The following is a 144,179-nucleotide window of genomic DNA, read 5'->3' on the forward strand; positions in this document are numbered from 1 at the left end:
CAGAGATTCCACCCTTCAGAGGGGGCAGCCTAATATGGCATTGGGGAGCCACGAGAGACGACTTAGGTATGCCTGGACTTCCAGACTGGAGCCACGACTCTGGCCAGGACCCAGCCGTACCCCTCCAGCCCCACCTACCCTCACATACACATGGAGCAGAGCCTTGGGTGGCGAACCAAAGCTGGGAGCCCAGATCAACTTGGGAGGAGCCAGCCAAGAGACCAGGACCTTGACCCCAGAAAGGATGGCACCCACCTTTCTCCCAGCACGCCCTGGGGCTTGGGCCAAAGGTGGACCTGTCTCTTCAGGCAGGACGTGGTCCTCGCTGACTCCAAGGTCTCCTGAGGGCAGCCGACATTGATCAAGTCTGTGATAGGGCACATAAACACGTAATAGTGAGTAATAGTGAGGCTTCACTCCACATAACCTCAGAGCAAGTGAAATTTATCTTCATCCCTGGAGAAAAAGACCGGGTAGGGGAGGACCTTCAAAGGCGAGAAGTGATTTCTGATGGTTTTACAGTTTAACGAAAACACAGAGATGCCTCTTCTTTTTTTCTTTAAGAATAGATACCTGTTCATGTATAACTGAATCACTTTGCTGTATACCTGAAACTAACACAACATTGCTAATCAACTATACTCCAGTATAAAATAAAAAGTTTTAAAAAAAACAAAAACAAATAGACAAACAAAAAGAGATGCCTTTAAATGGCGTGGGTGGAAGCACAGCTGACTTGTAGACCTGGCTTAGCTCCTCACTAGCTGTGTGACTTTGGGCAAATCGCCTTGCTTTTTTGTGCCTGTATATATATATATATATATATATATATATATGTGTGTGTGTGTGTGTGTGTGTTTAATCATCTATAAATTGAGAGAAGTGCTTCTCAAACTGGAGTGCTCATCAGAATTACCTGGAGGGCTTGTTTCCTGGGCTCGGGCTCAGAGATTCTGACTCAACAGGTCTGGGGTAGGACCTAAGAATTTGCATTTCTAACAAGCCCCCAGGATTACAGAATTGCTCAGGCATATTCATGGGAAAAACAAAGTCTCCTTGCCCTGGATGCCCAGCAAAGGTCCTCTGATTGGACTGGCCTTCTCACGGCTCCATCCCTGGAGCCAGCAGGTGAGTTCATTCCCCCAAACCACTCAGATCAGCAAAACAGAGATTGCCGATAATTGGGAAGGGTCAAAAGAGGGAATGATGCTAGAGAGATAAGCAGCAAACACCTCCCTTGGTGTCAGAGCTGGCACTGGAACCCCGGTGAGGCATACTCTTCAGCCTCTGTTCCTTCCAGCCCACCTGCCTCCAAAGTGGACTAGATCTGGGAGGAGTCCTAGTTCAGGACCCCACCTCCAGGGAAGACTGTACCTAAACATACCAGACAGATGAACCCATCCACATCCTTCCAGGAAGGAGGTAATTACCTTGGCTCTCCTGACAGGTGTCCCCCGGGGAGACTTCAGCCACACGCAGGAGTCACGCTGGGTCATTCGTGTATAAACCTGCGTCCTGGACAAACAGACAGAAAACCCTCAATCACACTTGGGCTTGCAGACTTGCACAGTGTCTATTTGCTGACCTCAGAGACACTCCCAAAGGACGAGGGTGATGATGAAGGTGATAATGAAGGGACCAGTGTGTCTCTGCCTTTGTCCCTGAGGTTTGATACTCCCTAGGAGGTATCTGTTCAGATCAGGATTTCAGGTTTTAGATGATCTGTTCCCAAAAGTGAGCCAGCCATTTATCAGCCTTCCTACCCAAGGAATCTGGAATAGTATCTTCAAATAATATCTGGAATAATATCTTCAAAGTATTCATAGTCTAGGGGAAGATAAGACCCAAAGAAAGAGAAACCACAGTTCATGACAGACACCATTGCTGAGCTTTGAATAAAATTCTAACTCCACGTGCAAGAGACCAGGAAAGACTTCCAAGGGCTGTGATGTTTGACCTGGGCCTTAAAACAGTTTGCCAAAGAAAGGCATCTGGGGAAAGCCATTCTAGATATAGAGAACAGAACGTTGATTAGTGGAGAGGTTGTCCATGGAATGATGGGTTCAGAGTGACGGGAACATAAGGTCCCTCAGTGGGGAGTGGTGAATGACAAGCCTGGAAAGTTGGTTAGTACGTCATGCTGCAGAGTTTAGATTTTATCCTGAGACGGCAGGGGCCAACAAAAGTTTTTTTAAGCAAGAGAATGGAATGGGATGAGACATGACATTTTTAGGACTAAACCTGGTAGAGGGTGGAGGGTGGCCTGGCCAGGGAGAGACGGAGACAGCCGGGCTAGTCAGGAGGCAAAGAGATGGGAGGACAGAGGGAAGGCCATGGTCATGGAGATGGGAATGAGAGGGACAGAGCCAGGACAGGACAACGGACAGGAAGTGGTGGCTACTCGACGTGGGAGAGGACAAGAGGGAGGAGTCAAGGCCACATCCAGAGTCTCCGGTCTGGGAGGCTGATGAACGGTCTTGACCAAGTTAGGGAGTGAGGAAGAGGAGAAGACTTGAGTAGCTTGGCATGAATGGAGCAAATGGACACGTATTGGGCCATTTTCTGTAGGCCACCTCTTCATACTTCACATGGCAAGTAACTCTTGAAAAATACAAATGACTAAGTGATACAGAGTAGATTTTCAAAATTTCCCCCCAGAACAGTCATCTCAAGCCTGGAACTCTATCTCCTGATCATTAAAGCCAACAAGATCATCAAAAATACCTTCAAAGGGCAGGCAAGGATCAAAACAAGAATAACAAGCAAAGCAGTACTGGGAAGACAACCTCTTCTTAACTCGTAATTGAATCACGTCCACTGACTCTTGTCGGGTGATATAAATTAACACACTTAAGAGACATCCATGCTAGGGACTCTACCAAGGCCCCATGTCCGTGTGTACCCCAACTGGGAATGATGCACAAAGTCCCCTTTCGTGCAATCCTCTCCCAATAGAAAAAGAAAAAAAAACAGTTTTAACCACGGAAATAAATAGAGAAGATGATGGCTTCAAAATTAAATGTTGGAAAAACGTCATGCAGCAAAATCCCAAACCCCAATCGTGGTTGAGGATGCCGCAAACCACACACATTTGCACTTCAAGAGTGAAAGATGTTTTGAAAGAGTCCTTGAAATAAAGATTCCCAGGTTCCACTGGGGGAGGGCCAATTTCGGTCCAAAACACATCTTTATGGCTGGGTTTTTAAAGCCCAGGAAAGTGTTCCTAATGGAAAGGCTGACCGGCCTGTCCACACACCACACCAGCAAGATCGTGGCTCTTTAAGAAAATGAGATTTTCCTTTGCAACTAGGTCAACGTGGAAAGAAAACAAGAGTTTCTTCTGGAAAGTTCACAGTTTTCAAATGGGACATTAGAAAAATAACTTCCTTATGGAATGGGAAGCCTTATTGCTTTCTCTTTTACCTGAAGCCAGGTTAACTGGTTGAGAAAACAAAGTGGCAGAAAAACAGGAACCACCTGTTGTTCAGAAGTGCCGTCTGACAGGCTGGGAAGACAGACCCTTTCTAAGTAAGCAAGTTGTACTCAGGTGCCACAGGCTCAGGCCCACTGAGCCCAGGCAGGTGCATTGAGAAGTGAGGCTGGCCAGGTAGGGGCTGACAGGTGGAGCTCATGTGCCTGGTCACGAAGGGACAAATGCTAATCTGCTCTGGCCACTGTGGCCATGTGATGCCAGTGTCACCAACATCTGAATTTCCAGGAGGAGCTTGAGAGATGCATGTTTATGTGAAATCTTCTGAATTTTAACACTGAGAACCAAGTCCAAAAAAACTGAAACACAACATGGGCCAAACACAGCCCAGCTTGCTGGCACCATTTGAGATCTCTTCTGTCCCGTGCTAATCAGGATTGAGGCAGAATTTCAACATGTCAAGAGAAGGAAAGAAAAGAGAGGACTCGTTTGTTAGGCACTATCTTGATACTAGAAGCCGGGAGACTTGGGTTCCTGTCCCAGCTCTTTGACTAACTCCTCGGTATGTCGCTGGGCCAGTTGCCAGCTCCCCCCTCTCCGGGCCTGTGAAAGGAGGGGCTAGGATGAGGTGAATTCCAAGCACTTGGCCACCTACAGCCTGGGATGCTATGCCCTCAGCTGATGGAAACCATTCAACGCGTAAGAGGTGTTTTCTGGGAATCAGAGGTGACCCTGAGTTAATGGTTCAGGAATTCAGGTGGGTGCAGTCCTCTGTACTCCCCTCTTGGTTTTCAGGTGATTTCTCATGAGGAATCTCCCTAACCTCCAGAAGGAAAAAGAGCTGATAAACTGAAGTCTCAGTGAGGCTCCTGCGATATGGTGACCTGTTTTCCCACCCCTGTGTGCTCCACAGGGATTTGCTGAGGCATTGAGACTCTAGGCAATCTCATTACGCCTCAGCCTCACAATAAGCCTGGAAGGTAGGTACCCTTGTCCATTTCTTTGCCTGCATTTTGAAGATGAGGCAATGGAGGCTCAGAAGTGTTCATCATCTTACCCAAGGTCACACAGCAAGGAGAAGGCCACGAGAAGGTCACAGTAAACTGAGGGTGGTCTCTATCAGGAAAGGCTGGCCCACCCATTTCTAGGCAATAAAATCCCAAATACTGTAAGAAGAGAGAGTGTCTCAATTAAAAATGGGCCATTTTCAGCATCTTTGCACACTCTGCCCCTCCTACAACTTTCCTGGCCACATAGAGACAGCCGTGGGTAGCTCTGCCTTAGGTGCAACGTAACAACTCCTTCTGGGACCACATTTCTGTGGTTTTGAAAGATCAACCAAGTAGCCCACCCTCTTTCTAGATAACTCAGTTTAAACAAAAACAAAAACAAAAACAAAACACAGATTCGTTACCTGGAAAGAAAATCGCTTTTTCTCCTTTCTCTTTGATGGTATTTTCTTTCAGAACCCCGGATGTGGCAAAGGACAGGATATTTATCTGTGTTTATCTGACAAGTGCAGGGGCCAGGACTGCCGGGCCACCCTCATCCTGGGGGGTATCCTGACATCAGAGGAGACATAGCAATTATGCCTTTTTCTCCAGAGAAATGACGTTCCCCTGTGCCCTGGGAGAACTGGGTCTCTCTTTCTCTGGAACCATGTGCCTCGAGCAGCCAGAAAGAACCAGAGAATCCACACCGCCTTGTCCGCAGCAGAGGGTCACCCCCCACGGGACCCAAGACTCATTCCGTCATGCCTGAAGCTCCCCTGTGAACTTGGGGGTCTGGGCAGAGGTATCTTCTTCGTGACCGAGACCTTAAGGTTTTTTATTTACAATCACGCTCGCAGTCGCCCTTTAGACCTGTTTCTGTTTTGCCTCTTTCCAGGGCTTTTCCCAAAGTTACTTGACAACAGCTGTGTTGGGGAGGTGGGGCCAGAGATGATAACTGCCCCTACATTATAGATGAGAAACCTGAGGCTCAAGGGACTAAGTGGCTTGCCCAGGGCCATCTGGCTGGTGAGGGCTGAGCTGGGTTTCAAGCCTAGCTCCTGAACTCCACTGGGCTGGGCGGCCTGCCTCACTCTGCCCCCCTCTCACCCCCATGTGAAGGCCGAGAGGGCTCCCTGGGGTCCATCCAGTGAGGGCGGGCAGGAGATGCCAGCCCTGGCTTTGAAGCCCATGGCTACTCAGAAGCCACCCCACTGGCTTGGAGAGACAGGTGTCATGTCTACAGCCCCTGGCTGAGGTCTGTGGAGAAATGCAGCCTGTATCCCAGGGGGACAAGGTCTGAGGGCTGGACGTGAGACCAGGAAGGAAAGGAGAGGAGGAAGAGAGGGAAAAGGACAGCTATGGACTGAATTGTGTCCCTCCTCAACTCACGTGGAAGCCTTTGTTCCCTAATGTGACTGCATTTGGAGACAGGGCCTTTAGGGATGTAATTAAAGATGAGTGACGCCATAAGGGTGAGGCCCTAATCCAATAGGATTGGTAGCCTTAAACCAAGAGGAGAAGAGTCCTCTTTCCCTCCCTGTCCTGTCTCTGTCCCCACAGGCGTTGAGGAGAGGCTATGTAAGGACACAGTGGGAAGGTGGCCATCTGCAAGCCAAGGAGAGAGCTCTTCCCCAAACCAAATTGCCTGAAGCCGTGTCCTGGACTTCAAGCCTCCAGAGCTGTGAGAAGTGAATGTCTGTTGTTTAAGCTCCTCAGTCTGTGGTATTTTTTATGGCTGCCCAAGCAGACTAAGACGAGCACAGACTCAAAGAAGAGGGAGAAAGAGCAACCTCGCTGTGGCCAGCCACCACCCAGGGTGCATCACGCCACCCTCACCCCTCAGTTCCCATGCCTGACACCCTCCCCCAGACCTGAATCTCTTCCATCTCCAGGAGGCCTATTCCACAGAGACCTGGGCTGAGATCTACCCCAGTCAGCCCAGGTAACCATTCTTTCCTTAAAAACTCCCCTTCACATGGACAGATTTTCTCACTGTTGACTCCGTTGTCCACCAGAGAATGACCCTCAAGGTTTCCTCTGACCTGGGTCATGTGCATTCCTCCTCAGCCTGTTCTATCCTCCAAGAAGGTCAAGTATGGGTCACCACCTCACCCAAAGCTCATCCATCGGGGAGGGACTAACTGCTGGGCAGCTGCTGGAAGTATGCATATTGAGGAAAATCTCCCAAATCTAGAAACAGGCCAGCTCGGGTTTGGATCCCAGTCTCCCAGTGGCAGCTGTGGAACTGTGACTACACTGCCTCAACTCCCTGCACCTGTCTCGGGAGAGCGGTGCGAACATGAAGGGAGATGCTAGGAAGACCCACCCCCGCTGAGTCCCCTTCTCGCCAGGGTCAGGCAGGGAACGGGTTTACTGCTCTGTCCAGTCAGGACACCAGAAGGTCCTCGGATAAAATGGGAGCCCCCAGATCCACCAACCTGATTGTAAAATTATTTGAGAGGCCACCAAGTCTCAAATATCCCACCCTCCTCCTCTGTAACAGGTTGAATAGTGCCCCCCCAACCCCCAAATATGTCCATGTCCTAACCCCTGGAACCTGTGAATGCGAACTTTTTGGGAAACAAGGTCTTTGCAGATATCATTAAATTAAGACTTTCAAGATGTGATCAACCTGGATCATGAAGGTGGTCCCTAGATCCAGTGACAAGTGTCCTTATCTGAGACGCACAAAGGAGTAGAGATCATAAGGAGAAGAGGAGAAGCCATGCGAAGACAGAGACAGAGATGGCAGTGATGCAGCCACGAGCCAAGGAATGCCTGGAGCTACCAGAAGCTGGAGGAAGCAAAGACACATTCTCCCCTGGAGCCTTTAGAAGGAGTACGTCCCTGTTGATATCTTGATTTGGGTCCCGAATGGTGGCAGAATAAATTCTGCTTGTGTTAAGCCACCAAGTTTGTGGTAATTTCTTACAGCAGCAAGAGGGAACTATAGGACTATTCAACAATGAATAATGGCTAATACACCCTCCATCCCTGGTGCAGTGCTGGGCCCACAGCACATAGTTCGTGACTGGCTGGCTTGGTGGACAGTGCCAGAATGAACATCTACGTCATCTCAGAAGTTGTCCCCTGACAAAGCAACTTCACAAATGTCCTTTGGGAGAGTCTTAAAGGGCCATCTCTGCAGGTACCATCCCCCTTTCTCCTCACCCAATGTCAACTCTACCCAAATAGCCTTTCCTCCCCTGGAAACAGGGTGTGGCCACACATTTCTAGAATGCACCGTGACCCTTGGTTCTGCCTCATGGGAGCTAAGTGAAACACTCCACTGGAGCATCCCTTTGCACAAACTCTGACAGCGTGTCAGCTGTGCAGGACAGGCACTGCCCCACGTTCATCCCGTGGAGCGGGGCCCCGCACCAGCTGGAGTCACGCATGACTTCCTAAGGGGCAAGAAAGGATGCTCTGTGCTCCTCGCTGCCTGCGAGGGCTGAGGAGCAGGGGTGGTCAGGAGTCGTTAGAAACTTGGTCTGGGGGACTTCTGGGGAGAAGGCCTGAGAAATGAAACTGCTCAGGCTAATTAGACCTCTCAGAAGAGGTGGGCAGTGGGGGGAGGAGGGTTAGGGACCTTTCAATGCCCCCTGTCCAATCTCCAAGCCCTGAAATGCAGCAACATCAACAACCAAACCATTTGATTTACATAAAAGCAGAACGCTTGCAATGAAAAAGCAGCTCCAGACCAACTCCCTAAATCCGCAAACCACCTTCCACACCAATTTCAGACCCTCCACCAATTCTGTGAAGAAATTCTGGAACCACCTCTGCCCTCCCACCTCTTTCCTTCCTAATAGCCAGTGTGTTCCTCTGTAGATGTGGAACTGGCCTGAACTCTCCCAAGGTGTGCCTGGGTCCCATGAGATCTTAAATAACCAGGAGGCCCTATGTCGTGGGGCGACCAGAGGAATTCGGAATATTTTTATTTTTCTGAAAAGCTCTAAAAACCTCATCTACAATGGTGCGTGTGCACACACACAGGCAACCACAAATCCCCGCCCGGCCGCTGCCCAGGGGCCCCTTCTCAGGTTCTCTTTGGGTCTACAGGTGCCATGTAAATCAGGTCAGGCCAACAATGTGTACCTTTCAAGGGATAACCACTTACATCCTCACCTTCTCCCTCGCACCCGCCCGGGTCTAGGCTTTCACCCTGGGGAGCTGCCAAAGGCTCAGCTTCCCCAGAGCAGCTACACACGCCCCGGCTTCCTTTCCCAGGGGTCCCCTTCATGTCACATATCCTGTACTTGACTAAACTCACCTGCTTTCAGGTCAGAAAAATAAGGGCTTAGTGCTTGATTTGCTTTAAACCTCATTTAGAAGACAAGGAAAAAGCTGAGACCAGATCCAAGCATTTTTATTACCTGTATACATTTATTGCATATGTAGGTTTGCTTTTTTTTTTTTTTTTTTCTGGATCTGTGTACGTGGGAGAGTCGCTTGTTGATTTATGGGATAAGGGGCTCTGTCATTTCAAGCCTTCAGCAATCTGACCTTTAGAGATAACTTTAACTCCAGCTTTAGGGAAGCAAACAGAAGTCACGCTCAGTGATGGGTCCAGGTGAACTCAGGCAGCACCAACGTGATCTGTCCTCTGATGGCCTTTGTGTTCAGGGAGAAGCTTGGACCAGAATGTGTGCCTACCATCTCATCCATGAAAATCTTAATGCACGCGAGAACACCGGAGTGATGGAAAATAAGGTCCAGCCAACAAGACCGTAAGGAGGGCCACCCTGCCCCCTGACCACAGTGTCCCAGCCCTGCAGAGGAATACAGAGTGTGACGGTCCAAAGGTGCTCTTTCGCTGGGAGAGATCAGATTTACTTCCTGCCAAACAAGCATCATTCAAATCCGAATGTCAACCGCTCTCCTTCCCCGCTTCTGAAAGAACCACGTTATTTATTTAGGCTTTGGTTTGGGGCTCTCTGTGGCAACCTTGTTTGGAAGAGTACCGGGCATGCTGGTACACGGCGCTCCAGGGGAGAAACGGCGCCAGGAAGGCTTGTCTCGACACATCACATTGGCCGCTAACTGTCTCCAAAGGATCTCAAAACATCCCGCTTGGCCAAAGGGTATTTTTCATGACTTTCATCCCCACCTGCCCAGGCCTTTCAAGTGGACCCTGATCCTGAAAGCATCCCCCAATTTCAGAACCTTGTTATTTGCTACTATCCTTGACCACGAGCCACTTGCATGGGCCTGGCATCCACCTGGTACATCATCATCTAAACCAGGGGTCCGTCAACTTTTTTGTAAAGGGTAACAGATAGTAGATATCCTTACTTGTGGGCCATTTGGTCTCTGTTGAAACTACTCAGCTCTCCGATATAATAGGCACTGAAGTGGCCATATACAATAGATAAATGAATAAGCATGGCTGTGTGCCAATAAAACTTTATTTATAGGCACTGAAATTTGAGGGTTATGTAATTTTCACATGTCACAAGATACATCTTTATTATTTTCTTTCAACCATTTAAAAATGGTTAGCTTGCAAGCAGTACAAAACAGCAGGTGGGCTGCCAGATTTGGCCTGTGGGCCATAGTTTGTCCACCCCTGTGCTGCACGAGAGCGAGACAAGCTCCCCCACTAGCCACACCCCTAGCCCCAGTCATTTCACTGCCAGTTTCTGGTTTAACGTTTTGTCTTTGCCTTTTTCATTCCCGGCTCTGGCTACTACGGGGTGATGGCCAAAATGAACCAGGAACTTCTGTATTTTGGTTAAATCTAAATACACTTAGAAGCAACCAAAGGGCTAGCTAGTCTCATGGGGAATAAAGACCAGGCCAGGAAGGAGTCTAGGTTTCTGATTTCCTCTCCTGCTGCGTTAGTATATGCACAGATACAGTTAGCCTTTTTCCAGAAGAGGCAGCAAGTCAACTCACAAAACAATGTGAAAAGGCAGCTCCTATTCTGAATAAAGGCTCTGGCCATCTTCTCCCATTTAAACTTCTACAGTACGATTAGCAGCAATGAGAGATGCCTGTAGTCGGCCAGATTCCCTGATGAACTTCCCCACAGAACGGAGAGAGCTTATTTCAACATTTCCAACCCTGTGTGGGAACTTACGCTAACTTCACAGCTCTCGAAGGTTCGTCGGGACCGCCCCTGAACAATTTACAATCACAATCCTTGGACAGCACTGCTTCAGGCCTCCTCTATTTTTTCCATGTGATATTTCCATTTGTCACGGTACCAGTTTTGATTTGCTTATAACGACGTCACATGCAGAGCCAGAGAGGAGCTTCCCTTGCAAGAAACCCTTCCAAACTTTTACATTTTTGGTCTGGTCTGCTTTTTTTTAAACTGTGGTACTTAAACCCTTCACCAGCTTGGCTGGTACAGTCCTGAAAGCATTGAATCACCCCTTAAAGCTCATCCAGGGCATTGCCTGGCAGTATTTATGAGCAAATGCTTGTTTTAAAAGGGGAATATAATTAACATTGTACATCAACTATTCTTCAATAAAAAAAATAAAAGGGGAACATAACAGGTTCACTGTTGTAAACATAATTTCATGATTTAAAAAAATTTTGATCATTATTTTCACTGACTTTAAACTTATTTTTTTTTGTTTGTTTGTTTACAAAAGTGGGGGAGACATGGTCCTAGTGAAATTCACAATTAACTAGCAATTTCATGAATAAGTTTCTTCGGTAAAAATGACAATTATAAACACATACACGTACATATATTTTTCTTTATATCTGTCTCTACATCTATGTCTGTCTACATCTAGATTGCTTGATCGATAGATAAATAAAAGAACAGCTAATATTTGAGTGCTATGTAGCAGGCACTGTGTTTAGTAAAATCTCACTGAATTCAACTCTCACTTGAGAAAGGGATCATTTGTCACGCCATTTACAGACCAAGAAAACATTTCCTCCTTTATTCTTAATTTATAAATCCATAAATCTGTCCCTTTCCAAGTACATTATGCTGAGGATTTTGACTTGTAAGCGATGCAGGCAAGATTCAGTTAAGTGCCGTCAACTAAAGAATTAGAGGGAAAAAGAGACTCAAGAACACACAACCCAACAGAAGGCAGTATCCTGAGTCACAGGAAGAGAGAGAGATTACTTACCTGCAAATGTATTTTAAGCCTAATTCCGTCACTAAACTACATACCCTAGAATTCAAATTTGCAAATAAAAGAAATCCACTGCCTTTTATTTCAAAGGTCCCGGGAGGATGGCAAGTGCTGCTGGAGTTTCCAGATGATTGGCACTGACTGCCCTCATATCCACTGTCTTCTGTAGCACCTCACGTGACCTGTGAGACAGGCCTTGGAGGCCATTTTGAAGCCCCTGGGACACCGACACAGCGGCCAAGTTTGTTGGTACTGGGGCTGCCACAGTTGGTGTGGCTGCTTCAGTGGCCAACATTGGAACAGTGTTTGGCAGCTTCATCAAAACCCCCGGAAACCCTGAGGAAAAGAGGACACAGAGGGGCCCCATTCCAGAATGTCACTTAAGACGTGGAAGGCTTCTGTAGTCCTTGCCCAGCCAAGTCATTTCAAGGCTTCCAAGGAATGAAACGTGAGAGAAGATAAACTTCGCTTTCATCTTCAAAAACATCAAAAAATAAATAACATCAAAATGCAGGCTGGATAAGGACGACTCCAATGTGCATACATAAGTAATAGTGCATTAATCGGTCCCAGGGGATTGCTCAAGCTCACTAGACTTTATTTGCTATAAAACTGGGGACATGGGGCAGAGAGGCACTCAAGGATTCCAGCCAGAAAGAATCTCTGTCCCTCTGCATCACGTGTTAGTGCTTCCTTCCTTTCTCAGTCAAGAGGAAAGACGTGGAATTGATCAATTTCTCAGGCCCTCTACTCCGTGAAGCTCCACTGAGCCCTCTTAGCTACCTTGGCCAGTTTATAGGTGCCAAAGCCAGCCAATTCACTGAAATATCTTGTTTTAGAAAACCCAGTAGCTATTATGTACCTTGATCCATGATCTAAGTCTTATTTCCTCAGCTATTGAAATCTTAGGAAGACCTTTTACACCCACTAGGATGGCTATAATAAAAAGTATGAACAATAACAAGTATTGGCAAGAATATAGAGAAAATGGAACTCTCATACACTGCTAATGGGAATGTGAAACAGTGCAACCATTTTGGAAAACAGTCTGGCAGTTCCTCAAAGGTTAAACACAGAGTGACCATATGACCCAGCAATTCCACTGCTAGGTATACAACCAAGAAAAACGAAAACATGCGACTACACAAAACTTGTACACAAATGTTAATAGCAGCACTGTTCGTAACAGCCAAAAAGTGGAAACAAGCCAAATATCCATCAACTGACGAATGGATAAGCAAAATGTGTACTTATCCACACAATGGAATATGATTTGCCAATAAAAACGGAATGAAGTACTGATATACGCTACAACATGAACGAACCTTGAAAACATTATGGTAAGTGAAAGAAGCTAGACACAAAAGGCCATATATGATTCCATTTATGTGAAATGGCTAGAACAGGCAAATAGCAGATGGGTGGTAGCCAGGGCTGGGAGAAGCGGGGAGTGGGGAGTGACTGCTAACTGGGACAGGCCTTCTTTTTGGAGTGAGGAAAATGTTCTGGATGGTGGTAATGGTTGCACCATCTTGTGAATATATACTAAAAAATCACAAATATACAAAAACAGGTTCTCAGGAAGAGAAAACTGTTTATTAATAGAGTACCACCTGCCAGAGCTGAGCTAAGCTCCCACGGGCAGCCCTCATGGTAAGACCGTGACACTGGTGATAACCAGTTTTACAGCTGAGGAAACGAAGGTCCAGAAAGAATCCAGGACTTGCCCGACATCACCCAGCTATAAGAAATAAACCAATCCAGTTCCCTCCCAATCCACCATCCATTGTCTTCCTCCTGGACGGCATAAGGCTGCAGCCTTGTTTACTTAGACCATTTCCCAGCCATGTGACCCTTAGGAACCTCAAGCAGACCCTCAAATTCCTGATCTGTAATAGTGGTCTCTGTACCTAGCCCTCCTAGAGCCTCAATTATACAGTACAAGCTAGCAGACCAACATCTTGTTTCCAGAATGGGGCCTGGGTCCTCAATCCTCAGCTGTTCAAGTCTGTCAGATGGTTTACTGTAACTGCACGTTTTAGTTTCCTATGCGTGGCATCAAGGAACTTCCCAAAACATCTGGTGGAGGGGAGCTCCCTGAGGTAACAAGGGATGGAGAAGCTGAGAGGAGAAAAGGGTACCCGGTTCTCAGGGAATCCACCCAATGCCCCTGAAGGCCTGACTTCACCGTGCTTCTCCATCCACGCATCGTTTCCAAGTTCGCCACCAGCTAGACCTTGAGCAGCCTCTCGAATCACCCCGCTTCCGGGCTGGAGACAGCAGCGTCAGGAACCCCTCCTTCCTCACCAAGATGCCTGCGACTTTTGGTTCTTCATGTCTCGATGACAATCACACTGTGTTTCTACTCATTCCCATTGTTTCCTTAAGTCTCAGGGTGGGAGGTGGGCTGAGCTAAGCGGGGCAGGGGGAAGCCTTATGCTCCAGGATTCTTACCAAGCCTTGCCCGTGTCGGTTTATTTGGGGTAGGTATGAAAAAAGAAGTAGCTCCCATCCTTCTCATGGACCACATTACCTTCGTTCCCTTGATGACAAATCTAATTCTAAAACTAAAATGGCCAACAGCTAGGAGTATAATCTACCTTGTCTATTTACAAGATAGCTTACATTGTAAAAAGCCGTAACCTGCTCCTTCAGCCTCAAAAGTATAGAAGATGTACCATGGATTTGCATGGATGTGGAGAACCAGCAAGTCCTTCCCGCAGCCTGGCCAAGGGGAGCCCATTGGTGTAGATGGCCAGAGGGCTGCAGAATAATCTTCCTGAACACATGTGACTAAAGGCTGCTTTCCCTTTTTTGTTTAATTTTAATTTTTTTATTGAAGTATACTTGATTTACGACGTTATCTTTTTTTTTTTTTTTGGCTGTGCCACGCAGCTTGTGGGTTAGTTCCCCGTCCAGGGATCGAACCCGGGTCAAGGCAGCGAAAGCGCCGAGTCCTAAGCACTGGACCACCAGGGAATTCCCGTGTTATCTTATTTTTTAAATCCCATTCTTTTGGGTGGGATTATAACCCTGTCCTGATAATAAATAGCACAGGAGATTGGCAAATGCACAACGAGGGCTGAGGCCACGCTTCAGTTGGCTGGTGAGACCCTCACTCTACCACTAATGGCCTCAAACAGAACAAAGATGCCACCTTCTTTTTTTTTCCCCCCAGGAGAAATATTTATTTATTTATTTATTTTATTTATTTATTTATTTATTTATTTGCGGTATGCTGGCCTCTCACTGTTGTGGCCTCTCCCGTTGCGGAGCAACAGGCTCCGGACGCGCAGGCTCAGCGGCCATGGCTCACGGGCCCAGCCGCTCCGTGGCATGTGGGATCTTCCCGGACCGGGGCACGAACCCGTGTCCCCTGCATCGGCAGGCGGACTCTCAACAACTGTGCCACCAGGGAAGCCCGAGAAATATTTATTTTATTCTGAACTGAAAAGTTGAGTTCTGGCCAAGGACGGCACTTTTTAACCACCAACAGCCCCAGAAGGTTCTGAGAGCGTGGCTGAAGTTCAGAAGCCGGATTGTTTTTGTCTCCTTTTCCTGGTGTTGAGGCTGGCAAGCGAATATAATGAAGCCGTAAGAGTCACAGATTCACATTTGTTAAGAGGCCAAAAAAGCCCTTTCCCTCTTCAGATTCTGGGTGGCATGGAAATAAGTAAAATTATTTTGAAAGTTTGTTCAAGTTGTCTTTTTGAGATTTTGAAGCAAATTCTACATCATGAGGAAGGCAGCCTAAAAGATTTCAAGGTGCCCAGTATCCAGACCTTCTGACTATCTCCCCTCTCAATACCTCCCAGCCTTAGAACAGCTGCCCGTTTGCAGAGCTCCCTCCGATGCCATTCATGTGCTCCTCTGGGAGCGGCTGGGTCCCAGAAAGGAACACGGACTTCCCTGGGGTCCCAGGGAGCAACGGAGCCAGGACTTGAACCAGCCTCTTCTGATTTTCCATTGGACCCACCTGTTGCAGGTACTGCTGGTCGCAGACAACCCCTCTGACAAGCCACCGTTTTTAGCAAAGAACAGACCTCCCCAGCTCTGCCTTCCTTCCGCACAGTCACACCACGAGTCTGCACCTCCGAACACGGGAAACCATTTGGTAAGACACGAGTATTAAAAAAATAAGCTGCGTGACATTTATTTTGTCTTGTTAACATTAATATCTGTAGAAACATTTTTATTGTCAGTATAAAAATTAACAGGCTTTATTAAATACTTTCTCCAATTTCATAGCACGTTAAAAATCAGTGTCATCTCCATTCATGCTGCATGGCTACAGCAGAGTGAGTAGGTGTTTCGAAAGCAAAACACAGCACTTTCATATAGAATGGACAGCGTGGCAGTATTCTGACGTTGGCATTACGTGGGATTCTTTTGGTGAGGTCCTGCTAGGCGGAAGCAATTCCTTAAAAAGGTGGAAGGATCCCCCAATCTATCAGCAGAACAACTCGGTGTTTCCATTTCCTTCGACGGGACATGAAGATTCCGAAAGGCTTCTCTGTCGCCAATGAATCTGGAAGCCATTATGAAGATTCGCCGAAGAACACAGGCTAATCTGATCAACGTGCAACTCAGGGGCAGAAGGCCAGCTGCCGGAGAGCAGAACACTCTGCTAGCATCTCAACGAAGGGCCCTCCTTGAGGAACGGACTAAGGCATCTTTTTAAGAGAACGGTGGTACCATTTGTCTTGGCGAGCCCAGTTAAACGTTTATGGGCCCAATGACAGAGCTGCACCAAAACAAAACGCCTTCTTATTAACGAGTCCTCTTTAACGTGGGCATCTAGGTGGTTTAAGAGCAATCATCTGACAGCAGAGTTGAAACACAAATAAATCAAAACTTCATTTTCCCCAAATCAGTCCTAGTTTGTAAATATTTCTCTTTTCAAAGGACCTGATAACTAGTTAAGTCCAAGCAAAAGGTTAGCTGGTCTGATGAGCTGCCGGCATACAAATGCCACTTAAATTACCAAAAAAAGCCAAAAAGAACAACAAAAAAAACTATAAACAATTGTTTTGTATATTACCAATTCATTAATAAATTAATGTTACACCATTTTCCCTGAAAGCAAAAGTATTTTTCCACCTCTGCTCGGTGAAAATTAAGAAATTCTGTGTAAGAACAGCATTTAGCAAATAGCTATTTAAAAAAAAAAGAGAGAGACAGACCAATTCTCTAGGTGCATTGGGACATCCATTTAAAATCAATACAAAAAATAATTCCTTGTAAATATATAATATATATTTATACATAATTTGAATATATTTACATACATCCAGCACCTATATACTGCAATTGTGCTCTATAAGTATGTGCTGACATATATTTTCTCCATTTATTACAAAATTCACAAGCAATGCAGAATGCATGTTTGCCTTGAGTCTGGCTGGTCCACAGCCAGCACCCACAGTGGGTCATCAGAACGTTATGGCCCATGGCAGTCCATTGCCCCAGAAACATTCTTCTTCTCCTGGTGAAGATTACAAATTCTTTACACGTGTGCGGATTACTTTTCCAATTATTTACTCCTCTGATGCATATACACACACAAGCCAAGACAAAAGGCTCCCAGAGGCAGGGCCTCCCTACTCAGTACAGCTAGGTTCCTGGTGCCGCCCTGTTTGCGGACGGGGGGACAAGCCCATTCATGTTTTAACACTGCCGTTTCTATGTGGATACTGAGGAAGACAGGGTTCGTAAGGCATGGGGTCCGGAGAGAAAACAGAATCATCTCCCGAAGAGCAAGAACTCCTTGTGTCAGGGTAACTAGGTGAATACTGTTCAAGAGGCTGACTGAGGTCCAAGTATTCCTGAAAGAAGGGAAGAGAGACGTTTTATTTCATCTCGGGTCAGGATAACAAGGTGAATACGGTTCGAGAGGCTGACTGAGGTCCAAGTATTCCTGAAAGAAGCGAAGAGAAGACTTTTATTTCAAACGCAGGCTCTTGAGACGTTGGTATGGGAGTTGGGACAACATGGGGGCACCCCCAGCAGGTTGAGACCTGCCCACCCCGGCTTCCACAAAGACCACCTTGAGACCCCAACTTTATCTCCTCTAGGCTGCCCTTCACTTTTCTTCTCAAGCCATCTCAAATGAACTATCGACAAGTAGGGAACGTTAACACCCAGCTGAGCAGTCACCTCGACGGGCGCAGACCCAAAGACCTGCTTGTTAGACCGCACGGTTCAAATCCGCACCCAGCAAAATGGAAAAAACATAAGATGTCGTGGATGCCCGGGACCCCTTTCCATAGCTGAGACCATGAATATTTATTTCACGAATTACATTTTACTACTGTAGCTTCCAGGATAATTTAAGGGGAATATGTCTTCATTCAGCAGGTAATTTCACAGATGCAATTCATTACTCTCAGACGCTCTCTGAGTTGAAAATGTAAACAGGTTCAAAAAAGGCTTGGATATACTCTGTTTGTTACATCCACAATGGACTGTTGGAGAACAGTTTAGGAAAATGCAGGTTGCGTTTTAACGTTTTGAAGGTTTGAAATTCAAAAAGGGCTCTTCTGCTCCCTGAAGTATCCATCGGTGTTGCTGTCAGAAAGCCCACCCGATGGCCCCTAGATAACATTGCTTCCGACTTAAGACAGGGTGAGAGCTTACTGCCTGCTCTTGTGTGGCCCGTGAGCTAAGAACGGTTTTTTAACATTTTGAAATGGTTGGGGAAAAAAATCAAAAGAAGAAAAACATCTCATGGTATTAAAACTATGTAAAATAACTAAATTCACATTAAATTTAAATTTTAGGGTCCATCCAGTTTTATCTAAACACAGACATATTCATTTACACATCGTCCGTGGCTGCTTTCCTGCTACAATGGCAGAGTTGAGCGTTGCTACAGAAACCCACAAAGAGGCCCATAAAGCTGAAAGTTGACTGTCTGGCCCTTGACAGAAAAGGTCTGCAAAGTATGAAAAGATTTCTAAACTGGGGAACTTCTGGGCATCACTGCCTCAACTGGGCTAGCAGGTTGGGGTGCTTCTGCTCACACCCCCAAAAGCCAAGGAGAATACTATGACACATGGTTTTGCTGAAGGGGGGCAAAAAGTGCAGACCACAGCACAACCAGCCTCAGTGTTATCAGAAAAGAGCCCACAGAATGTTGGCGACCATACATTTTAAAAGACAAAAAAACCCAAAAAAACAACAAAACCCAAACCACCCCTGTAATTCATCACCAGGTTTGGCAAGAAAAAGAGTCCCCATCCAAGAATGGGGGATGTGTCGGTTCCAACAACATCAGGAGGAACTGCACAACTGGAAACAAACACGCCCACCACATCAAAAGAGAACTTTTTTGCTTACAATGATAAAAATGAAATTTTGTCCTAAATGGAACCAATTTTCTCCAGCATATGGTAATGATTTTCAGAAGGAAAGAAACTTCGATTTTTATATCCGTTAGACAATATGGCATTCCGCTTTTTAATTTTAGGATGCTAGATGTAAACTTCAGGGTGAAAATGGGCCCACTTTAAATGTAAATATATAAATAAACAGCACAGAGCACGGACACAAGATCATTAAAATGGAACTTTAGTGCTTTCCCAGTTTCTAACTGAAGCCATAAATGTTCAGATCTGATAGGGAAAAAAGAAAAAAAACTAGGGGTATCAGTGGATTCCAAGTCTAGGGTTAAAGGAACTTATACTAGAAACAACAATTTTGGCAGGAGAAGAAAGTTGGTGTTTTTTTTTTTTTTCCCTTGAACTGTTCCTTTCAACTTCTGAAGGTCAGCTGTATTCATTTAAATGCAATCTCTCCCTTTATCAGCTACAGTCAGACACACAGATAATATTGCTGGCTTAAGGCTTCAAATCACAATATTTGATTATTTTTTTAAAAAATCAGTCTGAAACTATTAAATGCATTATTTTAAAATAAAGGTATTCTTTTCCTTCTAAAATATTTAGGCAATTTTAACCTTTTTTTGCTGTTATTAAGACAATTGTAGGGTTTTTCTCCCCCCCCCACCCCCCACTGTTTGGAGGAACACTATTCTACATCCTCATTAAATATCTCTAATTCATTCACTAACAAGTTCTCCCTATTGTGGGGTTTTTCTGGCCTTGATGGGTTTATCATCTTTCCTGCTCAGACAACTTTGTTTCCACAACCAGATATGACTCTCTCCGCATGGTGAAGCAGCCACTGACATGGCCGAGTTTGGACAATGAGTGACAAAAGAGGGTTTCTTTTGTTGATATAGATTATAAATATTTTCTAGAAAATAAATATTTTAACAAAAGGTATGAATTTTCACTTAAAGATCCTGTAAGTCACTCGTTAAAGGAAACTCTGTGTACATTTACGCTGTGACCAGGCAGGGTCACATCATTATATAGAAGCTGGAATGTGTCATACAGAAGCTGTGTCATGTGTTATATAGAAGCTGGAATGGCACAACTTCAATGCATCCCATCAAGCTCATCAGTAACGGACCATCAGCAGCCCTCACAGTAATGACCAGCAGCCCTCACCGTAATGACCAGCAGCCCTCACCCTAATGACCAGGGCAAGGAATCCAACCAGCACAGAAACCCCAGCTCCTTCCCACACAAACCCAAACACTGCAGTCGGGCATTTCTTTCCTCTCCCCATCCCCCTACATATACGCACCCTGGACCCACCACCCACATGCCACAGTGAGGGGCAGCCTCAGGTGGGGTCCTCTGTCTCTGGTTTTGTGAGACAGAACTCTCAAGATGTAGTTCTGAGAAAAGTCAGGATTTGGGAGGAACACACAGGTTCACTCTGTCTGATCCCTGTGGAACAAGGATAAACTATACCCCAGAGTCCAACAGGGGAGGCTACATTTCAAAAACTGTGCTGGTCTCCCAAGCAAGGACCCTGGGCTTCTGGAAGGAGGTTCTTACCTCATTGGTTGTGAGTGTGAGAATTCGATCCAAGTCTTCTACCAACTGCTTGAAGGTGGGTCTCTGTGAGGGCACCGCATGCCAACAGTCTCTCATCATCATATACCTGGAAGAGACGGGTTTCCTTGGTGAATTAAATCCCTAAGTACTAGGGGGCATGGCTATAAGCCAGTCTTAATAGTCAATGTGGAGAGATGTCCTCGATTACGAAAATGTATCAGAACTTCCCTAGCAGCTAAATTAGGGGGTGGGATCCACTTTGCCAAAAGAGGCACTGCTTGATTCCTCTGAAAGGCACTTGGATTTACAGAAACATCACGTTAACCAAAACGTTTTAGGAAGGTATATATGCCATCAAAAGAGACACTCCCATGAGTTTTCACGGCTGACTTCTGGTATCCCTGTGGCAGTGACTTATAATAGGGTATCACATTTCCACGGCACTTTTGCACACTGTGGGAAGAGCCCTAGAGGAGCAGGCGGGAATCCGGTCTTCCCTCCCCACACGCCCCTGCCTGGACCAAAGCTGCTCTACTGTTATCTGCCTGACACTCTGAACAAAGGTTCCTCAGTTTTAAAAAACTGAAGTTTGAAAACTACAACTTTAAGGCAAGGTTCTTATGAATTAATCTGCTGTCACTGGGCTGTACCTTCACTTCCTGATTAACTCTTGGATAGGCCTAGGTTCCCAGGCCTTATCTTGAGGATGGGTTCCGACAGACCCTCTAAGGCAGCAAAAGCACCAGGAGTGACAAGGAACACAATAAAACGCAAGAGGGAGGGGATATGGGGATATATGTTTATGCATAGCTGATTCACTGTTATAAAGCAGAAACTAACACACCATTGTAAAGCAATTATACTCCAATAAAGATGTTAAAATAAATAAATAAATGCCTTTAATATAACATACTATAAAATGTGGCCATTCATCAGATGTCCACTGTACACCGAAAAGCACTCATGGGATTACTGACATAAAATCCCGTGAAATGATACCCAAGAGACCGCAGTCTCTGGGACAATCCCTCTTCTTAGTCAATTCTGAGGGTTGGAAGGAGAGACTCCTTTATAAAGCACTGACGTTACTGCGCAAGACCCATGTCACCAACACAATGTAATTCCACTTAAAGTGCGGGGTAGGTTTTGCTAGAAACCAGCTCATGGTTTTAGAGTCAGATCGGGTACCCCTAAGGATGGCACCTGGACAAGTTTTTAATTCTCTGCACTAAAATATGGGTAAAATATAGGTAACCAGACGCTAGTTCATTCGCCCTGAGGAATGTGGTTGAGGTCCATAGCAATTTTCAATGGTCACAAAGAGGCTGCAGAAGCACCCATTCTCCACTACTCGCTGTGCAGGGGCCAGGCACAACCCACGAGGAAAGGGGGCAGCCCCAGGGCTTTTGAGCTTGTGTATGCGGGAAGCCTGATGCACCTTCCTGTCACTTTGACAACAGCAAGGTACAGTGCAGTGGCCCAGGAAGATCACCGGGCTCGCTGTGTGAAGTCGGGAGCCCTCGGCCGGGCAGCCCGACACCCTCTGTGGTTTAAAGCTCGCTCCATACACCTCAGAAGGATGCTCTTTCTTTTGGACAGTCAGGGCTGTCCATGGAGCTCTCTATCTCAGTTCCAGGACTGGGCCCAGAAAGTTTCAGCAATTCTTCTTCTTAGGACATGTTTAAAAAACCAGGGGCCTTAGAAAACCAAAGTATCCAGGAGAAGCATCACTGGCGGGCAGGGGCTCCTGGGGCATCGGGAGAGACGACGGCCCTTACAGTTCATTGGTGCAGTTTGCCGGCTTATCCATCCTGTGCCCTTCCTTAAGCAGCTTAAAAAGTTCCTCCACGGGAATCCCTGGGTAGGGCGAGCCCCCTAAAGTGAAGATCTCCCACATTAACACCCCGAAGGACCAGCTGCAAAGAAGGGAGAAAGCAGCATTAGTAATCCATCTGAATCACAGAAACCTAATCACGCCCAGTTAAGAAAATAAACGCCCACTTACTTCTTACATTCAAAGACAACTGACCGGGGCCCTCCTACAGTTCATCCAACTTGCCCCTTCCTGCCCCCAAAGAGCATCCCCAGATGACAACGAGAGGCTATTCTGATGGAATTTTCCATCAACAGACAAGTGATAAGTAAACCACCACTCTTTTGGGGGGCAGAAGGGAGGGCGGAGATTGGGTTTTTATTTTCCTCCTTCCATCATTCTCAAATAAAACTCTCTGTCTTAAGGCAAGTGTTATAAACGTGAACTTCGAAACTGCAAAGCCCTTTATGCTCCTGTCCAGCTCTTGCGCCGGCCTATGTGCCTGACCCCAGGGCTGTGACCTACAGTATGAGCAGTTGACAGAATAAGGCCAGCATGCTAATTCTGAGAGGTAACAGCTGCCCAAGGTGGCCAGTGGACCATCTGAGGGCACAGAAGTTTTCCGACTTACTAAGGTCATGAAGGGAGTTAGCGCCAGGCTGGGATTAGGATGGAGGAGCCCTGTGCCCCAGACAAACTTCATACGAAAGAAAGCGAGAACATCTCATGGGGCACAATTTATACCTGACCGTGCAGAGACACATAGTTGGATCCGGAGCCTTGTTCAAGAGACTCACAATTCCTGAGCTGATCAGGCCGAGAATCCTGCACTTGTCTATGTCACTGGAAATACACCCTCACTGATTCTGTTGAGTTTCAGAAATGAAACCGCCTTTGGTTTTGTGCAGAGCGAGAAGAGCAGCACAATCCAGGCAGTATGCTCACTGCAGAACTGGGAATCGTAACACTTTCCTTCTAGGACTGAGGAAGAGGACCAGTGGCTATAGCATGGGATCCATGCCTGCCCCAGAAATCTTCCCACCCACACAAACAAGAATAGCTCAACTGATTTTTTAATTCATAGGAACTTGCAAAAAATAGAACACAGAGAGATCCTCTGTACCTTTCACCCAGTTTCTCACAATGGTAACATCTTTCGACCACATTTCCAAAGCTGGAATTCTAAAATACCAGTTGGAGCCTGGCCCTAATAATAGTTTTAAGTGTATCACAATAGAAATATTGTATACTTTGCACTCTATTTCTGTAACATTATCAAGGATACTACGACAAGATCAGAATTTTTTCAAAGGATAAACAGGGAGCGGGCCCTGTCGAGATCATCCTAGTGGACCGTGTCCCAACCAGCTTTCCCCTATGAGGACAGACCTAGGACGGGGAAAACATGACAAACTCCTCTCAGGTAGGAGAAGTTTAAGGGCGCGAAGAACATGCCAACAGCTTGGCAAATTAGATAGCAGCTTTGTACTTGCACATCCGTGAATTAGTTCAAGGGGGAGAACTTCCGCTCTGGCGGGAGCAGGTTAGCGGTTCCACCTCCTGTGCGCTTTGAAGCCGGGCAGATTAGTAACAGAGCATTGGTTACCAGCCTACCATAAAATCCATCCTTTCTAAGGCCAGCTCCTGCACCTTCTCTGCATGTGTGAAATGCAGCAGGGACCAAAGAATGAAGGAAGGCAAAGAATGTACAAGATTTTTACAGCTCAGCCCGAGGGAAAATGCAGAGACAAGGGAATTGCTTACACATCACTCTGATGGGTGTACACTCTATCGAAAAGGGCTTCGGGAGCCATCCACTTGACTGGAAGTCGGCCCTGCAAGTGCAGAAGAAATGTAAAAACCAATATATTAAAACCGATTCATTTTAGCAGGTTCAACCGGGCTGTGCCCTGTTTATTTTAAGAGCTGACACTCTAATGGTTTTTGCTGGACAGCCATTAGCGCAGAAATAAGCTCCAACTGGGACTACACAGAGCGTGGGAGATGCACAGATTTGGACATGTTAATAAAATGTCGTTTCCTTGGATTCTCATCGTCATCTATCTCCCTAGCAGGCCCTGACCAGCTCCTAGGTGAAAATTAACGCAGAAACTCCCAGGCTCTAACCCTTGCTAGGAAAGTTCTTGACAAGGAGCCTTACGAAGATTCTTGCTGCTCACTACTCTGTATATAAGACTGGTTCACATTTACCAAGAGTATCTTAACTGTAGTCTAAATTTGCTTATTGGGAAGTTTATAAAGAGTAAGGCAAAAGAACAAGAATAAAAAGGCATTGGTCCTTCTAGCTCTGAGCAACATCCTTCACCTGGAACATTCCGTGCCACCTCTCCACCCCTTCCCACTTCATCACTGCCACAACTTACGTTTGTGGTCTTTTTGTAGTAGTCTATATTGTTGATATCTCTGGCCAGTCCAAAGTCAGCTATTTTCATCACATTGTTTTCTGTTACCAAAACATTTCTGGCAGCTAAATCTCGATGAATGCACTGAAACCGACAAGGAACTCATTTCAAAATGCTACAAGAATAAAAAGGTAACATATGCACTTCTTATAATGCAGAGAGAAAATACATCTTACATCAAAAATTGGTATTTCTTTTCTAATTAAAATAAAAGAACAAGGCCCCAACTATTTCAAAGAGCAAAGGTATAGATAAGAAAACACATGCCCTTTTATCTGCAGCTGACTGGTATCCTTCGTATTATGAACAGCTAAATGACCTCTTTTTTTTTTCTTTTTTTTGCGGTACGCGGGCCTCTCACTGTTGTGGCCTCTCCCTGTTGTGGCCTCTCCCGTTGCGGAGCACAGGCTCCGGACGCGCAGGCTCAGCGGCCATGGCTCACGGGCCCAGCCGCTCCGCAGCATGTCGGATCTTCCCGGACCGGGGCACGAACCCGTGTCCCCTGCATCGGCAGGCGGACTCTCAACCACTGCGCCACCAGGGAAGCCCTAAATGACCTCTTTTAATGCCACAATTACTCCCCCTCTGCAGTTCCGGACACTGCTGCTTTCTTGCTCAGTTTTGAAACTGTCCCCCCGCTGAGTTCTAAACCCATCCCTTCTCTTAGCTCACTCTTTCTCTTTCCCCGATCCCTCAGATTCCTTGGCTTTAGCTTCTCTCTCCCTCAAAATAGAGGACCTGTCCCATTACTTTTGTATATTTCCACATATCCACATGGCTTCCGTTCTTAGATACATACAGAAGATCTGCAAATCCCCATCTCTAACCTTACCTCTCTCCTGGGATCCAGATTCTCATTTTCAATAGGACATTTCCACATTGACATCCCTTTGGCACCTTTAAATTCAAGGTCTCTACTCTATTCTCATTTTCTTGGTCTTTTTCGTATACACCTGAGATATATACAGCAGAATTCTTTACACACTCCTCCCAAATTCTTTTGATTTCAACCCCCAAATGCCTCTCCAATTTGTCCACCCGGCTCCGTTCCCACTGCTAAGCCCTTAGTTCAGGGTCTCATCACCCTTCCAACAGGTCTCCGTGTTCAAACTCAGCACTATTGCATCTTCTCTGCTTCCCTCAAATTATGTTTCTGAGGGAGCTGATCACATCTGTTCCAGGCTTATATGAAGGCTAATGCCTGTCTATTCCTATTCTCTGTCCAGTTCTCACCCAACACCTGGTCCCCACACGGGGCCCAACCTGTGTCTGCCACATACACGGGGGCCAGATGCTGAGATGCTCGCTACAGGGCAGCTGATTTATGGTTCCGATACTAACTCTTTGGTCTCAGAAAGCTCTAGTCATTATAACTTCTATGTTCCCTTTCTACAAATGATACGTTTTTGTAAGCTGTTAAAAAGTGTTTTAGCTGTACTTTAATACACCAAGATTGTACCAGGATACATGGTAATTAGGGACCCAAATCATCACCTCCTAGTTTTGGAAATGGTAAGGTATAAAGAAGTGAACAAACATCCCTAACAAACACTTTTACACAGGTTCTAGGCAAAGGCTATTATATGAAGGAGGGAGTCTTATCAATCGATCTGACATGGGTGAAATGGGGCTGATTTGAGATTGATACTCCACAACATGGTCCATTGAAAAAGGAGCAGACCAAACTCTCTCTGAAGAATAAATGCGGGATAATTTTTTTCTGCCCACCCTCCAACTATTCCTTGTTTATAATCTGCTTCTGTGGCCCCCTGGATGGGCCAAGATCATTGAAGGGACGGCAGGAGAGCCCCACAGGCATGCCTGTGCCCGGCCAGAATGGAAGCAGGAAATGTGAGAGCTCCCAGAAGCTGCCCGGGGATCCAGCTGGGGCGGGAGCTGTGTTCCTGGTTTTGGAGGCCTCTTCAAATTGAACTTCCAAGCCCTGGGCCAAACTCTCCCAGTGGTGTGCTCCCTGCCGACACAGCTCTGTGAGTCTGGCAAGCTGTGTGGTCAGAAGAATCTGACTCCCTGTGCGTGGGGCTCTGACCACACATAAGGGCTCAACTCAAGAGTCACTACGACGGCGACCCCCATTTTCTCCAAGAGAGCCAGAACTCAGCACCAACCTCCCGCATCCCGGGGTGCTAGGAAACACCAAAGCCCACCCTCTGGGCTGAACAAGAAGAGACTTGGAACCAATACCAAGAAAAAGAAAATAATCAAAGTCAAGCCAAATTCCCATCATTTGCAGAAATCTGAGTTATTCTCCAGGGCAAAGAGCTGAGCATTTTACATAACCAGGGCTCGCGGACTGTTTGGTGTTCCATTTCTTCAATAAACAAAGGTCGCTAAGGGAGGGAAAACTAACACCTCTATGACCCTGACAGTGTGCTGGGTGCCTCTGCACAGCTGATCACATTAAATTCCCACAGCAACCTATGAGATGGGTATTATTATACCCATTTTACAGATGGGGAAGTTAGAGCTTGCTAAAAAAAGAAAAGCCAAACAAACAAAAACAAAAACAGCTGCTCAAGTTTAACACCTGGGAGGTTTAACTGGCCTTAGGATTTTGTAAAAAAGAAAAATTAGTGTACTTTGCACTGAAAATAGAAAGGCTTCCATAACTGGTAGAAGGCTCAAATCCCACATCACCTAATTGTACTACTGGACACATCATGGAGTTTCTTAACTTGGCCACCCCCAGCGTCCCCAGGTCAAGGGCAGGACTGCAGGTTCATCTCTACATTCCCAGCACAGAACCTGACCCAGTAAACGTCCATTGAGCTGAATTCCTAATTACACTCCATCAGCAATGAACCAGATGTCTCACCCAACAGTTCCTCAGGTGGGTCTCTAACAAACTTATCGCCATCCACGGGGAGGGAATGGGTGTGACGGGGCTGACCCGTCCCCTGCTTCTTCATTTTCCACTGTCAGGAATAAGCCCTCCATTTTTGGAAGCAGGTTCCACTCAGGGGACCATTCTTAAGATCTTGGTCTAGAACCTGCTTCAAACCTGTTCTAGGTCCTTAATTGCCGGTGGCCTTCAGCAAAGAGCTTTGGAAACACAACTACAAAGCCTTAGGAAACAGGACTCTGTCCCCTCTACCCCACCCTGGGTTAGCAAACAAAGCCCCAACACAGGGCATCTCAATGGTCCTCTTCTCGGTCCAGGGAGGCAGGGAATACCTGAGAGCAGGATAGGTGGGTAGAGAACAAAAAGGCCAGGCAGGTCTGGGACCAGCCACTTTACTCTCCAGGCTGACGAGTCCCCAACTCAGAAATTAGGACAGTGACTTCCTCATACCTGGGCTCAAAACTTTCCTGGCACTTCCAAACACTCCCCTGCATCCTTATCCATAAGAGGGGGATTTAAACGCACCTGTTTCTGTGTTGTTCTGGGGTTATGGACGATACTGTATGTAAAATGCTTGCTCCATGCCTGGCAGACATTAAGCTCTCACAAAGTGGTAGTGATTAGTAATAATGATAATTATTATTATTACAATACTATTAATAAGGGCATTTTCAGTTTGTCATTCTAAAATGTATCCTTTTCCCCATTTTGCCAAGTTCACCTGATTCTTAGCTCTCTCTCCACCACACCAAGCAGCTTCAAAGCAGGAAGGATCTCGTCCTCGGCGGTACGGGGGCGACCCACCACTGCTCCACAAGCCAGACTCCACCAGCTCCTTTCTCCTCTTCCACCTTCCTGAGACTCCTCCCGGGGCCTCTGTGAACTACATTCCGGGTTCCCTCCTCCCTCTCTGACCATGTCTCCTCCATCTTTTCCTGTGCTTTCAGCCCATCTCTAGATTTGAGAGTTTTCTCAGGGTTTGACTCCAGGCTTCTGTTCCCCCTCTTCTCTGTCTCTCCCCAACCTCCCCACCCAAGGAGAACCCATCCATTTCCATGGCTTGAAACTACCCTTCCTTCACGGGCTCCGGCGTCTAGCCCAGCCTTCAGAGCTGAGCCTCAGCCCGCAGCTTCCCGGTCGACACCTGCCCTTGAGTGACCCCCAGACATGTTCAAAACGTACCTTGGATTTCCCACCAGAACCTATTCCTGCCACCGCCCCATGCCCCCATCTTCCTCATCCCGATTAAGCTGCACCACCATCCAGTTTCTCAAGCTGGAAATCCAGGAGTCAGCCTTGATCCCTCCTCTTCTCCCTCCTATACCTACTCAATCCCTTAGCTGTCCTGATAGCAAAATATATCCCAAAGCAACCTACTTTCCTCGTGTCTATCGGGGCCAATAAACCTCAGCCCAAACCGTGGTCACAGGAGCCAGCTTTACAGCTCAAACCTGATCAAAATCACTCCCCCTCGGTGGCTTCCCCAGAGCCCAGAGCACAGGGCAGAGTCAGATGCCCTAGAGGCTCCACACAGCCCGTCCCTCTGCGGGAGGGCTCGCCCTTCACCTCCCCCTGCAACCTCCCAAGTCCCCCCTGTTCCTGACCTCACACCGTCGGTTTCCTCCACAGCACGGTTCTCAGCCTTTCACATACTTATTTTATGCCCACATTTATTGTTGATTTCACCTGCTGCCCCCCACAGTTCCTGCTCCAAGAGGCCAAGGACTATGTCCATCCTGGTCACCTGACTCAGGATACCAGGCATCCGAATCAGGAACGCTCAGGAATATTCGTTGAAGGATTAATAAAATGACCAGGCCAGTCTCCCGCCACTTTGGATTAGTAGCAGCACCCTGCTGAGTCCAAAAAATCCTTCCTCCCGCTCCCACATCAGGAGGACAGAGGGCGACCAGGACCAGAGGCTCAGGACAGGCTGCCTCTGCAGGGTTTTATTTAGCAATAATTCCAAGCTACAGAAAAGGCGAAAGAGAACAACAGCTATCCAGGTTTGCCAGATTCACTTGTTATACTTTCTTGCTCTCTCTTTCTCTCTATACCCAGCCTCCCTGTACACACACACACACACACACACACACGTCTTATGGCTGAACCACTTGAAAGTGAGCTGCAGACCTCATTAGCACATACCTCCCACCTTACACAAGACCTCTATCACCACCCCCAAATTTAACAATGAAACAGTCACATTATTTACTATCCTATCAATTTCACATTTCAATTGTTCATAAATGTCCTTTATAAAAGCAGCAGCCCCACCTCCCATCCAGAACACGATCCCTTCCGGGATCACACACGTACATTCAGTTGTCACGTCTCTTAAGCCTCCTTTAATCTGGAACCATCTCCCCAGCATTTTTTGTCTTTTGGGACACTGATATTTTGAAGCAATGTCTTGTCAAATGTCCCACATTCTAGATCTGATTGTTTCTTCCTGCCAAAGACTTGTCAGCTGGCAAAGTCCGCTGTGCACACGCACGTGTACACAATCGCACAAACTGTTTCGGTTTCCTAAAATCTATACTTTGGGACATCTTACAGGAAAAAAAAAGCTCTGAAAAATCTTCAACTCTGGACTCTCTTGAAAATAAAAAAATAGAAAACAGAACATGTGGTGGCTCTGGCCATGTTCCCACATGGCTACAGACAGCAGGGGCTGAGGTGCAGCCACCGGTCCCCAAATCCCTACTCGGTGTGATGCGACAGGGGCTGCCTCGCTCACTCATGTGACTGGCATGGCCAGGACCCAGCCCAGGCCACAAGGGGACAGACGGTCCACGCCCACCAGAGGCTCTTACTTCTTTGGGGACCAGAGGAATCCCTGATGCTGCATTGAGCTTCAGCGCGGTTAGGAACTGACCCACCTCTGCCCCAGAAGGTAGGTCTGTACTTCCCCCCAGGCGTGGGCCAGGGAAGGGTGTCTTGGGCCGTCCAAAATGCCCCAGGGGATATCTGGGCACCTGTCTAACTGCTTTCACAATAACTCAGATGTTTCAAGTCCACTGCGTGTGGCACGATCGGAATACAGGCGATTCACCTCAGGAGACCTGGCCAACTTCTAACCGCAGAGGGTCACCCCGCCAACGAGACAAAATAAATCCAGCGGATACCCAGCACTCGATGTTACCGAAATACCCCTTCATTTGATCTTTGTTCTTAGACTATTTAACGTCATTTCAAACTCAAAACCATGAAGACAACACCCGAAGTCCACGTCCAAAGACTCAATAACCACAAAACAAATAAAGCCCAAAAAACCTCAGAATTAAAGGCAGCGCCCCCCAAACCCAACTGCTGTCCACCTGGAGAGCCGACTCCCCGGCAGACCACAGCCAGCCGTGCCTGCGAAAAGAGACATCTCTTCTGCTCATCTCTGTGGTGTCACTGCTGGTTTATAAGGCTTTGGCTTTTAAAGAGTTCACGAAACCCCAATGTGAATAACGCAAGACATAGTCTCCAGGTCGTACAAGACAGGCAAGGGCTTGATTCAGCAAATGAGCGCGTCCCAATGGTCTGTTTTCTTCAAAGACATTTTTCACTGGAATCCACCCAACCAAGGAGAATGGGAAGGACTCACTTTTTGGGAAGCCAAGTACTCCATGCCCCGGGCCAGCTGGTAGGTGCATGACACCAAGTCCTTGAAGGTCATCTGCTCCTCGGGAACGCGGGTGATGTCATAGGAGTACTCCATCCCAGGTGGCCTCCTGGCTCGGAGGTATTCCCGGAGGTTGCCCTTTGAGGCGTATTCGACTATGACATAGAGCGGCCCTGTGGACGAGAACACAAGTTGGAGAGGCAGGGAAGCCCGGATCTGCCCTGGGGCAGCTCAGCAAAGGAGTTTTACTTACTACAACCCAGTGCTTTATCATTTTTTTAAAAAAATTTAAACATACAGAAAGCACACACAGAACACCTGCATTCTTATCTCCCCCAAATGACAACCGACGCTTGGTCGAGACAGACTCAACAGTCTTTAAGAAATAAAACAGCGATACTACAGTGAGTGCCCTTTCCCTGTTTCGCCCAGCCTCTCACCTGCGCCCTCTTGGAAAGCAACAGCTACCATAAATTTGGTCCTTGTAGTGCATTTTAACTATTTTACAGATACCTATGTATCAATAAACAACGTATTATTTTTAATCACATCAATGAGTAATAAAGACATAGCTTTGCACCATTTTCCCCCCCACATATTATCTTTCTGGAAGCCAGTCAGGCTGATAAAAATAGATCTAGATCATTCCTTTTAACAGTTACATAGATTCTATCATATAAATACACCACATTTATTTCTCCATACCCCTATGGGTTGTTTCCGGGTTTGGGCCGTTGCAAACAGTGTGCAGTGAGCACTGCTATGCACGTCTCTGTATATATATATGTGCAATAATTTCCCCATGGTATAGACGAGCCTGTTTTTGCGTGTAAATGTTACTGGCACACAACGTGGCCCATTCACTTCTGTACTGTCTGTGGCAGCTTTCTCACTGCGGCAGCAGAGATGGGTAGTTGTCACAAATCCGAAAATATTTACAATCACCCTTTACAGAAAAAGTCTCCTGACTCCTGGCATAGACCTCAAAGGGAAATTGCTGAGGCAAAGACAGGCATTTTCAAGTTTATTAATTATCATCAAACTGATTCGCAAAGTGCCACAGATCATCCATGAGAGAAGCCAGGGGTCTCGCTCCCCTGAGGAAGATAATGTGCCCCTTCCTATCTGTCTCCCCTCTTTCAGGCCACTCGTGGGAGCTCAGCCACCTGGTACCCATAACAAGTCATGGGTTCCTCAATCTCCACTTTAAGGGAAGAACTTGTCAACCAAAATGTAGGATCTTATTTGGAGAAATCTCTCTTAGCACTTACAAAACGAAAACATAAGGAGGCTGCCTTCTCCGAAAACCCTCCAGGGTATACCCTAAAAACAGGAGGACGCTATAGGCCTTCCCATCCAGAGTCGCCCAATGCCCACCTTCCCGCCCCCAGAACCCAGGCACAGTCATAACGTCTTCTTTGTGTTCGTGGCCAGGAACACTTCCTGAAGGGTTTTGTTTTTTGGGGTTTTTTTGGCCACACCACATGGCTTGTGGGATTTTACTAATTTTTTTACTTATTTACTTTCATTTATTTATTTTTGGCTGTGTTGTGTCTTTGTTGCTGTGCAGGCTTTATCTAGTTGTGGTGAGCGGTAGCTTCTCTTGTTGCGGAGCACGGGCTCTAGGCACGAGGGCTTCAGTAGTTGTGGCACGTGGGCTCCGTAGTTGTGGCTCGCGGGCTCTAGAGCGCAGGCTCAGTAGTTGTGGCGCACGGGCTTAGTTGCTCTGTGCGGCATGTGGGATCTTCCCGGACCAGGGCTCGAACCCGTGTCCCCTGCATTGGCAGGTGGATTCTTAACCACTGTGCCAGCAGGGAAGTCCCAGCTTATGGGATCTTAGTTCCCTGACCAGGGATTGAACCCAGGCCCTAGGCAGTGAGAGCTCAGCGTCTTAACCACTGGACCGCCAGGGAATTCCCCCTGAGGGGGTTTTTAAGGAAAACTTTAAACATGCACTTGAGAGGCCCTAGGAGCAGGATCTAAGAGTCCATCCATTTTTAAAACGATGCTGACATTGAACCCTGGGTTATGTGGATGAAAGCTCTTTTTCTTCCTACTCACCATCCTGAGTACAGGCTCCGAGGAGATTTATGATATTTTTGTGTTTCCCAATCATCTTCATCATTTCCATCTCTGACACCAGATCAGAAAGGTCCTTCTCTGTGGCATCATCTAGGCACATCAGGTAAATTACAGATCAGTTTCCTCTAACCCGTTGGTTGCTACCGTTAGCTGATGAAAATTTGGTTGAAACAGCATGAAAGTCAATTTTAGAACCAGAAAAACTTTCCAAATCATCTTACTGGTGAAGCGGGAAGGGCCCAGCACTGCCCTGCTCCGTGTCGAATAGCTAATTTGGGGTCAATAGGGTCAGAAGTCAGAACAAACATATAGGCCTTGGGTGCCAAGGCCAAATCTTTTCCAGCAAACCTCACAAACGAGGGGGCATTTTTCTCTATCGTGAAATAATTCCATCCTCTTGGCAGACCTAAGGCACCTGAGAAAATCACATCAAACTTCATGGGGCCTGAAAGCAACTGTGAGGACTTCCGGGGAGGAAGAGGGAGAGGAGTTTGGGAGCATTTCACATCACTTCAGACTTTCTCTGCACCACGTGCTGCTAAGCTGAGCCCTCGCAGCCCACAGAGCATTCACAGCTGGATTCAGAGGACACCCCGGACTGAGGACAAAGGTGTGTGTGCGCGCGTGCATCCTGAGGGGGCAAAGGTCCACGCCTTCCACGGGCTTCCAAAGGGGCTGGGATTCCCCTCCTAAAAAATTAAGGTTTTAAAAACCTCTGCTCCATAATTTCAAGCAAGAATGGCTTAGGTTCTGCATACACAGGCTCACAGTTAGCTTCCGAAAAGTGGCAAGATTCTTCTCCAGGTATCCCCCTTTGAGCTAATTCAATATGGGGAAATCTGGGCTTACTACAAAAAATGAGGTAAGGGCATGGATAGAAGCCATGCTGCATAAAGCTTTTTAGCTTCACAAAAGGAAGAGCAACACAATTGCCTGGAGTGTAAAATCCACGCAGACTCACGTGGAGGACTGAGCGCCTGCCCCTCGGATGCAGAGGCTCCACTGCGGTGACACTGTGGGGTCTCCTCTAAGCTCTGAGCCACCCACTGGCTGTAAAAACGGCCACGTCATAAGGGCTCTGTGGCTAAGGTCCTTCTCCATCCTAAGGGAAGGCCAGCCTTGAAATAACCAGAGAAAGAGAACTCCCAGACCTCCTCCCCTTGAGCTCCGTAAACCGAATCAGAAGCTCTGTCCACAGAGACCGGGAGCCTGGGCCTTCCGCATACTCGGCCCTGGTACACAGCCAGGGGCTGTCGGGGCGGCCGGTGGGAGCCCACAGCTCTCTGCACCTGCCACTCGGCAAGGCAAAGGCACAGGCGGCAGGCCCAGGCCATGCAGGATGCAGGCAGAGGGCGGGCTGCCTCTGTTGGTGGAGCTGAGACACGCAGGGTGGGAGAAGGTAGTCCTCCCAGGCATCACACCCCAAAGTGGGGAGCAGCTCAAAACACCCTAGTATGCCTTGGGAGCCATTCAGATCCATAGCTAAAAAAACAAACAGAAAGAAAACACCCAACACCTTTCTGACTATTTCCACCTTGCTCCCTCCCCTCAGGGAGAGACGTGGTGACTATCCCACAAAAACCCATGAAAGAAAGAAAAAGCCTAGCCCCCGAGGCGTCCACAACGCGTGAGGCCCCCCATGTCCTGAGAACAGACCTCTCTCCTCCGGGACACGTGGGAAAAACTCAGCTTGGGGTGTCCTTTCTGAGATGCCTACAATGGGAATTATAATGCAACCATTCCCTATAACTCCTCTCATGAAAGAACACTGTGGGAGGATGAAGTTAATGGTTAAAAGTTCTTTAAGCTCCTTGGACGCAGGGTTGGAAGGTTAATGCAGAGACATTCAGGCTCCCACGAACGCCACTCGACGTTTACATCCCTGGGTAACGGCTCACACGTCCCAGAAGGCTCTAGACCAGCACCAATCCGGTGAGTCCCCTTTCAGCTTCCCAAGCGACTCCCACAGACAACGTCATTCCTGCTTTGTTCCTCCTGCAAAGGAGTAAGTGTGTCCTCCTCTCCCTGAGACTCCTTTCTCCCTCTAAAACGGCCAATGTTCCTTCATTTGTAAATTAAGGTTTGTGTCCTGAATCCGACATACCAATACTCATCTAAATTAATCAATTCTACGTGAATCGATACTTTCTAAGCACCTACAAATATAAAAGGAATTAGGCTGCCACTTTCCAATACAACTGGCTTTTCTTTTTTATAAGTGCACACAGCTCAAGATAAATAGTCTGTCCAAGATGCTGATTTATACTGAAAACTTCTCAACCCCTAGGTCAACTATGTGCTCTCTAACCCCCTGCCATGATAGAGTTCACATGCCACAAAAGGAACATTCTTGATAAGGCGCCCTCACCCCTCCCTTCCCCCACCCTCCCCACCTCCGCCCCACTCACCTTTCAACATCTTCACGGCCACAGTGACTGCTTCCTTGGGCTTCTCTTTGTCAATTCCCACTGCTTCAGCCATGACCACTTGCCCAAAGCAACCCTCTCCCAGGGGTTTGCCCAGCGTCAGCCTAAATGTGTAAAGAGAGGATTAGCAAACAGCATCTGGTGTAGCGAGGGAAATTCCTGAACTCAATATAAAAATCTTTCAGCGGCTTACAAAAGCATGGAGCATTTATCATATGGAACTAATGAGACTTGGGGTACACATGCGCTTGAGTATTTTCTTAGTGACGTTTTAGAGAATGTCAATTACTGCTGGAACAGCTATTGAATTTCACATTTGTATTCTCGATTTATTTTCTTTATGGACGGTATCCTTGCAAGTGAGGTGGTCAGCCTTCCTAAGTGCTAAAAACGAGGAGCTTTTGATCTTGAGCCTATCGAATTTTCATCATTTAGAATATCTCAAAGAAAACCATTAAAGCTGTTATTTTTTGTCTCTGTGATGTCTTTAAAAATCGCTATTATTCGAATACCAGTGGATTTTATGGTCACATTCTGGGCCAAGTTACAAGATATGAATCTTAAACGCATTTCAAAGAATCTCTATTTTTTCATTAAAGGAAAAAGGAAATGCTAGAAATTGGGGCAATTTTTTTTTTGACGTAATAGTTTAGAAATCCTTATGACTACCCAAAATTAATAATGAAGAAATCCAAAGTGATCACAACAAACTTAATTTCCAAGCTCAGAAGCTCTACATACATCATACTAATAGCCATATAGACTCCTTGGGCGTTCCAGAAACCAGCTGAATGGAAGAGACTTTGGAACACTTATGAATGTGGTTTTTTCATCTAAGCATAACACAGCAAAGTACCAAGCTGCCGCTAGTAAGCGGTATTTTTGGTAAGTACGCAATGGTTTGCAAAAGTCACAGCAAAGACCGAGGGCAGTGTGTGCTATGCTGAGGTCATTCCCTTTCTACCCTGAGCTAAAATTAAATTTAATATCTTGGCAGAAAATAAACATTTGCATTGGAAAAATGACTAATTTATGCCCTATTGCCCTGCTGCTACAAGTATAACAATCCTTTCTTTGTATAACGTCTGCCTCCGATCTAATAAACTGCTTCTAAATAGCCTTCATTCATTGGAAATCTGCTCCACCTACGGTTGTGCTAAACACTATTTTGAAATGCCTTGCACTCAGATTTTCCACACTCCGGGTACCCCGGGTGGGAGCTAACAGACAGACTCCCACTGTTGCCAGTGGTGTCACAGGTGTGGCAAAAACTACAGACTGAACCTGAGAGCTGCCGTTTCTTAAAATATCCCAGCTCCCAAACTCAGTCCTATATCCATAGGAACGTGCACATTAACCCACCTACTTGTTTAATCAAACCAGGGAGCTGGGAGGGCTCACGAGAAACACCCGCTTTCCACATTCTACAGGTAAAGAAATCATTCTTTGTTTTTTCTGGTACCTCACTGGTAAGTGTTCAGTAAACAAGCACTGAATGAATGAACAGTACACAAATAAACTGGAAATCATTTCCATTAACACTCTAACAGAATGATATCGGTACAATAATTTGGGTCTAAGGTATGCTGCACATTAATAAATGAGCTGTTTATTATTTAAAGTAACGAGCCATTAGAAAACAAAGCTGGTTGGAGCTGTGTGAATCAAAATTACAAGTGCCACGGAAGCTATCTCTCCTTCCAAAGAGAGCACGTGATATCCAGACCCTGGAAGAGCTTATCTTTGTATTTCCAAATTTGTGTATGAGTTCCTTCTCCAGTAATTAGACACTTCTCCGACATAATCTCACGGAGATAGTGCAAATGTCAAGACCAATAGGGTTGCTGTACATGAGCAAGTCAAAAGCTTATTCCAGCTGATTTCATGCGGATATATAGTCAGCGATTTCTACCTTCCATTATTCTCAAGCTGTTTGGACTCTGATTACTACGAGAGAGACCCTGGAAATGAGCTGACAGCCCTTCAATGACCATCATGTTCATTTCAGAAGGCGAGTCTGGGGGCTGGTCCCTAGCTAGAAGGTGGAGGGCTGGTACTCCAAGATCTGTCCACTGACTCGATGCCCAGCTCTGCCATCTTGCTGAGATTTGCAGTTCAGATCTCTCAGGTTATGAAGGGAAATGGAAGGAAGGGAAATTCACATGAGCCAAGAACTGTGCTCAGTCCTTGGAGGTCTGTACCATGACCTTCATTTCATAGAAATGAAGTTCAAAGAGAATCAGGGAACTCACACAAGGTTGCCCAGCCACTGGCTGGCAGAGCCGGGATTCCAATCCAGCCCAATAGAATCCAAAGTCCCTGAACTTGAAGCCAGACCAAGAGACACACAGCTCCCAACAATGCCTTCGGCAGAACCCAGGTGGCCACACTTTGACTGAACATCTGACTGGAACACACCCATATCATCCGATAAGGAAAATACTAGGGACCACAAGAAATTCGATGTCAGGTACCGTATTTGAAGATCTCTAGCCCAATATTATATTAAAAACTATTAAAAACAGCAACACTGGGTGAAGATTCTTAAGGCAATTTATATGCTAGACCTAATTTCTCTAAGGAAATGAACTGTAGGACAGACACGTTCTAGGAACCAGAAGTTGGAATGCCAACTCTGCTTTATAAATGGGATAATCCCACTTTGATTCCATTTGACTGGGTTTGAATTATCTAGAAAGCTAAAACAAAAAATGCTACCAAGGTACCATTTTGTTTGGGGATCAGCCATGGCTTAGTAGCTCTGTTTTAAAAGAACTATTAAAAAAGAGAGAGAGAGAATTAGTTCTTTGTTTTTCTTAGAGTTGGTTATTTAGATACAATCTTACCCACTCCTGCTGACATCATCACAGCAAGACCTTGGCAGTTAAGGGTAATAAAAAGGAAATGTCAGCCCAATATCCCCATTTGATACTTCAGCCCCCATTCAGCGATGCGCCCCACAGAAGTACTCACTTATCTCTCGGAAACTCCCATTTTGGATCTTCTGGCAGCTCGTACTCGGAGACCCCCGCCAGCATGGGGGTGTCTGCTGTCGAGGAGAGGCGAGTTGTAATCCTCACCAGTGGGGTATTGGAGTTCATGGAGGAGCTGGACTCGGCAGAAACCTGGATACAAAATACAAAGACACAGATGTGATCCTGGCTCCACCTGCGAAGGCTGGAAGCCGGCCAGAGCCCTGCCAGCCAGTCAGCGCTTAGAAAGGTGGGAAGGTGAGGGTTGGCCAAAGTCGTGAATTGAGGACCCAAACCCTGGATTCCAACTCCTCTGTCTTCCCATCCACGCAGTATGTGCTAGATTTCATCCAAATTACACGGTCCTAAGGCCAGGTTTCCAAACAACAGTTTTAGAGAGTGCCTGATAAAAAAATGTCTTCTTTCTGTCCTAATTCCTCAAGGTAATCACTTGAGGACATAGAGACAGACCCCATGGGCTTCATTCTTGCCTTTTTCCCTGTGCCTGTGCTGGAGCCCCGGATTATCAATCTCCTGCCCGTAGACCAGCAGGGATGGTGAATCAGTGCTGTGCTTATGAGATTCCATAAAAACTTCTGGAAAATCGGCTCTTCAATCAGCTCTATCTTTTGAAACGTAAGCAGAATACCTCAAGGAACTAGCTCTAGGATTTGAATGTGAAAAGCATTCCAGTAGCTCCACGTGCCTTTACGCAAGGTAACCAGAGACCCAGGCACTGGGGACCACTACCTGCTTCTCCCTAGTCCTTCTGGGAACTGGTTGATGCCCAGGCCATTTGGAGAAAATCAACTGCCTCTTGTCAACTTCAGTTTCAGAAACTAGTGGAAGAGTCAAGGGAAAGAAAAATACCTCTTTATTCACAATCTCGTGGGAAAGCTCCTCTCCCCCGGGAAGCCTGCAGGGCTTCACCGAGTTTTCTCATTTACTCTAATCCATTATAGTCTGCATTTGATAAAATGGTTATTTCTTAACTATATCATCTTCCCCGTGCTGGTTTCTGTAAAGGAAAACACCATCGCGGGCTGCCTGACCATCACCTTATTCCAAACCGTGAACAAGACTCTGGCCTGACAGAGCTGGAATCGGGGGTTTGACGTGACCCCTCAAACGTGGTTCTGTCCCCTGCATGACTGCCCACATCAACCCTTCTTCCCAGCTGTGCTTACAAACACTTTTTAAATCGAGGTGGCAAGGACCAAGTAAAGATGAACATATTTAATGGGGATGAACTTTCAAGGTGGAGCCTGGACCATTCCCACAGGGAACCAGAAGACTGTACTTTCCTGGGAACGTCCTACTTAAAAAATGTTGATTCTCTCCTTTTTAAACCCAGACTGCCCTTAAAAAGCAGGTAGGAGACCTGAGAAGATGTCCAAGAATGGATTGGGAGGGAATCATTTTAGGAACAGGAAGTTGGTTTTCGTATTAATATCAAGAAGTAGGCAATTTTTAACACAGAATTTCTGTTCTCTTTTTAAAGATAATAGAAACATTATGAAAACATTTCTGAGCCTTTTGAGCAGTCTTTTTTCAAAGGTTGTTATTCCTAAATTTTATTATGCAGACAGCATGATCAATGTTTATTCACTGTGAGCATAGTAAATAATTTTTTTTTTAAGGAACTGAACAATCATTAATCTTGGAGCTGAGGGGGGCCTCATGAATAGATATGGTTCTAAGAGGCTGAGGCTTCACACCCAAGTGTCTGGGCCACAGAAGCAAAACAGCAGAAGCAAAAAGAAAAAGACGAAAAGCCCGTGGAAACGACCTCCGCAGTGCGCTGACCTCAGCTGCAGGGCCCACCAGTAATGTCCTCAAGACCTCCACAGCCTTCACTGACCACATATATATGTCTTGAGCTCCAACTGCAGAGAAGGGTTCAGAAAGATTCAAGGAATAAGTTGGGCGAAAAATAATTCCCCAAATCCTAACGCCCTGCGTCGGTTTTGAGCTATGGATGCAAAAGGAGACTGGTGTTCCCAGAGACAAAAAGGTCTCCCACGTGAAGAAGCAAAAATCACCACTCATTGCAGTGGGAACCGGGCTTGAAGGTGACAGGGAAGAAGATTCGGAACAGCATTCAAAGTCAGCCTGGCAATGAGACAGTTACAGGCCCCAACCAGACGAGGGCTGGCAGATTTCACAGACGAACACCCCCTCCAAGGCCAGCAGCGTAGCCCTCCTTGCTGGACCGCAGGGTGGCCAGAGCTGCTGTGCATGGTGTGCTGGGATCCTGGTGAGGGAGAAACCCCTGGGGCGGTGATGGGGGGGCGCAGCTCTGGGTGAAGAGGCCCGTCTGGCCTTCCCTGCCACGTCTTCGCACATCACACACGGTTGAGGCTTCAGGACACAACGCAGAGGACTGGCCTTCCCGTGGCAAGGTGTGAGGACACAGGCACTGAAAACAAGCCTCGGGAAGGATATATAAGAGCCTTAGCCGTGGTCAGCTTTGGGGAGAGAGATTATAGGACGTTGAGGGACGGGGTAGACTATGTCTTATTTCAGAACTTCCTAAACCATCTGAATTTCATTCCCATACATATGTATCTCTTTTACGTTCTACGAAAACAAAGCACTTTTCTTTAATGACAAAAATATTTTTAAGAATAAAGAGGATCTGGACTGAGGCATGGCACTGGGGGGGGGGGCGGAAAACAGGGCATATGCTTAAAGTATACTGACTTCTAAAATGAGTTAAAATGACGAGATCACTGCTGTCGCCCCTTCCCTGGGCTAGAGGCTGGGTGCTGGGGCGTCTCTGCGTCCTTCCATGTGGATACCCAGTGACCTCCCCTAGCCAAGCAGCCAACCCTAGCTGGTGCCCTTCCCCTGCAAACTGTTTATAATGTGGGGCCGTGAGCCGGTGGGGCATCCTGACCAAGTGCACCACCGCAGGCTGTGGGACCCCTGTTCCAACAGTTACTGTGAGAGCTTCGGCAAGTCACTTGACGTTCCTCAGCTCCAGTTTCCTCACCTGTTAAAGGGAGACCGGAACAGTTCCCACATCACAGAATTACCGTGATGGTAAAATGACGTCACACCCATAAAGCGTTTGGTGCTGAGCCTGGTGCTTGCTGAGAGCTCAGCCAACTTTCGCTACCAACCCCACAAGGGTTTCTCTTAGCATCTTTTTAGAGTCATTTGCTGCTCAGATCCAAGGGAGCTGAGATGGTCCCTCCCCCGGGGAAGCCCGAGGACTTGGAGCCCAAGGCTGGTTCTGTGTGTGAGCTCCTGTGACATGGTGTGCAATGGGGGAGAGAGAAACCCCACCGGCGGCGTTAAGGGCAGGACTTGCCTTAATGGTGTGAAAGACTAGATCCTCTGCTCACAGCCAGGATGCGCCGGGGCTCCAGTGAGCAAAAAAGCAAACCCCAGAAATTAAGGACCCAGGAGTCAGGGCACGGTCCCAGGGCAAGAGGAAAGCTAGAGAGCAAGAAAGTCCTCATGACAAACAGGCCTTAGAGGCCGCTTCAGAAAGAAAAACGAAACAACCAGTCAGAAGTTAACTGCTCTGCGGCTAACCTGTGACCCCAAAGGAATCTTGGCCCACAGACCGTGACAGAAGTTCACACCCATATACATCTTCCCCCACAAACAGATTGTCTCCAACAAGGTTTTAAGGTGAGAGCTTTGAACATGGAAAACCTTTCCAAACTTAGTTGCTGTCACTATGATTAAAGTTATGGAAATTTTGCTCACATTAAGTGTAGAGGTTTAGATTCCATGTACAGATCTGGAAAATACTTTTGTAAAACACACAAAGAGAAAAAAGGTAAGAAAATGCCCCAAGTGTAAGAAACGACAGAATTCAATCACTCTGTCTGTGGACGTATATCTTAATTTTACCTCCATGCATTTTTACTATGCTTTTAAAATCCCCTCTGAGACTGTAAAATAGGACTGGCTTTCTCTTCACTCCGTTTCACTCCGCGTGCTAACGTGCCTGCAGGGCTGGCCCGACCCCTTGCAGGCAATTCCTCCGTGGAACACCGTGTTTCTGGAGCTTCTCTCCTTTGGACCACACTCCTTAAGGAAATCCACTGAATCCTACTTCTGCAGCAATGTTAGATGATCGCTTTTTTTTTTTTGGCACAAAATCATAATCCTCCCTATCAGATATGCTTCTTCAACTCTGGGTTTCCTTTGTATCTAATTTTAAAATAGTCCATCGATAGAGATCATTTAGTTATGTCCAACAATAAACATTAACAGTCTAAAACAAGCTCTTTTTTCCCCACTCCCAAATCCTGGCAGCCACTTTTTTAGCATGTTTTTTCACAGTCTCAATTCAGCTTCCTCACTTTCCAGAATCTCTTTACCATAAATTCCTCGTGCCATAAATCAAGCCTTTAACTAAATGTGCTTTTTGTCTATTTCCACGGTACATAAAGGAGATTAAGCAAGGAAGCCGGGCTTTTTTCTTTTCTTTTTAAAGGGCCACCGAGAAACTATGTTAACTTTTAATACTAGATTCAATTCAACAGTGAGAGGGGGGCCCACAGAGAACAGAGCAGACAGAGGCACAGATGCCACAGGGAAGAGGTATGAATATCTGTGCGCCTGCTTATCCTGAGGACTCACAAACGGACCCCAACCAGCCAGAGAAACCCTCTGACTCTCAGTCCACGGGTCCGCATTCCCAGACCAAAGCACAAGGTCCTGGAGTCGACACAGGTTTGCTATAAGCCCTGCCCATCACTCCCCGACGGCAGGCAAAATGCCTTCACCACCCCAAGCTGAAATAAAGGTCCAAGGGGTGTGGGGACGGGATTTTTTTCCTTCCGTAACAAATTTTAGGTCAAGAGGCAGGGTAGTTGATCTGGCACGCACTTTTCTCCCTTAGCAAGTCTCCGTCTCCCCAGACCTCCCCGCAGGACTCTCCAGAGTAAACCTATCAAACCCCAACCGGCTGGTCTTCCTAGAAGATCGCACCCAGGCCCGAGCTTAGCCAAACTGTTGTGTCTTCTGGAAGCGGAGAGGAGAGAATGGCCAAATGGGGGCTGGGAGGGCCAGGCGCCCACACAAAGGGCAAATTCCAGTTAAACCATCCATGACCATCTAATTACCCACATGCTTTCTGGAACTGGCGAGGTTTCATTAGACCACTTGATTGACCAAAATACAGAGAATGTTCCGAGATCACGCTGTTTAGCTGCTAGGTAGTAAATGAGCTTCTAGAAGTGGGACTGCCCTTCACGGAGTTCGGTATGTTTCATAGCCATTCATACCCAGCCCCGAGAACTGGCTCCTGAATCACACACGCCATCTTTGCCCTGTTCATGGCGCCCCTGGGAATGTGCCATCTGCCTCAAAGACACTGTTATAAAACATGACCTTGACAGCCCTTGATTTTTCTCTGGCTTTCAACCTATCTGTATCGGCAGCCAAGAGGGTGAAACTGAAGTCTGAAAAAAAAAAAACCAAAAAAAACCTGCAGCCCCTTCTGAGATGCTGGTGGTGGTGAGACAGCATGAGCTATACCCACGTGTATGTCCCCACCCAGGAGCTGCGTTTATCTGTTTATGGAGACAGTTGAATCTCCATCATGCCCTATGGAAGTGCCTGGCTCCAGAGAAAGAGGCTGATATGCTCCCTGAAAAACCAATTCAACAAACGCACCGAGGCTGCTCGCCTCCTGAGCAGACGTCCTCAATTCCCTTCACACCCCTCCCTGCCCCCACCCAACCAATTTGTGCAAAACCCGGGAAGGGTAGCCCTCCCTGTAATTCACGGATGTGCAAGGAAGGCTTCACAAATGGCCACGCCGTCCACCAGCAGCCCTGGAAACGTGTACAAGGGCCGACAGGCTCACGCAGATGCCCCTCTCTGGACTGGCTCTTGCTGGTCCCCTTGCCTGAGCCCCAGCTCAGAATGTGGGAGGACCCCCATCAAGGGGAACCAGGAGATGCCCCGTGCTACCCGCCTCCCCCCCACCCCACCTAAAAGTCGTTTCTCTTTCCCCAAACATCAAAACGCATAAAGAGTCTCAAAAAAATTCATGGTTACTGGGAAACGATCACAAAGAATTTCTTCCTAGGTACTGGAGAAAAAGTATTTTTGTCTCAAAAACAAATAAACTCAAATGTCTGTCTTACGCTGGTAAGTCCAGTACAGATTAGTAAATGTCAATGAAAACAAAAAAATTCACAGTAGGATAAAAAACTTTTTTTAACCTTCTCTTGTTCTAAAAAGGGAGCAAGGATTGTTTGAGTAAGATACGGTTTGTGCACCTCCGGGGAGGGGCGAGGGTCAGGGCCAAGAAGATGAAATTCGGACTCACCACAAAGACGCAGAATGCTACCGTGTGATAAAGAGAGCCGGGCACATGCAGCATGACAGGCGCCTAGCAAATGCCTAGGAAACACCCACCCCCTAAGACATCTGATTACAGGCTCACCTGTCGCCAGGTAAAGGCATGCGTGGCATCCCTGTGGTATGCTCTCCGTCATCAACATATCTGCCGGCCTTTCTGGGGCTTTTCATTCCAGCTACAGTCCAATAACCCCCTTTTATCCAGCTGCCTGCTAAGCGTCTCCTCCACCAAAGGGGCTGTGCTTATTATGGACGAATCGCTCTTTGTGAAGAATCAGTGCATCCCACATGAGCAGCTGAGATGTGTTAACATTTCCACAAATAAACTCCCAGAGATTTATTTTTCCAGGGAACTGTATTTGCTCACTTTGCTCTGCTTCCCTTACAGTACTCGACCTTACTGAAACACAAGGCAATTGCATCTCAAATGAAGGCCCCCAAATGACCCTGGAGCCACTGGCGAAGGCGACGGGCCACGTCTTATATGGAACCTGGGTTAGACTAAGCACTCAGAAAATTATGAAGGAAGGAAGGAAGGAGGGAGGGATAAAAAAGGAGGAAGAGCTCGGATGTTCCCTTTAGTTACACAGGGGGGCAGAGGAGAAACGGCCAACTTAGGTGGAGATGACAATGAAGAAAGGCCAGTCAGCCAGAGAGAAATAAAAACACAACGAACAGAGTTGAGCCGAGGGGATTCTAAAGGCGTCTTTTATAGTAAATAAAGAGAAGCGCTTTGTAAACAGCTGCAGAAAAAAAAGATGCTGAAATGATTACAGGACAACGGTCTAGCTACACCAAATTACAGGTTTCCTCTAGAAGGCAGCATTTTTCCCTATTAGGAAAAAAAAAAATAGAGATGGGAACACCAGTCCCTCTTTCAGCTCCCTGGAGCCAGGCTCTCAAGATGGTGGCTGTAAGGATGGCCCAGAGGTGACTGGTAAGGAGCAAGGGCTGGGGAGGGGTGGCCACATCACCTGAAGGTCACCGAGGGTACCAGCTTGTAAGAGTCACCTTAGGACTGGACTCTCCCGGAATCAGGCAAGCGGCCTCATCATCGCTGCCCTGGCCCCAAGAACGACAGCGGTACCATTTTAATAACAACAGCATTCTTGGAGGCAGGGGGACCGATGGGCACCCTTCTCCCCACCAACTCTTAACACCATTTGAGCACTTGCCTGCACGTGACACATACTCCAGATGCTACCCTCAGCCTCCTTTTAGAAAGACCTGCTTGAAACGTGGCTTCAAAGAAGTCAGCAAGGACCCGTTCAGCCCGGAGTTTGGAGGTGGGCTGAGAACACCCGGATCTGTGCTAAAACAGCTGCTGACCGAATGGTCCCTGATCCTTGCCAGGGCCTTGTCCAGAAAATGTCATCGCCACCTCAAGTCCCGGGAGGGACAGGGCTGGGATTAACCCAGAGCTGCTCAGAGCGCGTTTCAGAATCACCGGAGGATTCGCTTGAAATGCAGGTTCCTGGGCCTATCCAAGACCCACTCAACCAGACTCTCGGGGGCTGAGACGAAGGAGTCCACAGTTTTAACAAGCGCCCTGTAAATTCAACTGAAGTACACACTGAGTTAGGGCCCATGAGGTAGCCATCCTCCTTGCTGTTTCAAAAAACATGACTTTGTGGGAACCAAGTTCCAAGTACTTCTGGAAACACTGCCTTCACACCCGTTTCCCCTTTCCATCTTCGTGAGCATGAGAGAGAATCAGAGCACTGCCTGCTCTGTCAGCTCTGCAGGGTTTTGGCTGAAAGCAGAGGTGCAGGCTGCACCTTGCCCTGTCTGCCCAAAGCAAGAGTAAACCAATCAGGAGGAACACACAAGGAAAAAGTAACCACCAAAGACCAAGTGCGGGGCTAACAACAATCTGTTCCCTATTCATTATAAAAATCATTCTGGGGGCGTCCCTGGCGGCGCAGTGGTTGAGAGTCCGCCTGCCGATGCAGGGGACACGGGTTCGTGCCCCGGTCCGGGAAGATCCCACGTGCCGCGGAGCGGCTGGGCCCGTGAGCCACGGCCGCTGAGCCTGCGCGTCCGGAGCCTGTGCTCCGCAACCGGAGAGGCCACAGCGGTGAGAGGCCCGCGTACCGCAAAAAGAAGAAAAAAATCATTCTGCCACTGAATCCACACTCACAACGTTAGTGCAAACAATACACTACAGGCATACGATTCTATTTTAAGAATCAAAGAGGTGGCGCCAAAGTTCAGTTAAGACAGAGCTCATGGGGCAGTAGTTCAGTCACCTCCAGGAACAGATTTCTGAACTTGACTTAAGAAAAAATAAGTCTAAGAGAACTAGAGTCCCTTGCTTTCCAACCAGTGGCATGAGCCTGTCTCCAAAAAGAGCATTAGATCACAGGAACGAAAGGGGCTTATGCTGTGCAGATACCACTGCACTCGAGTCCCACCGAACGCACCAGGGCACTGCCTGCTGGGTTATTTCCAGCCATGCGGAGGAGCTCAGAGTCTTGCACCATTGGGCTTTCTTGCCCTTGGAACTAGACTCGGCGGACCCCACTGATGCACCAAGACTTGACCCTCCAAGCTCCAGACACTCATCAGATGGCCACTAAGAGGCCCATGGGAACCACTGGCACAGGGACACTCCCAGAAGTAGAAGATGGCACGGAGGCAGAGGAGGAGACCCAAGAGCTGGCTGGGCGTGGGGGAGGGGTAAGGTTCTTCAAACTCTTTATCTACTTTCTGTTACCTGTCTCCTCAGAGGGATGCGCTTGGTCAGCTTGTGCACAGCCGGCTGGCTGCTGAAGTCCGGCTTCTTGGTCGTGTTCTTCATCCGGCACACGATGACCCCCACCACCATACAGGCGATCAGGAAGACCCCTATGCAGTAAATGGCTATCTCCAGATACTCTGGGGAAGCTGTGATCTCCTTTTCTCCTACTGGAGCTAGATTGCAGATCACACGAGAGGAACAGAGAAGCAGGCCACAGAGTTAGGATACTGGACTGATGCATCCTGGCAGAGCTACAGGAATCAAAAGGCGACGACCGTTCCCAAGGCAAGACGGGCTTCCCGAGAACTCAGTGCTGCAGGAGGGCGTGGGCTCCGGGCCAGCCGTGCACCTCTTCCAAACGAAGGTGAATAGCCAAGGGCTCCTCACTTTACCACCGGGGCCCCGGTGGTCACTATCTCTATCCTCAACGGGCCTCTGCAATCTTGCGATCGTGGTGGACTGGCTGCCACCAAGTTACAAGGGGCAGGTTACGAGGTCACATTCTGTTAGACATTCGGGCAGAGTAAAGCAGCCAACCACAACCTCAACAAAAGGACAGTCGTCTTCCTTGATGGTCTCTGAGGCAAACCATTTAAAAATTCTTAAATACGAACGATGCCCACTTTTATTTCTAAAGGAATGGCCTCAGTCTTATTTGGGTAAAGCTCTTCCAAAGGAAGATGCGACAAAGTCACTGACCCAGATGAACACAGTTCCATAGGACATGAGATAAATATTCATCTAGTAGGCCGGACTGGAAAAGGTACAAATTTCTTAACATAGTCCAGTAGGTTATTCAACTAAACCAACAAATGCATTTAATATAAAGACTGAACTGCTTATAATATAGAATCATTACGTCCATACGATAAAAAGCTTGTAACATTCCTTCATCAATAACCATTTAAATTTTTGTGTATCTTGTTATACTGATGTCCCTGCAACTTTTCTCTTCAAGGGAAAACAGAGATAATGTCGCATGTGAGGATACATATAATTACTTAAGTTAGCACATTCTTATACCAACTTCCAATAATGTCTGCTTCCTCCTTAGTGCTTTACGGTCAATCGACAAGCAGTGTATTTCCAAGTAGTATTTTTCTCAAACTGCATTTTTAGTTAATGTGCTTGTACTGTCAGGCAAATTGGTTAAGAAGTGCCAATCAGGCACTTGCAGAATGCAGTACTGCAAGTAAAAGCAAGCTCAATACAAGAGGCATCTCTTTGTCTCAGAGCAAATATTCACAGAGCAGATTCACAACAAAAGGAAACACGAATGCAATGGCATTATCTAAAGCTTATACATTTGAAACAGCAAACTATTTGCAAGACAGTCAAAACTCTTAGCAGCACAGCACAAAACAAAATGCTCAATTTATTTTTACTGGATATAAAATAAGCATGCAGGTAGGCACCGCACTTTAAAAATAAGGAATTAATAACTGGAGTAGCACATTATGAGCTAGCAAACCATAGTCTATGCAGTTTCACAAAGGAAATGACGAAGAGACAGATGCATTAAAGGAGACAGTAATTAACAAGAAAGCTTGACTAGGATAGAGATATCGGTTAAAGATTCAGACAGCAGCAATGTTTAGGCAACAGGGCTTCAGTGATGTTGATTTCTCTGTAGGGTAGAAATAACATCAAACCCAAGATGGCAAGAGCATGCTTTGCAGTAAAAGCAAACTGAGAGTCCGTTGCATTCCACCATGCAGCAAGCCACCGATCCCCAAGGTAGGTAACACACTGCTTCTGTACACCCTACGCGCAGGGGTGCTTCTCCCCGGGCACCTCAACATACACCCATCTATTTACATCTTGTTAAAAATAGAAAGCAGAACAAAAGTAATAAAAGTACTTATGGGATTTTAGCAAAATGGAATTTGACACGAGAAAAAATTACTTTGGATTTTACAAAGTAATTTCAACTTCTTCCTTAAAAGAAAGGGGGATGGGTAAATCTATACATTGACCCAATGACTCACTAAAAATATAAGATCCCTTCGGGTTTGAAGGGTGAAATTTCACTTGATCATAAATGTGAGGGTGGGATCCCATTGTGAGTGAATTTCCAAGGCAACTTTCTTATCCCTGGGGGATAATTTTTAAACATTTAAAAAACTCTTTATGCAAGGGGAAAAGGGGCCATTTCTGAGAACAGAAGCTGTGTTAATTTTATAGCAATCAACCCAGAAGAGGGAAAAAACCATGGAGAGAAAGAGCAGTATATACCTGGCAGAACTGTCAACCATGCAGAGTGAAAGGATATCCCAATAGAATTACCCGCCAAGCACGTATATTCCCCAGCATCCTCAAAAGTTACATTCCGAATATAGAGAACCTCAATTTCTTTGTCCGTGGTATTAACACCGGCGGCCTAGAAAACAAGGAAAGCAAGAGAAAAGGCTAGACGACACAGGAATGATTGTGGAGGGGGCCATGGAACCATGAGGCGTCACACCGGGGGCTCCGGAGGGTACCGGCCACCGGAAGATTCCGATTTGCAGCCCATCCACAAAGCCCACAACCAAGAGAGACTGAGCGACACGGAGCAGCTCACCTCCACAGGCCCGTCACCACACTGGCTTCACCACCTAGACGTACATGCATGCGATCAAAGGCATGGAAAAATCAACCCACAGAGATCCATTCTCTTGGCCTTTGCTTTGCTTTGCTTTGGATATAGGGGTGATTTTCCAAAAGTATGGCACCCAAAAGTCCAAGTTGGGTTCTGGTCCTGTTGGCTGCAGACTCCCACCTCGAAAAAAGGATGGTTCTGTCTAAACTGTCGTGTCGTAAGACAGCACACCACAGATAAGCCCAAGTGGACACCTGGCACCTCCTTCCAGGCCTGTGGAAACCACCAGGGTGAAGGGAGTTTGTGCTGGTCAGCAGGCTCTGCTTATGTTTACTCCTGCGTAACCATCTTGACATACATTGCATTGAAAGAAAATAGAAGAAGGCATGATCTTGGTAGCGAAGAAACCGGACTCTGTTTTTTCTTTTCTTAATGCAAACATTTGAACGTGAGTCATGACAAATCGAGAAAGGCAACCTGCTGTCTTCAACAGTGGCCAGCAGTACATCTGCTCTTTAAGATGGAATATCCTTGAACTGAGAAAACAAAGTCAAGGACGGCATTCCTTAAGCATGTTATGCAATCAAGAAAATGATGCTCTGCTGAACCGGTTATATCATGCCAATATTTCTTTCAAACTGTGGGGCAGAGGAGGTATGAATTCTGCTACTATGCAAATGCCACAAATTCAACAGGCATGCCGGTGTGCGTTTACCATGGTGCTGGTGTGCAGTAATGATGGGAGACGTGCAGCCTGAACGAGATAAACCAGAAGGAACAACTTAAAAACTGGGTGGGGGTGGAAGGTAATCTTTAGAAGAAGTTAGAGCAGGCACTCTGAATATTGTGGGCATTTTTCCATGGCTGCTGGTATCATACCAGCTGCATCACCAAAGAAAGATTATGATGAAGGTACCAAGACCACAGAGTGATCCTATAAGCTGCCTGCAGTCTCCCAAAGCACCAAGTCTTTTCAGCTTCTATATCCAGCCTTCTTTAAAACAAAAACAAAAACAAAAACAAAAAAAAAAACGTTGTTACCTTGCTGTTTTGGCAGGACAGTGAGCCAGGCAGACTGGTTGGCCTGCCCTATATAATTGGAGACCTTACAAACATACTCCCCAGCGTCCGCCTCAGTCACATTGAACAGAGCCAGCACTTCTGCATTGGAACTATTTATCCCCGAGTGCTGGAACAGACATAGGAGAACAATATAATGGCCAACCAGGAAGGACTTCACACTACCTAGGGTCCCACCACCAACACACCACAGAAAAACAACCTCCATCTCATCTAAACAGCAACATCAAAGGGCTGTGGGTTTAGAAGGAAGAAAACAAGGCAACTAGTGGACAGCAGAAGTGACCCAGTGCAGAGGGGAGGAAGGGTGTGATCAATCCCCTTGCAGAACGGGTCCACAGTTCCCCAGGCTGGTCACCTCTTTCCAGCTGTTTGGATCCTTGGTGCTCTCAGCTGGAGAGAACAATTCATTGGTTTCATTGGTTTAATGTTCTGAGTTGAGCTTCCTATGGTCCTACTGGAAGACTGTTCTTTTTTTTTTTTTTTTTTTTGGGGGGGGTACACGGGGCTCTCACTGCCATGGCCTCTCCCATTGCGGAGCACAGGCTCCGGACGCACAGCCTCAGCGGCCATGGCTCACGGACCCAGCCACTCCGCGGCATGTGGGATCTTCCCGGACCGGGGCACGAACCCGTGTCCCCTGCATCGGCAGGCGGACTCTCAACCACTGCGCCACCAGGGAAGTCCTGGGAGACTGTTCTTTTAAAGGACATTCTCTATGAGCAGCTCAACGTGGGAGACGTGGCAGGCAGTGCACTCAGAGCATTTGTACAGACTTAACTGCTGCTTGCTATCACCATCTTGAAGAGCAAGACAGATCTACAAAATAAAGAGGCTGGTGCTATTAAAACAAGGTCTTGCAAGGAACCAAATAAGGACTACAAGGGGAAAGAAAGTTTCCTTGTTCAACATTCCATGAGTGCAGGAATACCTTCTCAAGCTTATCACTAAACCACGTGTGAATGAATTTCAAAGGTTAAGGGGTCTCTCTTAAAAGGAAAATCTAAATTGTTTCTAAAAGGTGGCTACTAAAATGTGATCCTGACATCGTATTAAGGGATATTAAGAGAAGACAACATCACTGTAACAATAAACGTTGGTACAACACCTCGAGTTTACAAAGCTCTTTCCAGCTACTTCATCCCATTAACTCCGCGTAACGCCCTGTAGGGAAGATATTACCACTTCTATAGATGTGCAGCTAAGCCTAAATGTCCCATCTAAGACCTCAGGGCCGATAAAGAGCTCAACTATTCTGACTCCAGCTTTGGCAGTCCTCCCGCTACCCCCTGGCTCCCTTCTGAGGCTTTATCAGCCAGCCTAACGATCTGCTAATTCTTAAACACACCCTGTGCTGAACACGTAAGAGAGTCGTCTTCTCTCAAATCCAACGGGAAGCCAAAGAACCTGTGGCCAAACCCATCAGGGAGACCCCGGCCGTGGGCGTCTTTGGATTCAGAACGTGCTCACCTTCAGAACCTTGAGGTAGGGCAGCCCGTCGGGCCCGTATTTACTGCCATTCTTCTCCACGTGTTTGATCCACTGGATGTGGGGCTGGGCGTCGCTGTACACTTTGCAGACAAACTCCACGTCGCCTCCGACCACAGCGGAGGCGTTTGCCGGTAGTCCGGCCTGGAGGATGGGCCGGTGTGGCGATCGCTCTGGGGGAGAGAGGGGTGGAAGGGGGAGCAGGGCCAGGATGGGGTGGGGAGAGACGAACAAATAAGTTGTGTTGTCCAGAAGGCTGACCGTGAACTCAAGCCAAAAAGGCCTCGAGCCTGCTGGCTGACTCCTTTGAAATAACACCACAGCCCGACACAGAACAAAAACGACTTCAAAGGAGACGGCTGGAGCGCGACCCTTGTGAAAGGAGTACTTATTTAGAAAACTGAGAGAAGAACTTACTACATCATGAGTCACTGGACGTCCGTGGCCACCTGACGAACAAGGGATGAGATTTTATTCTGACAATCTAGAAGACAAATGGCGGGGAAAGAGTGCCTCTTCTCTCATCCCACTGGGGACACCATCAGAAGCTCACCTTGGTCGTCAGCTTAACAAATCCCAGGGAAGCGACAAGCCTAACTTTAAGGTCGCCCTGAATTCCAAAATGGTGCCTATAGGCAGTGTCTCCCCGTGCATTTCTAAGATGCTCTGAGAAGACTCCCATCCATTGTTTCAAAAAGAAAATAAACTAAAAGCTAAGGCCCAAAGTTATGAACAAATGGTTTCATCTCTTTGCTGTGGCATTCACTCCATTCGGTCATTCTTTGTCCCATGCCCCCATTCACCTCCTCCGTAAGTAGTTAAGTGTCACTGTGCATCCCATGCTAGATGCACAGACAGACATTCCTCAGCTTATTCAGATGTGGCACCGAAAGAACAAAAAGCGACACCGGTTCCCAAACCCTGGCCATGTCTCAGGCTGTCTTAAAGGAGGCCCCATAGAGAAGAAGCCAGCAATTACTTCCCACCCTCCCTCATCTGCCTCAGCCTCTAGGGAAACTCTCTGGTTCAGAGGCGGTCTCTGCAGAAACCCTGTAGAGGCACCCACACCGAGGTGCAGGAGCAAACACACGCCAGGCTCCTCAAGAATCAAGTAACAGACCAGCCTGTTGTGTGATCCTGTCCACAGAGGCGCCATAATCACAACTGGACTGGAACCTTCCTACACAGCAGCTCGGTCAAGAGTCACACACCCAATCATCCCTCCATTCACAAATATCACCCCATCCCCCCCTACCTGTACGCACGGGCCACCGCCCATTTCCCTCTCCGCGCTGTGGGTACCACTGCCTTCACCCTCCAGCCTAAAACACCGCCAAGGAAAATGAGGACAGGCCAACAGGCCCAACACAGCAAGGATGTCTCTATGCTGCGCCTAAGTATCCCCGCGCACTGGGCGGGAAACAGCCAATCAGCACGATGGCTACCTAAGCCTTTCTATATCTGGGCTTTCAGATTAAAACGTCATTTAGTGGAATGTGTTGGACAAGAGCCAGACCATGTGCAAATTGATTTTACTGCAATAAGCCTGTTGCTGGTTGTAAAAACTTAAAAAAAAAAAAAAAAAAAGGAAGGAAGGGAGGGAGGGAGGGAAAATCGAAAAAAGAAAAAGTGCTGGTAATTACTCTGAGCACATTTCATTCCAGAATCTCCCATCACTTCACAGACACCTATATTTTTACATTAAAAAGATAAAGATTTCAGATCCCCAAAGAAGTCATTCATTTTTCACAGTATCACCCGCACAGGCTAAGCAAAGAGCCCAGAAGTCGAGTCTCCTAGTTTTTGTGGGCAGAAAATGTCAAAGCCGGGATCCTTTCAAGCATCACTAGAAACACTCACTGCTTGGCTGAGACACCATCCTAGCGATGGGCCACTGCGAGTCTCCTGGTCCAGCCGGGCGGCCAGCTGGATGCTACAGGGACCTGCCAGCAGCTGGCAGGGACAGAGCTCTGGTTCAACCCCGGCTCGCCCCATCCACGTGAGAAGAACAGAATTAAGTCCACACACACTCTCCCCACCAGGCCTCCTCCCAGGAGATTTAAGCCCAAGGTGCACTGCCCTCCGGGCTGGACACGGCCAGCCAAGTTCACAAAATAGGCACCTTTGCACCTACCAAATATTGAGGTAGTTTACGCCTTTCCACAGAGAAGTGAATGTCAGGTATCGGTTCATTCTCTGGCTCAGTTTTCCAGTTTTGCGTGCATGTGTTTGCATGTTCAGAGATAAATATTTACAGTGGACCTAAATATTTATTCTCAGAAACAAAGGTACTATAAAATCTTAAATGTCATAAGCCAGATCAACTGAATTTCAAACCAAGTCCTCTTTCTTAAACATGCTTGTTTCTCATAAATCGTTTCACAAGCAAACACTGTGCATGTAATACCAAATAACGATGCCCATGAACAATGAGGTCTTTCATACGGCACGACAGCTCCAGCCTGCGCCAGCCTTCAGCGGAGAACGTCGTCACTGGGGCAACACTGGCAGGGCCCACGACGGAGCTGCAGTCTTGTTTTACTTGTGGTCAGCGTGCTGCTGTGCTCTGGTTATTAAGTTATTCCATTGCTATCCGGACTATGTTCACCAAAAAAAAAAAAAAAAACCACCACCTTTGCAATGGTTTCATGTTATTGCATTTGCAAATTACAGCGTACCAAATGTTACCGCTTACAGTCTTGAATTCATTCTTTCAAGTTTTCTCACCTTATTCAAAATAACCTCTTAGCCACCCCAACTCCCCCTCAGCCCTTTCTCACTTTGGGTACAAAAACTGCAAGCTGGATCGCTCTGTAATCGAAACCTTACACCGCCTTCCAAAACTTATTACAGCTGCCTTCAGTATAAAATGAAACCTTAGAGAATGTTATTTAAAATGTTTTTAAAAAGTCAGTAGGCCTCATGTTTCGTTTCTCCACATCAGGCTTTGATTTCCTTTGCAACCTTATTCTCTGCCCTTAAACAAGTCGGAGAATGAGGCCTGAAACATCTTGGAAAAGGTCCCTGGATGCCAGCATCTGCCGAGCACGGCGCTCCCCTTTCTCAGATCCTTCAGTGATCACTCTTCCTTGTGTCCATCAGGCCCTTAAGAACAGGAATCGTTAGTGAGGGGATGACAGCGATTGGACTCCCGTTCTAACTTCTGAAAAGCTGGGGTGAAAGCAGGGTGCAGATGGCAGCTAGGAGAACAGGCTGGGTGGCAGCCCCCAGGAAGCGGGCAGCCCCTCCGAGGCCCGGCCCAGCAGGCACTTGGGAAGCACCGTGGGGACCGGGCAGTGACGGTGGGCACGAAGACCCTCCAACAGCGAATGTGTGCTCCTCGGCCCTGGGCCACACCAAAGCCCTTGGGTCTGCAACTCTTTTGGGCAGCAAGCTGATACAAAAAGAAGAATTAGTCAGTGAATTATCTCTGGATGAGAGAATAAAACCCAGAGCTGGCCCATCTCTTGTTCTTCTGCGATAACAAAAGTCACATCTTCTCCGCCAGGAAGCATTTCGTTTTAGGCAAGGGTCTCTTACAGCATGTTCAACTCTCAGATATTATAGCACATAGATTTTTCTCTTTACCGGGGGAGTGAAATACATATACAGAAAAGCTGACGAGCACCTCACCTGTGTTTTTACTGAAATGTTTAAAAATACATATTCTGGGTTCAGCAGGTTGCAGGGGCCAGTTCATGGGCCCAAAAGGGGATGAGAACTCTTAACAATAGAGATTCTAAGGTCCCTGCGTGAGCTCCAAATTAAGACAGAATGGAAGGCAGTCCAAAGGGCGTGGCTGCAGCCAATGGACAGTTGGCTGCCCTGCTGGAATGAGGTTCTACCAAATAAATGTGTAGTAAACACAGCCCGGAGTGCTTTAAAAAACACATTCTCTCCCCCGCATTCTCCCTCACTCCCTTTTGTCAAGTGCTCCAAATGAGTCCACTTTACCGAACCAGAAGGCCCAGCTGCTAAGAGTCTAAACATCAGACGGCCTGTCTCAAAATCCTGCTCTGAAGCTAGGACCAGGAAAGCAGGAAGAACGCAGCCTGCTTCATTCCAAAGGCTAATTATTGAGAAAGAGAGAGAGAGAGAGAGAGAAAATACCTGAGTGACAAAGAATAAATCTTTGTTAATTGACCATTTGAAACTTTATAACATGCCCACCCTCTCCTGGACATAATAATACGTTTGCTCATAAGAAATCTACAACTTTTGCTCTGACATAGCAAAGGCCATAAAAAATGTCCACCGGGCAGAGGGGCCTCCTGTACGGACTCAGTAAATACGCATCCCGGGGATCAGAAGGAGAACCAGCTTCTTAAATCACACCCTATAAATTAATCAAGCCCAGAGTCACTGGTTTCCCAGCACACACTGGTCTTCTAAGTATCCCTCCCCAAAGTTCAGCAGCGCTTGCAGCAAAGAACCATTTCAAAACCCCGCTCTCTGGCAGCAAAACACCAAAAGACTCCAATCACACCGCTTGCCCAGGACTGATCTGGAAACAGAAAGCCTGCTCTCGGGGCGCCCATTCATTTAAGGAACGTGAAGAACCCTGCCTTCCCTGTCTTTAAATTAAAATCAAAATTTAATTACCTTTCCTCTAAAATGGCAGTTTCTTAGCAACTCCAAGGGGCTGAATAAGGAAAGAACATTCTGCGATTTAGAGAACAAGTGAAAACAACTGAGAATTCTTGTTTCTAAAGCCCAGCCTCCCTTTTTTCTCAAGAGGAGGCGGTGGTGGCTTTTGTTGCACAAAAAAACCCGCACTAAACCAGTTAGCATGAGGCATGGTTATTAGGGGAGCCGATCAAAGGCCTCTGAAGTTTGAGGAGCCCAAAAACCTGCTAAAGCCCTCATGCTAATTACAATTAGTAGAATGAGTTCATTGTCTTGTCAAGACTGTGCCAAATGCCCTCAAACCAGACAGGCCACATCTAGCTGGGTTCTGAGTTTTGTTTTCCCTAAGCTTCCTCCAGCCTCTAGAGACTGGCACAAAAGAAGGTCAGAACCAAAAGTGATCTGGAGGAAAAGGGACAGTTAGGATATAGGATGAGAAGGTGTGCCACAGGAGGAGTAGCACATTTCTTTCTTTCTCAGAAAGAATCAAAGTATGTGTAACCAGTATTTTGCTTGTCACCTTCTACAACAGGCTAGGGATGCTGGGTACTTGGAATTACTTTAAAAAGACAAAGGGGGGGCGGGAAATGCATTTTGGTAGAAAGTGACTGGTTTGCCGCTCTTTCTCCAACCTGCACGTAGCCTCGTTTTCCTCCTGCTTGGACATCTGACTCTGGAAGGTGTTGAGGAACTGGGCTGGGGATCCATCTTCCTCTAAAACATACATGTTTCTCGGCAGAGAGAGCAAAGTCTGGGGAGCAAAAGCTGGTTTGGGAAAAGCCAAAGTGTTCTCCCTCCAGCACTGAGATTCCTCAGTGACTTATGGAGGCTGCACCATGTGAAATGCTAGAAGCAAAACACCACTAATTCCTTTGTGTTTGCTCGATGAGGTGGAGACGCAGGGTGAAGTGCTGGCTGAGGCTGGAGGGCCTGGGAAGCCCAAAGCAGGCGGAGGCACAGTGCCTTCCTTAATTAATGTCATAGACGGTATTATTTGGCTGGGAGTTGAGTGGCTTCTACCAGCTGGGTGTCAATTTAGGTCTTCTTGGGCAAATTACAGGAGCAGGGCCGTGTGTTATTTACACCCCAAATGTTTACGATACCCTGATCTCTGTGCCTTCGAAAAGTTAAACTGGAACTGAAGACTCTTTGGCAGCCACAGGTGTGCCAATTTTAGGTTCAAAAATGCCCTTCTTTTTGTTAAAAGGAGACATAGCTTTGGGATGATGAAGAAGTTCTGGGAGCGAGAGCGGTGATGGTTACACAACAATAGTACTTAATGCCCCTGAACTGCGCACTTACACATGGTTAAAATGGTACATTTTATGTTATGTGTATTTCACCACAACTGAAAAAAAAAAGAGAGAGAGAGAGAGAGAGAGAGAGACATGGCAAAGGTGACAATATCACAGAGTAAGATATAGTCCTAGGATCATGGAAAAGCTGCCTTCTCAATTAGTTTAGCGTGTTTATCTTGTCCCACTGCCTAAATGAAGGTTTTTCTCTCTTCTGACACAAAGACTCTGCACAAGGCCCCCCCCCACCCCGTATTGTGCTTGGTTTTCACGCTGATGCGAAACTCAGACATCAGTCTCCCCAGGCTCCCTCCTGAGGAGCTGGGGTAAACACAGCTGAGAGCAGTCACGCTGGGGAGCTCCATCACGGAGCCTCAGCACCCCGCCACTTGCCATAGCGTGTGCAACATCTTTCAGGAATGCAAGATTATCAGCTGGTGTCTGCAGAGCTGGGTTCCCTTCATGGGAAGAGTATGCTAGAAACAATAAAAAAAGAAGAGAAAAAAAAAAAAAAGTCCAGGAATTAAACATACCCTCTTGTTACACAGGCAGAACTCTGATTTAGAATATCTTTTCTCAAATGATCTGCAAAGAAGCTAAAAACCAAACCATGGAGGAGTCGCAAAGACAGCAGCGATCAGAATGAAGCTGTTTAAGATGAAAATGTTGATATCAAAAAAGATCCAGAAATAGGTCCCAGAAAAATATTCACCCAGGTGCCCAACAAATAGGTGTATGCAAAGCTTGTCAACAGAGCCTCTCTGGTAACTGGAAACCAGAAGATGAACACAAGTTAAATACCTAGCAAAAGGGGGATGATTAAATAAATTATACTCTGTTCACAACAGACAGCACACAGGCCACTAGGAAGAATGAAGCAAAGAGATATGTACAGACATGGAGAGATGTCCACGGTAATAATGTTGACAGTTTCATCAACTTTCACCATTAAAAAACCTTACTTCTAGAGGAAGTCCAGAAAAATCCATCATGCTAATCTCTCAGATGCCTTACTTTGCTCCTGGGGCGTGTCAAGCAGAAGCAAAAGCTTTTAGCCCATCTGAGCAAACAAGAAATGCCTCTCTTTGGTAACGAACCATAGGAGAAGTGGAACAATAAAATCTCATTTGTCTTCTTAGAGGCAAACTCAGACCCTGAAAATAAAAGTGATTCTAGATAATTCCTTGCTATAAGCATCATCTAAAGAGAAGTTTCAAAATAGTCACCCAGATCACAAAAGGCTCCAATATGAATTCTACGTCTCTTCTCACCATCCAAGGCAAATGGGAGGCCTCAGGCCAGCCTGCAACCCTGCCCACTGCCCACCGATCACTCAGTGATGGTTCACACACAAGATGGTTTTGTTTCTTTTGGCCAAAATGTAAAATTTAAAGGACTAAATCCTTCATTTCTCAGTCTCAGTCCAGAGTGTATACGGAACCAAATAAAACGAGGAATTCCTTTTTCAAAAAAAGCACAACTTCCAAAAGATTCCTCCCAAATAATATGCAATGCGTATCTTAAAAAAAGAGCACTTTCATGCTGAGATGGTAAAGAATATGCCTGGGGCACCACCTGACCTGTGATGTGCGCATTTATTTGGGATGGACAGAATTCCTACAGGCCTTGTTTGAGAGAATTCTCTAAGGGGGAGGCTCCAGGAGAAAGAAAGTAAAAGGAGGAGTTCTATCAAGATCCAGGAATCTCCATCCCTATTTATCATCTTCTCACGGCGGCAGTTTGGGGTCTTTTGCACTGTGAGCTGAGAACCCCAAGAGGCCAAAGCACGTGTTTCATTCAACCAATTGTCCCAAACACCCTCTAGGCCAAGCACAGGATGCCCCATAGATAGAGGATTAATCATTACAGTACAATCAATAAAGACAATCCCTGTAGAATGCTCTGCTCTATCTTTTCCCTCTAAACCAAGGCACTGATGTCCTCATCTCCTCATCTCTCTCTTCTCAGAAGGAGAAACAGAAAAACTTTCCCAGAGAAACACTAACATCCTCCCCTCAGCCATCTCTTCCCCACTTCCAACCTGACTCTGACCTCACTATGGCGAAACTCTAAATGCTGCCTCTCCAACTCAGACCTGCTCTTGAACTTGGGAACACACCCCTGTTACGATAGGTCGTTTCTGCCCTACCTTCTCCTGACTGTGAAAATAAACCAAACACAAGACCTGAATGTAACAGCAGGGTGTTCTAAGGGAGGGGGAATCCACAAAAGCACTCTGGTGGAAGTATTATTTAAACGGAGAAGAATTTGTTGACATTTCTACACTCATCTTAATGAGAGTCGGCATAATACGTCTCAACTGGGGTCTTTTGTGAAAAAAGGTGACCGGTAATTGAAGCTGTATATACGTTTAGAGAGGAACTCGGAAGATTCCTTGCATTAGGATTTGCAATATGTTAAGAACCACATACCCCCAAATATAAGTAACTCAGGCTGTTATTCTATTATTTCAATTCAGCACATACTGATCAAAATCTTGCTAAGTTCTAGCTCAAATTACTGGGCACTCTGACTGCCATGGATGAATCTACATCTTCACGCCACGCTTACTTGCCCAGAGACTAGTAGCAACAAGCTTTCTCTCCGCCCTCCGCGCCCACCTGAATTATTTCCAGCTACGATGAAGAGACCCTCTTACAAAATGCTGTAAGTCATTCACTTGTCTGTAACACTTCTACATCCTCTTTGCCCATACCATAGACTCAACGCCAAAGATCAGACAAGAGCTCAAATATCAGCCCCTCACCCCAGTCACCACAGTCAGGCCCACTGCCAGAATCTAAAACAATCAATCAGGCTTCCTTCCTCAACTATGGAGCAGAGGGCAACTGATGGCTTGCAGAGAACATGGCAAATATGCTGATACGGCAGTTCTCACGTGGTCCCATCCAGGCCAGCGTGTGCCTGCTCCAACCCCAGGAGCTGGCACCCACAGGCATCACCTGCCCTCAATGCCCAGAAGGAGTAAGTTTGAGCTGGTATCAGTCCTGCAGGGAAGCGCTTTCTGCTCAGTACATTCGGCACTGATGTAGCCACCCACTGGCCAGCTTTTGCCCCTGGAATACCTGTTGTGAAATAGGTATGAAAAGCCACTCTGTAGCAACCAAAAAGCTCGTTAAACAGTAGCTACCAAAGGAAGTTTTGAAATCTGTGTCCTGAAGGAAAGGAGAGGACCAACCACTCCTTTAGCCAGGGCTGAGCTGAGGGTACATGTCTCGGCTTAGACCTATGAAAGGTGTGGGACCCCCTAATGACAGGACTAGACATCACTAGTGGGTCCCATTATTTAAAAGCACTGCCCTCCTACCAAAGCATGCCATCCCCCATTTTACAGATGAGAAAACTGAGGTTCAGAAGTTCCATGACTTCCCAGGCCACAAAGCTAGCAAAGGATGGAAACAGGATTTGAACCACTCACCCACGTAATTCCCACCAGTACCTGCAGAGGTGCTCAGGTGTCCCCCCGAGGGTTGATGCTGTAGCAACGGTTAGGACGAGGAGGCAGTATTGGCTGCTGGAGCCACAAAAGCAGCAGGACTTGGCCTCCTACACAACCCCCGCTACAGCCCCACCATTCCACGTCCACTTTAACAAGCCCACTTAGGAAGGCACCGCTGTGACCTGTGCCTGGCATGGCACCTCCATCCATCCGTTCTCAGCTGAGGGGCTTTCTGCCTTCCTCCAGCTAGATTTCACAACGTCAAGCTGGCACGCAGAACCAGTATCAGGATAAACACCAAGTCTTGAACTCAGAGCAAGAAATGGAAAAGAATTCATTGGCATCAAAATCATGAATATGGAAAGTCAAAAGAGGTCTGGCCAGGAAGCTTCTAGGTCAAGATGCTTCAAGTTGAGAATCCCAAGGGGCTCTGTGGAGCTGAGGCCTAGCGAGTGCCAGGGAAATGCACAAGAGCTCCAAGTTGGAAGGTGAGAGTCAGGTGTCCAATGCGTTCAAATCTCCAGATACACGGTATTGTGTAGTTTCATGCCACCTGCACTGCAGCCACCCTCTTCACTCAGAGAAACAGAAGCAGTGTCCGGGAGCCATGATGTGACAGAAACTAGGACAGAGAAGGGTCTTCCATAAGGAGCAAGTGGCTGGGAATGGTCCTAATTTTGAGAGCCTCACTAATAAACCAACCAGTTAATTAATGAACTAGACCACCATTTCTTCATTTACTGAAACACTACTTTGTTCCAACCTGACACCTCCCACCAAAAAGAAAGGTCCGCTGCACTGCAGAAGTGTGGTTTCGGGGGCTCTGACTTGCCTCAGTCCCCTCCCTAGGGCTCAGGGATCACACTGGGTCCTCTGTCTTCCCAGGACGGGACTGCCCCAAGCAATAAACGATTGACACCACCTCTCCCACTGGACGGGCTGCCGAGCGCTCAACGTCAGCCCCTTAGTCAGGCCTATGGGTCAGCGCCCGCAATAACAGCCTTCACTCCTCCCCGACACACACCTGGGGGGTGGCAGTCAGCGCTGGCACGGACTCCTTCTTGCTTTCGGGCTGAGTCCCATGACGTCTGAAGCCGGGTTACAGCAGATTGATGTCAAGGGCCAGTGGACAGCGCTGTCCCTGTCTGCCGCCGAACAAGTCAGGGCTGGCGGAGGGGCCTGGGTGATCCCCTCACAGCCAGAAGGGACTCCTGGCCCCGACCGGCTCCCAACCAGCCACCGAGACACTGTGTGTTGCTTATAGCTCTTGCCCCGGGAGGACAAATTTCTGGAAAGTAGACTGTAGAGGAGTAGGCAAGGCTGGCCTCTGCAAATCCAGAGGCCCCGTATCCACCTCTGCTGCTCTGCTGCCCCCCAGGATACCCGATGCCAGGTGAAAAGCTCACAGGTTATCTGATGCTCTCTGGGAATGCAGAACTGGACATCGAAAGGAGGCAGAGTTCACAATTCCAAGCCAAAGAAAGGGTCTATATGAGTCAGAAGGAGCAACTGGTCTTCTGAATACTTCCGTCTCTCTCTCTCACATTTTGGGGTTTTTTGGACACAGAGAGCTGCACATGGGGTTCACCTTTGAGTCTGGCTGAGGTAGCTGCTGACTCCACAGCAATCCTGAAACAGAGACAGCAGTGTGTGGTGCGCGCAGCACGAATCTAGGATTCGAGAGGACCCAGCTCTGGAGTTCCTTTGAGCCCTTGGCAAAAATCACTTACCCGCCCGGAACCTGGAGGTCCCCAGTTGTAAAATGGGGTGAGAGGTGGAGGTAACGAGACCAACTCGATGAACCTGAAGCTCTCAAACTCTACAACCCTCTTCTGCGAGTTCAAGCAACTATCTCAGTCCTGGGAAAGCCCTGACGACAGCATTAACCAAAGATGGAAACCTCAGCAGGACAAGTGACCATCAGCCACTGGCCGGTTCTGGCGGTCCCAACACGGCATCCAGGTTGTTCAATAAAACTTCTGGTTGAGTCAATAAAGGCCATTTAAGACGTCTTCTAACCCTCAAAGGAGTTTCCAAGTTTAGAAAGGAGGAAAGTAGCATTTGTTGCTAGCCACCTAGGTACCAGTTGGGTGTTTTCACCTGTTTACCCAACCGATTTCTCATAACCACTATAGTGGGTTGAACTGTGGCCCCAGAAAAGAAAAGTCCATGTCCTAACCCCCTGGCACCTGTGAACGTGACCCTATTTGGAAATAAGGTCTTTGTGATTGAGTTTAAGGATCTCAAGATGAGGTCATCCTGGATTGAAGATGGCCTCCAAATCCAATGACAGGTGTCCTTACAAGAGAAAGGCAGAGGGAGATTTGAGACAACACGGAGAGGAAGAACACGGGAAGACAGAGCTGGAGGTGGAGTGATATGTCCACAAGCCAAGAACTGCTGACAGCCACCAGAAGCTGGGACAGAGGCATGAACGGATTCGCCCTCGGAATCTCCAAAAGGATCCAACCCTACAGAGAGCCTGACTTCAGACTTCTGGCTTCCAGAACTGACAAGAGAATAATTTCCTATTGTTTTAAGCCATCCAGCCTGTGATGATGTGTTACAGCAGCCCCTAGGAAACTGATACAGCCATCACAGAAACGAGGTAAGCATCACCGCTGAGAGAGGCTCAGAGGAGCTAGTCACTTGTCCCAGTTCTCTTGGTCCCCAGTGTGTGGGCCGACAGAGCCGCTATGCTCACAACACCAGGCTGCCTTTATCTAACATTAGTGAGTGTCAGCACCTTCCTTTTCAGACACGAGGAGAGTGAAAAAAAAAAATGTCATGAAGAACCTAGGGGTAAGACAGGAATTAGGACACAGACCTACCAGAGAATGGACTTGAGGATGTGGGGAGGGGGAAGGGTAAGCTGGGACAAAGCGAGAGAGTGGCATGGACGTATATACACTACCAAAAGTAAAATAGATATAGCTAGTGGGAAGCAGCCGCGTAGCACAGGGAGATCAGCTCAGTGCTTTGTGACCACCTAGAGGGGTGGGATAGGGAGGGTGAGAGGGAGGGAGACGCAAGAGGGAAGAGATATGGGGATATATGTATATGTATAACTGATTTACTTTGTTATAAAGCAGAAACTAACACACCATTGTAAAGCAATTATACCCCAATAAAGATGTTTAAAAAAAAAAGTTAAAGGACTTCTGCCAGGCTGCTGCTTCTTGGTGGCAGGGCCCCAGGCAGAATTCTGCGCTTCAGCCTCGCTCACTGATGAGCTACGGGTGAACACTTGCCACCTCCCAGAGCTCGCTATTTTAAGGAGAGCCCGTTTTATTATCACCACAATTACTGAGATGTGGAGCTTCACACTAATTTTCCCTTGCAAGTAAATGGCTGAAAAGTAATGGTGTCAATTTTAATGAGGATCAAACAAGGCTCCTAAAAGGCTCCCATAAACCAAAGCGTTTCCCTCACACACAACAATGGCTCGCTATTTAATTCCAGAACACAAGAATGTCACTTAAATTACACAGCTTTTACATTAAAGTGCTTATGGGAATGCCTTTCCAAGGAAGAATTTCAATAAAAAGGTCTCACCCAGTTCGATGCGTCGTCATATCCAAACTACAAACCTATGTATCATAGCAACAAAAATAAAACCTCGGAGAATGGGAACTAGGTCAGGACTTCACTTTCTCTGGGAAAGAGTCTCTGATATTCTGTCAAACAGAGATGGAGCTGAGAGGCTGCTACCACGCAGCCATGTATTAAACTTGGACCTACAGGCCACCAGAAATTCACAGTTCAAGCCTGAACCCCTTTTGTTTCCACTTGCCGAGATGTTCAGGATGACTGTCTGCCAGCCCTGTAAGTCTGCCTGAGACTCTTCAGCTGACTCAATTCTTATTTTATTACCACTTCTCAAAGCAATTACTAGGGTTTTGAGCAAAGATGAGAGTATTTCACACCTCCATCTTTCCTGAAAATGTCTTATACTCCACTGACTTTTGGCTTCTATTTATAAAGAAGGTTCAAGGCTTGGAAAATTATTGGGGTTGAGCTTTAATGGATATTCCCAACCAGCATTGTGTCATTATTGGCCCACGTTTAGCTGGGCGATCTCCCAAATTTGTGACATAATCAGGCCTTTCTCTGCATTACTCCATACACTACGCTCCCTCCACATTACAGCACTGAATCATACGCTCTTTTCAACAAGACTGATCGCCAGGGGATTAACATTAGACCGCGCGATTCCATTATTCAGCAGCCCAATTCAAATCCAACCCTAAAGTCTAAGAGAGATTTCAGGGCTTCACAGAGATGAGCTGCCAGAAAGCTGAAAGGGGAGGTGGGGTGAGGGGCCTCTGAACGTTTTACATAACAACTCAACCTAAAACCTGCTAGAAGCAAGAGCCCGCGGCTGAAGTGGCCGAGATATGACTCCTGATTCCTGGAATGGCCCCAACCAATCTTAATGAATGATTTGTAGATCTCTGCAAAGCCAGGATCCCCAAAGACTGCTGTTAACACAATTATTTTATTCCCACAATAAATGACTTTTGTCCAAAATTAACTATTTAGAACTTTTAGCCCCAAAACTTTCTTTCCTTTAATAGGAACACTTTCATGTCAAACTCAGGATATGCGAGGCCCAAAGTGAAATCCAATGGGTGTGCTCCTCTTTTTTTTTTTTTTTTAATTAATTTATTTTTGGGGGCCACGCCATGCGGCACGTGGGGTCGTGGTTCCCCGATCAGGGATTGAACCTGCGCCCCCTGCATTGGAAGCGTGGAGTCTTAACTGCTGGACCGCCAGGAAAGCCCAAGTCGTGTGCTCTTTGATCGATAGACTTATGACACATCAATGCCAAAATAAATGTTAACCATTTTCTTCTCATGTGTGAGTGTTACTTCTCTTTGTGTTTGTTTGGTAAAATGTCAGTACATAGTGATTCCCACTAAGAAACATTCCACAAATATCTCTGTGAGAAAAGAAGGCTCTTAAAACTCAGGCTTTTATGAATATCTATAGAGTCTATATTATACAAAATCCTTTCAAATTTCACATTAAGGCTTCTGAATAACAAAATGTTTTTTTCACTGAACACTTTACAAATGGAGATAAAGACTGCATCATGCTTTCTAAGGCAGAGTTTCTTATGGATTTAATTTAACCTGATAGAAAATTAAAATGGTTTTCTATTTAATTTTCAGTTAACCTAAAACTTCAATTAACCACATCTATGTAATTTGGTTAATCAAGCTGTTGCAAAGTTCCTTTAATGGCTCTTTGGGCAATTCAAATATCTATGGGGGTCTCTCTCCTCAAAGAGTTTATATTCTACTGAAGGAGAAGAAATGCCCACATGTGAAATAATACTAAGGGCACATGCACAGGAAATGATGGTGGAAGGCCTTTGTTTATGGATGCACAGGGGGTGGGCATGAGTTTGTGGGGTTACAGAGGGTCACACTAACGCACGCAAAATGAGTCAAGGTGAGACTGAGGCTTTAGCAGGAGTCAGAAACCTGCATGTGGGGATGTGCAAACCGATTAGGTAACCCACAGCAAGGACTCAAGGACAGGTGGCCACACTGAGAGTCAGGGTAGATGGCAAAGACAAAAGGTGGCTTCTACAAAGAAAAGATCTCAGCCCACCATCCCGAAACGAGACACCTCCTAGGTGTAAGTTTATCAATCCTCCAACAAGACAGAGAAACAGCCTTTCTTCATCAGTTACAACAAAACCCATCATAATAGACCAGACTTAGGAAGAAATTTGAGTTTCCAGGACAACAAGCTATGTTGTCTTAAGATATTTCCTTAAAATAGCTTGTTTAAGCACTTTGATTAAAAAAAGTATTCATAAGCCCATTAAAACAGTTCCCTTTTCACAGAAGAAATTGCTTCTAGGAATAGACGTTGAACTTGTAGTGTCTAATGACTTTCTTCTGATGGGACTGAAGGGTCCCTTGACGTTAACCTTCGTCCAACCAGCTATAAGCTCAGTCATTATAATACCTTTTCCTTTACTCTTCAGCCAGCATTATATAGTTGCCCTTCTTTCAGCAACAACGTTCTCCCACAGCCTAACTGTACCTTTCCCTGCAGACACTAACATTTTGCAGAGAAATCTCAGCTTCCAGAACATCAGCACATCTCACACCACATCCACATTACACAAGATGATGCTTGGGAGCCAAGGGGATCACGCAAAACACACAAAACTCAGCTAATCAGGAAACAGAACATTGTCAAATGACAGAAGAATCCTTCCCAAATGATAGCGTGTATTTAGAAAGAATGAAAACAAACCAAGTCTCCTGAAAGCATGGGGAGAAACAAGACTCACTTTCACAATTTCAAATGAGTAAAGCTGCAGCAGGCTGGCACGTGGCTGCCACTCGGGGAGAAGCAAACTCACCAACAACATCGAGGTGGTACGTGTGATTGATGGACCCGTAATCGTTCTCCACCACACAGGTATAATTTCCTTTGTCGGATGGGACCACGCTTTCCATGATAAGGCTCCAATGCTGGTTTCGTACCTGCAAAGATGAGAGGAAAGGTGGTTATTGAACAATCTTAGTACAGAACACCAGGCGCTTTGCTTTCTTGATTTAAAAAGAAGTTGAGGGAGACAAGGAAGGTAGAGAAGAATCACCTGAATTCTAAATTTACCTCATAATAAATACTCAGACTGGTGACAAAGGAAAACAACAATTATCATCATGGTGAACATCTGGCAAGCTGACATCATCATGTTAAGATACAAAAGAGTGTTTGCAGTAGGTCTGTCACTGTCATGGGTTCGAGGGGTCCTCCAGGAGCTGCCAAGTGGCCGGGGAACCTAACACTAACCCACAGCATCAGTGCCCCAGGGCAGGTGAGCCTCAGACTGCTCATCCACTGGGAGCCCTCAAACCCTACGGCACCAAGGAACTACGTAGAGCAAACGCCAGTGAACACGTACTGTAAACCAGGCACTTTCCTGAGCGCTCCTTTCCACCTCAGCTAATTTAACCTTAACTCTCCCAAGGAGCCCACAAGGTAGGTGCTGTTATTGTTCCTGGAAGCTTCTGGTTTGAAGTCCTCTTAGATCCTTCCCCACAGCGCTTAGATGCTGCCAGGACATCTCAAGAAGTTTCAGCTGGAAACACAGGTCTGCCCCTCCCATCTCTGGCTGAATAGATGCTACATGTTCCTGAGATACACTCGGAATTTCAAATATGGGAGCAATGAATCCTCAGGAAACTTAAGTTGTGTATCCATCTGTTTACAAACTCCTTGAGACTTTTCAAAGATAAGCAGCACATGAGAAAATAAGTTATTGTGATTCTTACCCTAGTTCTGTCAACATGCAAACAGACTAGATTCTAAGGTTTCCACCTTGCTTTCAAAGTATTTCAATAGACTCAGGCTTTCAAGCAAACATGATTTTTCCTTATCAAGGTCAAAATGCAGATTTCATCTTTCGGGTTCATGGCTTTAATATTTCTCTCCAAATCCGTATCATTCTTTAAAGGCATTTTGGACAAGGCATTCTGGAGAAATGGAAAGAAAAAATAAAAAGCCAGGGCCTCCTCATCTCATTTCAGGAATTCCAACTGAGCACTGCAAGTGCTGTCTGCCTTAATCACATAAAAAACCGATAATGCCAGCAGAGCCTGCGCAAGCACACGAGAGATTCAAGGAACTAAATTAGAGAATAAAGAAAATCGTCTCGTGAACGCTCCATTATAAAAAGGGGAGGGCAGAGCAGCTGTCCACTTTGAAAAGCAGAGCCAACAGAGGTAAGAGGTTAGAAGAACACGCGACAGTACAACTCTTTTCATGTCAGCCGTTCAGTTCAGCACAAGCCATCACAGCAGAGTGCGGTTACTGACGCTGAGTCCAAAAACAAGATTGCTGGTCGTCACTAACAGTCTTGGGAAGCATCATGGGGGTGAAGGCTGGATTCTTCTTCTTAACAGACTACAAGCCCTGAATTAAGACTGCGTTCTGAGCAGTCACTTTGCTTCAGCTGCTGCCTGGAAACGACTCCCCCTGTAAACCATGGAGGTTGTTTCAGTCTAAGGTCCTAGAGCTGGTGATGGGGTGTTCGTCTCACTGTCCCAGGTGAAATGTCTGGCAGTCAATGAACTTGAAGTCATCAGACCTACAATGGAGAGAGTCTATTCTCTACATTGGAGAAGACTCACTTCTGCTCTTGGCTGGGCCACAGACTTTTAGGAGAACCAAAACAAGGGGCTGCGTCTCCTCTTGGGATAAGCACCTTCTTTGCAGAATGTATAAAAGGGATGCTCAGGAAGAAGGGAAGATGTGGATGCTAAAATCTCCAGTTTAAGAATTCCCTATGGAAATCCTGGCCCCCCTGGGGGCTACCCTGGAGCTGTAGGCTCAGAGCATGGAAAAGGCAGGTGCTAGCTCCTTGATTTAACTCGAGGCAGATGAGCCCTCAATGAGACCCTCCCTCTCCAGAAGCGCTCAGCAGTATCAGGAATGGGGCTCTCTTGGCCTCTGAGGAACCAGTCACGTGGAGGGTAACTCGGGCCGATGTCACCAAGCCACGTAATCCAGCATTTAGCCCTGCTGTAAATATTCAGTTCTTTGAGCCCCTGCTCAAATGTCATGCCCATAAGCCCTTAATCATGGCTAGTGCCTGTCTCTGGACCCCATCCAAACTGTCAATGTCTTTCTTGTGCCTGGATCCAGATTTGGCACAGAGTGGATTCCAAATGGAGCTGAACCTGAACTGTGCAGGCAGGGCATGGTCTGCCTCTGCCCGAGACATTAAATCTTGGCATATACAGCCCCACATGCCACTGCCTTTTTTTAACCCTAGGGCGCATGTTCAGCTCCAGTCTTTCGTCGGGGCTATGGCATTCCACGTAAGATCTACAAGGGCATGTGCTCCCTGGATATTTGCTTCCTAGAGATGCACGACAATAATGTTAATAAGTTAACATTTATAAAATGCTTTCACAATGAGAAACACATTTACCCAACAGGGTGCTTCTGCCCTTCCAGAGACCTTGGTACTCAATCAATATTGCCCCATACCGTGCTGTTAATATTTATTTTCTTACACCGTGGCTCCAGTATTTGATTCCTTGACATACCACCAATCCCAAATTTTATGAGCTGTGGCATTTTCCAATGGATGCCCTTGGAAGCCTCCAACAGGGAGACTATTTGACACTTTTGTAGGGGACATCCTACCATTAATTATTGGTTGCTTAATGACAAGCTAAGAGACTACAAACAGTAACTCTACAAAGATGGGGAACAGAGGCACAAAGATTTCTGTGCTTTTTTAAACACACCATTTCCATACCAAGATTCCGGGTACACCTAAAGAAACTACAAAAATGTAAGATGTCATCTTCAACACGTTTTTCTCAATTCCTCAGCTTTTTAATGCTCCATTGTTTCTGCCGCTTAGGTCAAATGAACATAAACCATCTTTGGCTGCACAGAAGAGGGAATGTAAATACTCAATAAACATATGAAAAGATGCTTTAACCTCATTAAGGAGCAGGGAAATGCAAATTAAAACAATGGTGAGGGCTTCCCTGGTAGCGCAGTGGCTGAGAGTCCGCCTGCCGATGCAGGGGACGTGGGTTCCTGCCCCGGTCCGGGAAGATCCCACATGCCACGAAGCGGCTGGGCCCGTGAGCCATGGCCGCTGAGCCTGCGCGTCCAGAGCCTGTGCTCCGCGACGGGAGAGGCCGCAACAGTGAGAGGCCCGCGTACCGCAAAAAAAAAAAACAAAAAACAATGATGAGACACTGTTATTCACCAGTTGATTAACAAAAATTAGAAAGATCAATGTCATTGAGTACTCGGTGAGGGTGGAATGGAGGGAAATAGAAACTCAAATTGATAACATAAGTTGAGAAAAACCTTTCTGTAAAATAATTTGCTAGTACCCATTAAAATTAGCAACACACATTTTTTTTTTTTGGACCCAGCTAATTCCACTTCTAGAAATCTTGCCTACACGGAAAAGAGCAGGATTACTTCAAAGCACATAATAAAATTGTTGCTTCAAGCACAGTTTGTAACAGAAGAAAACTGGAATCCATCAACAGGAGACTCATTCATAATGAACAGTTTATTCCAAAAGAATAGCATACAGTCATTAAAAAGAATGAGGTATTCTTATGTGCAGTCCCGGTAAAATATCACTGATAATTACTGATGAATGAAAACAAGTAGCCTGAGTGCAAATATGTATATTCATGATTCCATTTTGTAAAAAATATACACACACAAAACACACACATGACACACACACACAACCTTCTAGGCGCATATAGGCCTGAATCTGTAAGCATGACTTGTATACAAGGTAAAATCAGAAAGAAAATGTACTCAATTGTTAGTGATATACTTTATATAATTAAGTAGTAGGATTGAAAATGTTTACTCTTTTCTCATTTTCACTTTTCAAATTTAAACATAAATCTCACACACACACACAAAAAAAGTGAAATAAACCCTAGGGTAGTAGTTGTTTTGTGGCAGAACCACCGCATGTGTAACTCTCCGGCGGACAGACCACAAAAGCCAGGGAGAAGAGAAATCCTGCAGTAACCGACCATGCACAATCCCTTCTTTTCATTCCTCCCTGTGGCTAAATCTTTGTGGAATTCATCAGTATTTTTCATCTGCCAAGGAACAAAATGAGAAAGCATGGGGTTTCAAAACTATGTTCACTAAAATCTTCTAAAAATAACATTTCAATACTGAAACCAAGCAGACTGAAGCTAATGGCCTCAACTCTCTTCTTACTTGTAATCCAAAAACTGGATCCACAAACATTCTACACCCTGTCATTGCAAAGACAAAAGGTGGCCCAGGCAGGTTTTCTCGGAATTCCTCAGTTACCTAAAGCCTCCACGTTGCACCTAAAACCCCTAGCCTTCAGCTGACAACTGGGAATGTCGACTGAGTTGGGAGGACACCAAAACACCTAGGTGAAAGGTGAAAGGTCAAAGACCCAGCTGTCACCTGGATGTTTGCTTTCCACATTGCAAAAAACTCTGAACATTTCCAAACACCCAGGTGTTCGATAACAAGCAGAATAAACACCCAGAAGCTGGATGGAAAGTTTTGCTCTGTGCCAAATCGAGGAATGATGTGTCCACATGATGGTAAATACCCCCAAGACTTCCTTCCACCAGTATCAGGGCTCAAATTATGGAGAAGGACAGCACTCCCTTTTAACCCTGGCCTTCATAAGGTGTCCCACGAACTACAATTCAACATAGACCAGGTGTCATGAGGATGCATAAAATCTTACTAGCCCATGCCAAATCCCCATTTTCAGCTGGTTCCAGGGGGACTCCAAGCCATCCCTCTGGGATGTGTATATACAAACTGAGCTTACATGTGCCAAGGGCTGTGGCACATGCTGCTTCCTATCACCACGCAGACCTGGAGACAAACACCTGTTTAATGCTTAAACGCCAAGAGGTTTGCTTTTCAGGAAGGGTCCAGAGAACAGGGCTGGGTGAGCTCTGATCTTTGAGGACCAATGGCAGAAACTCTTCCCTCTACTCAGTAAACAACGGATCTCTCCAGAGGAGGTAGGAAGTGAATTATGAAATGCAAGGCTGATCTCTTCGATGCCTGTTCCCTTCGATGCCTGTTCCCTGACGGTGCCCAGAAAGGTGCTCTGGGGACAGACTGCCAAAAGGGCATCCACTGCCTTTTGAACTTAACTCTTTAAAAACGTCATGGCCTTCTTTAAAAAGCTAAACACAGAATCACCATATGATCGAGCAATTCCATTCCTAGGTATACACCCAAAGGAACTCCAAGTAAGGACTCAAACAGATACTGGTACACCAATGTTCATAGCTGCGTCATCCACAGTAGCCACAAGGTGGAAACAACCCAAGCGCCCATCAACAGATGAATGGATAAACGAAGTGTGATATATCCATATAATGGAATATCATTCAGCCACTCTTTTAAAAGACGGAAGTTCTGATACATGCTACAACATGGATGAACCTTGAACATATTACGTGAAATAGCCAGATACAAAAGGACACATTTCCTGTGATTCCACTTACAGGAGATACCCGGACAGGCAAATTCACAGACAGAAAGTAGATTCGAAGTTACCAGGGCCAGGGGAAAGGAGGAGTAGTAGGGAATTAATGTTTAATGGATACAGAGTTTCTATTTTGGATGATGAAAAAGTTTTAGAAATAAATGACAAATTTTATGTTATACTTCTACCACACACCAAAAAAAACCCATCTCATACAGGTCACGGAAGCTAGAAGAACAGCGTCATACCCCTCCCCCCAACTTTACTCTCAACAGTATACCCTGCACCAAACTGATACTTATATGCTCCTGGGAAGCCATTACTACCTACGTGTCTTTCATTTACCATAACAGTATTTTGGGTTTTTTTTTTTTTAAACAAAACATGGAACCATATTTTAATATGGGCATGAACTTTGGAGCAAAAATTGCCTGGGTCCAAATAACAGCTCCACCACCTAGGAGCCCCATGTGCAAAAGGGACAAAAGAACAGTGCCCACCTCTTTGGGCTGTGCAGGGGCCAGGGTGCCATGTACACAGGAGGCACCTGGAACAGTCAGGACACAGGTGAGCAGACAACACATGGTAGCAGATACCAACATACACCTGCCCCTCGTCACAGTCTGCCTGATCTGACATTAAAGCAGAAGTGTCTTGGTTGAAAAAAAGCTCAACAAATATAAATATATTAAAACGCAATTTAGTACTGATTTTTCCAAATAAACATACTTTGGGGTTAAGCATTACACTTAATAACCTAGAAAATGTAAATCTAACCTAACCATCAAAACAACCAGTTCAGTTGTGATAAGAAAATAATTTTTGTAGTTGTCTTTTCTTGGACCTGAAATGTACTTGGAAACTAACAGTCCATACTCTACAATGCTTCCTCTCCTCTGCAAGGCCGCTCCGTGGGAATTCTAACCTCTTGGATGCCGTGGGCTCTTGTGCCAATTCTATGGCCATGTTGAGGGAGAGCTTTATCCCATGATCTCTCTTGGGTCTTATGCAGTTAGTACGTGGCTTGAAAGACGGTTTTTAAGAATGTTCTTCTCCTCTATGCCTAAATCATTACCTAGGAATGAGCTAGCAATTGAGCTGGTCTATTAATTATCTCAGTCATCTTCTTGCTTTTCTACATTTAATTGTAATCACTGCTCAGAGCCCTACTAAATATCTAGCCTTAAAGGCAACCTCCTTATAAAAAACAAACTCTGTGCTGTTGTTTAAGATGAAAAATGGCTGATGCTGCATTATGGTCAGGCTACTACTAAATCACGGGTTTTAGTGCTGGAAAGGATCAGACGTTAGAGATTTCCTATCCCATCTTCTCATCCTAAGGATAGGTGATGTGAAGCCCAGAGAGCTCTGCCAACTTTTTAACTGATGTTAAAAAGCCCAGGCATCAGCACAATTAGGGAGATATGGTTTTGCTTCAAGTCATGCTCTGTCATTATATAACATCCAACCAGCTTCTGCCCACATACTAAGAAAAACAGTAATTTGACTCTTAATAACCTAAGAATGGCTCAGCATGAGTTCTTTGATAAGTACGACTGAAACACAGAATACCAAAGAGCTCTATGGGCCATTTTAATTAAAATGAGCTTTCTGTCCTGTTTCATAATTCTCTTTGATTTTGTTTTCGTTTTTTGTGTTCCTTCTCCCTTCAATGGCCACATATGCATAATACAGTAGACCAGGGCCAAAGTGCCCAGCCCATAAACAGGTAGAAAGAGCTAGACAGACAGCTGGGCCATCAGAGCACAGCCATGGTTTATGGAATGAGATTTATGAAGGAGAAAAAAAAAAAAAATCACAGAAATGCACACCAAAAAAATCACAATTTTGTTTGTGGGAAATTTCAGGTCTTGCTTTCTGGAAAAATACATCTTGGAAAACTTGACACTTTGCTTCTTCATTAAATAAAAGAGCAAAAGGACGGGAGTGAGAGGAGGGGTCATTTGGACATCAGTCGGGCCCTCCACGTGAACAATTATGTCTCGGCTTTGGGGGGAAGTGCCGAGGAATGGAAACTACAAACTGTACAATACGGATCCCTCAAGTCAAATGTTCAGAGACACAGTTCTTTACAAGTGTATGTAGGTAACAAAGAAAACATCAGAGGGGAAACCCCCCATCACGACCATGCTCCCCACTCTGCCCTGGAGCTCAGCCCAGCAGGGGTGGCCCTCAGGTGGGAGTCCACCTCTTCGACCTTTAGTGACTTCATGGCCTAGGAACCCGGGGACCTGGGGTGGGTCTAACACGTCATTAGCAAGACTTAGGCTTTAGGTAACTATATTCTCCCAGGAGGTAAGAGATCTCTGTCTTTTCCTTTCAAGTCCCAGAAGCCCACTGGGCTCAATGGAATTTCTAAGGGTGTCCCGTATTCCCAAAACGAATGACCAATGCCACAACTGTTGTGAATCCAGGTTGACTACCCTTGCAATGATGCGGCAAGCCCCCAGGCCAGTCAGGCCCACCGTCCCAGCCTCCTTCTCCAGAGAGAAAGGCCAGCTGGGCAAGAGATGCACCCTCATCACGGCTGGCCGGCACTCCCCACCCCCGCTCCAAAGGTGTAATACTCTCCCTTTTGTTCGCTCTTTTCATTCAAAAGCAAAACAGAGTTTAGATTTTTCTCCCCACACACTCAAATTCCATTCCTCTTTCACTCCAGAAATGACTCCAACATCAAACAACAAAAATACTTTGGTCGTCTGTGCCTCCTCGGGATGAGGCTAAAGGTTCCTAGTTTCGCTTTTAGAACATTAGCTGCTCTTCATTTAGTGGAGTGTTGTCATCAATAATCAAAACCGAACTGCACCTGTTAAAAAGCAAGCAGCGTTTCCTCATTCGGCACCCTTAGTCTTCCAGCGTATTTGTAATCACTAATTCAGATTTGCAAAAAGCTCCTTACCCATAATAATGATGTTGGTCCTATTTATTTTGAGACCAGGAGTTTCTGGGGGCTCACTGACCCTTTGCACTCATTTCCCAGACTTTCTTGAGGAAGGAAATGCGTTAACCACCAAGATTTTGACCACCCTTCTTATACTCAAGTTGTATTTAAATAAATCATCGGAGCTGCATCAGTTACGATTTCAGAGAACGTTTGGTGGTTAGAACAATCCCAGGGGCCTCGATTTTAGTGGTTTAACTCTTCCTTTACAACCAGCATCACCTAATGAAATCTCTGTCTATTCATTCTTTAAAAAAATAAAATAAAATAAATAAGCCAACCTCCAATCTCATTGTACCAGTCTAAGGACTGAACAAAGAGACAAATCGTCCTCCTGCTACTGCTTCCCCCAATGAGCAGGAGTCGTAGAAGACAACCCAAGTATTTCTACTCCACGGCTTCAAAGGCATCCACCTTCCAGCAGATGTGTTTCACATCTGTTTCACACATAAACTGCCCACACGTGCACTTAGAAATTTACTCGTAGGCTTTCCCAATTATCCTCTGGGTTTTGGCTTCTAGAAAGTAATTTTTCAATGTTAAAACAAAAGTCAAAAGTTCCTACAGACGAAAATACTAACCCTTTCAAGATGAGTAACTGTGTATAGTGTTTCAGGAAAGGGCTCCGGGGCACTTTGTGTGGAGGGAAGCCCCATTTGAGCGCAGCAGGGATGGGACAGGGACTCACGTGCCATCTAAAGTGATGTTGCTATGTTAACACAGGTAAGGGGGGTACATCAAGGAAAGTCCTCCTGGGTATCACACTGCTGCCACCAAGAAATCCTCTCCCACATGGTTCTTAAGGACCTGGGGCCTGAGCTGATGCATTTTCTGCTTCATCCACTGTGCAGGTTCCTCCGATGCTCCAGCGATCCCCGTGTTTCCTGACACTCGTGCCCTCAATAATCACCTCCCTTGGTGACTTACTTAATGGTAGAAAACAGCAAAAGTGGTGGGATGGCACTTCTGTGATTAGATTACAAAGGCTGTGACATCTATCTTCCTCATACTCTCCTCTGTCTTGTCTGTTCCCCCTCAGGAAGCCAGCTGCCATGCTGTCAGCTGCCCTATGGAGAGGCCCATGTGGCCAAAGGGTGGCCTCCAGCCAACGGCCAGTGAGGAACTGAGGCCCCCAGTCCAACAGCCTGCAAGGAAGTGAATCCTGACAACAACCACATGAGTGAGTCTGGAAGCAGATTCTTCCCCACTGACCCTTCAGATGAGACCCCAGCCTTAACTGAAACCGTGATTACCGTCCTGTGAGAGGCCCTGAGACAGAAGGCCACCCAAGCCACACCTGGATTCCTGACCCATGGAAATTGTGAGAGAATAAATGCTGTTATTAAAGCTACCAGGTCTTGGGGTAATTTGTTACAAGGCAATGGGTAACTGATACACCCATTCATGTTCCAAATGCACCAAAGAATTTCACAGTAAGTTTCCTTAAGTCATCCTTATATACTAAATTCGTAAAGTTCTCCCCTTCCACACTAAATGATCTGGAGATTCCATATCACTCTTCTGAGACAACCTTCCTTCAAACTCAGCCTAGAATCCTTTCCTGATCTCCTTTACCTTAGTCTCCCAAGGAGCCAACATCACCTCTCTGCACATCCACAGCACAACCTACTCTTCTAACTTCACCCATATCAGTGTCTTGATTGCCAGCTCTTCTGTCTGCCTTCCTGCTGGATGAGGAGCCCTGATAAGCTTGGCCCGTGCTTTGCCCAGAGCCTAGGACGGTGCCTGCTACGAGGGCACTCGATCAACATTTGCTCAGTGGATGAACAAACGCCTGAAGAGGCATCTTCAGGGAAATGGTTGTCAATTTCAACCTCCCCAGTGAGTGATGAGGCTATATTTCACCACATTCTGTAATGGGCTCTTCAGAATCCTTGAGGATGGAGGACAGGGAGATTGCCTTGCCTCTGTCATCTTGGAAGTGTTCTTTTTTTTTTTTTTTAGTTTTATTTATTTATTTATTTGGCTGCGTTGGGTCTTCATTGCTGTGCACGGACTTTCTCTAGTTGTGGCGAGCAGGGGCTACTCTTTGTTGCGTTGCACATGCTTCTCATCACAGTGGCTTCTCTCATTGCGGAGAACGGGCTCTAGGCACACAGGCTTCAGTAGTTGTGGCACGCAGGCTCGGTAGTTGTGGCTCGTGGGCTCTAGAGCACAGGCTCAGTAGTTGTGGCGCACGGGCTTAGCTGCTCCGCGGCGTGTGGGATCTTCCCGGACCAGGGTTCGAACCAGTGTCCCCTGCATTGGCAGGCGGATTCTTAACCACTGCGCCACCAGGGAAGTCCCGGGAAGTGTTCTCTCTTAATAAGTAGTATTTCATACCCCGGTCTCTCATCCAAGTCCATCCACTGTTCATACAATCCTGCTCAGATAGGGCAACTGTACTTACAACACTTCTCAAATTCTGCTTCAGTTTTAGTTTTACAGACCATAAAACATATAGAAAACAGACTCTCAACTTTCGACCCTTCTATTACTAAACTCTCTTCATATAAAGAACAACACAAATGGGGATTGTACTTTAAAATTACATGCAAGTCCAGGGTAATTTTTTTAAAATATCAAACATGGAAACGATCAATTATGATAATTATTGACTTTTTTAAAAAGAATATTCCTTCTAGTTCCTGCTAACTTTTGACTACTTCAAAAAATAAAGAAATAAAAATTTAAGAAATGGAATATTTTGAAAGCTTCATTCTACCTTATAGCCTCCAATGCGATGTTCCTGCTTAAATTCCTTCCCGTTTTTCAGCCACCTCATCGTTGGTGTTGGATTCCCCCCAGCTGGACAGCGGAACTTGACAGTGTTGGCTGCTGGGACGGCGTGCAGCCGTTTTTCCATCTTTTCTGTGTTGGTCCAATACGGTGCCCCTGTTTTGGAAAATGACATTATAATGTACGTAGATGGATAGCTTCACCTCCATCATTAAATCCTAACGGGTAAGATCATTTTCTTTTGTAGGTGAATGATCCGACGCTTTCAAAATCTTTGGGTAATATTTACATTAGGGAAACATTTTCTGAAGTCTGATCCAGCTGGCCTCCCAGAAGGTCCCTGGAGGTGGGCTGCTTGATAGTTTATAGTTTATGTCTATTAACAGGGAGCCTTCTCTCCCTGTTCTTAGTGCCAGAATACAAATTCATGAATCATGTTTTAAAATGCTACTGCAGACACACAGTGACAACACACACCATAACAACAGCTGAGTCCCCCTCAAATATATCATTTTAGATCACCACACCTATGAAAGGATCACATATACACATCAACAAGTTGTGCCCAAAAGCCACACCCATTTATCCACTGGCGCTTCAAAGGGTAATCAATAGTATAACTTATCTCGATAGGGTAGAATAGTTCAGGGAGGATTCATTAATTTCCCAGCACTTTATATGACAAGTCAACAAGCCATGTAACTAAATATGTTTTAATTTTTAAAATGAAAAAAAAAAAAAAAGGTTTCTTTCCTCTCGAATGGTGGTTGTGAATGCCATAATTCTACCAGCATGTCTAAGCAGGTAACTTAATAGGAAGCTGCCAATTAAACATTAAAGTTGTGCCCTCTAAGTAGCCCTCAAAGACAGCGACACTAGTGATTTTTTAAACTCAAAGAAGGAGACACCTTTTTCAATTACCACAGGAAGGACATGTTTTTCTAAATTAAAGTCACAGCATCAATCGGGAATACTGCCATAAATTCTTCAAGTCTGCTAATAATGGCTCATGACCGCTACTGACTGGGTGCTTCTTATCTGCAGACAAAGCCCCCAAAGCTCTCACGTGTTTACTGTATTAATCCTGACACAATTCAATTATAATCCCTGTTTAGGGATGGGGAAACTGAGTCACGGAGAAGTAATCTGCCCACAGCCACAAAACTAGGAAGAAGCGCGACCAGGATGTGATCCGAGGCAGTTTGATTGCAGAGCCCACTGTTTGTCTCCCTACCTACTCTCCAAAGCATTGGAATCCATACCTTTAACCTCTCTGAATGTGCAGGACTGGCGTCCAGGACAGACAGCCTCAGCCGAAGGCACACTGCCTCCGTTATTACTGCCCAGGATTTCCAATGAAATCTTATAGAGCAATTTAACTTTTCACATGCGTGATTCTGTCTTAGCAAACAGGTAACCAAAATCCCTGCATCCTCCCCAAAGCATCCATCAGCAGGGCCTTTAACATCCTAGAACATTCTAGAACACTAAAACTCTTGAAGACTGATCCATAAGTGCTTATTTCTAACAAGGGTTATTAGACTGAGCAGCAGCACACACCCTCCACAAACCAGAAGCAAAAACGGGCGTAAGAAGGGGCTTTGTCTACGATGCAGATTTAGAAGCTTCCTCCTCTGTTCTGTGGATGACACAGCTCGTTCCTGGCGAGGTAACAATGCCCTTCACTTAACAGCCAGGCTGTCATGGTGGAATCAGAAAGTGGAAAAACTGCATCCGAAACACCTACCCTTCTTTGACTCGCCCTTGCTCTTGAAGCCTGCTATAAAAGGTGAAACAGGGGTTTCTTAACGGGGACATGCTGTATCTTCTTTATCCTTCTGCTTATCTAAGTGTCAAGGTGGTGGGGTATCGACATGATGCCAAGGCAGAGCAAAGGGAGGCAAAACTTGTCAGTCATGTGCACCAGAGAGAGAAAGGCCAGTGGGAGGGCGGGAGGGGAGCTGGGGGAGAAAATAGAGCTGCCCTTCTTTCCTCTGAATCCAGTTGCATCTGTAATGAGTAGGCAACTTGGTAGCCACTTGACTTGGGGTGTCAAATGCCCATAAACACACCTATTCTTTTGAGGGTTCCCCAGGGAGTACTCGATTCCTATTTATCATAAGTCTCCCAGGGCCTGGCATATACTGAAACAATTTCAATCATCTTTCATTTTAAAAGCTCCTACTTAGAAAATTCCATCCACAGCCACCAAAAAAGAAAGCATTGAGAGCACAAAATAAATAATGAGCTTTGTCGCTACACAAAGACTTTTACAAATCTGACCTAAATGAAAAGCATACCTCACGCTGTCAGGTGTCTGCATTCATGTTATCTGTTTAAGTAAACACCACAGCCTATTCATACGAATTAGCTAACTATTAATGTAGTAGCTCTTTCAGATACCATCAATTACAGCTGCCCTGATCCCGTGGAATGTCTTTACATTTTTATATAAAAAGAAATCAACAGACGTGTGCTTACGTACCAAGAGGCATGATTTCCATGTTCCCTATGTTGAAAAATAGGACTCAGCTTTAGCAACTAGGAACGCTGCCCTGCTCCTCCGTCGCTGGGCTAAGCTGCTGGTGAGCCTGCAACCCACACGGGGATCCCCAGGCCACGTGGGCCTGTACAGTCTTGGCCTGTGGCAAGAGCACACTGGCAACCAGCACCTTTTTCTTGGAGCCTGAGGAATTATTTAAGGACAAGGGTGAAAGAATTTTGTTGGAATTTCTGGCAGATAGCCACTTCCCTGGGGTGAAATTTCAATCATCAAAACTGCACCTATAAAATCTGCTTGTGCAAAACAGATACACAGCCATGCTTCTCATCTAAAGTCTATGGGCTAATTCAAAAAGAGTCACGTACCACAACGTTCACTGCAGCACTATTTACAACAGCCAGGACATGGAAGCAACCTAAGTGTCCACTGACAGATGAGTGGATAAAGAAGATGTGGCACATATATACAATGGAATATTACTCAGCCATAAAAAGAAATGAAACTGAGTTATTTGTGGTGAGGTGGATGGATCTAGAGTCTGTCATACAGAGTGAAGTAAGTCAGAAAGAGAAAAACAAATACCGTATGCTAACACATGTATACGGAATCTAAAAAAAAAAAAAAAGGTTCTAATGAACCTGGGTCAGGACAGGAATAAAGACGCAGACATAGAGAACGGACTTGAGGACCCAGTGAAGGGGGAACGTTAGGCTGGGATGAAGTTGGAGAGTAACATTGACATATATACACTACCAAAGGTAAAACAGATAGCTAGTGGGAAGCAGCTGCATTGCACGGGAAGATCAGCTCGGTGCTTTGTGACCACCTAGAGGGGTGGGAGGGAGACGCAGGAGGGAGGGGATATGGGGATATATGTATACGTATAGCTGATTCACTTTGTTATAAAGCAGAAACTAACACACCATTGTAAAGCAATTATACTCCAATAAAGATGTTAAAAAAAAAAAGAAGAAACCAGAAAAAAAATTTTTTAAATAAAGTCTGTGGGCACCATGTGTCTCATCTAAAGGCTCAGAGATCGCAGGTGGGTGAGGCGCCATGAAATCTAATCAACGAAGTAGAAGCCAATCACCTACATGACTGTCACTGGAAACCCGAATTCACAACATTCGCTTTCTCTGAATAACGGTAAAGCTTGACTCAACAAAAAGGGCCGTCAGGCCAAGTTCTCGAGGTTCCCTGAGTGGCAGTGATGGGTAACCACCAACTCCGTGTCCAACACCGCTCCGGGTGCTGACGTCACACAGGCACCATGTGCTTTCACGATGGGCCTCCCTTTAAGAAGTCAAGCTCACGAATTTTTTTAAGAACATATGCTGGAGGGGAGGAGTTATTTTATTATTTTACAACGGCTCTTTCTGAAATAAACTAGTTTTATGGAAAACTTGAAGAATCTGGAAGGTCCAGAAAAATAGTTACAATGTAGGAATGGCCCTGCTGTGTTTCCATCATCAATGTCCTATGTCCTCTGCGAACTCTTCCTGTCTTCAGTATTTCCTGCTATGTCTGCAGTCTGGACACATGGAAATGCCAGGGTCCCCACCCCAAGAACTACAATGCAGCTGGAGAGAAACAGGGACCAGGCTCCTAAAAAGCTCCTCTACCTAATAAGGCCTCTCTATCCCAAGGCTGTGAACAGCATTTACAACTTTCATTTGGAGGAGGAACTCACTTAACAAATTAATGATCTACAAAAGCAGAGAAGACTCTAGCACACAGTAGATGCTCAATACGGATGGCCAAGGCCACATCATGTTGCTTGAAAGAGGTGTACGGCATCCACTTTGTACACCTTCCCTGACATAATCTTAGGGATATGTTTAATAGAGACGGAATTGTGGTATAAACCCCTGATGGCATAAAACATGAATTATACTTAAATCAGGAGGAAATAAGTTGACCTAGATGATAGGTATGGCCCCTTCTGCTCTGACACTTTCTTCTGCTGTAGTATGTAGCAAAAGAAAGACATTCTTAGTCATTAAATACTAATAACGACCAAGTTAAGGGAACAGTAAGACCTAGCCAAAATAAATAAATAAATACAAGCCCATCATCAAGGTTTAGCGTATTGACTCATTATCATTTTCTACACTGAAACAGATACTGTATGTTAGTAATAATACCAAGTAAGTAGAATTTTAATTTAATACAACAGAAGTCTCTTAACTTGTGGCTGGTTAAGCAGATTTATAACCCCACAGAAACTTCCCTCAAGGTTCCCTCAACACAGCCTTTCTTAACCCCCCTTCAACCCACAATAAAGATTCATCACTCCTTCTCTGGTCCACCATCTTCTTGGTTATTTATGTCTGTTTCCATGCCCAGAGTGTTTCTAGACTGAAATATATTCCTCTCGATGTCTGCTGACCAATAAGGGCAGATCACCTGGAGTGTGCAGCTCGAGCCACCTTCAGACTATGAAGCAGGCACTCAAGTATTTATTGAACAGATGGATGGATGGATGGATGGACAGACCAGATGGACAACTGTTAAAAGCCTGAGCTATAAAGTGAGGGGGCTGAACTGAATGTTCTGACAAGGCCCCTCCCGGTGCTAACATTCTTTCCAGGTATCTATCTATATTCTACACAGATATTGATTCTGTCAACAAATGATAGGATCAGAGGATTTATTTTGACCCTGCAACCTAAACCTAAGGAGAAAACATGGGCTGCTGAGCCAGCTCCCACAAAAACTCTTACGTATCCCCACCCTGACATCGAAGGTTTATGGTCTTCTCCCTCTCTCTCTCTCTCTCTCTCTCTCACCAAATAGAGAGAATACAGCCTGGTGGTTTAAAGGAAAAACATGGACTCAAATTACCACTGTACCAAAAGGGACCTCAGTGACCATCTGGCCCAACGGCTGGTGTGATCAATGTCATCCAGAAAGGTTAAGTGATTTGATCAAGGTCACATGGCCAGAGGCTGGGCTGAGGCTAGACCCAAGTCTCCAGCTCCCTGAGCAGTGCTCTTTCAACCACTCCATGCTGCCCTTTGAACTCTCCCATGGTAATTAAGTCAAAAGTTCAAGATTTATGTGAGCTGTGGCCACTGATGACTGCCAACTGTATTTTTATTGATGTAAAAAAAGAAAAACAACAGCCTGTTTCAGCTCTTAGATTAAGTCTCACAAACTCTCTAAAGCCTCACTAAGGCCTCTGTCTTAAGTCTATAATTAGTGCCTTTAAAAATATCACTAATCAGGACATTTCAATGCTTTGACCCCTGATGAGGAAAGGAGGCACGTCTCTGAGAGCTCTACCCCATCCTTGCAGTAGACTGCAGTTCATCTGTCTTCAGTTTTGCACAGAGAAACAGAAAACAAATCTAACAAAATATGGAGATTCAGTGAAGGTGTGACTGTGGGGCTCAGGGGGGCTTTATTTGAGAAATCTCATTAAAACAACAGCTTGCTGACCAACAAGGCATTCAATGAGAAATACATTAAAACAAACCAGGCAAGCGACCCACATGTGAAACGCCTAAGTCCACTGGGAGACCAGTTGCTTGGGGGAGTTCCCAGGCTCTGCCTTCAAAAGAGAACCCGCTAGTGGCCGGTGATGCTGCTGGACCAGAGGGGAGGCCGAGAAAGAAAAGACACTCAATCTGGCCGAATGGATGCAACACCATCCCCGGCCTTTGTGATAAAACACCCAAACCAACTTGTAATGAGGCTTTCACCGCAAAGGTGTTTTGAAAACTTTAGGCAGCTGGTAAATTTTCTAAAAATTTGTTTTCTTCAGTTCCTGGAAACTTCAACACAACTAAGAAACCAGCATTTACCAACTTAGGTACGATCTCTTCCAAGGAAAATCCCAATTAGAGCCAAGGAGACGGTGAACTGTTACGATCAGCAGGTCTATCGATGAACGTTTAGAATCTCAGGCCAAGAGCCTTCATCTTCCCCAGTTGCTTACAAAAAAAAAAAAAAAAAAATTGCCTTTCTCCCTATTATGGAGGATGGGCAGATGCAGGTCTGAACGAAAATAAAACCAAAATAGAAAATTACCTTCTCCCTCTTCACTCAATAGAAAGAACCACTCCACCTGATACGGCTGTCTTACTATCAATTCCCTCTAGTTAAGCAGCCAACCTGAACCTTCTGTCACTCATGCCCTTCCCAAGAAGTCAGTCTCAAGTTCTCCAGAGACAGGAATCACTTAAACACAAGTCGGAGGTGATAAAAAGTACCTCGAAAAAAACGGACAGACACGTCTATTTGCTGCCAGATAACCCATTAAGATACCTAGAACCTAGGGAAGGCAAGGACTAGTTAAGTTATGCTTTTTTAAGCTAAAGCACAAAGCTTGAACCTGGACGCATTTCAAAAATTAGCATTTGAAATCACAACTTTCTGTCCGGAGAAAGACTCTTTCACCAAAGGGCGTATGTAGCAGCATTATTTCCTGGCAGCCGGGCTTGCAGTGACGTCACAAGATTCTTCCACTCAGGGAAACGTCTAGCACTGGTCAAGTGTGAGGTCATCAGCTAGTCAGCTGCTAAAATATGACCGGAGAATGCCCTTCACATCTGTGATGGAAGAACTTGACTTAAAGGGGAGGCAGAGTCAGATCAATCAAATCAGCCCATTGCAGGGATTTTCAAAGCACGTGCAGCTGGATGTGAATAGATGCTATATTTTAAAAAGGGTCTTAACGGTCAGTAAGTTTGGAAAACCCTGGGAAAGGACAAAAAGAAACAGATGTCTTACTACAGAACTTCTCAGAGCTTGTAACAGGCTGATAGACACTGTAAGTCTTCAAGAAAGGTCACAGTAGGAGGTATTTTCCAAATTCATTTCAAAATACAACTCATTTTTGGCAGTGAATTATGCTGAACTAGGGTTCCAAGGGATACTCTTTGAGAAACACCAGCCTATTCTCTTAATGTACAAACCAAACCTGAACGCTGCTCTGTTTTTAATGGGATCTGTAAAAGATATACGTGAGGACGGTAGTTCCACAAAATATTCATTCAACATCCAGGCTAGTCCTTGCCCTCCAGAAGCAATCTACCAGAAAAGGCAGGTCTGAGATACTACGTGATACTACACGTGATACAAGGTACACTACCCGTGATACAACAGAACCCGTGAACAACAGTCAAAGCCACTCAATCGCCCAGTGTAAACAAGGAAATCCTCTACAGAGGAGCCCACTTTTGAGCTGGGTCTCGCAGGATGAGGTAAGAGTTCAGATCAACCTGAACATTGCAGTACGTTCCTATACAACTCAAATCGGACCTGGAGGTTAACGGATACCAGTTTCACGGCCAAAATGCAACAATCCTGCCTTTAATTTTTGACTGTTCTTTTCACCATTATATTTGACTACCATACTTTTTGTACTCCGTACAGAATCTAAGAAGAACTCTACCAGGCAGATAAGCTTGGCTTCTGAGAGTTAACTGACAAAATTAGACAAACAAGAATACCAGCAATGAGAGTAACCTACAATCTAGTTTTGGAGTCACTTGATGGAGAAGTAACGTAGACCAATCCTAAAAGAGCAAAACCCTTCTCAGAGAAGCTCAGAGCTATCACTGTCAGCACAGGGTCACTGGAGCATCATTTGTTAACTTCACTGAAGGGGGACTTTCAAACACACCCCAGTGGCATCGCCAGGCAATCAGAAGGCACCGAAGGAATCAATTTGGACACATGAGTGGTTTCCAGGTGGCTGAAAATGCAAAGAATTCAGTGCTTCTACAATTTTCCCTATTAATCAGGTCAGGCATTTGACACTCGAGGTGGCAAAAAATTGTCTTAATGGCAACATCCCCTTCCCCGCCTTGCCAATTACCCTGGCCATGACATTCCTCTGTCCACACAGGCCACAGCTGCTTCATCTCAGCCGCCCCAGGCTGCACCTGTGAATCTGACCGGCCTAATCACACTAACAGATGGCAGAGGCCAAGCAGCCAGCTAAGAACTGCTATCACTTTAAATCGCATCTAATGTTTCACAGGCACCGAACAGAGGCAATTCCCGACAGCAGTATCTGCCTGGTACAGCTAACACCAGCCCTTAATCACTGCAGAGCACCCACTTCGGGGCAGAGTTGGTGTCATTCGAGAGCTAATTACAAAGAACCCTGGTTGCAAGGTGCAGGAAGGCACGGCAATTCACTCAACGTGGGCTGGCGTGCCTTAAAGGCAACATTCTACTACCTGGCCCTACCTGGGCACTGAGCAGTCAGGACTAGTATTCAGGATGAAAAGAGAGTCATCAGAGAGAGATTCAGTTCATTCAGCCTACCCTGCTGTTACATCTTATAACTTCCTGCATATTCCGGGTAACATGCTATTAGGCAGGGGACTGATCACCAGAACAACACGGTTCCCAGGCATGCCGACAGAACCGCGCTGAATCTGATGTCCCGGTCACCAGCGATGGCTCCCACACATGGGTACCACTTTAGAGCTGTAAACAACTGTGCGAGCATCCTCCCTTCACCCCCGTCATCACCCTGAGTATTGGCAGAGGGGCGCTGTGATTAGACATGCAACAGGCCTCTCTGACTGAACTGCAGCTCTGCTTTTGGCTCACTGAATCACAAATTGTCAATGAATAAAACACAAACAACTCCTCTCTCCACCTTATCTGGTCGTTGGGGGCACTGACTGAACCAGCAGCCAGCCCAGAGTCGGCCCAGAGCAGACCCTTTTCATCACTGTCAGGGTCACTGCCTCTCCTGCCGGAGCCAGAGGACTAATAAGAAGTGAGCGGGGCTTCCCTGGTGGCGCAGTGGTTGAGCGTCCGCCTGCCGATGCAGGGGACACGGGTTCGTGCCCCGGTCCGGGAAGATCCCGCATGCCGCGGAGCGGCTGGGCCCGTGAGCCATGGCAGCTGAGCCTGCGCGTCCGGAGCCTGTGCTCCGCAACGGGAGAGGCCACAACAGTGAGAGGCCCGCGTACCGCAAAAAAAAAAAAAAAAAAAAAAAAAAAAAAGAAGTGAGCGGCATGTTGTAACGTACCAGTGTTTTATTACTAAATCGCAATGATGACAACAACCTCATTAGAAGGCTGGTGCAGAGCACAGCAGAAGACACTTCCACTCGCCCTTATTACCCACTGTTTTACCAACGAGATCTCTAACGATAAACTCCTTCTGGAAGCAGATCTGCATGTGTGGATCCCTAAGCCGGTGGTTCTTACGCTTCCTGTGCATCAGAATCACCCCCAAAGTTTCTAATTCAGCGGGTCCGGGGGGGGCCCTGAGAATTTTCATTCCCAGTAAGTTCTTAAGTGACGCTGACGCTAGTGGTCGCAAGCTTTCTCTTGCCAAAGGGTGAAAACTATATGAGCCGAAACACCTCCCTTTTTGCCTGAGCTGCTAGGAGACTCAAGAGACAAATCCAGTTCCCCACTTCAGCAAAACATTATCCCAGGTGCCGGACAACATGGATTTTTCTCTTCTTCCTTGAAAAAGCCCTGGGTCTATTTTGATAATGAATTATCTTATTATTTAGGCCTTGTTTAAAGTTATTAAAGTAATATCCTTTTGAGAAAACGTAGAATATAACATCTAAGCAAAGAATGCCACTGACCAATGCAAAATCACTTTGGAAATATCCCGACCATGTTATTGGAAATATTTGATCTTCTTTATTGAATAAACACTCACAAATATTCTTCTGAGCAATGTACAAATATGGACTCACTAATCCTCATAACCCCAAAAGATATCGTGATTATTCCCATTTTACAGATAAAGAAACTGAGGCACAAAAGTTAAATTACTTGCCCAAGGTTACCCAACTCGGCAGTGGTGGAGCAGCATTTGAACCGAGGCTGCCCAGCTCTGAGAGGCCACATTCTCACTCACCATGTAAAGGCCTCCTAGTGTCAGTTACGGCAGTGCTTTAACTGCCTTTAAATACGCAAACAGCATTTGTTGCCCCCCTTTTCTATCTGCAACGTAAGACACACTTCCCTTATTTCTGCTCAGCAAGCAATAATGTTTCACAAGGCCATGGTTTCTCAACCTTGGCACTATCCACATTTTGGACCAGATAATTCTTTGTTATGGGGCTGCCCTGTACATTGTAAAGATGTTTATTAGCAGCATCCCTGGCCTCTTCAAAGCCACTAGCATCCCCCCAACTTCCTGTGCTGAGACAACCAAACATTGCCCAGTGTCCCCCTGGGGAGGGGAAAGGAGGAGAATCACCCCCCGTGGAGAACCACTGGGACAAGCCAAGCACCGTCGAAGGTTATGAAAGAGACCAGGATGTTACATGGATCTACTGGCTTTACGTCTCCAAACAGTGAGAAGCCAGAGGAAAAAGGAAAACCAAGGAAAGAAAAGTCATAACTGCTTTCAAAAGAAAAGTGGCTACTGACACAATAAGAAAGAACAAACAGCAGAGAAGGGTGTACAGTAACACTGGTTTATTCTCAGATTTGAAAGTCAAGAGAGGAGACACAGCGGAGAGAGGTGGGGACCGCGGGCGACAGCATCCCGAAGAGTCGACAGGGAGACAGCTTAGAGTCAGGCCTTCCCACTGAGCTCTCCTCTCTCGGGGACCTTCGGAGACAGCAATTACTTACTCTTGCTGTTACTGTGCTCACTGACAAAATCCTCCGAGCCATCTGTGTCGTCCTCATCATCTCCGGATGAGATGGCATCTGTATTCAAAAGAACATATCCATGGTTGTGTTTTTGCAGAGCCAAAGGTTGCAATCATCTACAACTTAGTCTTTCTGGAAAGGGGATTCAACAACCCAGGAACCCAGGCAAGAAGTCTGAGACCATGTTTAGTTAAGATGGTCTTAACGGCTTAAATTTTCACTCCATGATGACGGTTCGTCTATATTATGATTCTCAACGTTTTTTGCTTTCACCTTATTTAAACATGCTATAAAATTGGATATACTGAAACTGGATTTTAAGCTTCAAATGGTACTCAAGTCCCCAACGAACTTACTGATTGTGTAATATCCAAAGATTCTTTCCAACACAAGCTTTCAGCACTCGGGGTCTACTTCAAGAAAGCAATTAGTCGCTAGAAAAACTTAGCCCCCGTGTGGCCTTCTGACCGTTTACTAATATTCTGAAAGCGGAACTTTAAACTTGGCTGCAAAAGGGGTCCTGTGCAGTCCCTCCTCACCACATGGAAGAAAAGTCAAGGAGAGAAACTCAAATTTTAACAAAAGGAAGCAGAAATCTTCAGCATCCAAGTTTCAATTCTATGTTCTAAATGCCAAGGATGCCGGTGGTATGGGGGTAAAAAAAAAAAAAAAAGATGTGTTTTCACTTATAGGAAAGTGTGCTGTCTTAAATGAAAAATGTTACTGTGCACATGAGAATCCTGTCATTTTTAACGACCAGCCTCTCTGATATACCAGGTCCCGTAGAAGAACTTCAAAAACAGATCAATCACAAACTGTGAAGTTCTGTGCCTGGCATCCAATTAGCAGATCCCACTATGATTTCACTTGTCCAATAACTCTTTACCCAGAAAAATGGCTACAGAGAAGAGAGAGAGCAGACAGCTGGCAGGCCAACTCACCTGTGACATTGACCATGAAGTAGACAGTCTCACTGTCTACATTCCTAGCAGCAGTACAAGCATAGAGGCCGGAGTCTCTAGGCGTGGCACCTTTTATCTGCAAGTACTCCCCAATTAGCACTGTCCTATTGTTGGGCCCCAAGTGTACCCCATCCTTAGTCCAACTGATCATGGCGGCATCTCGCAACAGGCAGCGCAACTCTAGCGATTCCCGGGGCGCAGCCACGTAAACTTCTGGTTGGGAAATTTGGTATTTGGTTGATGGCTCTGCAGAAAGGTGGGAGAGAGAAGACGGAGACAGATGGGAAAGAGGGAAAGGAGAGAACGTCCAACAAAGGTCAGTGGAGGCCCCTTGACTCCCAAGAGAGGCAGTTCATGCTTTGCAAATGGCCCCAGGGTGTCTGCTTCTCCTCGCACCCCCAGAAGCCGCCCTCACCAAGGAGAAGAGGAGAATCCAAAACCAACCAGAGGAAGCACCCGGCAAAAGCTGCCCCACTGAGTTGCCACAAACTGTAGAGTGTTAAACACAAACCCCAAACCCAACTTGGAAAGACACTATACAAGAAAACTCTAAAGTCGATTATCAATCCAAAGGCTGCTTACACTGTAACCCCCAGGAAAGTCTATCATCGTGGCATTTTTAATCTGTGAGAACGTGTGTTTTACAAATGGTTTAATTCCACATGACTGCATGGCTGTGTACACACACACGCATGCACGCACACGCACACACACACACACACACACACCCCTATTTATTTGTGCTGACTCTGCCTGTTGTCATAAATCTGAGCTTCTTAAAAAGAAATGCCTCAAACTCTCAGGCTCAGATCAGAACATTGCTGGTCTGGAGACTTAATTCGGTGCTGGGTGAGCTGGGATACACTGCTTTCTCTTAAAATGATAATAGCCTGGAGGCGTTAACGGCAAAACAGAAAAGAGAAAAATGCCCCCAGGGAGCCAAGAGGCGGTCCCCAGTCCCCATTACACTTAAATGGATCCTGAAATGAAGCTGCTGAAGGCTGCAGGACTGTTGCTCCATTTGGAAAGCTGGACCGCTCCCTGCCCACAAGCCCCCGCCATACACCCTGGGTTTCAGCCTCCTCAGGCCTCGGCCTTTGTCTCCTTTAGGGCTGTTCCTTCCTCCCTTGCCTCCACACTAACACCAACCCGTCCTTCAAGGCCCAAATCACTCGTGCCCTCCCGGATGAGGGTGTGCCACCAGCCACCTTGGCCCAGAGTGAAGCGGGTCTCCCCTCTTCCCCAGCTCCTGGGGACGGACGACATTCCTGATGGACTTGTCCTGTCCCCAGAGGAGATGCCAAGATCCTGAAGCGAGGGCTGAGGTCTTGTGGCTCTTTGTGAGCCCCTCCCCTGCCCCAGGCAGACACATGGAAGGTGATCATTTTGAACAGGGCAAGATGGGACCTGGCAGGATCCAGCCTCCGTGAAAGGACTGACAAGGAGCCGTGCGTCTTTAAGAACAGCCGGAGCTGCCAGCCGGGACCCATGAGGGTCTATGAATCGGCTTTCATCCTCCACAGTGAGAACTATGAATGGTACCCAGAGTCCCAGGCCCAGAAAAACACAAAGCTGCCCAGCTCTGGGACGGTTCCAAAGCTGGGCAACATCACAAGGCAATTGTTTTGTCCTTTTGAATGTGGCCTGGACCAATCTCCCACATAAGATTGAAAGAAAGTTACTTCACGTTTCAGTCCCTGTATCCAAGGACCAGCAAGAGCCGCACGCATCTGGTTCTAGAAAAATCCTTCTCCCCACCACCACCGCCAGCCAACATGGAGGGCCAGGTACCCCCAAAGGGGCACCCCTAGCCTCACCGAGGCATCCACGCCAAGAAGGGCCCAGACGTTGAACAGGATGGGAACATAAGGAGGTTACCACAACAAAGAGGAGAAAATAGAAGTCATGTTTAACATGGAGAAACAGACCCCAAAACAAGGGCAGAAAGCCCCAACTGACAAGCAGGTTACATTTCAAAAGTTTGTTTTTCTCATTCAACAATTATTTATTGAACACCTACTACGGGCCATGCTGCTTTTCATTCCGGATGCTCAAGAAGCAACAGGAAACAAAAACAGTCCTTGCACTTATGGGATATTAATTACAGTGGGTGATAGACAATAAATACAACATCTACAAAACGAGAAAGTATGTAGGGTGGTCCTAAGTGTCAGGGAGAAGAATTCAGCAGGTTAGCGGCACACCCAGAGATGGAGGCTCCGGGCTCCAAAGCAGGAGTCGGCAAACCACAGCTCCCGGGCCGAACCCAGCCATCGTCTGTCTTTGTAAACAGAGTTTTATAGGCGCACAGCCGTGCTTACATATTGTCTGGGGCTGCTGTGATGTGACCGTGGCAGAGCTGAGTAGTTGAAACGGAGACCTAATGGCCTGCAGAGCCTAAAATATTTACAGTCTCGCCCTTTAGGGCAAGTTCACCAACTCCTGTTGTATAGGATGGTCAGAGAAGTCTTCTCTAGAGGGAAGTGAAGGGCAAAGCAATGCTTAAAAGATGTTGCTGGGAACTTAGCTGGAAGGTCCTCAGATGAGGCCTCCCAAGGCTAAGTCATAATGCTGCTGAATTCAGGGACTAATAAAAATGTTTTGAACTCTGGATCCTGAGCAGAAATGCGGGTAAGAGGGGAAATGGAGAAGAACAAAGAAATCAGCTTGGCCCGTAATCTCAGAACATCTCCCTCTTCCCACTTCCTAGAGTCAGGGCCAGTCAATATCCGAAATGACGGGCCCCCAAAGGCCACCTGGCCCACCCCTTTCACAGCTGGTCAAGGCGAGGATCAGATGTCATTTGGGTCCTGGGTCTCCAACAACTGATTATAGAAACAGCACCCACAATGTTAGGATGAGCTGCCAGTGGCTTAGCCTGGGTCATAAAATAATCGATATTTATTACAACCACATTGTATGATCAGCAAGTTACCAAGAATGCTGTGGAATCTGCTTTCCTCTGAGCCAGAACTGGTCATCAAGAGATGACGGAGCAAGAAGCCAGCTGGTCAGAAGCTGCAACACTTTCCTCCCTTAAAGGAGAGCCCAGGACCCGTAGGGCCAACCTGTTCTGTCCTGGCCCTCGGATAAGGGGAAGCCATGTCCCTATTTCATGGAGGCACTGGAAAGCTCTAATACTGTTTTGTTTCTGTTTTGTTTTGTTTGTTTAAAAAGAAAAAAAAAGCAAGACACTTGGAATTATGATGCAGAAAAATTTCTCTCCGGACAAAGGTGGAATTATGATTTCTCCATTTTTAAAGGAAAGCATTTTGACTGAGAAGCCTTTCCTTCATCTGAAATGGGTAAACCACAAAGTCTTGCTGAAACCAGGAGTATCTGAGATGCTGGACCAACATCACCAAAAGGACACCACCACCTGCTGCTGCAGATGGAGGTAACACGGGGCAGTAAGGACCACGTCCTGTTCCGGCTGGACACACAGGAGATGCTGGTTAAGTGCGTGCGGCCTGCCTGGGAAAAGGATGAAGCCCTGAGGTCCAAGCCCACTCTGCTCCTACCTAGGCTCTCGGCCTCAGCTTCCTCATCTCCTGAGAAGCAAGAATGCCCCCCAAACAGGATATTATCTTGAGAATCCAACAAGCCATTCAATATGAACCTGACCTTCCAACTATACCTTGTTGGGCCCATGACGGTCACTATCTCCATCATTCTTCAAGGCTGAAGACACTACCACGATCTCGAGCGCCACTCTTTTCGGAGGATCATCAGAGAGACTCCTTGGATTTGTATCGCCATGGATACAGAGTGATGCTACTAATGATTGGCTCCCAGGTCAAAAGGACTGGTAAGGTGACTTGAGATACTAAGAGTGGTTTTAATTTCCAGGAAAACCAGGTCAAAACTGTCACCCAGGGCTTCCCTGGTGGTGCAGTGGTTGAGAGTCCACCTGCCGATGCAGGGGACACGGGTTCGTGCCCCGGTCCGGGAAGATCCCACATGCCGCGGAGCGACTGGGCCCGTGAGCCATGGCCGCTGAGCCTGCGCGTCCGGAGCCTGTGCTCCGCAACGGGAGAGGCCACAGCAGTGAGAGGCCCGTGTACCGCAAAAAAAAAAAAAAAAAAAACAAAAAAAACTGTCACCCAGTTTTCCAATTAGATGATAAGCTTCAAGGGTAGTAAAATAATTCCCCAAAATACATCAATAAGATAACAATGTTCATTCATAACATTAAGCCATCCACCTTCAAGGTCTGAAACCAGTAACTACTACCAGTGGGAGTTGCTAAAAGTGTGTGCTCCCCCCTTCCCAGCTGATTATTTCACAACAGGCTCATCTGGGGGTCTGTGGCGGCTTTGGGGAACCCCGGCAGAACCCAGCAATACTCCTGCATGATCTAGGACTTCAAGCACAACTTAGGGAGGATGGGAGAGTGAATAGAAAGGGGGGAAGAAGGGAGAAGAGGTTGGGGATTAAAAGTCGGGGAAGACCAGTGGGGCACATGGTGGGGGTGAGGGGCAGAACGACACACCCATCCCAGGCCACCCAGCAGCTCCCGTGGCCCAGCTCGTAGGTTCCTGCATCGAAGACATCCCAGGGCACGGACACTTAGCCCGAGACCCAAACCACTGGCTCAGTGGAGGCAGCTCTGTCCCTGCCCCTCCCACGCGGCCACTGGGGCTTGGTTTCTCTTCTCTGCCGCTATCCTCCAGGTGACTCCCTGCCACGTGCTCCCGAGTGCTCTGTGGACACCTCCACAGTGGTACCGACCTCACTTTGCTCCGTGGAGACAACGGGCGGGCTCCCTCTGACATCGGTGATGCTGCATCTGCGGTACCCTACCCACCCCTCTAACTGTGATGTGATCACCTCCCAGTGTCACAGGTCAGTGCCTCCCCTTGAGTCCACCAAGCTGCACGGCCTGCTCTATAAAATATGATGGTTGACACGGGGCAAAGTATTCCCTGAGAGATTTAAACGATACCTTTTATAGCAATATTAATATTTCCTGCATTTATTTTTTCTGGTACTGTAGCATACTTTTTACTCTTTCTTACAGACAGGAGTGGAGAAATCCATGCAGAGCACACACACAGCCCGACACTTCCGTCATCTGTTCTCACCAAAACACAATGAGGAGAAGGCTCCAGAAGCCACTTTGCTATGCACCAACTGCTCTTTCAGAGGCTTCCACGGACAGAAAATGTTTCCTCCTATCTTTCATAATATAAATTACAATCCACAAAGAAGCAAGAAGGCTGGAGCGCACACACCAGTGCTGGACATTCTTTGTCTCTGTACCTAAAAGTGTTAAACAAACAAGGCGCTGAGTTTACTTTCTGGGAGGACGAAAAGGCACGTGTTTCTACTTGCTGAGGCCACACGCCTGGCGGGGGCAGCTCGGCTGTGCAGATCTTTGGTTGCATCAATCTGAACTTTCTCCCCACAAGTTTCAAACACTTGAGAAGCACAAGTGGCATCTTATCACACAGCTGCTTTCCAATAAATGGACTAATCTGATATTAAAAAATGAGAGATGGGCATCTCTGCAGCTCATCAAAAAGTGAATGGTGTGACTAACAGCCACCACTGCATACGGCTGGTGTGTGATTCCTGTCCGGAGCTGCATCTCCTTCCCACCCCTAAGAAACTCTGAAGCCGGGATGCCTTGGGAGCTACTGGAATGTAGAACTGAGGGGCCTCCAACAGCGGAGAGGAGACTGAGGAGGCGAGGGCTGCCTGACACCCCAAGTCCCGCAGTGGATCAGGGCAGAGGTGTGACATCACGCTGATGTCACCAGCTTTACTTCACAGGAAATCAACACAGCGAAATCAATCCTTGCTGGGGGTGAGCAGAGCCCAGGGAGGGGCAAGTCTTGTAAAAAGTCAGAAAAGGCTGTGGTTTCTGGGACTTCGCTGTACATGACCAGCTGAATTCTTCCCTGGTGTCTTCGGGAGGCCGTCTTGAGACAATTGGAGAGAATTGGAACAGGAGAGAATTTGGAACAGGGAGCTATTTCAGGTAACACTTGATGCTGCTGTACCAGCCATAGCAGCACTTCAGACTGTCACTTTTTATAATGTTTGCCTATAAACTTTTCCCGTGTGGTTTTTGAAATGGCGCCCAAATGCAAACAGAGAACAGATGGGAAACCCGCGTCTTGCCCTGTCCAATCATTTCGTGGAGAATGGATGACAGATTTAAACTGTTAAGGAAGAAAAGAGCCGCATATGCCAAGGGGACAACTAACTACACAAATTCAGCCTTTTCTGGGGTTTCCTAGGGACCAGTGTCTTTTCAAAGGTCAAGATGATCACAGCTAAGAAATGGGAGCCCCGGCTTCAAGGATGCAGGGGGGTCACCCCTGGAATGCATCCCCCCTGAGGTCTCTCCGTCTGAGAAAGTCAGGGGCATCCAAGCCCTAAAGACATTCCTCCAGGAAGGGGAAGAAATGGAGAAAGAAATCCCTAAACAGATTCCTCAGCAAGAGAGGAGGGGAGGAAGAGACAGGGAAAGGGGTGTCCTGCTAGGGGGTATGGGTGGCAGGCCTCCCCGGGAACTACGACACCAGCATGTGAGGCAAGAGTAGTAAAACAGCCCTGGTTTCCTGGTGCCCTCCCGACCTTCTGCCACCTTGCACGAGAGGAATAAATATCACTGCTGTGGGGCTGCCACTGTCTTGACAGAAGAAATACACAGGACGCAGCTGCACACGTCACCACAATGTCACGGGGCACAGAGCAGGTAAGTGTCTGTTTCAGACTCGTCCTCCTGGTCTTTACGATGGCCCGTAGAGGCCACACTCCAGTCCCGGTAAGAAGTTTCAACTGGCCAACCCCCCAGTTCCTGTCCATAGGAACAGAATACAGAATCCCTCACATACACAGCACTGCCGAAATACTTTCTACCAGCCGGAACGGAGCGAGTCTGGACAGACAGACATCTATATCGCATTACTTTTCCGTAATCCATGATGTCTTAGAGCACAGGGGCTTTGGAAGAGCGAAGCCCACACTTTTCTATGGCACAGTTTCCATCTAGGTGGCATCAAAACTTAGTCGTAGAAAGATTTAAAGGTCCTGGTGTCCCTGCAATCAAGTCAGAAATGACCACCCTCGCGTGCCCTAGCACGGGGGTTCCGCAGACACCCAGATGGCAGCAGCAGAGCTGGCTGTTTTCAGCTCAGACAGGCTCGAAGCTTCTCCTTTACGAGACCGGGCTTGCAGGAGACAAAATCCGGGCCTCAAACAGAGGCCTTATAAGGCCTGGGTACTACTTGTTCCTTAAGGGGGGAAGGGAGAGACAAAAACTCTGCACAATATAAAGATAAAAGCTCTCTACCTCAAGAAATACTGCCAACATGAAAATGGGGGCCTCAAAGAATTCAAAGCACTGGAACACAGATAAGCAAACAGGCTGCAGTCTTCTCTTCCAACCCTTTGTCGGGGTGTCTTGCAGACTCACGTCAGGACTTAAAACTCTCCTTGGCGGTATCACGGGGGCCAGGACAACCACTAATAGCTGTCTCTGCCACAGTAGCCTGACTGTTCCAGAAACTCTAGCCTGGCTCGCATTCCTGGTGATCAGATGGGATAATGGCTAATGCTTCCAATATGGTAACCATTAAAAATTATATATTTAGGCACACCCCTCATATAATTTAGGTCTGTCTTTGAGAAACACGGTGAACAGCTCTCCAAGTTTGAAAAGAAATGATGTTGTTACCTAAGAGAAAATAAAAATGTGGAAATAGTAAAGTGCCTAAGAAAGTACCCATTTAAGAGTGAGTCACCATTATCGCCCAATATTCGGACACAAAACGCGGAAATATTCACCCTGTATTTTGTCAGCATTCCATCTTCTTTTGATCCAAGGTTTTAGGCTATTAATGACAGTGTCCTCCAAAAGGAAGCAAGAGGGACACAAAAGAGGTTTTCTCCTGGTCACAACGCGTGCATCAAACTCACGTTCGGAGAGCAAAATTCCCACGGGACCACCAGGAGGAGGGTACGGAACAGAAGCACCTGCATGAAATCCCTAGATATTGGTAGCTTTGCTTGAGCAAGAAGTTCAAAATTGAGCCCTTTGTTCAAAACCCAATTCCCAGAGAGACAAGCCATCAGGGTATCTAGTGCCCAGGAAGCAGAAACTGGCACTAAGGGTTGTGTCAAAGTAGCTCCCCTGCCCCAGGTCGGATATACAGTGAGCCTATGTGTTCAGCCACCTGGTCATCCAGGCCCTGAGCCTGCCTTCTGGGAACACGCTTGCTAGACACGGCGGAGGAGGCTGGCCCTTCTCGAAATCTAGGCTTCCTAGGGCATGCTGTTCTAGGATAAACCACATCATCCAAAAGCTGGCCCTGCCGACTGACTGAGACCACTGGAAAATCTGTCTCTTTTTCTCAGCAGAAGGTTTTGTACTCCCTGTATCACCACAACCAGGAAGGGAAAAGGGGGGAACGGGGATGGGGGCGTCGCGAGGAGGTAAAGGAATGAAGGGATGAACGGGATCTGCCTGAGCTCTATGAGCACCCTCTTTAAGGTCGAAAGTGGGCTTGCAGAGGCATCGCCTGTAAAATGAACAAACATCATCTCCGGTCCTGAAAAACGCATCCTCTGCCCCCCAAAACAGTTTTGTCCCCAAGTCCTCGTGGCAGCCCTTGACCCCAGGCAGCCCTCCTCACTGTACAGAGTGGGAGGCCAACTTCCTCATCCGATGCTCCTTCAATTCCTGGAGCTGTTCCCTGTGGTACCTTAGCGTTTAGTCTCACTTCTGTCCCCTCCCTGGTGACTCTTCAGAAAAGGCAAGGACAGGCTGGGGATGTTAAAAGACCAGACTTAGAACAGGCCTGAGTCTCAACTCTGCCACTTAGAAATTGTGTGACCCAGGACAGGGCCCTCAGCTTTCTAATCACTTCGTCGTTCTTCCCCTGCAAACCAGGAACAACCATAACTGACAGTGCACGGAAAGCACCAAGCACAATGCCCAGCACTTAGCGAGCACTCAAAAGTACCAGCCGTGGGGAAGAACTTGTGGCTGAAAGCCTTATTCCGGGGCTGCAGTTGGCTAACCGTGAACGGAGGAAACGCCCCTGACCAGGTCTTCTCAGCGTGGAAGGCTGGCGATGATAGGAAAGGGAGAGCCCCTAACACACAGTTTAGTGCCTATTTACCTACAGCGGCATGCTGTTTTCTGCTGGCGTGTGTGTGTGTGCGCACACGCGTGTGAACATGTGTTCTCAAGAACAGGAACGTGCATGGAGACCTTCCTGCCCTTCTGGGAATCCCCTCCCCGCCCCGCATACCTGTGGATACGCTCTGAATTCCACCCCCAGCTCCTCTGGTCCTTCTCCCTGTATTCTGATCTCCTCCATCTCTGCAGCTTTTCCCACCCCTACATGGCAATGCCACTCAAGTCCCTGCTTGCAGGTTCACATTTCCACCTGCCCGAGGGAACACATTACCTGGGTGTCTACAGAGGTCCTATCTAAAACAGGCAGATGACCTTCAACCTCTTCCTCTAGCCTCTTGCTGAATGGAGTCACCACGTGACATCAACTCAAGCTCCAAATCCACCCTAAAGCACCTCTGCTCCCTCTCGCCTCCCACCTCGTCAGTCCCCACATCTCCTCCCCTATTCAGTCTGTCTCTGCAACAGCTCTGGAGATAAAGCAAGGGCGGCTTTCAGTCCCACGGGCCCACTACTCCAGGCCTCTACCATCTCTCCGAAAGAGCTCTGCAACACCCCCCAACCCATCACCCGTGGGCCGCCCCTGTGTCCTTCATGAGCCACTAGAGCAATCTTCTGAAAAGCAAATCTTACTACTACTTAAAAAAAAAAAAAAAAGGCACAGACCGCTCCACACTTCGACAGGGTGAAACCCAAAGAACATCACCCACACTAAGGCCCTGGCTGCTCCTGGCCCCAGATCCCGCTCTACCCTCTCTCTCACACCCGAGGCTTGTCTGTTCACATGGGCACTGTTCCCTCTACCTGCATCCCCTGTCCCGATACTCTGCGTGGCAAACTCCTATTCAGCCTTCAAAGCCCAGCTCAAATATCATCTCCTCTGATTCCCATTAAGACAGATTGCATGGCTCCCATCTCCAATTCATCAGGTCTTTGTTTATCCATCTAGTATACTCCCAGCAGAATACAGTCTGCCTCCACCCACCCACTCCAATTGAGAGCTGGGGGCGGGGGAGGGCGGAGCGGAGGAGGGGGGCTCTGCTTCTCAGCCTTTACTTTGCATAAAGATCACCCAGACACAGCTTCCAGGGCCCCCCTTCTAAAGTTTCTAGGTCAGGAGGCCTGAGGTGGGGTCTGAGATTCTGGATTTCCCACAAGTTCCCGGGGAATGCTGATACTGCTGGTCCAAGGGCCGCCTTGTGAGAAGTTCAGCTCCAGTGTCTAAGGACAAGCTTTAGACCTGCTGCGGCAGTGATGAACCCTGTCAACTCGGGCGGCCCGTTCTCCTCCCTGAGCCTCAGAGTCCTGGTCTGTAGAAGAGGCTACCTCCAGGCTAGGTCAAGGTCACCACGGGGACAAAACCAGAGACTGCCTGGGAAGGCTTTTGTAAAGTGGGGGGCACACCTAAGAGAAGCCTCCACCCCGGCAGGGGTGCCCTGCCTGCCTACCCCTCAGCACTGGCCAGAGCAGGCCAGGCTCCTGCTTGTGGGCTGTAGCTTGATACATTTTTTTTTTAACTTTTGAATTTTATTTTATTTTTTTATACAGCAGGTCCTTATTAGTCATCCATTTTATACACATCAGTGTATACATGTCAATACCACCCTCCCAGTTCATCCCACCACCACCCCACCCCCCGCCGCTTTCCCCCCTTGGCATCCATACATTTGTGCTCTACACCTGTGTCTCTATTTCTGCCCTGCAAACCGGTTCACCTGTACCATTTTTCTAGGTTCCACATACATGCGTTAATATACGGTATTTGTTTTTCTCTTTCTGACTTACTTCACTCTGTATGACAGTCTCTAGATCTGTCCACGTCTCTACAAATGACCCAATTTTGTTCCTTTTTATGGCTGAGTAATATATTAACTGATCAGCAGATTACATTTTTCCAATCACATGGGAACCTCAATTTGAATTTGTCTGATTTTAAAAAGGGGCTTTCTTTCAAATGAACAAATCTGCCACATCATATATATGTAAGTTACCAAAGTGGGGATTTCTGGAATGTTCCCAAATGGAACTAAACATCCAAGGATCTTGTGAGAGTCGTCGTCATCATCGGCTATGTACAACACCTGTTTGATTACTTTTGTAAGGGAAGAAGCCTGTGGCTTATTAAAATACCATTTACTATTCATCCATCCAACAAATTTGAGATAACTGATATTTGTATGGGGGGCACGGTAACCCCCCAAAGAACTCCCTAGAAAAGAGGATCCCAGTTGGGCTCAGGGATGACTCACTGCAACCCGACAGCAGGCCATGAAAACCCCTGAACGCCAGACCCAGAGGCCACTAGCTTGAGGACCTGGGCTCCAGTGAGCGGGGTAGTTGGCCTGCGTTCCAGAGAGCATGCTCCAAAGCCCGCAGCCTGACTGCATTTAGAAGCAAGTTTTCAGGGGCGGCCGCCTTTCCACCTTAGTGTTACCTGTGGCTCACATGGCCCCGCTCCTGACATAAATGGTGCCAACTCCAGGGGATACATTTGCCCTCTAAGTCCCGTAAAGGTCAGATCAATGTCCAAGTCCTATTGGACATTTTCCCGAGCCCCTCCCTCAGCGAGTACGTTCTGAATACATGAATACTTTTAAAGCGGCCCCATCGGCAAATGAGAGGGGAAACAAACGGGAAGCTTGAGGAGGAGAGAGGGAGGTGAAGAGTTACTCCTTGAGGGCAAGGCTGCCTCGGGTTCTGCAACTCAGGACCTTTTGGGGGTATTGTTCAGCAAGTTTACTTAAAGGGCTCGGCCTTTCTTCTCTCAGCAGGACCCCAGTTCCAACACCCGTTCGGAGCCTGCAGATGTGTCCCCAGACTGGTCCCCCCTCCAGCAGCATCCCAGCCATTTGCAAATGAAGGGACAGCAGCTGGATACTGGGAAACAGATGGGCCTCCTCATTTGAATGGGTTTGATCTGGCAGCCCGGGCCTCAGCAAGTTCAGGCCCCGCCAGCGCTGAAATCCGGCTCAGGCAGGCGAAGGCACAGATTCCTAGCCCGAGGGGTCTTCAGCGAGCGGCTCGATCAGAATGGCCCCTGGCAGAGGTCTCCCTGAAGTCAGAGGGGGCGGAGAGCCTCTGTGGTGGGCAGGGCCCATTCCCAGCCGGGGCCCCGGCCGGCAGGACCCAGAAAGGCAGGACAAGCCACAGGGATCACTTTTCTCCCGTGATATGCAGAGAAAAGAAAAAGCCTCCCTAGGGGAATCCTGTGCCTGAGGATTGAAACCACATTCATTCAGGAAATTCCAAATTAAGACAGGCGCCACCGTGGTTAACCTTTCTCCCCAACCCTAAGCCGCCTATGTGCAGAGAGGTAAAAACTTGAAGGAAACAAACTTTGAAGAGCCCCTAACTCCTAATAGAGCCCCTTTCAAAACCCTCAGGAGCATTTGCTCTTGGAAAGGCTGTGCACGGCTCCCCAGCATCTTGGCTTCCCAAGACGTGGACAGGGCGTACCAGGGTCCTTTTTAAGCTGAGATTGTGCACCCCTCTCCATGGAAAGAGGAGGAAGCCTTGTTTGAATCGCTGAGTGCCCAGGTGAGGCCCCCGAGAGGGGACCAGAATCGTGTTCACTAGGTCTCCCTGGCTCCCCGGGGCCGTCTCCCCGCATCCACGTGGGTCTGGTAAGGAACTGCAGCTCCAGACTGTCAAGGAGCGAGGAGATGCCCCACTCAAGTGGCGGCTGAGGGCTGCCCGTGACCTCCTGACTCGCCATACCTTTAAGGGTAGGTACCTCTCACCGGACAGCAGAGAGGTCAGGAGGATTCCCAAAGTGGGCACAGAGCAACCTAGCCGGCACACCTGGCCGGGGCTGACTAGGGCCAACGCGGTGAACTTACCAGCAAATCAAGGCGGCACCCACTGCCTTCAAGACCAGCCTCAGGAAGGCGCACGGTTGAAAGACCCAGAAAAACCCTTAACATGGCACGTAGGCTGCCTCCAGCCCCGCCTGGCCTGGCCTACTTCCGCAGCCCCATCTCTAGCACACTGGCCTCCTCGGGGTTCCCCGAATCCCTCTGAGACACACCATGCTTTTACTTCGGATTACCTTCACCTCAGACCGGAAGTTGCCCCTTCGTTTTTTGCAAGTATCTGACAAATGCCAGTCCCATTCCCCGCCCCCCCATCCCCCCCAACTCAACAGGACTTGAGACTTCTCTGCTTGTCATTCTATCCCCACAGAGCCCGGCACACAGTAGGACATAGCAGGGCCTCAACATACTTGGGGGACAAACTCAAAGGAGCCACAGCAACAACGCTGCAATCTGAAAGGTGTGCCGTAGTAATGACCTTGGCTCTGGAAGCTGTGGCCGCACCAGGGCTGAGAGGCTCAGAGGGAACCGCGCAGTGTCACCTTCCAGCCAAGCATCCTACAACCTCTCACCCACACGGAGCCCCCCTTCTGGATGCCTGCGTCTTCTGCATCACCGAGCAGGTGGCCGGCGCGGAATGCAACTGGCTGAACCAGGCTTGATTCACCTCCACGTCGGGCTGGAACCGCTCAGAGTTCACTTTCTTTTTTTTTTAAAACCACCAAACTGAACTTCGTTTGCTTTAAAAATGGGCTCTGCTCCCCGGCCTCTTTTTTTCCCTCGGGACACCCTTCCTGGCCAAGGCTACAGGAAGTATATAGGTGTTGCTGCTTCTGCCCTTTCGTTCTGGGAATTTTTCCCCCTTTCCCCCCCCCCCTTTTATTTATTTATTTATTTTTGCTTTCCTAGCTTCTGACATTAGAGGGCTCAGTATCTGTCCATGACCACAGGTTGCAGGAGCCCCAGGTATACCAGTCTGCAGAGATAGGCCCTGACCCCACCTCAAACCAGAAATGCTGAAGAAAAGCTTGACGCAATGTCAAACTGACAACCAAAACTGAACACTGAGTAGGTCCCAGAGCAGACCGTCTGAAGCACCTGGGACGAGGAAAACGGGATGGCCTACGTGCTGCTGCCTTGAGGGCCGGCCCTTCCTGCTGTGACTCCTGCCGCATGACACTGTCTGGGGCTCCGTGCAGTCTCCCTCTGGTCTCCTGCACAGCAGAGAGGGTTAGCTTCTCACCAATAAGCGACGTACCACCAGAGGCCATTCCAGAAGAATCACGAAGTGGTAATTATTGGAATGGTTGTACTGTCTACGACTTTTCTTCAAATAGCTTTAGGGGAATAGATGTGGACAGATGAGAAGAAACTGCATCAACCAGCACTGTCCTTACATGTTTAAGAGTCAAATGACAGATTTAAGAATGAGCAGCTCCCCACAGTATTCCACAGAAGAGTCACCTGCTCAGGAAAGAGGAGGCCACTGGGAAATCTTTGTTGCACCAATCAATGTACCCCAAAGCCTGGACACACACTCACTACCTATGGGGCCTTGGAGGAATCATTTCATCTCCAAGAGTCTCAGTCAAGAGTCTCAGCCATAAAATGCGAATGTGGATAGCTGGGGTCAGCTGCATGACTAAGATGAGAGATGGTGGCGGGAGGAGGTATTGGAGGAAGGTGGTTCAGAAGGTACAAAATTCCAGTTAGCAGGGAAATAAGTACCAGGGGTATAATGTACAGCGTGATGACTAGAGTTAACACTGCTCTGTGGTTGGTATATGTGAATGTCATTAAGAGAGTTAATCCCAGAATATTTTTTTCTTTTTCTTTTTTGTGTCTGTATGAGATGATGGATGTTAGCTAAACTTATCGTGGTAATCATTTCACAATATATGTAACTCAAATGGTTATGCCATACATCTTAAACAGTGCTGCCTATTATATCTCAATAAAACTGGGGAAAGAGATTAGAGATAACATGTCAAGGCACCTATAGCACAATGTCCAACACACAGCAGGCACTTAACAGATGGTAAGAAGAATTACTGTTACCACCAGCTGCATCCTCAGCCTCTCAGGGATACGACCCCATCCACACTGCCCACCCCCACTCACACCCCCAGCACCACGGGTACCATAACAATCTCCTTGAGCTCCCTTCCACGAAGACTGGAAGCCCAGCCACCTGTGCACCTAAGGAAGGCCCAGCAGGCTGCCCGGGGGAAGTCACCACAGGCCAACCTGGCAGAGCCTATCATAACATACTATGGAGCTCCCCTCACGGGCCAGGACAAAAGCAGAGCATATGACACCCCCCTTCCCCGCCAACCAATCCCATAAACCTCTCTCCAACCTTCTCTTTTTTTTTTGGCTGTGCTGCGTGGCATGCAGGATCTTAGTTCCCTGACCAGGGATCGAACCCGTGCCCCCTGCAGCGGAAGTGCAGTGTCCTAACCATTGGACTCCAGGGAAGTCCCTCTCCATCCTTCTTCACAGGGCCTCTTGACAATCCTTTGTTTGGAAGCCCCAAGCACAGAACTCCTTGCCAAAATATATTGCTCCTTATGAAGCACATATCCTGCCGTTATTACATAGCCACAACTGACTTTTTTCGACAGGGAAAAAAAATGTCAACCCTGAACCATTTGGACTGCAAGCAGCAAGAGGACCCCATTTCTAAGGTCCAGACTTGTAAATGCCCAGGATAATACAAAGGGTTGGACAGGCTCCCTTTCTACTTTAATTAAAGTAAATGCCTCTCATCAGAAGATTTGTCATTGTATATCATAGGGTAAACATCCCAGAAATATTGGTTTGACATCCTATCTCAGGTTTTTACCTCTACAAGGAAGTGGGGTGGGGCAGGGAGGAAACTAGCATTTACTGAGCACCTACTATGTGCCAGGAACTACTGTACGGGCTTTACATACACTTGCATTTGATCGTCATGGTCCCCCTTTCAAGACAGATGTTATCAGACCCACTTTTAGATAAAGAAAGAGAGGCTCAGAGAGGTTATCTAACTTATCCAAGGTCACAGCACCAGTAGATAATGGAAAGATTCAAATCTCCTTTGTTTAGCTCCCAAGGCCAGTTCCTTCTGTGAGTTAAGGTCCCCAGAAAGCACATTACATACCATTTTAAATGATTTTATCCATTTCTACGAGAAAAAAAAAAGTCAGATGCAGAATTTAGGATAATAATATAGAGTATTCCTGGTCTTTTAAAGATCTGGGTGATTTTCTGTTTGAACCCTAGGATGTATAGTTAATTGTGCGCCTGCCTGGGTCAGCTAAAAAGGCAACAAGTTTTGGTCAAGATCCAGGAGGCTTAGGGGGATGGGAAGGAGGTGCCTTTCTTTGGGCGGGGGTTAGGGGCGGCCACCACCTGTGCAGCCAGCTTTCGGGATCTTAGTTCCCCGACCAGGGACTGAACCCGGGCCCTCGGCAGTGAAAGCACAGAGTCCTAACCACTGGACCGCCATGGAACTCCCAAAGGAAGGAGGTGCCTTGAAGGCAGCCACACTCCTTTGAGGCAAACTCACTGTCTACTCACAGTCTGAAGTGTAAGGGTTTTCAAAGAGTTTAAACCCTAAACTCACCACTGCAAAGATCTTTCTATACATTTTATAGCACCTCCCCACCTCCTACCTCCCCTGCTCCCTGCAACACACAAAGTTGGACTTTTCGATGTCTTGATATTCTTAAAACATTACAGCTGGTTATGTATGGCAAAACTTAACAGTAAACTGGCCTTTAAAAAGAGGTCACACATAGTAACTCAGAAGAAGTTCTAGCGTTAGAAAATAATCATGACAATATATACAGAGTTTACCGTATTAATGTCAGAGCTCAGAACTGGGTTCTTTCTTTCAAGTAAAGTGCTGTATATAAATCATAAAATATATATGTCCCTTGACCTCAATTCTGAATCTGTCAGTCTTTTCCTTATAAGCTATTTTTTTGACCTCCCCATAAAACACGTTCACCATGACCTGACATTCTATATATGTGCATTCCATTCAGACACGACTCGGAATTTACCATGCTTCAGCTGGACAGGGGTTAGAGCAAAGAGTAGGCCACACCTTAGCTCCCTCAGTACAGTCAAAAAGGAGTTGAAATTTTTAATATTCACATGAAATGGCAAAAGTCCAGAATGGGACGTAACTACTTATGGGATTCCAAAGTGGAATAAATGACAACAGCTCACACCCAACATCTTAAAACTCCATCATGGTACAAGTTTCCTAAAACCAAAATTACTGAAACTCTAAAGCATGCCTATTCTACTTGATTTGCACTCTTCATGGACAACAGTGGTCTAGCCTGATAATTTAAAATATCCTTTTGCATGATTATATAAACGGTAAAAGCTTGACGTTACACAAACAGAGGCCAGTGAAAGCCTGCAACCACCATCTACCACTGATGTGGCTACCATTTTGGGTTTCCTGTCATGCCCAAAACCGGGGTAGTAACAATCAGAGCACGGGGGAAAGAAAACTTGGGAAAAGTGTGACCTTTGTTAATTTCAAAAGGAAACATCTCCAAGACGTGGGGGCCCATCATAGTGAAAAGGCCAGCAGCTTGTTCAACCAGACTTCTTTACAGAACTCGGCCTCAGCTCCCTTCCCCACCTCCTCCCATTCCCTGATGCAGGAAAGCCAGAGCTGAACCTGGCTGGGTCACTCCAGGTCTATCTGGGTAAGCAGGAGGAAGTGGCCAGTTTGTGCAGACTCTCGGGCTGCCAGAAAGCCTTAAGGCTTCCCATGAAGATAAACACTGTCCGCAAAATGGAACACGAGTTGTGCGTAGCTTTAAAAACTCAAGTTCAAGAGCCTCTAAGCCTCTGAGGAGTCAAAGCTGAATTCTTTGGGGTTTGTTCATCTTGGATATAATGATCAGAAACCCACCTCTTTGGCTTGAGGCCAAACGTTCAGCCCTTACATTAGGTTCACGATTCAGCCACATACGGCCTTCAGCACTGTCACCATCAGTTAAAAGAAATTACTGCTAAGATGGCAAGGCAGAGAGAAGGACGTGGGGTGAGGGTGTGGCATCAGGCATTGCAATGCCAGGGAAGCCGGAAAAGCAGAGCCACCTCTAAATCCCACTTGAATGCAGCAAAAGCATAAGAAGGATGCAGAACCTAAGGCTAAAGTCATCCCTCCAGGAAAACAAAATAATAATAAAGACCATGGGCCTTTTTGCACAGCCTCATAAAACCCACTGGATCAGAATCATTTGTGGGACAGCCTGAAAAACTTCCGAACAATCACTTCTGAATTGCTTACCAAGGCAAGCACCCTGCTAAGAGTCAAACCGACACAGCAGAAAGTAGCACACTAGCTGTATTTCCTACCGAGCCTAAGATGCCGGCACCCAAAAATCAATTTCCCACATTTTCCTTTAAAGACTAAAATTAGACAGCATTTTTAATGGAAACGTAAAATTAAGCCTGACTCTGATGAAAGAGGGGGACAGCCTCTTAACAATTACCCTGGATAAATAAATACCCAAACAAGAGACTACAAATGGGAGGGCTCCTGGACACATTTTATTGAGAATACAAACATTAAACAAAACTCTTCCTGTTTAAACACTACCCCAGTTATTTCATAGCCATGTAATTATTCATTAAGTCTGATATTGGAAACATCTCATATTGGATTGCTCTAGTTATTTGAATTCTCCCCCTCAGCTGAGTGGGAAACACTTGAGAGCAACAAGTCTTCAGTTATGGCCTAGCAAGGACTAGTCACCTAGTAGGTACTCAGTGTTTTAACTGGTTAAAATAAAAAGGCAAAATACAAACACAAACACACACACACACACACACACACACACTTGGAATTTGGATGAGAGCGAGCCAGTATAGAAAGTATACAAATACCAATTCTCTGGGCTTGCCAAATTTTTGCTCTAGAAGTAATATTAAACACAGCTCTTTGTCTATGAATTGTGAAATACTTTATATACTAATAAAGAATGTGTACTTCATTGTGTATTGAACTGCATAAGCCTACGTTTGGTTTAATTTACCAAGAATAAGTCCTTGTTCCTAAGCTATCAAGTTACAGTCAACTCTTAAATATTAACACTCATACTGAGGAACAAAGATGCAGATAATAAAAAACAGAAGATTATTTTAAATCATTCATTCTTGGTATGCGGATATATTCTTTTTTTTCTTTTCTTTTAACTTGCAATTAAATGCGTATGGCTGATATCATGGCATTTACAATACTTCTAACAAAGGACTTAAACCATACTGGAAAAATGTGAGGTAAGGAGGTCTCCGTGTGGACTCCATGCTCAATCTCTCTGCTACTGAACTTTGGACCAGCTCACATCAGTCAGGATCACCTTGCCCAAAAATTGATTACAAAAAAAAAAAAAAAAAAGGCATACTACTTTCTTCCCAGGTTGTTGCTTTTCAGAATGACACTTTGTGGAGGGTGGAAAAGTAATAGAGGGTCTTGGGTTGGAAAAGCCCTTTTATTTTAGCTCCTACTGGGCTGATGTAAACAAAGATGTGGTTAATGTCAACAATGACTTAATTAACCAGAGTAGGTGACAATGTCAGGAAGAACTTGAAAGTAAGAGTCGCCTCCACCCCAAGGTAATCAAGCTTGACTATACTTTAAATAATTACAATCTTAATCAACAGAACAGTACTTGGCATTGAGGACTGGCCCCTTTGAGTCAACTGAGTTTAAACCCTTCGCAGCTGGCCACCTACAAAAATGAACGACCAGTTGAAAATATTCATTTTTAGTCTGGAATATTAACAACTAAAATCTTCTAGAGATTATTTTCTTCTTAAGTCAGTTGAGTAGACCCAAACCTACTGCTACCACTTCAGAATGTGTCCAGAGACAAATGATATAAGACAGACGATGGGATATATGATACGATGATGGATGGGACAGACGACATGATACTGTACAAAGCTGGGACAATTGGAAAAGGACCCTCTAGCATTAGGGCTCCTTCCTGGAACTTAGTTACCTTTTTCTCCGCACAAATTTTCCTCTGGTCCAGCCCGATACACATTATCTAAACTGAGCTTCCCAATTAGCAAAACAAAAATAAGATAAGGCCTTGTGCACTAGAAGGTCAAGGATGAACTTATTTTAACCAAAGCTACAGTTAAACTCACCATGGAGGACAGACAGGGACTGATGGACACACATGGATGGGGGACACTCTGTCTGTCTCTCTCCAATTCGCTGGTACCACAGCCTAAACTGGAGCTGCCCCACTTAGTCTGCTTCCAGTTGCTAAAAATCTCCTCTTCCTCATCTATAATTAGATTACCTTCCTAACAACCTCTGACACCAAAGCAAAACTCCGGCATTGGAAGAACTCATCTTAGGGCTCAAATCAGTTGAAAGGGGAAGTACAGACCCTACAGAAAGCAAACACAGCTGCCTGGAAACATGAAGGGGCTCCTCCATTAGAGAGCAACTTTCTACTCAACTGTCTCCAAAAGCCTAGATGTTTCCTTACACTGTGGCAACTGACCCGGCCAGCGCACGGGACCAGGAAGATGCATGTGCCCAGCTCACTGGGCACAATGATGACAACACATCCCAGGTGCCAGGCCCTGTGCTAACCGCACTTCACGTCCAGGCCCACCTAAATCTCCCAGCAAGCTTTTGAGGCAGGTCATCAGAAGGCTTCTGAGGATATAAATATTCATTTAGCACGAACGAAGAGACCCAGAAGACTGTCTTATCCAACCCTCAGACGACAGAAAGGGAAGGAAACTGAGGTCCAGGGGTTTGTGTGCTTTTCCAAAGTCACCTCTTTGCAGGGTTTTGCGGGGTCCACTAAATCTCTTTTTTTTTTTTAACCTCTCACGACTCTGGACACAAACCTCATAGAAGCTATGAACCCCGAAATATGCACAGAAGGACACCTGCAAAATATGACCTACCATTTCAGGGAATTCAGGCACCTCCCCTCAACCCGCAAGCGCATCCACAGATGCCACGTTGGGAAGACCTGCTTCCAACAATACTCACATTGTTGGATGCACATTTTTAACAAAGAACCACCGTGCGGACTCCATCCCTGTCCACTGCTTTTCCCCCTCTCTGCCTCACCTCTTTCTTCCAGTATGTGCACACATATTTTAAACTCTCTTCAATAATTAAATATGATAAAAAGAAGTCCTCCAGGACCATTTTACACTTTATGTTGAAATAAACTCCCAATAATGCTGCCCTGGAAGTCTAAATGAAAAATGACATTTTCCTCCTAACCTGGGCCATTCCTGGGAAATCCCAGCTCAGCTGCCTCAGTGTGGGCTGAGCCACGCACTCGGGGGAAAACTGGCAATTAGAGAAACATCCATTTTAATTATTAGCAAAATTAAAGAAGTACAGGCATGACTTTCAGAAACCAGGACCCTTTTCCCTCAAGTTAAACCCTTTAAAAATGCATCACCCGGGCTTCCCTGGTGGCGCAGTGGTTGAGAGTCCGCCTGCCGATGTAGGGGACGCAGGTTCGTGCCCCGGTCCGGGAAGATCCCACATGCCGCGGAGCGGCTGGGCCCGTGAGCCATGGCCGCTGAGCCTGCGCGTCCGGAGCCTGTGCTCCGCAACGGGAGAGGCCACAGCAGTGAGAGGCCCGCGTGCAGCAAAAAAAAAAAATCATCACCACTGCACATTACAGCCATGCTTATGTCACAAGGAGGCAGTCACAGACACAAGCTCCTACCAGATTTCCTTCCCGGAGATCTGGAAACCTCGGCGATGTCACCGCACCTGTTCATTATAAAGCCTCCGTACCTCTGTGTAAGAAAAAGGGCACGAGCCTCATCTCACGACTGCTGGACTGCTTCCGGTAAGAAGTCCCTCCGTCTTAGAAAAAGATATGCCTTTATGCTTCCTGACTCAGGGTCTCAGCGGGAGCCCCCCTCGGATGGGGACGCAGCCCTCCCTCCCGCATGGTCCTAGACGGGCTTGCGGTCCTCTTCTGTGCTGGGTGCCTTTCCAGAACAGCTGAGCTGACCCCAGCCCACTCAGGCCCCCGAGCTCAACAGGCACCAGGTGGGCTCTCAGCAAACAGGTTCATTAAGTGGCGATGAGTGCTAGGATCTGCCGTTTTATTCTCAGATTACCACTTGAAAAATAGCTCAGCTACCGATATTCCCTACTGATGACAGATTTCAGTGCTGCACCGAGTCAAGGCTTGGCTACCGACATCTCAGAAGGACCTGCGGAAGAGTTTCCAAATCTGCCCGGCAGGATAATTCAGCCCTGTTCGGTGCTCACAACTGGCCTCACGCCTTTCTGTACCTTCCAAAATGCATAATGTGTTGCCTTCGTGCAATTTCCAAAGCTGAGACACCAACGCACACCCTGTTAGATCTGGAAGTTCTCAGAGATTCAGGAAAGGCCCAGGTACACTTCAAATTGACTTAAAATAGAATCTGCCGCTTTGTAACGTACTGCTTAAGTCTTATGAATTACAGTGGCTCAAAAGAATGTAATGTGCCAAGCACCTCTGTGCTGAACTTCAGAGGCTGCTGTTTCTCCTTAGACAATGAAAATAAAATGTCAGCATTTCAGATGCTGGCAATTTCCCTTAGTGACTCCTTTTGTCAGAAAACAGCAATTCTTTACGCTGTGAGCAAAACTTTCTCCGGTAAGCATGCTCCTGCAGAAAGCCCTAGATGGCCTTCAGCTACAAGCTCCCCCTCCACGGCTCTCCTGGGCACTGGATAAACTGCCCGCTGTCTCCCTCACCCAGGTCAGAGACACGCACATGCCAAAAAACCACCAAACAACACCGCTCTGCCTGCAGTGTCCCAGCTGGGAACCTGCTCTCTCGTAATCTCTGGCTTGCGGGGAGCAGACAGCCCACTCTCTCTTGCTCTTGGAAGACTCATTTACAACGCGAGGGGCACCTGATTCTCAAACAGGCCTCGACCTAAGTGCCACTTCCCCGGACAAATCCCAAAACAAACTTGGTACCCTGAAAGTGAAATTAAACAACTTACCTTCCGGCTCCACCGTGGTATCCTCAACTAAGTTGAAGGAGGGCCGGGCCAGGGACAAGGTTGCCATGGTGACCACAACCAGGCCGACGAAGCGCCCCCAGCTGACCATGGTTACGGTGCCAATCCCCCGTCCTCTTCCATATCTCCATGTGGACGTTAATCCCATCTGCACACTTCCTCTATGAGCATGGACTGCCTGCAGCAATGCCTTCAGCCGGCGGTGGGCTCGGGAACCGAGGTGCTGTGACAGCCTCTGCTGGCCCTGCAGCCACTTCTGCTGCTGCTGTAGCCTCTAGAGGAGAGAGTCGGCGAGTCAGTGAAATCTTCCCCAACTCCAATTCATTTCAACCCAGTTCTTTTTCATTATCTGCAAATGCCTTCCATCCGCACGTGAGTCCCAGGGGTTTCCACCAGACCCGTCCACAAAAGGTGTTAGGCTGATCGTTTAGAAAGCCTACTTTTAAGAAACAGAGATAAAAAAAAGAGGAGCTACAGGACACAGATACGTGCGGCCACTTCAGTTAGGCAAAGTGTACTCTCTTCTCCTACCCACTGTCACCTCTACCGCCCTCAAGAAGCAGAAGCAACGTGACCTTAGTTTCAAGGGCAACTACAAAAGCAAGTTAATGATGCTCGGGCTGGCATACCCAGCCTCTCGTTAACTTCTCTCCGGCCAACTTCACTTCAGAGGCATCTGCTTCTGGGCGCTGGAGCCCTCAGGAAGAAGGGAGACAAGCAAAGTAAAAAGAACCCCAGGAAGGCGACCAAAAATTCCCACCAGTTTACACTTGTCGAGATTCATTTTCAAATGCAGAAATGTATTTCAATCTTTCGCCAAGCAGCCACTTACAAAGAATGAACGGAACTGCAATACATTCAAAGCAGCTGATCCAGAAAGAGATCCGAAGGCTGAATCCCGTTCCACTATGACTAATGGCAACCCAGGCCTAGTGAATGTCTTCAGAGAGAGTGCGTTAAGAAGTGGAGCAAATGCAAATTCTGATGAATATCACAGGCGTTTATTAATGATGCTGCTTCTGATGCTATGTAAATTATTATCAAGGTATGTGATTGGGCCAATAACTTTCAGTATGCTAACCTACTGGCTAAAATTTCAGAGCAGAAATTACAAGGGGGTGCCCAACCTGCTATTCTGTTCACTCATTTGATCCAAAGGCAAAGAAAATTTTCCACACTTAAGAGATTCCAAATAACTTTACATTTGTTCGGTATCAATTACTAAGTATAGAACCGAAATGCACAAACTTTAGAGAATTTGATCGACACAGTCAGATTCTGTGAACTATATATGAATGAACCACATTTTATAGGATTGAGGGTAGGGGTGAGAACTTTCTAAACCCCACGCTCTCTGCATGACTTGATATTTCGAATTATGACTACGATTTCAATACTGCTGGAGCCTCCCCAAAGCTACAGCAGAAAAAACTTTTAGCTTTAACTAAGGATTAAAGTGGGTAAGGGAAAAGAGGATGCTGCCCCACTTCCAGAGGAGGAATAAAGAAAATCTCTGCTTCAAAGAAAGCACATGTGAAATGGTGTGATTCATAGCACAAGCAAGAAAAGCATGTGTGCCCACCCTGTTTTCAGTCTGCTTGAAGGATTTTTTGGCCAACTTTTCTTTCCTCTTCAAGTTAAGAGCCTCAAAAGATAATTCCATATCTATTTCTACATACACGTGGGAGGGAAACACACAAACATTCTCATTGACTTACTAAGCATTTCCAGAATGCATGGGAATTTTCTGCCTCACAGGAACAATCTTAAATCCTGGCAGGAGAGTGGGCCCCAGGCTGCTTCCCCAGCCGCCTCGCCCACCTGTCCCAGCCTAGAGGAGCTTCCTTTGCTCTAGGCAGGAAAGGTGGACAGTAAGTGACCTCAGCTAAATCCCAAACCATTCATTCATCCCATCAGCTTGCACCAGAAACTGACTTTTAGCCATTTCCAGGTCCAGGCCCCGCGGCCACCCCCTTCCCAAATCTCTGGAAGGTGGAGGCCTAGGGCGGCAGGTCTGCACAACTCCTCACCAGACTGGACAAAAGTATGGAGGGACCTCCTAGGCAGGATAATGAGGTCCCCAGGCTCGGTGTTGGGAACACAGGCCCAGCATGCCGCTGGCGGCCACAATTCCAGCTTCCTGCCTTCAATACCATAATCCCTCCTGGAGTCTGAGCCTCAGTGAAAGCGCCAGCGTGTTTATTTTTCCCCTTGAAAGGGAACTCTCTTCTCCGCCTGGGCGCGGGAGGAGTTGTCACCCTCCCAGTGATGGATGGCTCTTCATGGCCACCCGTCCCCCTGGTCCATTTTCACCTCGGCACAAGCCCGCCCCCAAAGACAGGCAAAGTGACAAGCGAGTGGGCTTGGCTGGGGAGTGGTCCCTATGCAGGTCGATGCTGGGCTCCTCGGTTTACCAGAACATTCCCAACCCCCCCACCACCACGCTCCAAGAAGACAGCCCATGCAGCGCCCGCCTCACCTGAGTTTCTACCCCTAAGAGGTTGTCTGCCTGCCTGCCCGCCCATGAAGAGCACTTGGGTGTTTTGTTCCCAGTATATTTCACATCAGTCAAGAGAGCCAGGCAAGGTGCGGGGGCGCCCAGGTCCCCCAGGGGGCAGACCCACCTCCTGGCTCAGAGCCTCCCTAGCTCCCCTTCTCCCCACAGCTAACAGGGCAGAGGCCTCTCAAGGGGTCAAATGCGGTGGGTGTGGGGATTCCTCAACATACTGAAATTCTCAAAAAATGCAAAATACAGGCTGACCTGGGACCACCTTCTCTTCCCTGTTAACGCTGGCAAGCCAATGAGGACTTGCCGCCGCTTCGGGAGAACTGAACACCACCAACCCGGCTTCATTGTAGCACTTCTTTCATTTGTTTGCTTGGAATATCTGATTTTCTCCCCCTTCTCTGGGCGCTAAAGAGCTCAGAGAAATCTGCATTTTAATTGACATTCCACGGGGGAGAGAGAGAGAGAGAGAGAGAGAGAGAGAGAGAGAGAGAGAGGCTCCCGATTTCTTTTCTATTCAAACTAAACAGTCTTTTCAGATGAAAATGAGTCGAGGCCAGTGGAAGATTTACAGGGATTTGGGACCAAGGGGACAATGGGGTTTTAAATGTTCATAGCGTTTCACACCAAACACATAATGGGTGAAAGCAGGTTTGCCTTTAAGGGTAGGTTTTATTGAATTGGTTGAGAGGAAGGAAGGTCGCGAGAAGAGTCTGCAAGGGAGCGGACGGCGAGGGGAGCGGCGGAGACTCATCGCCCCCGGGCCGGACCTCTGCGCCTGGCCCTCTGGCCACGAGGGTCGGAGCCAGCTCCTGGCCCGGCCCCCAGCTGATTCCCCGGCGCGGTCCGGCAGCCGAAAGAATGAGCGCGCAAGTTAGAACTCGCCTGCGCTTTCGACATCTCCGAGCTGCTGCCGGCGGAGCAGGCAGCGAACTAGAAAAAGTCGGTCCAGTTCGCCCCCTAGCCCCAGGCGTGCCGGGCTCCCTCCAGCGCCGACGGCGGCTGCGGGCCAGGGGCGCCCGGCACTGCAATCGGGGAACCGGAGCAGCCCCCTCCCCAAATGTGCCATCCCCGAGCATCTCCTACCCTACAGAGGTGTCGCCGGCCCCACCCCAGCGGCTCCCTCCCGGGGAAGGGCACCCCCGTCGGGGCCTGGATGGGACGGGACGGGTGCTCCCCGGGCCCCGTAACGAGGCACCCCGAAGATGCCCCTCCGAGCTCCGGACCTGAGCGGCTGTGCCACCAGCGAGGCAGCCCCGCCGCTCGCCCGCCAGCTCTGGGGTCGGAGGATCTCGCCGGCCGGAGTTTGACAGGGGGGCGGGTGTGAGCGCCAGAGGCAGATGTCAGCATCTGGATGGGGGTGGTTGAGGCAGAACTTCCCTAACGCCAGCCGTCAGCATGCACCCAGCTCCCCCATCACCTATGCAGCCAAAGAGGAAGAACAGGGAGCGCTCCTCCACAGTGCCAGCCCTCCGCTCGGGGGACCGTGCACCCGGCGGTCCGGGTTTTCACGGCGCCCACTCTCCCGTGGGCCCACTCTCCAGTCCCGCGAGGCTCCCCGAGGGGCCCACCACGGAGGTTACCTTGAATGGCAACGATCCCTGGCGACCGGCTCTGTCCCCGCGCCCGGCGTGGGTCGGCACGGAGCAAACGACGAGCTCCCCCCAAAAAGTGGTCCTTGGGCCCTCGCCGGCGCCAAGGCTCCGAGGCTTCACGCGCACCCCAGGTTGCGGAGGCGCGCGGGCATGACGCCCGCAGGCTGCGCTTGGATTTGGGGAGCGAGAGGAAGAAAGGACTCAGGCTTGGCGTTTCCTCCAGCAAACTTTGCTCGCAACTTGCGAACGCTCGGAGCGCGCAGGAAAGCCGCGGCCTCGGGGCGCCCGGGGCTCGCGGCCGGGCCCAGCCAGCATGGAAAGGAGTCGCCGCGCGGGGCCAGCTACGCCGCGCGCAGACCCCGCGGCGTCCGAGCTTTGTGGCGGCCGCGCTCGCTCGCTCGCTCGCCCGCTCGCTCCGCACCCGCCGCCCGCCCGCTCAGCTCTCCGCGGCGCTCTCCACTCGCCGCCGCCGCCGCCGCCGCCGCCGCCGCCGCCGCCCCCTCCCGGCGGGTCACGCCCCCGCTGAAACCCGAGCCGTTTCCTGGACGGCGGCGCCCGCTCTGCCAATCAGCGCCGCGCGCCCCGACCGCCCCTGCTCCGCGCGGCTCCCGACGCCTGCGAGCGGCCCCAAGACCCCGGCCGGGAAGGCGAGGGGCCCGGCCAGCACCGGGACGGAGAGAGGCCTCAGCACCCTCGGTGAATCAGGCCGGGTCCCGCGCCCCCGCCCCCCCCCCTTTCTTCGGGAGTTGGCCTGACCGACGGTTTGCCGGGCGGTTGCGTTACGTTGTCTTATTTCAAGTCAAAACAAATGACAGAATGCCAGCTCTACCCCCGAAAGAGACTTTAAAATGCGTCTGCGTGGTATTGGGGGGAGAAATGTAATGCAACTGAAACTTTGAGAGGAGGGGAAGCAACTTGGGTATGGTTGCTGGACGCTACACTGCTCTGTCCTTCAAAACGAGAGCAATGAGAAAAGAAACGAATATTTATGGAGGCCCTGCTATGGGTGGGACACACGGAATAGAGTCTTCTTTTTAATTGACACAGCCACCCTGCAGAGTAATAGTCCCAGTTCCTGGTAAGGAAACTGAGGATGAGAGAGGTTATTTGTCCAGGGTTAAACAACTGGTTACTGGCAGCAGCTGAGCCTGGCTCTGAATCTGGATCTCTTAGAAAAAGTTCAAAACTGGAGGAAAAAAAGTGTTGTTTGGTAATATATATTTGGATCAATAAATTCGGAAGATTCTAAAGACTCAACTCCGCTGTAAATAGCTGTACGACCTTGAGCAACAGTTCCTCTCTCTGAATCTTAAGATTCTTCAACCAAATGCCAAGCTGTAACTGGTTAAAGTTCATATTTTCCATTTACCTTTTCCACTAGGCTGTATCTACTGGATAATTTATTCTTTAATATACTTTCTCTTCTTCACTCATCCGGCTCCTAAGCAGTGGTGCCTTAAGTCCAAGACAATATAGATAAAAACCTTAATTATTTTTCCTTAGAAAAAGGTCGTTAAACCCAGAAGTGCTTTTGAGTCCTGAAGATGGATGAAGCAGCAGTACCAAAGTGACCTGGGAAATCGACTTTTCCTGAATTTAGAAATGCAGTTGCTCATGGGTCATTGACACTGCACACTTCATAACATTTACGGAAATATTTTTTCAAGGTGCCACATCATTAGAAAATCATTTTTCTTCACAATACATCTCAGAGAACTTTTATGTAAAATTCCCTAAAAGCCAGGAGTAACAGATCCATTGAAATGCTTCAGGCAAATGGCTATGAAATTCTGTTTTGGAAATGTGACAGCAAAAGTAATAGTCTGACTCTCAAGTAAAACAATTAGTTCATGTATATGATCGGGGGAGGGCTATGTGTTTTGGTCAAGTCTTCAAACCCGGATCAGTCCCAGAACCTTTTAATTCATGGACACCTCAGCCGGGTGACCCTCAGCTATCCACCACACCTGAGTTGTTATGACCACATCAGTACCTTTTCAACGTCTCAGATCAGGGGTCACGGAAAGAGACGTGGCTGAGCGTCTGCCTGCTCAGAGGTTGGCACTTACATCTTTATATTCCCTGCCAATGGGGAACTCAAGTGTCTCGGTACAGATTCCTTTCCCATCCTGCAAGGAATCCATCAGCCATTGAAAATGCTGTTAACACATTCTCACATAAATTAGTGGTGCAGGAAGCTGCCGTCCCTATCCCCCATTCATCAATGGCTCTATGTACGTCAAATAAAAAGGAAGCCTTCCGCTGAAAATGCCAAATAAGAACACCTACTTCAACGTCCAGATGCAGTTTGAAGAATTTGTTCTTTATAGGGATGAAAAGACACCAGTCCATCAAAAGCCCCTTATTCCCTTAAGAGTGTCCGTTTTTAAGTGAGTGAAGCCTGCAAGCCCACAACAGCAAACTGGTTTTGAGAAAAGCAAAAGCATGTTTGGAATTTAAAAAAAAAAACAACAAACCAATCCTGTCATCATATTTAGGCTTCGAGTGACCTCAGAGGGTCTAGGAAAGCTTTCACACCAGCGAGGCTTCTGAATGAGAAAATAATCTCTTTACAGTTTTTTCTCTTCCCTCTTCAAGTGGCTGGAACCCCTTTTGTCAATGGCCTCCCGTGAATGGTGTAGCTAATAAGCCTATTAATGAGCGTCCACAGCCGAGCGTGAATAGGTAAATAAGCCCCAATCTGCTGAGGTTCAGGGCCGAGGGCAGAGAAGCCAGAAAGAACTAAAGGTGACAGTTTGAACTGAACCACGAACGCCAGCACCAGGTTTCAGCTGGAAGAACTGCCAGACAAGGCCCCATTCACAGCCCCTCCGCCCCCCACTGAGGCCCCTTTTCCTCGCAATTTCCCCCCCCTTTACAAAATGTCTTGAGTAGTCACCCATTTTTTTTCAAAAGCCCTCGAGACGCCCTTCTTTTTTTCACTCCAGTAATGATACATCAATGGAAGGAAGGAAAATGAGGACACCAGAACTCCAATGCCCCATAAGCTTCAAGGGACAAACTGCTGCTCGCCCATTGGTTCTGCGAAGAGAAAGGGGGAGGGGGTGGGAACCCTAGCTGCCATGGGCCTCTCTCCTTTAAAGATTTAGAATTTCTCTTTTAATAATTTGTTTTTTAATGGGTGGCTGTTCCTTCACCCGATAGAAAAGTTAGAGGAATAAAAAGGCTACTGACATTTAAGTGCTAATGAGCCCTTTTATTGTGGTTCTGAGCGCCCTGCAAAACTATGAATTTTATTCTTTAAGCTACATCTCAAGAATGTCTGTAGCATAAAAGAAGCTTTCGAAAGGAGAAATCTACAATAGTCCAAGGACTATGGTGAGAGTCGTTAATCCTAGGATGGGCTGGTGGAGGCGGGGGTCGGAGAGCTTGGACCCATCTTCGGGGAGCTTATGACATTTTAGCTGAAGCAAAATCATGAATCCCAGCACTGATCATCACCAATGATTCTACGCTTAGAACAGGGCCTGAATCTCTGAGCCAAGACTTCCCTGGAGAAAAACTTAAGTTATCTGAGTCTTCCATGTCCTCAGCTATAAAATTAGGAAAACAACGGTACCTATCTTGTAGTACAGTAAGTCCCCTACAACCGAACCTTCAAGTTGCGAAGTTTCAACGACGCAAACGTCTTATGAACCTATTACAGTACAGCACTATATAGCTGATTGTGTTAGTTGGGTACCTAGGCTAACTTCGTTGGACTTACGAACAAATAGGGCTTAATGAACGCACTCTCGGAATGGAACTCGTTCGTATGTAGGGGATTTGCTGTAATTTAATAGAGTCACTCAAAGAATTAAATGAATTAAGGTGTGACAAGCATTTAGACCTTTTTATCCAGATACCCCATGGTTCTAGAGCAACTCTCGGGCACATGGGAAATGCAATGTGTTTGCTATGATTATTATTAGCTGTTAGTATTTTTCCCACCTCCTGGGACTACTGGAAAAATTAAAGCGAGTCTGGAGCCAACACTGCTGGATTCCCCAGTCCTCCTCTGCCCCAGCTGAAAGGCCTGGAGGTGCCTACCCAAGACCCCCCTAAGATGAAATGGCTGGAAGGCAGTCAAGTCATACAAATGGCCATCCAACTGGAAAGCATTACAACGCTCATTGGTACCCACTGCCCAGAAGCGGTCCCAGGGAATGGCAAGGAAGATAGAGGGGGTGGTGCTGGGCAGAAGACACTTTTAACACCAGCGAACAGCTTAAGAAAGAGCTTCTTTGAAAACGTGAGGAGCATCTGAATAAAAATTGCCACTCTGCCCTGCTCTGATGGTTTGCTAGATTTCCAAATGGCTTGAATGACATGGGTAGGTCTTCCTAGGGAGACTGGGCCCAAGGTGAGGAAATCAGGGTGCAGAAAGGGGAAGTGACGGGCTCTAGGCCACCACGCTGGCTGATGGCAGGGAAACCCAGAAATCTGTTCTCCCGATCAGGCTGGGATTCTTTTCAGTGGCCACGAGAGCAAGTCAGCTACTTTCATCTGTTTACGCCAGGCGATTCCACTCAGTATAGAACTGAGATATTTTGAGTAGAACTCACTGCCTCCCAAAATGTTAATATTGCCAGAGAAATTACCCACTCCCCATGGGTCCAGCCCATTTCTCCTTCTTCAAGTGTTCCAAGAAGAATCTGTGTAAGGGTTATCATTGCTGTTATGTTTCAAAGAACCTTCAAGTTCAGGTGCATGAGATCGTCTGACATCTCTTTTGCACACTTACAATTTCATTAGCTGAATTTGCACAGTCTTCAAAACAGGGGAAGAATTAAAGGCCAACATTTTTCGTTCGTAAAATGATTCTTATCAGTGATATTATAAAAACAAATGGAAATGGAAGATTCTGAAGAATCGCTGAGGCTTGCGTTTGAAAAACGAAGGCTTACAAATGCACCCCACATTTGCTATTTGCATCTGGGTAACTGGGTCTGTTACTCAAAATGCAATTGAGGGGCAATTCAGGAACCTTGGCTGTGTTCTGGTTCAAGAAAAGCAAAAATCGCTGGAGAGGACAGTGGGAGGGGCATAACCGGGGAAATTTTACTCTGGTCTCAACACTGTTCCCTAGCGCCACCCCCACAAGCTGCAAGTTCCTCCCTGGCGTCTGCCAGTCTGAACACGTGAAGGAAATTTGATTGATCGATTCAGCGGTTGGCCAAACCAGCCAGATGTGATATCTATGAAGCCCAAAGTCACAGGGCACTTGACAGGCAACCTTGTGCAGCAGAAACAGCACGAGGCCAGGGCACCCAAGACCTGGGTTTTCATCCCAACGTTGTCAGGGACTAACAGCAAAGTCATTGAATGCGCCCGCCCCACCACCCTTGGCATCACCCACTTTTGCATAATTGAGGTCTCCCCCTTCTAGCCGCAAAGACAAATTTGTCTATGATCTCCAGCCCCTCCCAGCTCAGAGCATTCCTTGCCTCTAGAGAAACAGAGAGGTTGTCATTTACCCATCACTGAAGAACGAACTGGTTACAGGAAGTCAACGTCCACTTTAAAGTATTTTGAAACCATAGTCCAGGAACCCTGCTGTTGACCCCTGTCTGCTAGTAACGGTATCTGCCGGAAAAGTCCTCTAATCCCCGGCCCATTGCTGCTTAAGAGCAATTTACGGCATGTCATTGCTTGGCTGCAAGACTCCGTGCTCTCCTTCCACTCCCACCCCGCCCTCAACCACCACCTCTACCACAACGCCTCCAAGCGGACTGGAGAGAAAACATGCAGGTGGTTTTAGCTGGTGCAGGACAAATTAGAACGAGATCAACCATGGTGTCCTATTGCCACCTTCTGCCCCCTCCCATCCGCGCCCACTGTCGCTGCTTGGAGCTGTGCTGTCCAATACGGCAGCCACCAGCCAATGTGATTAAGTTAAATTAATTAAAGTTAAATAAGACTTCAAGTTCAGGTCTTTGTTAACACTAACCCCATTTCAAGTACTCGAAAGCCACATGTGGCTAGGGCCACCACATTGGACAGTGAAGATGTTAGAGGAAATTGTCATCATGGCAGAATGCTGTATCAGATGGACTTCCCTGGAGAGGCTCCCTGCCTTCCAAGAGGATCTCCTTAGCCAGGGGAGTCCCCAGGATCTGCTCCTGCCTTTCTCCCGCCAACTCCCACTCGCTCTCCATCGTCTTGTGCTACCGGCAGGGTTTATTTTTATTTATTTATAATTTCTATTTATTTTATTTTTGGCTGCATCAGGTCTTAGTTGCAGGAAGTGGGATCTTTCATTGTGGCGCACGGGCTGCTCTCTAGTTGTGGTGGCGGGCTCAGTAGTTGCCGTGCGTGGGCTTAGTTGCCCCGCGGCATGTGGGATCTTAGTTCCCGGACCAGGAATCGAACCCGTGTCCCCTGCACTGGAAGGTGGATTCTTAACCACTGGACCACCAGGGAAGTCCCTACCAGCAGGGTTTAGGGATAGGAATTCTACCCTTCGGAATGGGAAGAGTGCCAGAGAGACCCAGGATACTCTTTGATGGACAAATACGATATTACCGTTGGCTGAATGAAAGTGATGAGGTGCCTGTAGCATCACCTTCTGATTCCAGGGCCGTGAATCAGAGGGAGAAAGGCCGGCTGAACCAAGATGGCAATGCCCTGGGAGAAAGCCCGGCCGAATTTGACCTTGGACAACAATTTGGGGATAAAAGGGTTAATTGGGGACCACTAGATCATAACACGCAGAAAAGCCCAGCCTGCCTCTGCCATCTCGCGGTCCAGGGCCTGGCACACTGCCTGGCTGGTTGTGGGCAGTTCATGAGCTGCCTTTGTGCCTACGGGCCCTCAACAGGTACTTGGTGGTTGATGGTGATTGAACTTAGCCTCTTTTGGGGCTTCCTAATTAAGACGTCTGGGAACATTTACATAGGTTTTGCAGCTAGTCCATGAAGTATATTTAGAAGTTAGAGAATAAAAGCCGTTTTAGGGCAAGGCCCACCTAGCTGTGCAGTGGAAGTTCCCTTCTTCGCAAGACGCGATTTCCACAGCGCCTTCCTCCCCCTTTCCTCTTGAAGTCTGCGTTTGGTTTGTTTTGCTATTTCCCTGAGGGTGTGTGTCTACTTCGTCCAAACGAGAAAAGAAGTTCACTTTAATAAACCGAAGGGGAGAAAAATGATGCGGCCAGGATCCTGGTAAAGTTGGGGAAGGAGACGGAGAATACAGAGCAGAAATCGTAAAACCACAAGCCCAGTAACACTTTTAAGAGTCCCAGAGCTCTTGTATTTTGTCCCCAGGCTGGGGAGAAAGACCGTCAAGGGGGGAGCGATTTCTTTCACAGATTTCTAAGAGCGGCGCTGAACCAAAATTAACTCCTTCGCGGGAGCCGGATGCCGGCGTGGCGCTCGGCCCGCGGCCCCGGGAGCAGGTGGCTCCAGGTGACTGAGGCCGAGGTCCCCAGGGCTCCCTTTGTTCTCCGGACTCTGCGCTGAGGCAGGCGGCGGGCGCCAGCGCCCCCGTGTGGCCGCGCGCGTCCCGTGCGCGCAGAGGGTGGCTGGGTGGGCCGGTGGCGCCCCGGCACCGCGGGGCCGGGTGAACGAGGGGTGCAGCCCGGCCCGGAGCAGGGACGATCCCGCCTGCGCCCGGCCTCTCCCGGAAGTCGTTCGGGCAGGTGATGAGCGACTAACGTCCAGGCGTGCCTGCAGCAGGAATCCTGCTGGGACGGATGGATGTCTTGCCCCGATGTCTGGGGTTCGGGATGCGGCAAGGCGAGCGGGCGGCCCGGCCTCCACCGGGCCTGGCCTGGCCTGGCCTGGCGTGTTCTTACCTCCGGCTTCCTCTGTCCACAGCGTGGCCTCTCCCCCACACTTCCAGTTTGTGGCCACATCTCTCCACGTGGATCCAGCCTGAGAACCAGGTCTGCACGCTCATCCTTACACCAGCTCCGACCTCCCGCCCCGTTTGGGCTTCCGGCCCCAGGGCCCACCCGGACTGCCACCCTCCAGGGTGGGGATTTCCAGCTCCCCTCCCACCAAAGCCCGTCCGTGCCCAGATCTGGGCTGTCTTCTGAAAACCATGCACAGCCCGACCCCCTTTCGGGTTTGTTTTTTCCTAGCATCACTGCAGCTGCCCTGGATCCCCAGTCCCTTAGGATTCTGGGCCAGCGTCTCCCTCTAGCCTCTGCTCTCCGCCACCCACTCTACCCGGAGGTGGCGGCCACCGCCCTGCTCCTTCATCATTCACAGCCCTGGCGGCTCATGCATTTGCTGGAACCACGACCCTGCTCTGTCATCACACAGCGGGTGCTTGGTGGCTGACATTTAATAGGCACTCGCTCTGGCCCAAGCAAATGTGATCATGGCCTTATGGGTTGCCCCCTATTGATTACAAGGGTCCTGTGAGGTAGGTACCACTCTGACCCCCGTTTTACAAATCAAGCAGTGGAAGCATGGAGAGTTTGCCGAAGTCATACAGTCATGAGGTAGGGAGCCTGGCTTTGGAGCAGGTGCTTGTCCCTTATACTGCCAGGATTCCCTGAGCAGGCGGTGGGGGCCACATCGGGTCCAGGGTGGGGCAGCAGCCTCAGCTGGTGGATGGAAATGGAGGCCAATGGGGCCGATTCTTCTGATCCTTCCAGAGAGCTTGGCCATCCCATTCAGATTATGACAGTTGTGTCAATTTTGGGACTGACCCCTCTTTCAGTTGGCCTGTGGGCCTGCAGGTTGCACCCACCCTCTGCTGTCCTGGAGTGGCTGGGATCGTGGGCCCTGCAGTCTAGCTCTGCCTGCCGTGGGCCTCACATCTGCACCTTCTTTCCACATCCTCCTCTGTAAAATGAAGTAACACTAATACCATGATCAATACATGTTAGCTGGTGTTATTATTTCCAGTCTGAATGAAGAGGCATTCAGACCTCCTTCTCTGTAGCTCTGTCCTAACCCTGGCTTTGTTTCTTGCTACTTCTCTTTGCTGTGTTACCATGGGCAAGTTACTTGGGCTTTCTGAGCCTCCTGTGTCCTTATTTATAGGTGGTGAGTATTGGATGTCACCATGTTCAAGTTTCACCCCGAATAGCCTTGATTCCAGAAGCAGCTCAAGCTGTCTAGGGCAAATTATTGCTCACTTTCTTGTAAGGGGCTTCTCAGTATCACATAGAAATTCATTCCAGTGTTGGCTCATCATGACCAACAGCCGATTCTTGGTTTTATCCAACTGAGGCATCATTTAGTCCCAGCCTCTGGGAACAAGGAAAGAACCCATTCACTTCTTTGTAAAAATCCGCTGTGTGCTTCAAAACAGGAATCAAGACATTTGTTAGCCTCCTCCAAATAAGACACCACTTCAGAACACCGCTGGGTTAGCGGTGCCAAATTTAGCTATTTAATAAAAATACAGGACACTCAGTTAAATTGGGATTTCAGATAAACAACGAATACTTTTTTTGTATAAGTATTCCCTAATATTGCATGAACAAATATTGCATGGAACATACTTCTATTAAAAAAGTATTCGTTGTTTATCTGAAATTCCGATTGTGGTGAATGTTCTATATTTTATATGGCAACCCTACACTGGGTAGAAGGCACTCCCACAAGTTGACCGACTGGGGCAAGTCCAAGAGAGTTGGGCATTCTTTCCAGAGGTCATTGGGAACTGCCTCCCCCTCCCATCCTGGACCTGATTAATTTATGCATTGAGAGTGCTATTTGGAGAGAAAGATAATAATCTATTATAAAACCATGCTTCCTCTTGAATGAAGTAGTAACTACGGTATTGACTGCACTATTGGAGAAGACATGATGTTTTGCCATCAAGTGTGTGTGACGGTCCCCGGGCACTGCAGCTTGCCACAGGTCACAAAGCCTGTGATGACGGGCCTCTCAGCTACCGTGCTTCCTCACCTGATCTCTGCCATCCTACGGGGAGTTAGTTGATGGGCAAAACACAACTTTGGTCCAAGATGGCAGCAGACAGGCCCTCTGCTACAAATATGTCCCCACCCACCTGGGCCATTTTTCTGGCTGCTGTCCAGTGCCAGCCCTTGCTACTCTACCTGACTCCATTTCTCAGAGCCAATTTTTCTGCTCAAGCCTGCTGAATTCCCAGTACTTTCTCATGACCCCACCAGTGTCAGCCGTCTGCTGTGGGTATCACCCCAACACCAGCCCCAGAGATCATGGATTCCACTGGCCATCCCTCCCATCCCCTCTGCCAGCCCCTGTCATGTCACGTCATGCATCAGGGCTCACTTTACCCGTCATCTGCCTCTGTCACCAATGCCTTCAGCTTCCGACAGGTAAGCCATGGATGTTGGTTTCAGGCAGACCTGGGTTCCCAGGCCAGCTCCTCCACTGAACCACTCTCTGAACTTGGACAAGTTCTCTGTGTGTCCGTTGCTACATCTGTTTTCTAGATGGCGTATTAGTTTCCTACTGCTGCTGTAACAAATTACCACAAACTTAGTGGCTTGAAACGACACAAATTTAGCTAAGCCACAGGTCTGTGGTTCAGAAGTCTGGGTGGGCTCAGTTGAACTCAAGGTGTTGGCAGAGCTGTGTGTCTTTCTGGAGACTCGGAGGGAAGAACCTGCTTCCAGGTTCATCCGGGTTATTGGCAGAATTCGGCTCCTGATGGCTGCAGGTCCTGTTTCCTGGCTGCCAGGAGCCCCTCTCCACTCCCCTCTTCCATCGGTAAAGTCAGCAACAACACACCAAGTCCCTCCCACACTGGGAATCCCTCTGATTTCTTCCCCTCTGGCATCCCTTCTGCTCAAGCCAGAGAAAGTTCTCTGTTTTTAAGGGTTTACGTGATTAGATTGGGTCCCCCCAGTTAATCTCCTTATTTTAATGTCCATAACTTTAATTCCATCTGAAAAGTCCTTTTACCATATTCTGGGGATTAGACGACGGATGTCTTTGGGGCAGGGAAGGGGGGAGGCATTATTCTGCCTACCGCAGATGGGGTAGTGATGTTGTAGGGTAAAACAAGGTGCATTCGTTTCCTAGGGCTGCTGTGACAACGTGCCACAAACTAGATGGCTTAAAACAGCAGGAATTTATTGTCTCACAGTTCTGGTGTCTAGAAGTCCCAAATCAAGGTGTCAGCGAGCCATGCTCCCTCTGAAACCATAGAGGAGAATCCCTTCTCTTTTGTCCTAGCTTCTAGTGGTGGCTGGCAATCCTTGGCGTTCCTTGCGTTGCAGCTCATCGCTCCAATCTCATCACGTGGCCTTTCTCCCTGTATGTCTGTGTCCAAATTTCACTCTTCTTAAAAAGACACTAGTCATCCTGAATGAGGGTCTACCCTAACGACCTCGTCTTAACCTGATTCCATCTGCTAAGATCTTATTTCGAAATTAGGTCCCATTCACAGATACCGGTGCGAGGACTTCAACAACTATTTTGGGGGGACGCAATTCAACCCCAACACGAAGTAATGCCAGAAAGGCACCAGGCATGGGGCCTGACCACTGGCCGGTGCTTAATCAATAGTAGCGGTTGGCATGCACAAGTGAAGTCTCAGACACACTGGGTGACCATGGCCATGGGCGGGGCCGGCTGGTGCCTCGAGATCACACTTCCTTCTGTCCTGCGTCCTGACCGTTCCTTTCCAATCTTGTGTTCAGCTTCATCCCCTCCCCCCAGCCCTTTACTCAGGCTGCCCCCTTGCCGGTGATGCCCCCTCCCTTCTCCCAGGCTGTCCAAATCCACATCTTGGCCACTCTTCAAGCCCCACCTGTTCTGGAAGTCCACCCCCCAGGTGGCTGTACCCATTGGCAGGTTGGGCCAATTAAAGATGGAGCCTGGAAAGGCTATTCCACCCTGAAAATCCTGCTGCTCAGCTGGCTGGAAACAGAGCCTTCCTATCAGGCAATGCAGGTCAAAAACTCAAGGGAGAAACAAAGATAAAGCAAGATGCTGACTCAGTGGCAGAAAGGTTCAGAAGAAGAGTAATTTTCAGGCAAGAAATTGCACCCTCTGCCTATCCTGGGCTGATAATAATCCATCTTGTAAGCGTGAACTGCTCTTCCTAGAAAGAAGAGCAATTAACATCCAAACACCCTGGCCAAGTTAGCGTTCCAGGGCCATAATTCTTTGGGGGTCTGCACTACATACAAGACACTGGGTACTGGCTGATTACCACCCTTGCACATTTGTTAATATTACGTTGGCCTGACTTAAAATGCAAAGGAGGAAAGGTTTGATAGATTCCATCAGCAGTGCAGGAATCTCACTCCATTTTTTCTGTACCTCCATGTTTAATCAATTAGAACATGTGCAAACGCAAAGCAGTCCCCGGCCACGGCAGAGTCTGTGGAGAGTGCAGGCCTCGGTGCTCACTCTCTAGAACGACTTCCAAACACTTGAGCGTCCTGACCTCGCCTCGTTTCCGGAAACATCCTTAAGCTCACTTCCCCCAGCACAGATGGGAACAGAGCTGGGCGGACGAGGGACAGCTGTCGCTGCCGGAGGAACAGAAGAGACAGGCAGTCTTGTTTGGGGCTGAAAGACGCTCCAGAGGGAAGTCACCATCCCCCTCCAGACACGACCCCTCAAGGCTCTCACCTGCGGGGTGAGGGGCTCCCAAGGGCCAGGCAGATCACCTCTGCATCGCGAGGATCTAGCACGGGGCCTGGGCAAGATCACTATGGGTTGGCTGAAGAAACAAATAAACTCAAGACCTGGGATTCGAGGCAGCCAGAGAAGATTCTGGAATCTGCCCCTGCTTGCAGTCGAGAATGGGTCTCAGCCCCACCTGAGTCCCAGGATGCAGGCCTCCACCTCCCATGGGCATCACCTGGCCTGGCCCAGAGCACAGCAGGCAAGAAATGCAGCCACCTTTCAGCTGTAGGCCTGCAGGTCAGAGCCGACTGCCACAGCCCCGTGGGGCAGCTGGCGGGGGGTGGGGGGTGGGGTACCGTTTGCAGCTGTTTATATGATGTGTATCTGGTAGATAAATAAACTTCATTTTCCGGGGCTGCCAATCTCTAAACATGCAGAAATATACATTCGCTCAGAAACTTAAAAAAAAATAAACAGACGTGGTGATGTTTGAATCTTCCTAGCATCAGGGCCCTGGGTCCCAAGCTACTCGCCTTTCAGCTGGTGAATAAACCTAGTTTATGGATCCCTCCTATGGGCCTGTGTGTAAAAGTTTTGCTCGGAGGAAATGCTCCCTGTTAGGATGTGGGGGAGGGACGGCGTGAGCAGCAGGTCCACCTAGTACATCTCCAGGCAGGCCCACGGCACAAGCCAGGCGACCCTTCGCGTAGCCCAGAAGGCGGCCCCACCATCTGCTGCCAGCCTCAGCTCAGCCTGACACGGGGGGTCAGGCAAGCCAGGTGAGAAGCCACCCAAGTCTTTTAAGCTGGGAACCCCCGCCCCCCGCTTTATTGTGACTCCGAGGCACCTTAGACAGGCGCCTGCCTGCCTCCATCCCTTCGTGGGACACGCAGACAGGAGAAGGAGGGAGAAGATTCGGTTCTGGGCTTCACTCCTTCTCCATCTCAGGCTAGAAGGTACCTGGAGATGTCCTCGCCACCTCCCTTGCTCTGAGCCGTCACAAAGACAGTACGTTTATTCTTATGGCGCCGGTCCACAAAGCCTGTTCGCACAGCAGCCCCTGGGAGGCCCACAGGGCGGCCGTTCTTTCATTCATTCATTCGCTCACTGGTGCATCAGGTGAGTGACAACCCGCTCAGGACTGGTCCTGGTCCCGGCGCCCATCACGCAATGCTGAGCAAGACAGCAGCCTTCAAGGGGCGCATACAGTCCAGAGGAGCCAGAGGCCAGGTTTCAGGAACTGGAAACCCAGAGGTGTCAGGGAATTGGGCCAAGGTCTCACCTAGTAGGTGACAAAAGAGACCCAGAGTCTGGTCCGATTCCCCGATGGAGGGTCTTCCTACCACTCAGTGGAGTTGCATCCTACCCACAGGGTTTTGTGTTAGGAAAGGGGAGTCGGTCGAGAGGGGGAACAGGGTCAGAAAAGAGAGAGAAAAAGAGAGAAGAGGGGGAAGAGAGGAGGGGAAGACAGTTTAAACGGCTCAGGCCACACGCCCCACCATTTGAGGCCTGAGGTGACAGACAGGTAACACTGTTCCCTCCGTCATGATCCTGGGCACCTGTCACAGTGCCAGCGCCTCTCACTCCTGAGGTGAACCCCCTTTCTTCTCCTTCTCGACAACATGGCTCCAAAAAGAAAACCCACCACTCTCTCTGGTGCCCAAGGCAGTAGAGCCAGCTCCAGCCCTGGGGACAGACTGGTGCTGGAGGACTGACAGAAACAGCGCAGTCTCCAACCCTTCTCCAGGGACCTCCGAGGGTCCTTTCACCTGCATTGTCACCTTCGCCACTAACTTTGCACCCTAACGCCCCCCGACCCACACGCCCAGGCAGAGGCCACCAGGCTCCGGTTCCTGGAAGGACGCCTGGGCCTGCTGCCTCTCCTGTCATTCCCCGTGGCTCCCGTCACACAGCCAGGAGCACCTCGAGGAAACACATGGCTGCAGTGGGCCCGGGGGAGCACCCATGCCCCCTCGGGACCGTGGGCCTCGCTGCCTCGGCCGCTGTGAGCGTCGGCAGTCATGGCTCTCAGCCGGGGCCCCGTGGGGAGCTGGCCTCCACCGCACACGCCCTCCCCTTCCCAAGGTCATGTCACCTCCAGAGGCAGCCCACGTCCAGTGACTGGGCGTTAGAAGGGTGGCCCATTAATTTTGGGGCTGAAAGGCCACGTGCCAGGAGCCCCTCAGTCCCGCGAGAGTTGGTCACCATAGTTGTCGCACAGGGTGGGCACCAAAGGCCTGGCCCCTCGACCAGCAAGAGACGGCTCTGAAGGGCCACTCTGGCCCCAGAGGCTCCTGAAGGGCTGGCTGAGGCCTTTGCCGTGGCTGCGTCGGAGCTCACTTTGGCCCCGTCCTACCTCCGTCGCTCCCCTACGGATGCAGGTGCCAAGGACACGTCCAGTAAGCTTCCTCAGAGTCTGTTTCATGGGGATCCGACCTGAGATAATAGCGAAAGTTGAATTTTGGCTTGGCAGTGCCAGCTGAAAATTGTCACTCGCCGTCTGCCTCTACAAGGTCACTAGCCACCGCAGTCGCTGACCTTCAACACACGCTGAGAGGAGTTCAGGGCGGAGATCAGGAATGAGGCCCTCTGTGCTCTGGGGAAAACTGGCAGAACAGGGCTTCAGAGAGAGATTTTCAGGAGGAGGTTTTATGAGCCCATGTCTTGCACCTCCTCAGATCTAGAAAAGCACTAAGATCGTGAACGGAGACATCTGCTCCTCGTGACCAGCAGCGGCCTTCTGCTGAGACGTGCGCTTGACTGCACGCACCCCCTTCACCAAAATCATATGTAACACTGACCTTCCCCCCACCCCTTCGGAGCAGTTCCTCAGAGCTCTCTGAGAGGCTGTCTCCCGGGCTGTAGTCCTCATTTTGCCCCAGATAAAACTTCACCCACAACTCTCACGTTGTGCGTTTTTTTTTTTTTTAGTCGACAGCAGTCACAGATGTCACAGCCAGGCTCTCCCAGGGACAAGAAGGAAAGCGAGGTTCCTAGCCTACTGTTCCCCTTCGAGAGGCTTCTATTCTTCCCTCTGTGCCTCCTTTCCTGCCCCAATAATGCAGGCTTACTTGACATAAAGGCGGATAATCTCTTACTCCATTTAGCTATGAGCTGGCATCCCTAGGATTGGCAAAGACATCTGGAGAGTTGCTAAAATGGGCCTGCAGACATGAGACAGTGGGGAACAGCATGGAGGTTCTGGGTATCCCAACCCCGCCTGATCTTCCCTCACGCCAAACACAAATAAAGAACACCTTTGGCACTTTGTGGCCACAGGTACCAAGTTTTGACTTAAAGAAGCATCTGGCTGGTTGGAGGTCGAGGCGGGGAAGGTTTGTAAATACCAGGTAATCCATATTACAAAAATAGCTTGAGAAATTGGCCGAGGGAAAGAAAGGCCTCTGGATGCCAAAGTGAGGACAGGGATTGCCAGGTGACACTGGACCAGGTGCATCACTGCCTGTGTAGTAAAAGGTGGATGACAGGGTCTACATTGTTCTCCTGGTCTCTGACACTGAAGAATTCGCCAACCAGAGGAGTTTTCATTAGAAATTCACATCTTGGCTAAACACTGCACTTTATAAGAAATGGGGAAAACACATTCCCAGCCTTCAGAAGTCTAGTCAGCAAGCCCATCTTCGGGTCGCTCAGTTATCCACTGTCACATAACAGCCCATCCCAAAATGTACTGGCCGTTGTGTGGGCTGGCTGGGCTCAGCTGGGGGGTTCGTCTGCTCTGTGCTGGTGTCACCAGGGGCTGCACTCATCTGGAAGCTTAACTGGGATGGAATGACCACTCTGTCATTCACTCATGTGGCCGGCCATCTGTACTGGCCGTTGACTGGGTGCTCAGGTGAACTGTCCACAGAAGCACCTGGGCTCCCCGCCCCCCCACCCCCAATGCATGTGGCTGCTCCACAGGCCTCGAGCATCTCACAGCACAGCACGCTGCTCCAAGCAGGAGCTCTGTAAGTGAAAGCAGAAGCTGCGAATCTGTGAAGACCCAGCTTGGAGGTTCCATAGCATCACTTCCATCACATCCTATCAGTCAGAGCAAGTCAGACCAGTCCAGATTCAAGGGGAGAGTAGAGCGTCTTCACCTCTTGATGGGAGGAGTGGCAAAGAATTCTCAGCCCATCTTTAATCCATGGGGATGGAGAATGACACTCCACTTTGGCCCTGTCGTTATGGTGCAAAAGACACCAGTGTGTGGGCTTTGGACTCACAACAGCCTGGGAAGAAGGATCAGTTACATGCCTGTCCTGGATTGACATGGAACTGGCAGGGAGACCAAAGACTGGAGGCACAAAGTCATGTAAATGACAGAACATCTCCGTCTTTCCCTCAATGGGTGAGAAATGGCAGGGGGAGCGTGGCTTGGCTTTGAAACCCATTGGACTGGCCATCTTTTTCTTTTCTCCTTTTGAGTCTGAACATTCCTGATTCAAACAGGAAGCCCTCATTGAACACGGATGCCTACTTTAGGTCTACTGGTGAGATGAGACTAGGAAATACCCTTCCTCTCTGCACTTTTCAATTCCAAGCTCCAAACACATTTCCAACACCTGTTTTCTCTGTGACAGCACTGGATCTAAAGAAAGTGGAGCTTATGCCGAGGGTTTAATTCACCTGTAGTAAACTTAAATCAACACAGATAGAGAACACCGCAGGAAAGAGAGAGCTACACACTTGCTTTTGTTTTTTAATTCATTTTGCCCATTTCCTCCTGATTTCACATGCACAGACTACAGGTAAGGCACCTTCAGCCCAGCAGGGATCTCTGAGCTGAGCCCCTAAGGAGACCCCTGCATACGCAGAAGGCCAGTCCAATCAACTCCTTAGAAAAGCACAGGGGATAGGTATGGGTGTCAGAAATAGCTTGAAATGCTCCCCAAACTAGTAGTGTGAAAACCACACCAGATTTCCAGAAAGGGCGTTCTCATCCCCAAGGCAATTCCAGAGCATGTGACGGCAGAGCTGTAGACTACGGCCCAGAGGGGCTGGACAGCCACCCTGCTCTACATCTCCACCCTCCACAGTGCCAGGTGGTAAGCCAATCCGCTGTTTCAACGTATTCTTCTGCTTCCTTTCACAAGGTTATCCCAAAGGAAATTTCAAATCAAACCAAATGAAACAAAAAAGGTGGTCAGTCTCCACAACAAGGCATATCTGATGGGAGATAACTGGAGCATTTGATAAAAAGGCATCATGTGGGCCAACATGCAGTAAATGACCAAGAAACTGCAGACAAGTTCCATTGACTTGTAGCTGTGTGTATTCAGTCATTCAATCAACGGTTATCCAGCACCTGGGATGCCAGAGCTAGGGACAGCGGTAAACACGAGCAGGATATCCCTGTCATCTCAGAGCTTGTGGTCAGGTGGGAATGCAGGTGATCACTAAGTCATTACGAGTGGGAAGAGGGCCACAGAAAAGAAAGGCCCAGGGCCACGTGAGAACAGCTCCTTACTGCAAAACTGAATCATGTTATCCATCCTGTGTATCACTGAAAATCATACCAACTTTGATTCTGCAGCTATAAACCAAAGTCCTGTCTGAACAAGTAATACATTATGAACAAATAATTCCAGAACTAATGCTGTCTGCTGCTGCGTTTTGATTGACACAGTTCCACACGTGATGAAATGACCCCCAGCTACCAAATATCATACAAAGATTTGGAATTTCATACCAGTAAGTGGACACTTGACCACAGAGAAAAACAAGCCACCTCTCCATGACCCACCCCTAGAGCCCATCATTCCAATGACCCCATCTTAGTCCACTCAGGCTGCTGTAACAAAAATACCACCAACTGGGTGACTTAAACAACACTTATTTCTGGAGGCTGGAAGTTCAAGATCAAGTCACCAGCAGATTCGGTGTCTGGTGAGGACTCTCTTCCTGTTTCATAGACAGCTGTCTTCCCTCTGTGTCCTCACACGGGGAAAGAAGAGAGGGAGCTCCCTGGGTTCTCTTTTATAAGGGCACTAATCTCATTCACCAGGGCTCCACCCCCATGACCTAATCCCCTCCCAAAGGCTCCACCTCCTAATATCACTTAGGGATTAAGTTTCAACATATGAATTTGGGGTGGGGGGACACAAACCTTCAGTCTATAGCTCTCACCAATGCTTCGCATTTTTCTTTGGCTAACAGACAGGGCCAGCCTGGGGAGGTAGAGGCAGGGCTGTCCCAGCTCAGCCACTGGGGGCCAAAGGCAGGTCACTGCCCTTCTCTGGCTGCAGTTTTCTTATCTGCAAATTGGGTGGGGGAAGGACTGGCGGACCACGTTCTCTCACTGAACAGTTCTTCAAAGCAACAAGGAGGCAGCTGCAGGCAGGGGAGGTTTCCCCTGGAGAGCAGGTCCTGATCCCCCAGCCACACTGTTGTCCTGGGGACCATTCTGCTGTTGTTACCTGTTTAGTAGGACAAAAAGCTCGCCCTATGTGGCTGGGGCAGGTTGCTCTGCCTGCACCACTCTGCATCCTGACCACGGAGCCCCACCCTGAAAGGCAAGGAGAGGGAGAGCCTTGGGCTGCGTTCCAAAGAAGGCGAGGGTCAGAACCAGAAGGCTCGAGGTGAGGGTGTGCCCAGGCCAGGCCCCAGCAGAGGCTGAAGAGGAGCACCCTGCCCCCATGCAGGACACCTGGTGGGGGGCCCTGGACTGGGTGCGCCAGAGTCCCCTGATCTGGAACCCCAGGGCGATGAACACCGGATTACGTGTGTCATCTAGGTTGGGTTTCCACGTCAGACTTCATTTACAAAGAGTTTCCCTGCTAAAACAAATGTGACCAGCATGGCGCTGGGCGACTGAAGGACCCTTCTGATGGGTCTACACCCCTTACAGCTAACCTGTGAATGCCACACATTTCTACCAATGGACCTTTGTGACAAATAGTGACAAACAGTTCACAGGTGAGAGCGGCTGACAAGACCTGCTTTAGGAAACGTCAGCCAACCCACCTCCTCTTTCCTTCTTTAGTGCCCTCTCTCCATATTCATTCATTCATTCATTCATCCAACCAACTAGCCAACCCACTAATAATTTTTGCGCACCTGCCTTGTGCGGGGCTCTGCCCAAGGGCACGAAGGATCCAGTATCGAATAAGACAGTATCTTTGCTGCCCCCTAAAATTTACGCTCTGGAGGAGACAAAGCAATAAGTAAGTAAATAAATAAACAGCAATTACAGATTGGAACAATGTAATTGGGAAATAAAACAAAGTGATGAAAGTCACTTTGTTGGCCTTGTCGGCCTCCAAGCGTCAGCCTTCTGGGCGGGCAGTCAGCGCTGGAGTGGGTCTGCACTCACCCAGCAGAGCCTCTGAAACTTCGGTGTGCACGTGGAGCCTGCTTGTAAAAATGCAGAATCCGATTCGGTTGTTCTGGGCTGGGGCCTGAGATGCTGCATGTCTGCCTGGCTTCCAGGGACCACAGAACACTGAGTACTCCCTGCAACCCTGACCAAGCGGCTTGTCCTTAGCAGCCCCCCATCACACAGGGGCTGTGGGAGAGCTCAGAGGGGTCTCCACCAGGTGCCAGGACCATCAGTAAACTTAATTAAATTTACCTTTGCCTGAAATAATATTCTGTTCCAGCTGGGTGTGTGGCGTGGATGGACAGCTGAACCGTGGAAGGTGGATTTGTGATGGACCGCCTTGTGTGGACTGAAGCCATGAGACACATCTCTGCCTCAGCCATTTTACTCTCCTTCGATCTGCCTCTTTTCATTCCTGAGACTTGGAGAGCTGTACTCAGTCCCCGGGTCCCCCAGGGTGCTGTGCAAAGAGCACTAGTTTGGACTCGATGGCACTCAAGCCTCGGCTACATCACTGACAAGCATCCGACCTCCTGGCCCCGGTGGCCCATCTGTACAGGGGCCAACATCACCTGCCCTGCTTTCCCATCAGAGGAAACAGACATCGTTAACATAACGAGCAGTCAGGTCTAGAAGCCTGGAAGGGTTTACCCAGACTTGAAATAGACAGACCAGAATCCTTAGTTGGGGATTTGAATGAAGGTGGTTGAGAGTCGGCCTGTGGCTTGTTGTTCTAGGGGACTTGGTGCAGCGTAAACAAATCTGCAGCAGTTAGAAAGACAGCGATCGGGAGTCATAGAGAAGCTTTGCATAAACATCACGCAGAATCGGCGTCTAGAACAGTGCCTGACACACACACAGGGGGCTCTACTTCAATGACCGTGTATAAGCATAGAGCCAACATCTCCCCACCTCTCACCTTCATCCTCCTACGGATCCCTTATTTTTTTCCTTTGTCTCAAAGTCCCCATGTTCCCGGTTGAGCCATCCAGTTGTATCTGAAAAGCTGTGCTGTCTCTTTAAGCCCCTGGTAGGTCTCCCTGATTTTCTTTGGCATCAGAGTTGGGCATCTCTGGGAATCTGACCCACATCTGGGTGTGATAAAGAACAATTCTCAACCTGGAACATGCCCTGCACCAAACACACCTACTTAACTGGTGCTTTACTTAAGCTAACATTTCACATTATTTTGGCCTCCCCAAAGCATCAAGTAGAAAAGGCAAAGCTCGCTTACTGCAAGATTCCTTGAGGCATGGATGGGCCTTGTATGCACCACACATGCACAAAAGCCTCCAGCGTGTGCCATAGGCACAGCCTAATTAATGATGCTTTTACTTATTAGCAATAGCCAACTTCACATGCAGGGCTTTCTGAACTGGTTTCTGGAACTGTCTTCGGAACCACAGGACTAGAATAGAATAACAGGCACTCTGTAAAGATTCGCTGAGTGACTGGCAACGTGGAGGCCGTCAAGCATGGTGGCTAAGAGGGACTCTGCCTTCAGACAGACCTAGGATCTGGGTCTGGGTCTCAGTTCTGTTTGTTGTTCATTACTGGTGTGACCTTAAGTTCTCTACACCTGTGTCTTCATAAACTTAGGTGATTTGATGAAAGTACAATATTAAATGAAGCCACATTTATAAAGCACATTATCTGGCAAATAGTAACAACAGGAACTACCAGTGATCCAACTTTCCCAATTTTCAAGACATGAAAATTCTCAGAAAGGGCCCCAGGCATCCCTGCTGCGAGGACCTACCTCCAGTGCAAAGTGACGGGTGAGAGTTCCTCCTGAATAACTGAGCCTAGTTTACACCTAATCGGTTTCCTCATCCAGGTCTTTTTTCCTCGTGGGCATTTGCATTTCTCTTTTAAATCTGGGAGAATCACCATTTATCTCATACATGTGAGGGGGCCGGCTCGGCCTGGCTCACGGGAACCAACTTAGTGCTGCTGTTGCCAAGGCCGTGTACAGGGAGTTCACATGGGTGGCTTGAACTTGGCCGTGGTGGGAGTATTTGCACCACAGAAATCAGCAGATGCTATAAATCAGGGCTTCTTCTTCTTCTTTTTTCTTTTTCTTTTCTCGGAGAACCAGTGGTTTAACGTTTACAGCTCACCACTGCGTATGTGGCACCAAACCCTGCCTGATTGCTCACGTCACATGCTTTTTATCAACTCAGTCCTCCCAAATTTCTACCAGCTCTCTCAATTCCTCTGCCCTTCCCTGGTAACTATGGGCAGTCAACATACCACGGTTACAGAAGACACAAGTATCATCTAGAACAGAATCAGATGAGTCCGTTTAGCACGCTGCTTGTACAACTGTGTTTATAGAATCTCTTTCAGATCCGGGCCCAGCACAGGCCTTCACTTGCTAAAAAAATTATCCAGTTCCCCTCCACTGCCCGCTCCCACGTCCCACACCAAATGTGATCATCACATTTTGTACTCTCCAGCGCGCCCTGGGTCTTGTCAGGGGTCCACACAGGGACTGAGTTTCTCTTAAACAGGCTAAAGTCTCCCAGCTCTCAATTCCGCCCTTAAGCATCTGACGAGGCTGAGAGGCACACACCGCTTCCAAGCGAGGCTGCCGAGAAAAGGATGGGCAGAGCCCCGCGGCTGAAAACCTCTCCTTCTGCGGAACGCCGATTTACAGAATTAAGTTACGACCTGACTGTTTCAACGCATGGTCACAGACTGTGGCAAACCTCTGAGGCTGAAATTTGAGCTGCCGTTCTGCAGCGCGCCTCATGACTTCTAGCAAGCCTGCTGCAATCGCCCAGCCCGCATCTCAGCACGACCTTGCGTTTCGGTCAGTTTCCAAGCACCAGGGCTCTCCGCGTAACGAAACATCAAGGGCTGGGCTTCAACTGCCTTTCTCCACAAACATTTCTTTATGGTGGTTTTAAAAACCAGAGATAAAGTTGACCTTGAAGAGAAGTCTTTATGTAACTCCACTGTCCTCCCTGCTGTTCTGACTCTGTTAGAAATGCCGGTTTGGGGCCCTGCCTGTTTCCATAAGACGATGCAAAAGCCTCTTCAAGCAATGAACCAATCACGCCTTATTAACTTCTCTGCAACTCAATTATTTGGAAACAAAATGAAGAGACTGGAAAAGCTTACTAAAAATAGTAAGTCACTGCGTTTCAAGAGCTGGTTTTAAGACAATTAATTACACAGCAGCAATAATGTTCTTAACCATCTCTAAAGGAAACTATTTGCTCACAGTACTGGAAAAAACCAAGCAAGCACTTTGCCTTAGCTCCGCGTTCTAAGCTCATTATGCAGGGTCATTTCGGCCCGGCTGTTTTCTGAGTCTTACTAAGGATGCGCTGAGTGGGGCTATGGGAGGTGGAAGCCATATTGGGGCCACCTGGGTGTCATATGATAGAAAGAATTCAAGCACATGCCTTCGATGGTTGGCTTCCTTCAGTGGGGAGGAAAGCCCCAACACCTACCCGATTTCCCCTGCTGTCTGTGAGGATCCACGGGCAGAGAGATTCTGCTTCCAGGGATTCATTGTGTGTGATAAATTTGGGACCCAAAGTGAACACGCTCATTCATATCACAAGTGTTACCATAATTTCTCACCATCATCCTGTTTCAACACTTACTACATAGACGGCTTGCGTTTATTGAGTGCTTGCTGCATACCAGGTACAAGTCTAAGCACCGTAGGCACATCCGCTGTTTTTTTAATCGTAAAATGGACACAACATGAAATTCATCATATTAGACCTTTTGAAGCGGACAGCTCATTGGTGTTAAGTTTATTCACAACGGTGAGCAAGCATCACCTATCTTCAGAACTCATTCATTACCCCTAACAACACACAACTACTCTTTAGATCCTTACCCCCAATTACAGATGGGGAAACTGTGGCAGAGACTGGTGCAGTAACCAGTCCAATGTCCCACAGCTCCTAAGTGGCTCTGACTAGGGACAAACACAGGGCCACACACACCCTCACAACCCTAAGTAGACTGTGGCCGTGAGAAGGAAAGGACTTGTCCAAAGTCACTCAGACCATCTGTGGCGGAGCTAGACCCCCATTGTCACCATCTCTCTCTGTCTCAGCATTCTGCCCCAAAAACGACACTTTGAATTCAGAGATGCCTGAATATGGGGGGGATACAGGCTGTGAATTAATGTTCTGATATAGAGTTGTGCTCCCCTTGAAAAAAGCAGCAGGTTTTATGTCTCTAAACCAGGGCTCAGCAAACGTTTTCTGCAAAAGACCAGATAGAAATACTTTAGGCTTCGTGGGCCATACGATCTCTGCTGCCGCTTTTCAACCCTGCAGTTGTAGCAAAAGGAGCCATAAATGATCCTGAAGTGAATGGGCGCGGCTGTGTTCCGATAAAACTTGGATTTATGGACACTGAAATTTGAATTTCACATAACTTTGATTGTGGTAGAATAGACATGACATAAATTGACCATTTTCACCATTTTTAAGTGCACAGTTCAGGGGCATTAAGTACATTCACATTGTGTACAACCATCACCACCATCCAGCTCCAGAACTTGTTCATCACCCCAAACTGAGACACCATGAAAACTAAACAATAACTTGCCCCTCCCCCTCCCCAGCCCCTGACAACGACGCTGCTACTGTCTGCGCCCATGAGTTTGACTACTCCAGGTACCCCATGTAAGTGGAATCATACAACATGTATCCCTTTGCGTCTGGCTTATTTCACTGAGCGTAATGTGAATTTCATACAACTTTCGCATGTCACGTAATATTCTTCTTCTTTGGACTTTTTCAATGATTGAAAAATGTAAACCCTTTCTTACCTCACCAGCTATACAAAAGCTAGATGTGACCCGTGGGCCATAGTCTGCCAACCTCTGATCTAAAGAAGGTTTTCACAAATACAAGTCTGACCGTCTGCTCTTTACCAATCCCTAAACTAAGGCACAGAGAGTCCGAGCGACCTGCCTGTGGTAACACAGCTACAAAGTGACCAGATTCAAATCGGAAGCTGGGAACCCACACCCCCAGTTTGGTAACTGGAACAAAGAAGTAAAGTTCGGATCCCTGAGTTTTTTCCCCCAAAGTGGTTCCATGCTGAGTGATTCAGTAGCAGTTACATCGTTGCTGGGGAACACACAGAGGAGGTCTCTCCCAGCCGCCCATCCTGGAGGCGGATTGGCAACGCATTAGACACTCTGTTTGAGAAGAAATGTCAAGTACGC

General features: G+C 47.6%; 1 protein-coding gene across 11 annotated transcripts; it reads right to left on the minus strand.

Moving 5' to 3' along the window:
* Positions 1-14,564: 14,564 nt before the first annotated feature.
* On the minus strand, positions 14,565-119,593 carry FGFR2 (fibroblast growth factor receptor 2). Of its 11 annotated transcripts, none has more exons than XM_089898248.1 (18): positions 119,111-119,593; positions 115,004-115,295; positions 92,000-92,266; positions 91,038-91,115; positions 79,945-80,114; positions 68,615-68,738; positions 52,831-53,021; positions 51,322-51,469; positions 47,669-47,872; positions 38,628-38,778; positions 35,637-35,758; positions 33,208-33,318; positions 31,129-31,319; positions 24,635-24,757; positions 24,015-24,085; positions 22,216-22,353; positions 20,438-20,543; positions 14,574-17,353 (listed from the first exon to the last, which is right to left on the minus strand). In XM_089898248.1, exons 2-18 carry the CDS (start codon positions 115,167-115,169, stop codon positions 17,189-17,191), a joined length of 2,526 nt encoding a protein of 841 aa, XP_089754374.1. In that variant the 5' UTR covers positions 115,170-115,295; positions 119,111-119,593; the 3' UTR covers positions 14,574-17,188. The 11 variants fall into 11 exon arrangements, with proteins under 11 accessions (XP_089754380.1, XP_089754381.1, XP_022424290.1 ...); XM_089898250.1 differs by lacking the exon at positions 119,111-119,593 and adding an exon at positions 115,854-116,943; XM_022568574.2 differs by having other exon boundaries at positions 14,823-17,353; positions 38,628-38,779; positions 47,676-47,872.
* Positions 119,594-144,179: the final 24,586 nt, after the last annotated feature.

Source organism: Delphinapterus leucas, chromosome 16 (genome assembly GCF_059928025.1).
Source record: "Delphinapterus leucas isolate spDelLeu-1000000601 "Yukka" chromosome 16, BTC_Dleu_Yukka2, whole genome shotgun sequence".
Classification (NCBI taxonomy): Eukaryota; Metazoa; Chordata; class Mammalia; order Artiodactyla; family Monodontidae; genus Delphinapterus; species Delphinapterus leucas.

Coding starts and splice junctions, on each gene's coding strand:
- FGFR2 (XM_089898248.1), bottom strand. CDS start 115,169: ATGGGATTAACGTCCACATGGAGATATGGAAGAGGACGGGGGATTGGC. Junction 35,759..38,627: donor TGGGAGTTTCCGAGAGATAA/GTGAGTACTTCT, acceptor TTACACATTTAG/GCTGACGCTGGGCAAACCCC. Junction 24,758..31,128: donor AGTACTTGGCTTCCCAAAAA/GTGAGTCCTTCC, acceptor TGTCGGTTTCAG/TGCATTCATCGAGATTTAGC.